Source organism: Mesoplodon bidens, assembly GCF_964165515.1.
Source record: "Mesoplodon bidens genome assembly, chromosome: 9".
In the NCBI taxonomy this organism is placed as follows: Eukaryota; Metazoa; Chordata; class Mammalia; order Artiodactyla; family Ziphiidae; genus Mesoplodon; species Mesoplodon bidens.
Window position 1 is genome coordinate 57,643,342 of NC_138166.1, and position 136,333 is coordinate 57,779,674.

At 52.4% G+C, this 136,333-nt stretch overlaps 11 protein-coding genes and 1 long non-coding RNA gene across 19 annotated transcripts in view; 2 read left to right on the top strand and 10 right to left on the bottom strand.

Moving 5' to 3' along the window:
* HOXA2 (homeobox A2) overlaps positions 1-32 on the bottom strand; it is a 2,523-nt gene extending 2,491 nt beyond the window's left edge. The window contains exon 1 of the mRNA XM_081244964.1: positions 1-32. This exon is cut by the window's left edge and continues 644 nt beyond it. The gene's annotated coding sequence lies outside the window, so the exon portion shown is untranslated.
* A 2,912-nt stretch (positions 33-2,944) lies between these two features.
* On the bottom strand, positions 2,945-49,290 carry HOXA3 (homeobox A3). 2 transcript variants are annotated; one of them, XM_081243742.1, is made up of 6 exons: positions 49,261-49,290; positions 36,919-37,024; positions 23,655-23,834; positions 19,348-19,430; positions 7,433-8,078; positions 2,945-6,030 (listed from the first exon to the last, which is right to left on the bottom strand). In XM_081243742.1, the coding sequence occupies exons 5-6, from the start codon at positions 7,956-7,958 to the stop codon at positions 5,225-5,227; spliced, it is 1,332 nt and encodes a 443-aa protein (XP_081099868.1). In that variant the 5' UTR covers positions 7,959-8,078; positions 19,348-19,430; positions 23,655-23,834; positions 36,919-37,024; positions 49,261-49,290; the 3' UTR covers positions 2,945-5,224. The 2 variants fall into 2 exon arrangements, with proteins under 2 accessions (XP_081099868.1, XP_081099867.1); XM_081243741.1 differs by lacking the exon at positions 49,261-49,290 and adding an exon at positions 47,249-47,307.
* HOXA4 (homeobox A4) lies at positions 25,292-27,589 on the bottom strand. Its single transcript, XM_081243746.1, has 2 exons — positions 26,909-27,589; positions 25,292-26,355 (listed from the first exon to the last, which is right to left on the bottom strand). Exons 1-2 carry the CDS (start codon positions 27,534-27,536, stop codon positions 26,003-26,005), a joined length of 981 nt encoding a protein of 326 aa, XP_081099872.1. The 5' UTR covers positions 27,537-27,589; the 3' UTR covers positions 25,292-26,002.
* Positions 37,891-40,793, bottom strand: HOXA5 (homeobox A5). Its single transcript, XM_081243744.1, has 2 exons — positions 39,898-40,793; positions 37,891-38,913 (listed from the first exon to the last, which is right to left on the bottom strand). Exons 1-2 carry the CDS (start codon positions 40,790-40,792, stop codon positions 38,663-38,665), a joined length of 1,146 nt encoding a protein of 381 aa, XP_081099870.1. The 5' UTR covers position 40,793; the 3' UTR covers positions 37,891-38,662.
* On the bottom strand, positions 42,494-47,008 carry HOXA6 (homeobox A6; the record flags this gene model as incomplete). The annotated part of the gene is made up of 2 exons (XM_081243751.1): positions 44,139-47,008; positions 42,494-42,753 (listed from the first exon to the last, which is right to left on the bottom strand). The coding sequence occupies exons 1-2, from the start codon at positions 44,578-44,580 to the stop codon at positions 42,494-42,496; spliced, it is 702 nt and encodes a 233-aa protein (XP_081099877.1). The 5' UTR covers positions 44,581-47,008.
* LOC308622377 (uncharacterized protein) lies at positions 44,670-49,718 on the top strand (the record flags this gene model as incomplete). The annotated part of the gene is made up of 2 exons (XM_081243750.1): positions 44,670-48,639; positions 49,267-49,718. The coding sequence occupies one exon, from the start codon at positions 44,670-44,672 to the stop codon at positions 45,396-45,398; it is 729 nt and encodes a 242-aa protein (XP_081099876.1). The 3' UTR covers positions 45,399-48,639; positions 49,267-49,718.
* A 2,092-nt stretch (positions 49,719-51,810) lies between these two features.
* HOXA7 (homeobox A7) lies at positions 51,811-53,694 on the bottom strand. The gene is made up of 2 exons (XM_081244180.1): positions 53,237-53,694; positions 51,811-52,224 (listed from the first exon to the last, which is right to left on the bottom strand). The coding sequence occupies exons 1-2, from the start codon at positions 53,613-53,615 to the stop codon at positions 51,896-51,898; spliced, it is 708 nt and encodes a 235-aa protein (XP_081100306.1). The 5' UTR covers positions 53,616-53,694; the 3' UTR covers positions 51,811-51,895.
* Positions 53,695-59,446: 5,752 nt separating this feature from the next.
* Positions 59,447-76,870, bottom strand: HOXA9 (homeobox A9). 3 transcript variants are annotated; one of them, XM_081244125.1, is made up of 3 exons: positions 76,795-76,870; positions 61,910-61,999; positions 59,447-60,827 (listed from the first exon to the last, which is right to left on the bottom strand). In XM_081244125.1, exons 1-3 carry the CDS (start codon positions 76,802-76,804, stop codon positions 60,589-60,591), a joined length of 339 nt encoding a protein of 112 aa, XP_081100251.1. In that variant the 5' UTR covers positions 76,805-76,870; the 3' UTR covers positions 59,447-60,588. The 3 variants fall into 3 exon arrangements, with proteins under 3 accessions (XP_081100251.1, XP_081100250.1, XP_081100249.1); XM_081244124.1 differs by lacking the exon at positions 76,795-76,870 and adding an exon at positions 62,173-62,838; XM_081244123.1 differs by lacking the exon at positions 76,795-76,870 and having other exon boundaries at positions 61,910-66,525.
* Positions 67,689-76,882, bottom strand: HOXA10 (homeobox A10). Of its 4 annotated transcripts, XM_081244120.1 has the most exons (3): positions 72,087-73,213; positions 70,409-71,023; positions 68,962-69,241 (listed from the first exon to the last, which is right to left on the bottom strand). In XM_081244120.1, exons 1-3 carry the CDS (start codon positions 72,256-72,258, stop codon positions 68,967-68,969), a joined length of 1,062 nt encoding a protein of 353 aa, XP_081100246.1. In that variant the 5' UTR covers positions 72,259-73,213; the 3' UTR covers positions 68,962-68,966. The 4 variants fall into 4 exon arrangements, with proteins under 4 accessions (XP_081100247.1, XP_081100248.1, XP_081100246.1 ...); XM_081244121.1 differs by lacking the exon at positions 70,409-71,023 and having other exon boundaries at positions 67,689-69,241; positions 72,087-74,539; XM_081244122.1 differs by lacking the exons at positions 70,409-71,023; positions 72,087-73,213 and adding an exon at positions 76,795-76,882 and having other exon boundaries at positions 67,786-69,241.
* A 1,488-nt stretch (positions 76,883-78,370) lies between these two features.
* Positions 78,371-82,323, bottom strand: HOXA11 (homeobox A11). Its single transcript, XM_081244321.1, has 2 exons — positions 81,605-82,323; positions 78,371-80,174 (listed from the first exon to the last, which is right to left on the bottom strand). The coding sequence occupies exons 1-2, from the start codon at positions 82,320-82,322 to the stop codon at positions 79,942-79,944; spliced, it is 951 nt and encodes a 316-aa protein (XP_081100447.1). The 5' UTR covers position 82,323; the 3' UTR covers positions 78,371-79,941.
* LOC308622706 lies at positions 82,180-86,405 on the top strand. Of its 2 annotated transcripts, XR_014016678.1 has the most exons (5): positions 82,180-82,259; positions 82,378-82,419; positions 82,927-83,429; positions 84,323-84,499; positions 85,700-86,405. It is a non-coding gene; the product is annotated as an uncharacterized lncRNA (long non-coding RNA). The 2 variants fall into 2 exon arrangements; XR_014016677.1 differs by having other exon boundaries at positions 82,378-83,429.
* A 6,496-nt stretch (positions 86,406-92,901) lies between these two features.
* Positions 92,902-97,435, bottom strand: HOXA13 (homeobox A13). The gene is made up of 2 exons (XM_081244226.1): positions 96,383-97,435; positions 92,902-95,673 (listed from the first exon to the last, which is right to left on the bottom strand). Exons 1-2 carry the CDS (start codon positions 97,296-97,298, stop codon positions 95,429-95,431), a joined length of 1,161 nt encoding a protein of 386 aa, XP_081100352.1. The 5' UTR covers positions 97,299-97,435; the 3' UTR covers positions 92,902-95,428.
* Positions 97,436-136,333: the final 38,898 nt, after the last annotated feature.

Genomic DNA, 136,333 nt, shown 5'->3' on the forward strand with positions numbered 1-136,333 from the left:
TAATCAAAAGAAGCCACTGTCTGTTTGATTGATCCAAAAAAGTCGGGAAGGAACGCCTCATTGGGGGCCAGCGAGGCTTTATTTACACTTTTTTCAGGGCAAAAATACCTATATGTGGGTGTGGGTTAGGGATGCCTGGGAGTGCGTGGGGGCGAGGGTGCCTGCCTGCCTCCTGATCAGCACGGATCTGGTGTGTGCGCCTGGCAGTGTGTGTGAGTGTGTGAGTGCGTGCGAGTGGTGAGCCCTGCAGCCGGTCCCGGCGGCGGCTGCCCTCTGCCTCCCCCGCACACTCCGCGCATTGTTTGGGACTGTCGGGAAGACGCCTCGCACCTCACAAATCATTTAAGCACCTCAGTCTGACGCCTGCAGTCATTAACAAAGTAATCCATTAATCTTAAAGTTTTGACACCCGAGGGCCCCGCATCCCAACCACATAAGTTCTGCTGAGGCAGGAGGAAGAAGCAGAGGGAGAGGGGAGATGAGACAGAGAGAGGAAAGGGCGGGGGCGGGGTGGGGGACAGAAAGAGAGAGAAGGATTCTTTTGGGGGGTTCCTCCCTTTTATTTCCCTTTTCCTCCTCCGCCATAAACCAGTTCCTGGACCTCAGAACTGGTGTGTCTCTGTTTTCCTTCCCGTCTGTCTGTCTTTCCCTCTTTTCCTCTTTTTTCCCCTCTTCTCCCCTCTCCTCCTCCCTGTCTCTCCTCTGTCCACCTCTCCTCCCCCCACTTCCCTCAGGCCCTCGCCCCCCTCCCAAAGCCCAGCTCGGAGTCCGCGCCCACGGACCCCGGACCCCGGCCCATTGTTAGCCGGCTTTTCCACGACAACTATGCATCTGGCTCCAGCGGGAAGCGGAAAACGGGAGGCGGCTCTCCAGGCTTCCCGACCCTCCTGCGCCATCAACTTCTCAGGAGTGGCTCGAGAAAGATAGATGCATGTGCCAAGCGAGACAACAACCCCAGATCCATGTGTCCAAATCCCTGTAGCCAGGGCGGCGGCCAGCCAAAGAAATGCCGCCCCGAGCAGGCGCGTGCGGCTCCTGGCATTCTGGGTTTCATACCCGTAGGGCTCGGGTGCGGTAAGTATTTCTGATTTCTAGGAAGTCTGTTGGAAGTTAGCAGCACGGAAGGAGAAGGCGCTTGCTTGTTCTCTCTTGTTTTCTTTTTCTTTTCCTCCCCTTCTTCTCATCCTTGTCGCTCTGGTGGGGGCTTCTTGGTTCAGATGCAGTGAGTGCTCCCTGGCAGCCTGAACTGTCTCCTGCACTGTCCCGCTTCTTGGCCACCAGGGATGTTTGCACTCGGGTTCTGTTGTGAGAAACAGCACCGCGGGTGACAGAGGGCAACCCAAGGAGGAATTATAAAGGTTCTGTTTCTCTCTTCACTTTCTTTTTTCCAACTTGGAGACTTGAGACTGAGCGAATCTTGGACTGTGCTGGAGGGTTCAAAAGATAACACCTTTAGATACCAAACAATAACTTTGAAAACATCCACCAAGCCAGAAAAAGGGAAGGAGGCTGAGAGAGAAATCTGAAGGTATCTCTTTTCCCCCAAACCCTGAGGATGATGATTCGCTTTTGCTTCCTTTGAAATGGACCAAGTGATCAGACTCCCCCTGGCCGGCAGGCATCGGTGGCAGGAAAATAAATCATTCTGATGGCCAGGGAGAGAAAGATTGTCGGAGGAGAAAAATCTACGTAGAAAACAAGAAAGGCTGACCAAGCCACAAGGATAGGACTCCATCTCTGAGGCTGGCATCAAAGGGGGCTTGGGTTGGAAGTTAGATATAAAGTGGACTTCGTCATTGACTAGCCCAGAGCATTGCCTTACAGATAGAGATGCTATTTTGGAAAATGTGGGGGTTTTTCAGTTTTCTTGCTTTTATTCCAAACAAAGCTCTGAAGGAAGTCTGAGTGCGATCAATCTTGCTCACCAAAAGCCTTGACAGCTTCTGGCCCTTAAGAACACATTTCAGCTTCGAGCTCTTTCCAAGATCAAATGTGGCCGAGCAAAGAGGAGAGCAGGAAACGCAAGTAAACAAGGAAAACTAGTCTTTTTAAAGATTTTTTTTTTTTTTGGCAGCAGAAAGAGTTATAAGGCTGCTTTCAGGAAAGGTGCTTTGTGGACTCTGGGATGGTGGCTTTTGGCATTTGCTTTTACCAGAAAATATTGAGGGGTTAAGGGGAGGGGGAACGTGGAGAGGAAGCAGCGCTGCCCCCGTATCGTTGAGGCTTTGTCAGGGGCTGCGTGGGTGAGAGCTTTCTGCTCGCCTCAGCGGCCTTAATTCAAATACCATCTGGAAGAAAACCCTTTTTTTGGACCATTCAACACTGAAATCTTCCCCAAACCTATTACTTTACCTCAGGAGATATTTTAATAAGGATTTCTTTTTAATATCTAGGAAACTGGGGTTGAGAATGCTATTTTTTCTTTGATAGTCAAAATGAATGACTTGACTGGCAAGATACGGGAAATCATATTGGAATCTCCTTTTTAAAATCTCTGCCCTGAGGGACGAAGGACTCCTCCAAACCAGTTCTCCCTCAGCTAAAGAGTAGATTTTAGAGATTTTAGAAACGGATTCAAACAGTGGGATCTCTGAAAGATTTCCCTCTCTGGATGGGTAGCTTTCTCTCTCTCTCTCCCCCCCCCCGCTCCGCCACTGTTTCGTATTCTCCCAGGTAATTTTACACACTTCTCTAAAATTATTCCTTAAAAGAAGACTCCCTTGTCTCAGCCTACTGTGTTCAGGTCTGAACAACCAAAAGGGTGGAAGCTCCAGTCCTCACAAAGACTGGTTTTCCAGCCTCTACATTTCTGAGGTGCGCCATATGTCAGCAGGGAGGTTGGGGGGTGGGGGATGGTAGGGAGCAAATCTACTTCTTCCACGGCCCAAACTCTTTAAAAAGAAAAAAATACATAGCAGGAGCCCCAGGACAGATTTGGGGGAAGCACCTCTAGCAGTGAGAGAAACACCCAGGTCTCTACAGCTGCCTGGCTTTGCATCTGCCCAGTCTTTTTCTTTTTCTTTTTTTTTTAAACTTCAGGAGTTTCTCTAAAAGCAGCTCCTTCACGCCCAGTAGGTACCCCCAAAATGGCTCCACTGCCTGTTTTTAAAGCTCATCTTCAGGAGCTTCTCAGGGGAAAGATAGAGGCCATGATGATGTATATTTTGGATTGCAAACAAAATGGCGACATTTCCCATCTCTGCCTCTGAAAGATACAATCCAGGGAGATGGGGGATTTATTTCTCACATCAGATGCTCCTGATCCCCAGACACAGGTGGTTCCTCACTTCCAGCTTTGAGAGGGGGGCTGCTGATGGGGATGTAGTTCTGAGGTTTGCACTTTCAGATTTTGATTTCTTCTCCGAGCAATTCTTTAATCTGAAGATGAAAATATTTCCCTTTCCTGTGCCTGCCTTTGCCTCTGCCAGCCAGTCAGTAGGCAGCTCTACGTTAAATCCAGCAGTAGGAATGTAATGTTTAGCTCCTGTAGCATCAAATAAAAGAAGTACTTGTAAAACTGCATTTTTATTAGAAAGATACCAATCTCCTTTCTCTCTCCCCCTCCCCCTGGGGCCATAAAAGGAAAGCAGGGAGGGAAGAAGGAGAGGAAATAAATCCAGAGTATGCCAAATCCTATTTTCCGGGAAGAAGCCAATGCTGGGACTCAAGCAGTCCATGGAAGGACTCGGGGAGGCTCCTTGGAGCTCAGCCCTTCTTTTGCTGGAGACCTGGGTGAGCCTCAGTCTCTTCCGAGCCGCCCCGCTCCCAGTGGCGATTTTAGGAGTGATTCTTTCCTCCGGGCGCGATAAGGGACAGCGAAGCATCCGCGGAGAGGCCAGTTGCTCCTAGAAAGTGCTCGGCATCCTCCGCGCGGCCGGCGATTCCCCGGGTTAAGACGTTGGCTGGTCCGCTTTGACCGGAGGAAGATAGTGGAGCAGAAGACAGCCCTACCTTATCCCCCGGCGGGGCTGCCCGGGCACCTGTGCGCCCCGCGCCGCGCCTCAGCCAGGCTGCCTTTGTTCCTCCCGCACTCAGCACTCCGCAGCCCCTGCGCCCGCGGCCGGCCTCGGTGGCAGCTGGGAACCGGGCAGCCCAGCGGGCAGGCAGCTCAGCGTTTCCAGAACTGCCGCCGCGAGAAGCTCCGACTGCCTTCCCGAGGATTCGCCGCGCTCCCGGGCGAGCCGCCTGGCCAGGCCTCAAGCCGGAGCTGGAGGGCTGCCGCGGCCTGCTCCGCCAGTTCGCCTCTGCCTGGACTCCACGCAGACCCTTATCTTCGGCCAAAGAATCCCTTCTGAACACGGATATTATTCAGAATAGAAACTTTATTTTTTTGTTTTGTTTCTCAGAATGTGAGCAGCAAGGAATGTAGAACTCTCAAAACAAACCTAGCGTTTTTCGCGTTTACAGATTTTTTTTTTCAGTTTCGCTTAATGTTACAAACCTAAATCACTGTTTTCAGAAGCTGGATCCTCTCTGGTATTATTGCATCGTTACTGTTTTTATAAAGGAATTCTATTTCCCTTTCGAATAAAATTTTTTTCTATGTACGCCAATACACCATTGAACAAAAGGCCAAGAAACCTTCTGAACAATCAGGGTACAGAATTTCTTTAATATAAATACGAACGGATGGGGATAAATAATATTTAAAACTTATTCAATGCTTGCAAAAAAAATATAAATAAATCTGACTGTTCACCAGCATACACACACGGAAAGACGTACACTTAGTCATCCTTGCACAGGGAGCCCCTGTTTCAAAGCGCCTTTGATTTTTTTCTCGCTCTTTACAAGAAGTGCAATTTAAAAAAATACTAAAAACTAAAAAAAAAAGTAATCGCTTCCCCTCGGGAGCCATAATGTACGAACAAATTCACATCAAAGAACTTGGCTAGAAAATTTGTTCATATACCCTGTTTCTGATCAAAGAGTAGAGAAGGTAAAGGTGCAGGGCCAGCGGCCGAGCGAGGGGCGGGAGGAGATAAGTATCGCTACTGATACTGACAGCCATTCCAGCAACCAAGATTGCTACGTCACATAAACTATAAAAACGTGTAACCAAAGAAAACAAAACGGGGGGGGGGAGAATGGGGGGCGGAGGAGAGAGAAAAGGGAGGGGCGGGAAAAACCTTAAACAAACAAAACAAAAAAAGCAAACGAAGAAGAAAGGTAGGTAGCGGGGGTGGGGTGGGGACTCTCCTGGCGCGCAGCCCCGAGCCCACCATCACAGATGGGTGAGCTTGGGGGCTTCCTGAATTCTTCCCTGAGAAGGATGGTGGGCGGTAAGGTCCGTGTAGGTGGGGTGCGACTCCCCTGGCCCGGGCCCATGATGGTGGCCACTGCCCAGCGGCCCAGCGCCCCCGTAGTCCATGGCAGCCGAGGCGGCGTGGGGGAGGTGAGTTAGGCCAAAGAGGGGCGGGCCAGAGTTGCTCATGGGCTCCACATAGCTGCCCCCAACGAAGACGGGGCTTCCCTGTAAGTGTGGAGTCACATAGCTGCCGTTGCCCTGCAGGCCATGCGCGTGCGGATCATAGTTGGGTGTGCCCCCCGCGCTCGCCCCCGTCGCGGTGTAGCGCTTCTGCGGGGGCGGCGGGGGCGCGCAGCTGGGCAGGGGTGCGGGATAGGAGGCGGGGGGCAGCCCGTAGGTGCCCTGGGGGGGCTTGGAAAAAGGCGGGGGCGACTGGGGCTCGTACGGGACGCTGTTAACCAGCGAATGCATAGAGTTAAGATAACCGCCAGCGCCGGGCGGCACGGGACTGCGACTTGGGGACTGGCCCCCTGATGATGTCAGCATGCCCTTGCCCTTCTGATCCTTCTTGTACTTCATGCGGCGATTCTGGAACCAGATCTTGATCTGGCGCTCGGTGAGGTTCAGCAGGTTGGCCATCTCCACGCGGCGCGGCCGGCACAGGTAGCGGTTGAAGTGAAATTCCTTCTCTAGCTCCACCAGCTGAGCGCTCGTGTAGGCCGTGCGCGCCCTCTTGGACGACGCCTGCCCAGGTGGGCTCTTGTCACCTGCGCAGCTCTCCCCTGCGAGATCAGAGGAGAGAGGAAGAGTGGCATCAGGGGCTGACCGCAGCCCCTCCCAGCCCCTGACCCAGCCAGGCCCCTCCTTCCTCCAGGCCTCAAAGATCCCTCCGTTTGTCAGGGCCCAGAAAGGGGAAGAAGGAACTACGGATTGTCCTCTGTCCTGGTGGGGAAACAGCGCCTGTAGCCCGTCACTGAGTAAAGCTGCAAATCATAGGCCTCTCCAAGCGGGGGCAAGGAACAGAAAAGCAGAACCCCCTGTTTGCCTTCCTGGTCTGTATTTCCCTTCTGGAGCTATTCACTTTCTGACTCATTTACTGATCCTTCAGCCCTATCTGACTACAAACTCCGTGTGGGCAGGTGTCACCATGTTCATTCCCTTCACAGTAACTGGAATGTGGGGCACCTAATATACACTCAATAAACCTTTCCCTCCATCACTATCTGACTGAAGGATTGGACAGTTGCCTCAACTGGCCACTTATTTGATCTGTCCAGTATAAACGAGTGGAGTGGAAGCTCCAAGCTGGAAGGCCTTCTCTGCCCGAAAGAAGAGACCCCATTGAAAAGAGATCCCATTTCTGCTGGGGAGGCCCAGCCCCCTGATGCTGGATGCTATTAATTAGGGTTCTCCATGTCATCAAGCAGCCTGCCCCAGCTTTGCCCACTAATCTTGACCATCCTTTCCTCCCTGGCCCCCCAAATCCTGGCTCTGGATGGTCCCAGATGCTCAGGTTCTGGACAGAGCACTAGCAACTGGAGAAGACAGCGGCAAAGGAAACCAAGAGGCTGGGAAGCCCAAGACCCAGCGCCTGTCCTCTATTGGAATCTGGTTCCAGGAGGCCCATGTGGTTCCCATTAGCATCCCCTCCCCCAGGAAATCCCTGGCTGCCTTCATTGTACTAAGTCTGAGTAGGGCCTTCCCAGAGATAAGGCAGCCACTCCATCTACTGGAGCAAAAATTAAAAATAGGCTCTGATTATAGGCAGAGCATTGATTCTGACTTGGAGGGCTGCTTTTATTCTGCCACATTTCATTGTGGGGTGGGAGCCACTGTTTCATTAGAAGTGAGGAGCTGTGCTAAAAAAGAGACAGTGCTGCTCAGGTTTGCTCTGCCCAAAGGTCCTAACGCCCCAGGGAGGGACTCCAAAGTCACTAGGCCCCACTTGCTCATAAGAGAGGTCCGGAAAGACTCCCATCAGGTCTCTCTCTGGGGTTTCCTGCGCAGAGTCCAATCACTTCCCTAGTTGCAAAGCCCCTGGAAACCTTTGAGGGTTGGGGGTAGGAGGAGTGGTGAATTCTGGAGATATTCCAGCGCTCCCAAACCTTGCTGGCTGTGGCTGGAAGTGGCCTGGGGGGCTGGGAGCCAGGTCAGAGTACCCTCTTCCGGAAGGCGGCCCTTTACCTGAGCTGGAGCCGCTGGTTTTCTGCTTTGTGTTTTGCCGAGACTCTTTCATCCAGGGGAAGATTTGTTTGGCCACGGTGGGCGAGTTGAGTAGGGGGCTCTTGGCTGCGCTGGCGGGGGTGGGGTTGCTGCTGCCATTCTGAGGGGGGGAGACTGACGAGGGGGGCGGGGGCGCGGCAGGGGCAGGCGCAGGGGGTTGCGGCGGGGGTTGCGGCTGCGGTGGGGCAGGGGGCGCGGCCTGGGGCGGCGGCGGGGCCAGGGGCGGCTCGCCCAGGCCCGGGGGCTGGCTGGGCGGACCGCTCAGGGTGCGCAGACACGCCTCGCTCAGCTCGTGCGCCTTGGGGTGGCCCCCGGCATTTGCGGGCGACTGGAGCGAACAGGCGGGTCTGTGGTACTCGCCGTCGGCGCCCAGTGCTGCGGACGCCGGGTACGGCTGCTGACTGGCATTATAACCGAACCCATTGGCTGCCTGGTAAGGGTAGCCACCGTAGATCGCCGAGCTGTCGTAGTAGGTCGCTTTTTGCATCGCGTTGTTTCACGATCTTGATCGCACACTCTGACAGGGGCTTGACACCCGTGAGGGCGCACATTGGCACGCCCCCGCGGTCACGTGACGCTCCGCCGCCAATGGCCGCCCAGCGCAGACCTGGGGGGCGAGAATCGCAGCGCCGTGAGGGCTCCGCGCAAATCCATCTTACTCTCAATAGCTAAGTGACATGAAAGCCATAAAAGAAAAAGTGGTCAGCAATATTTAGCAGCACGATTTGGCCCCGGGCGCAGAGAGCCGCGCTATAAAAAGCCGCTGGAATTTACTGGCAGCTACAAATATTTGCTTAACTTGCATCTGGAGTTGGGGTGTTTTCCGGGGAGAGGGGAGGAGAGTGAGAGGTCCGGAAGCCGGGTCTGGGGAGCTGGAATCCAAAAGGAGAAAGGCCTGATGGGCTAGAAAGGAACAGGCTCTGGATCCCTTCTTTTCCAGGGAAGAAGAAAATTGGGGTGTCCCTTCCTCTCCACAACTTGGATTCCTCCCCTCTGGAGATCATAGGGAAGGGGCAAGGGGGCAAAGGGGAGCTTGGGTCACCAACTTTTTCTCCAATCCTCTCTTTAGGACTAATATTTGCCAAAAGAATCATGACGCAGGGTGACTTCCCGTCCAGGCCCTTCTTGGACCTTCCAGCACCCAAGAGAGGTATGCACAATTTTTTTTCAGGCAATAGCCCTACTGGACCCTTGTCGATTTCAGAAGCTGAGCTTGTTAGACAGTTAATCTACCCTTGTGCAGGGATATGACCCACCTCCTCCAAATGAGACCCTGGTGGTCAAGGAGGGGAGAGAAAACTTTGGATGGAACATTCTGCGTGGGGATGGACCAACAACGACACCCTCTCCAGGAAGTCAAACTCAAATCTTGGACAGTTCTTTACTCCTTCCCTCTCCCTATTTCTCAGGCAGGTCCCAGCAGGCCACTCCCACCTCTTTGCCCCTGTTACAGAAGGTCTCCAGACCCTCCTGCCTTGGACTTTCTGAGGTCCTGTTATTCAGGGCAACTATCAAATTCTACCTGTTAAAACATGATGGATTAGAGAAAAAAAAAACCCATCAGGAACCTGAAAAACCAGCGTCATCTCCATGACCACGGCTTGAACTCTCCTTCCAACTTAACGATAATAGGTTCTGTCTTAGAAACTGCTATGTAATGTGATGTATGGGGGTCATTTGGCTCCGGACGAGGGATGCAAGCACAAGCCATAAAATCCTGCCAGAGTTCCCTGATCTTTGTGTGCTGTTGTTGTTGTTGATATTTGTAACTTGGCCTATTTACCTGCTTCAGAAACACCAAGTAAAGGACAAACCTGGAAACCTAAAAAGCAATTGAAAGCCTTCTCAACCCTTTTTATTTAGAAAGCATATTGTATAAGAGAAATCTATGTTTTATTTTTGTTTTCACCTTTGCATGGTCAACCTCCGGTTCTCACTCAGCTCAGAAAACTTTCACATGAGTTCAGATAGTCGCTCCGCACACACAATCAGAATGTTAGTCTCTCTGACCATTTAAGAAAATTACAATGACAAATTCATTGTAATTGAATTTGAAAAGGGCTTACACTTCATGCCTCAACTATGTGTATTTGAGTCCTGAAGTTATTCGAGATTCCAGGAATAGCAGACACTTTGTTAACTAGAAAAAAACTAATGTAATAAGCATATAGCAGTGGATGATTATAATTTTGTTTTTAATAATGGACTCCTTTGGATTTCATTATTAAACCAACAATCTGACCAACATCTGGAAAACAGGCACAATTAATTTTCCAGAACCTCAATTAAAAATTACAGCAGCCCTTATCCGGAGTTATTGTATGTGATCTTGAGCCCTGGAGTATTGTTTCTCTTTTGGAAATAGATAGGAAGCTACAGATACCATGATCAAAAAGTAAATAAAGGATAAAATAAAATTTAAAACAGAATAGCAATTTAATGTCTCCGTTTCCTGTTCTTTCACTGAAAATAACTCCAATTACATTTGGCAGTGTTAATGTCTGCCATTAAAAATTTTTAAGATACTGGGCTTGTGTAAAATAAAACGTCAGGTTAAGAAAATTACTCCAGACACTTGAACAGCAAGATATTAGATAAAACAAAATTAAGTTGATTTTGAACATGCAATATTTCAAGTGACTTGCTAATTCATTATCGCAGGCTACGGCCTGCGGCTTATGGTCTTTTCGTCAAGTTATGCATTGTCTTATAAAATAATAAAAACTACCGTTGAAACTCTAAGAGCGAACAACAACCTCCATAAACTTAAAATGTGAATTCACCCACCAAAGTCTTTCCTATTGTTTGAGGCCAACGGATAACCACCTTGGGGCCCACATAATCCACCACCCCACCCCACACCAGCCCCCAAAGTTTGCAACCTAGTAAAGAAGTTGGAGATTTGCCAGCCAGGAAACTTTGCTTTGCATCCCCTGGCAAGGGCTGGGGATGGGGAGGAGATTCCATTGAAAAGATCCGTTTCTGGACAGTAACCCCCAGGTGCAAGAACTGAAAGAGTTGAGGAGGCTAAACTGACTGCAGGAAGCAAGCCCTATTGTCTCTCTGGAAGATCTGCCCAAATTCAACCTCCTTCCTTCAGACCCTGCTCCCTTTTTCCACTCCCGCCACTTCCTCGGCCTGCCCTCACCCCGAGTTTAAGCGGGAACAGCGGGCAAGAGCTCCCGCGTCCCCTCGCCCACTGCTTCCCCTCCTCCCCAACCCCGAAAAGTTGAGGCTGGGCTAGCGAGAGGGAAGAGGTGGGGGCGGGGATGGGAGAGCAGCCTGAACTCGAAGTGTAAGGGTATCAGTCACTGCCGGGAAGGAAGCTCCGGCTTGTGAACTCTTCTTGAACCGAGATTTAAGTCTGCAGCCATAAATCACCGAGACGTAAACTCCACCATTCAGCGCCGAGAGCGGCCGGTTGTGGCCCCGCTTACCTTAACTTCTGATGAGCGCCGTGAGCGCAGGCTCGGGCTCCGGCCCCCGGCCCGGCTCAGCTCGGTAGCCCGGCCGGGTCCCCTCGGCGCGGGCTGGGCACCGACCCTCAGCATCAGCCGAGACGGCGGGCGGGAGGGAGACCCCGAGGCCCGGACGCCGCGGTGCAGAGCGTGGCCGCCTAGCTGCTCCGGCACGGCTCGCCCAGGGCGGACTGGGGCGGCTCGGACCCCCCCTCCCACCCACCCTCCCTCCCCTCCCCCACACCCCCGCCCCCTGCCCTTCCCGAGGGCAGCAGCCGCGGCCCGGAGATAAGCGCTAGCGCGGCGCAGGGCTCTGCCTGGGCTAGTGGCACCGACGTGGGTATGTTTCTTATGAATATTACACGCGGAGCAGCGTCTGGTCGGGGGGTGCGGTGGGGGGCGCTGGGGGCGGGCGGCAGGGGAGGCCGAGGCGGCTAGGGGGGAACGTGGGCCGGCGTGGGGGATGGGGCTGAGGCGAGGGGAGGGATGGGAGCGAGCGGGGGAGCTCGGCGGCGGCGGGAGGAGGGCAGCCTCCCCCCAACCCTCACCGCCCTCCCACTCCCCGCTCCTAGGCGTCACTGAAGTCCAGGAAAATTATGCTAATGAGGACAAACGGCTCTCACAAAGGGGCTCTCTTGCCGGGCTCTATTTCTTAGGAATCCGTTTAGGAAACCACCTTACCCTGTGCCCTGGACATTTCCAGTTGCGGGGCGAAGGGAAGACGGAACCAGGAGACGAGTTCCCCAGACTTTGGGCAGTTTACCTCACCTCACCTGCCACCCCCAATCCAAGAACCTCAAAGCCAATCTCTGGGGAGCTGGGATAGGGCCTCCTTTCTCGGGAGACCGCCCCAAGAGCCAACTGGGGTGTCTTTGGTTATATTTTTTAAGTAGAAACCCTTGAAATCCTGGCGGCTGGGAGGGAAGTAGCCTGGGGGAGATGCAGGTTGTCCAGGCAGTGAAATGGGACACTCTGGGCTCAGGTACACACAAAGGTGCTAAAATCCTGGGTCTCCAGCTCTTCTGTGCCCATTTCACAGTTCAAACACGCAGCTCACTCTCAGGCAAAGAAAGATAAAGTTCTGACCCCCCGCAGGAAGGGACACCTATATTTTCTCCCCTAATTAGTGGTAGATAGGGACGCTGAGCAGAGGAAAGGCCCGATGTGCCTGGTAACATTGCCAAAACTTTAAAGAGAATGGATGGTCTTTCTCCTCCTTAACGCCTCCCTCAACTCCCCAGATTCAGAAGTGAACTCTGCAAGGATATGTGTGTGGCAGAAAGAGAGAAATGGAGCTTTCGTGCAATTCCAAGGTGTCAGCGGCCGGTCCTTCTCAAAGGAAGGTGTTAAAAATATAAGTAGTATGTTTAAACTGTCAGGGAGCCAAAGTGTCACCTTAGAGCAAAAACAAAGCCAAGGGAAAAGGGAGAAATCAAAAAGCACTCCGGGCCAGGGTGGCCTCATGCATACCAATGGTTTTTGTCATTTATGGCTGGGCAAGATTTATGACTCGGCGCCCCAAAGCTGTAAACAGAGCACAAAACAGCAAACACTTGCTCCTTATGGCATATTGCTCCAGCGCGACTTGAAAGGGGTAGCCAGGCAGCGTAGGAGGCGAGAGCCGGCCGCAAAAATCCGCTGGGCGGCATTTTCTCTTCAAACCGGCCGGGTTGGATGTGGCATTTGAAGAAAGAAGGCGTGGGTCAATAATCAACCCGCACTTTCTCCTCCAAACTGCTGACGCGACTCGCCGCTTTCTCAGCTAAGCCAGCTGCCGGGAAGGCCAGCTCTTCGTGAGAACCTGCCGGGGGAGGGGATGGCCCAGGGCGCCGAGGTGAGGGATGGGGCACCCCGGGCGCATACCTTTCCGCCGGCGCCAGGGCTGTGCCGGCAAAACGCGGGGACTGGACCCGCCGAGCTGCCGGAGACCTGGGAAAGCCGGGGCGGGAGCTCGGGCCGGGCCTCCACCCGCCCCCGACTAGGTGGCCTCTGGGCGGCGGGCTGAGGCGGGCCGAAGTAGGGCTTGGACCTCAGGACTAGGGTCTGGCGGCCTGGCACGCAGACTGTCCGGGTCCAGGCCTCTCTGCTGACATCCAACGGACTGGCTTTTGGAGCTAGGCAGGCGAGCTGATTAAAAATAATAATGTATAATAGCTGAAGGATTTTTGTTTGTTACTGCTTTTTAAAAGAAAAATATCGCCAGTCGATTTCCACCGCCGCTGCCGCCGCGCCCTTTCTAGGTAAATCCCGCAGCCATGCACCCGGCTCTGCCAAAACCGCTGAGGTTTTCTTTGGGGAGAGGACCCCCTGGCTGCCCCAATACCCCTAAGTCCCATGCCCCCGCCCCCCATCCCTCGCCCATGTGGACTAGAAGAAAACATTTTCTCAGCACTAGAAGAGTCTCTGGAACAGCGGAGATGCGCTGGTGCCTTTCTACCCTTCACAGGGGCCTCCTTGTGAACTTATCTGCGAGGGCCTGTGGGTGGCTCCACGGCTGGCTATGCAGCCAGGGAGGAAGGTGAGGAATAACTGTTGCCAAGAAGAAGCATAGAAATCCCAGATTGGGGAGGAAAATCAATGAGGAAATAAGCTTGCCTGTGAGGGTGAAGTTGGCATCTTGAGGGTAAAAGGGGACTAGCCTTTTTAAAAAAAAGTATAGCTGTTGTTTAGCTATGATGGAGTGGCTTTAGCTCTTTCCGTGGAGGAAAAACCAACCGGTTCTCTATAAACGCCACTACTGCCTTCTCTCTGTGCGCACTTTTATACAGAATCAGCTCAAGAGTCCATCCTTAGATATTTATTCCGCGTGCTGGCACTGAAGCAACAATAAAAAGATGCCTTTAACAAACCTCTTCTATTCCCTCTCTCATTCTTTCTAGCGAAACTATATTATTTATGAGTCTTTAACTGGGTCAAAAATGTACAAGAACTGGGTCATAAATCATATGAAATGCTGACAAGTAATTGAACAGCAATTAAAGCTTACATTTTATTTCCAAGGGGTGTTTTAGAGCACTTGAAATGGCCTCAGTTAAACACGGTTAGCGCCTGGGCCAGTAGCGGGGGAGGGCTGAAGCAGCCCTTCCGTCTGGGGAAGTAAATCCCACTCAAGTAGGGGAAACCTGATTTGATTTTTTTTCCAGTGCAGAACGAAATAAGATTTTTTTTAAAAGTCAGGAGACAAATACGATTCCCGACTCCTTGTAGGCATCTGTTTTCTCTGCTCCAAGAGCTTCAAGAGCAAAGGAAAGCGAAGTTTCCATCACCTTTTTAGGGAGTTTCCATCTTTTCCGGGAGTGCTGGGTCCCTAAAGCCCAGTTAGCTCAAGCTTTCCCAGTAATTTGGAAGCACACTGTTTAACTCTCTGCCCCCATTCTGGCTACAGCACTGTTTCTGGGGCTCTGAAACCGTTGAGATGTCTGCCTCTGCTTTCTGCAGACTCTGCCTTCAGACTTCCCTCCAGCCCAGGGCACACCGGCCAGTCCTCCAGCCCTCCTAGCTGGCTGAGGGCGTACAAGAGGGCGCCCAAGCCTTGTGCATTATGAAGCCCAAACGCAGCTCCAGCTCCCTGCTTTCTCTGTCTCCTGAATGTTAGAATAACAGAGCTTCTGGGCATTCAGCACGCTTGCCCCCACCCCAAGCCTCTCCGAGATTTGAGCTGTCCTTCTCCACCCCTACTCGGGCAGAGGGTGCTCAGGGAAACAATGGCTAGTTCTCAGGGTCTGGCTCCTTCAGTCTGGCAAGTGGGAAAGCGCTTCCTGCAACCCAGCACTGAACAAAGTGGCCCGAAGCATCATCAATAAAATGGCAGCGCATCTGGACGCTCATTGATTTCCCTCTCCCAGCTGCTCTGGCTGTCCAGGTCAGCCCTCACCCTCCATCCTGGCCGGCAAACACAGCTAAATGGGGCGCGATCCCCCTTCTCCTTCACTCAGCCCCCACCCCCCTCCAGGCAGTCATGTCCAGCGAGCACAGCGTGGGCCACCTTGGCCCGAGCCGGCGCTTTGGGACCCTCCCTCTGCCTGGGGCTCAGCTTCTGGGACTCAAGCCCCGCTGCAGTGGACAAAGCCCCTGGAGCGTCGGAGGCCACCAGGCCCACCTAGTAGCTCCCGAGTGCCCCTTCCTTTACACCTCCCCCCCAATACTTTCCAAGGAATTAAATTCAATCTGAGGCGCTACTGGGGATCTTTCAAATGCTTTCGGTTCTAAGGGAGAAACAAAGGAAGAGAGAGGCTGAGGGTCCTGTCCCTGAACCAGGGTCTCCTCACCTGACCTTTGTCTCTCACAGCCATAACTCACTCTAGATATGAACAATCAACGGAAATACCTTAAAATAAATTCCATCCTCCTGGTGTGGCCTGGAGTCCCATCGCTAGCTCGCCCAGAACTGCTCCATGAGCGCTGAAAACTGCAACCCGCTAGGAGAGCGCTTTCCGGAGAAGGGGCAGGAGAAGGAGGAGGTGGGTGCGAGGGGGTGGGGGGGAAAGCTCTCGCTCTGTAGAGAATCTAGAAAACGTAATCACAGGCAAAGCCCGCCCGGGTCTCCGCTCCAAATGCCACAATAATGTGCTGTATTATGTGCTCACGTGGTCATACGTCAACTTAAATCCTTCTGTTTGAAATAGGGAATCACTGAAGGAACTAGGTTTCCAAGCAGAACATTTAGCTTTTGGGGAGGTGAAGCGGGGGACCTTGACCAGCAATGGGGAAGGGAAGCACTGTCTAGGGCAGTAGGACAGGACGCTGGGGGCATCTCCTCCCACCCCAACACATGCCACACAAAGCCACTTATCTCCACTTATATTTCTTTACACACGATCCAGACACAAGGGAACAGCAGTTCCGTCTCCATTCTTATAGTCCACGGAACTTTCCTTACAGTCTTCCACTCACACATAAACTGAACCCAGAACACCCAAGCACTCTAGTCTCCCCTGGCCCACTGGCCAGTATGTCAAAAGCCCTGTTTCCAGAAGAAAACCCAATAAGGACTGGGCTAGCCAGTGGACTCCCTAATGGCCTGCCATTGTATGGAGTTTGCTAACACCCACACCATACACCACAGCCACTGGAGAAACCCAAAAGGCCCATAATTACCTGACAAAAGGCTGAAGCACCTCCTTCAAGTCCAGTCGGTTTTTTACGACGTGAACCCCCTAGAAGAGAGATGCTTGGCTCTAGAGTGGTGGGTCAGGGTTTGCTAAATCTGAAGGGACGAAGCGCCCTGGCCAAATCTGTACTTACGCATTTCCTTAGTGCATAACTCAGTGATACATGAAATTATAAGCTTCTGATGATGAAAAATGTAAGGGGAAATGATCTAATTGTCTCTGCAAGAGAGGAAAGAAAAAAGAACCAACCTTTGCTGGCATCCTTTGAATTAACCTACAAGACAATCTAGGACCCTCTCTGCAGACAAGTCTGCCCACCCTCCCCCAAGACAACTCTGTGTCCACCATCAGAAACTCAACTGGACCAACTCAGTTCAGGAAGAACCTGGCATTACCCCTCCCCATCCCACTCCAACTCCTACCTCTGCTTGGTGACACCATCCACTGACTTTAACACTTCACCCTCTCAGGAGCCATCTAAAAAGTTCCTCTTTCCAGGTCTTAGTTTCTGAACTAGGGGCGTGCTCTGAGGTGGTAAGATCCTCAGGCCATATTCTTTTGTTCCTCGAGAGTAGGTCTTCAGCTGGCTAGGCCTCTCTAAGTGTGAGGACTCACTTGTAGCAGCTGCAGGAAGCTGTGCGTGATTCCTTCCCTCCTCTCCTCCCCCATAGAGGAACAGAAGAGGCCTGGTGAGACTGTAAGGACCTCAGCAAAGGGGCCTGGTCATGGGGATGTCCAAATCACAAGGGCAATAAAAGAGGAGGAGACCGAATCCCTTGGAAGTAAGCCCTGGCCTAAGCTAGAGGTAGTGTTCCAATAAGGTTCTGTCTGTGGGATAGCTGGGAGAGAACCTCTTTGTGAACTTTCCCAGCTCTGAACGAAGCCACAAGCTAGAAAGTGAGAACCCAAAGTGAAAACCTGCTTCTCTCAGGTTTTGGGGGGAGAGGACAGGACCAAAGGCTGGTTTCAAAAAGCACTGTCCAGTTCCCCGAGGACCCAGACAACTAATACACTGTCCTCTGCTCCCCTTACCCCTCCACCCACACAATTTCACCCTGAGCTCTCCAGATAGCCTGGCAAACCCCCTTGCCTGCTCCCAACCAAAGTTTCTGCACAGGCTTCGACTCAAAGATGAGAAGGGGCCCCCTTCAGAACTCTCAGAGCAATCTGGAGCAAACCAAAACTCCTGAGGTCATAAATCAATGGGAGAAGTCTTTGGTACTGCTTCAGAGAAATGCCTTAACGCCAGCAAGGCCCAGCAGCATCTCAGCTCCAGCCAGGAGCCACTATACTGCTATTAACAGCCCAGTTAATGCTCCAACTGCTGTTTAACAATTAACATTAACGACTCGGGGTGGGATGGGGTGATTGGGTGGGATGTGAAGGGAAAAAATCTGAGCAGGTCAAAGGAAATTTAACTTCTGAGGTGAAAACAGCTTCGCTATGAGAGACCTTGGTCTGGGCAAGCCCCCGGGGAACCAGCAGCTGAGAGTCCTCCTTCACCACTCTGAAACCCACTTTCCTGGAGAAAGGCTGTGGGTCTTTTATGGTTCAGTTCCAGAGAACAAGAATAGAGATGCTCAAGTATCTAAGCCCAGGTTGGGAAACCCAGCTGCCAATCCCCCCTCTACTGACTCCCCCACCCAACCTGGCCAGGGCTGGGGACACATACCCTGGATCCATGCACCAGAGCCAAAATAGCCATGAAGTTGTCTTGGAAGGAGCAGGTGACCAAGGATACAGAGCTTTAGTCAATATTTGCAAGGCTGTTGGCAGATTAGCTATATCTGTATTCAAACACTGCAATCTGATTTCTCTGTCAAAAATACACTTAACATTTTTCTCCCTTTACTTAACTCTAGTGGTTTTTCTACTCAGCGTCAGGTAGGGCCTTCTTTGCTCACTGTGTGTGTGTGTGTGTGTGTGTGTGTGAGAGAGAGAGAGAGAGAGAGAGAGAGAGAGAGAGAAAGAGAGAGAGAGTGAGAGAGAGTAGATTATAGATCATTATTTAACATGAGATATTTCCTGTGGGTGCAACTACAGTACAAATGAGCTCCAAGTTCTCTGGACACACATGGATGTGTATATCATTTTATACACATGGCCGCAGACTTCTGCAACTATTTACACATGCAGTGGTTCTGTTGTGTGCAGAGATGCAAATCATAAGTACACACTGAGTTGCAAATTCCTGAAATGCTCCATCTATACTTGGTATAAACAGACATACAGTAGCTGAGAACGTAACCAGCTTTACAATTACTCTGTTTACTTCCTATCTGATAAAGTAATAATTGTATCTGGAATACCATATCAGTCTTAAAGCAACACTGAATAGCATGTTTCGATTAATTAACAACCTGATATCTATTGTAGGAGATTTCAGGGAAGACTGAGGCCTAGGGAATAGAAGATAAAAATCTCAGAAAACTTTTTAAAATAAGTAATTCCTGAAAGCACAAAGCAAATCCATTCTTTCAACCCAAGCTTTTGAAAGCTATTCCAGCAGCCCCTCCCCCAAATAGGCACGAAATTTATGGATCTTTTACAAGGTAATAAACCACAGTAATTACCTCCCTGCATCCCAAACTAAGAGAACAAATTAAGCCAGAACTTGAAAAGAATTTTAAAGAGTTTTCCCTTGTTCCAAATAGGAAAAGAAAACGCCGAGACATACAAAACTCGTGCTTTTCCTATAGGAGGATCAGCGGATCAGCCCGGTTAAAGAAACCGAGAAGCCCAGCTGCCTGCGACGGTCTACACATTTGAAATACAGCAACTTCCTTCGTGCCAAGGAAAGGCAAAACGATAGGAGAAACTGCAAGGCGGCGACACAAGTTTCCTCCACGCAGAGCTGGGACTGACCACAACTGCCGAGCTCACAGTCTCCGCAGGCGCCGCAAACAGTCCACAAGGAGAGCAGCCCACGCAACGGCCGCCGCGCCAGTGGCCTCTACTTGCTTTTGCCCTGCTGTTCCGTGTAGCGGTTTGGTCTGTCTGGGGCATGCCGGAGGGGACAAACACAGCCTTCTGAGCGCCCTGCCCCACACACAGACACACATCTTTGGTCTATGCAACCGCCCGTCCGCACGAAGCCGGCTTTGGGGCAGAGCTTTGTCCGCTGAAGCCCCGCATTGGCTGGGCGTGCAGCTGAGGGGAACCAGACCCCAAACTCCTCTGAAGTTAAATATTGACCAGCACCTCTTTCAAAGGGCAAGGGGTTGCAGCTGCCAGGGAAAGTAAACTCCTGCCCAAAGGCCCGGTGCGAAGCCACCGGGGCAGTGAAGAGTTTTGACGCAGCGCTTACCTCGAAAGATGTCGAAGACTGAACTCGAGAGTGTCTCCAGCTCCGGGCGCTCAGGGAACCGCCGTTTCCGGTGTCTGGGCGCTCTGCGGACAAACAAACAGCAGAGGGTGAACAGCGGCTGCGGAGGAAGGGAGTTGGAAGGCCGGAGGAGGCCGAGGCGCAGGCGGCGCGGGCACCAGGGTGGCCCCCGGGGTGACGCGGACACTGAGGAGTCGCCAGGGCACTCGTCCATGCGGCGCACTCATTGCTTGAAAGGTTCCGGTCTACAAATAGCCTGAAGATGATGATTTATTTTTGTAAAATAAATACATACTCCATCTCCGCACCCACACTCTTTTTTTTTTTCTTTTTATGGGGGTGGGAGGGGAAGCGGGAAGAAAATGGACCAGACGGAGGAAGACAAGAAGGTGGAAGAGGCTTTCTGTTGGTGTCCGCTCTGCTGCGAGAGCTCCTCTCGCACCTCAACTTGGGGATGTGAATGCACGCTTTATTTTCTTTTCCTAACAAAGGGAAGCCTTGTCTGGGAGCATTCAATCACGGACTCTCCTGAAACCTCACTAATAGTGTTCATTTCTGTTTGGCGCGAAATCAGATTCCAGCTCAGCCCATGGGCTGGGGCAGTCTTGTGAGGTTTTGTCTTCTGTTTCATTAAAGCCCTGGGGCATCCTTTCTCGGTCCCAGTGGGCTGGTGGGACCACCACAGTGCCCAGTCCCTCAGAGGAGGCCAGTTATGGTTGCTGGAAGTGGGGGAAACGGGGAAGGATGCGGGCATCAGACAATAACCGATCTGGGGGCCCTACCCAGCCTCCCTATGCACAGCAGCCACGAGCCGCTCCAGGCCCTAATTCCGCGGCCGCCTCATCCCTTAAGATATTTGCAACCCTCTCTTGCTCTCTAACTAGCAAATGGTCAGCCAACTTTCGGGGGAGGGGGGAAGACACTGAGGCGGGACAAAGAATCCTCCTGGGCGCTGGGTTCAGGCTTGGAGAAGTTCTTTGCTGGGCTGGGACTCTGAGGGCCGGTTGCTTCCACAGCTCTCTCCCTGCCCCACTATCCCTTCCCCCAGGCCTGGGTGGCCTCCCCACTCTCCAGCCTGCCTAAATCAGCCCCAGTGGCTGTCCCGCGTCCATGCAATCCTGCTGATAGTGCCAAGAGAGGCTACCAAATAGCCGGCAGGTCCCCTGACCCTCAGGCTTCAGGGCCCTCTAGCACACTGAACAAGTGGCCGCACACCAGCAGCTAGCTGCCCTCTGCCACCACCTCGACCTGCAGGCCCCATTGTCCATCAGGCACTTGGGACTCAGAGTCCATGCTGGGTCCTTTCTCTTGTTCAAACTTGCCCTCTATGTCCCCAAAGGGAGTGCCCCCTGGCCTTGGGGATCCTGGCCTGACCCTGAGCAAGGTGGGGCTTAGCTACCCTGCACATTACCACTCTACTTAGCCCCAGAAGGACCTGCTGCACCACCATCCACCACAACACACATCCCCACCCCTTCACGCTTAGGAGTATTGTCATTATTATGGTGATTATTGTTGTTGCTATTTCCTTATCCCCAAGTCAAATATTCATGGCTGCTGATCCACCATAAATCGTTCAGACTAATGAGTCTCAAAGAGATGCTGCCCAGGTCTCTCCCTCTGCAATGGCCGCCGCCACCGCGGCCTCTCTCTCCGCGTTTTTGGCGCTCGCCCGGCACGGGTGATTTATGAACACCGGGAAAATTGGACAAAGCCGCGCGTCCGTTCTGTGGTATCTCTGCAGCCTTCCCCAGTGTGAATCAGAACATTACCAACTGCCTGCGAATCCGTCCCACTTCATCACCAAAGCCAAGATGTGACCGCAGACATCCCGAGCCCGAACTCACGTTTGCCCGGACGCGGCGCACTCCACAGACTCGCAGAACCCCTGCAGGAAAAGCCCAAGACCCAGCGTGGGCCCGCCAGCTCCGGTCCTGGCCGCTGACGGCCTCTCTCCACCACTCCTGAAGGAGTTAAAACGCCTTTGGATACAAATCTGAGTATGTGTGCTTTTAAAAATCAAATAGGAAATTGGGGGACTCACTTCTGAGAGATTCATTCCTAGTGAGGCCCTGACGACTCCGATCCATTCCCGACGATCCGCATTAATTATTTAATGAGTCACGTGACCACAAAGATTACAATTTCAGTATCTCCCTCGAACAGGCGCTACACCTTTATCTGCTGCAACCAGGGTCCTTGTTTGACTCTTTTAGTTCCCAGGCCTGCGAAACGCAGATGCCCTTGCCCGGCTCCCAGGCAAGCCACCGCCATGTAAATCCCAGGGCCAGCCATGGTAGAATTAGTCATTCCAGGACTAGGAGAATTGTGGACAGTCAGATGCCCTGATGTCGGTCCCCTCCTGAGCCCAGAGGTCAGCCCACCCGTCTCAGCGCACTGGCTAAAGCAGTTTGGTTACGTGATTTCCCCAGCTGCTTTGGTGGCTCATCAGGCAAGAAACCACCCTTCTTCCCTGGACTCTGGACACCTGTGGCCCTCTGTTTCAAGTGTAAGCTCAGATGCATATGTCCATTCCAGGCTTCTGCAGAGAAAAGATGTCTGTACACCTACCCCTACCCAAGGTGAGACCAAAGACTCTGTTCAAACTACACACTCATTAACATAAAGAATGTGAAAGGGAAGCATTCAGCTGCCTCAGTTTCCTCATTGGTAAACTGAGAAGACTGAACCAAAACGGCCTCCAGATCTCTTTTGCCTTGGACATGCTTTCAATCAGGGGATCTCTTTTAGCCCCAGGAATCAATCCCAGAGAGGGTGGGACTGGCCTGAAAGCAGGGGTGGGGGAGAGGGGGCCCCCATGAGTTTGGGGCCTTGAGAGGAAGAGATGCCAGAGTTCCAAGACTGAAGTTTCAGACTAGAATGTTTCACAACAGCGCCAGCAGCCTCCCTGATGCTATCAAGGAGTTAGAACACACTCTCTTCCTCCTCCTTCCCAGCCCCTACTCTTTGAGAGAGGAAGCAGTTATTCTTGGGCCAGTGTATAATATAGACAAGGGGCAATGGGAGCAGCTGTTGGGAAAGGTGAGCCTGTGTTCTTCAATACCAGCCCGCAGCTAGGGACGCAGAGACCAAGAGAGTACAAAGAACAGCCTATTGCCTGCACAGAACCAACTCATTTACACAGAAGTCCCAGGTTTCTGTTTGCTACAGTGATTCTTGGGGGTTTTTCTTTCTTTCCATTCCAAAGAGCCGTGGATATGTTTCTATGCTGAAAGGGCTGTAGAAGAGGCAGTGGTGAGAAAAGCAGCACAGATTGGAAGCTCAGGGAAGCAGGGGGACAGAGGAGAGATGGTGATACCCATCCCATGAGGAGGAGGCTGAGAAGTGGGGGGAATGTGGGCACCCTGGGACAGGTGAATATAAAGTCAGAGATGCTGTGTGGAGGGTCCACTCTCCATATATCTAGGTAATCTTCCCAGGAGGTCCATCCTGGGTATTAAGTACTCTACTATGCCTGTCACAGTTGAATTCCTGCTGTAATAAAACACCAGGTATATCGTAGATTTCAGCAAACCTAGGAAAGAGAGCCTGAAAAGTGCCATCTCTCTTCATGGGGGAGAGTGTTAAGTACTTAATTCAAACTGTGACCATTAAAGTGTCTCCTATCCGATTAGGTTGATTTCAGATGTTGACAAAACTTTTATCTCCGGAGTCATGCACAGTGTGGCTCTGTGCCTAAAGCAGATGAGTGTGTGTTAGAGGGAAGGAGGGGAAAAGAGAGAAAGAAGAGGGGAGCATGCATAAGGGTCATTTTTGTAGGAGGCTTATAGAGGTTACGCAAAATACTGTCTTTAAAGGCCAAGGGTTTGAGGGGCCAGTAGGGTCCGCTTTAAAAAAAAAATTAATGAGATAGAAAATTTGTCCTCTGGGTGAACTCTTATGGTTGCCCTAGCAAGGGGCAGACAATGAACGATTTTGAAGCACAAAGTGGGATTTTCTAAGCTGTTATAACAAACTCCCTTAAAGACCAAACCTGAAGCAGGCAAAACACTTGAAGAAATGACATAATCATTTGGATCATTGTGGATAATTTTGGCTTTGTAAAACTTACCAATACCTTAATAATCAAGACAGCTTGGGCAAAAACTGCCATTTTGTTCTGGAATATCAGAAAAACAATCTCGATCCTCTCTCTTTTTTTCCTGGGTAGATTTAGAATAAGTGAAAGAAAGTTACCCCTTCCACCCCTATACAAGTGCCCCCAGTATGAAGCTAATGAATACCCCGGTACCCCTCCTTCCCCACCAAGGAGAAATATAAGAATTTACCTTAAATGATGATAATCTGCCATTCGAGGTTTTGCAGCTCAACACTCAATTTCCACCAAGAGTCTAGGCATTTTTTGAGCAGACAGCCAAGATGCTGAGTCTTTGCCCGAGACCACATTATTTTCAAGAAGATCCCTCGCTTCTCCACAGACTTTTCCCAGAGAATGCCTTTCAGAATTGCTGTTGAATTACAAAGAAGTATTTATTGTATGAGGTGATTAATGATTCCTGGGGAAATTGCTATTTTCAGCGTGATTTAATTTCGTTTTACAAGTGAGTGTAGTAGGGGGAGGGTTAATAAGTTTTAGCAGCAGTTGCAGGGCCTCCAGAAATCCCTGGCACCCGTTGGCACCTTATAAAATGCACTTTATGCTGGGTTTGGCCTGACTTGGGAAGGAGTGTATTTGTTTGCCCCTGAATTTTCTTGGGGAGAGGAGGTGGCCCCTCAGAGACTGGTGTCCACTTTCCTCTCAGATCTGGTTTGCTCCCAGGTAGAGAACTATCACCCTTGCCTGTTATCACACACAGAGCAGCAGCCGAGGCGAAAGGGGTAACAGCACTGACTACTGGCTAAGGGTGGTTAGCCTCTGATGGGAAAATGTGTTTAAAACTCCTCTGATACTGCAGAGGTAGGTGGGTTCCCCTCTCCCATCTCTGCTAAAATTGTTACATGAACTAAAAACTACACTCATTCAAAGCCAGGTGGCAGTTCTAATATTCTGGAGCCAGTGGCTGTTGGTTTTCTGAATCTTGTTGCAGAGTACTCCCTTCAGTGACAACCAAGTCTAAATCCTCTTTACTAATTTGTAAATCAGTAAACAAATACTAGGGCTATGAAGATTGAGAATGCGGGTTTGATTTCAACCTTTTGAATCTAGATCTCTAGGTTGGGCAGAAAGATCCAGGAGCATTTGAGGAAGGTGACCCTAGTTCAGAGATTGGCTTTCTTCCAGCACTTAATACTCCCAGGTCTACCTTGCTTAAGGTGTCATTATGCTTTTTCTTTCCTCAGAAGAAACTCTGGAGGGTGTACTGGGGAAATTCAGTTTATTTTGAAAGCTCCTGCTTCCAAAAAAAAAAAAAGAAAAGAAAAGAAACAAACAAACAAAAACCCCAAGCTGTAGTTAGTGAAGAAGAGAACCTTATAAACAGCCAAGAAACAAAAAGCAATCTCAACTCTTTGCACAAACTAGTTTTTATCTCCAGGGAAACAGACAGATTAAGCGTGAAGGTGCAATAAATACCAAAGAGACCACTTCTTTCCAAGTGTGCTCAGAGTTCAGCATGTAGAACAGCTGCAGAAACTCCTGGGCCCACAGCACCGCGCAGTTTCACCTTTCATTGCAGAGAAGGACACGTTTCTATGCCTTACAGAGACTTGAAGCCTGAAAGCCTGGCCAAGTTTGGGAAGAGGAGCCCTCTCAGAGCTCAAGAGCCTTCCTGCTCTTTGGAACTTTTCCCACAGTGGGTCAAACTTGACAAGAGTTCAGCTCAAGTTGAACAAATTATGTGAGCAGTCAGTCCAAGTGAATGCAACTCAAGCCATCTACAGGAATTTTACATGCAAGGTCAACCATTTCAATTGAGAGAATATTTTTTTAATTAACAGTAGGAAACACACAAATATGTCTCAGAACTTTGTTTTTTAAACGGAGTTTATTCTTAGCACATGTCTTTCTATAGAGCCACACCACAATTTGTAGAGTTGCACATGGGTTTAAATGCACTCCCCCTCCCCCAAGATTGTGCCTCAGAATAAGACAACAATATCTCCACAACAATATTTTAAATAAATGAAAAGAAAGGAAACTAACATGTGTCACATCTATCATCAAGGTCTGTACATTTTGAGAAATAAATAATCTTGTGAGGTCCACAATGTCTACTCATTTATTCAGTTCGGTACCAGCTTGTACGAGCTGCCCTAATGAGGGAAGGGGAAATAAGGAAGATAGGAAAAGGGTCCGATTTCTTCTGCTTGCAACAAATATACATGTACATGTCCCCAGTCAGCATGGGTTGTGCGACTGACTTTAGCCATCTCAAAAGTATTTGATGCCAAGTGGTTCTTCTCAGGTACCCAAACGTGGCAGCCTTGTTCAGGCCAGCAGGTTGTCCCACCAGTCAGCATCTTGGCCATTGTCCTCTCTTGGGCGGCAACCAGCTCACAGTCTTACCCGGAAAATGTCTTCTTTTTATTATCCTTTTCACCTTTTATTATCCTTTTCACCAAGCTGAGTTTTGTTTTGGGGTCTGTTGTAGTCCAGATGGGGAGGGGTGGATGGGAAAGGGGCAGAAGAGGGGAGAAAAGCATGTGAGGGCAAGAACTGGTCTAGAGCTCTGGAAGATTATATGGAGGAGGGAATGGGTGTGGAGGCACCCTGGTGGGGGTGAGGATGGGGGTGCGGGTGTGGGCTCTGAGTTTGTGGTTTCCCCGGTGGGCCTGCTGAGGCCGAGGCTGAGTTGGAGGATCGCATCTTAGTGTTGGGCAGTTTGTGATCTTTCTTCCACTTCATCCTTCGGTTCTGAAACCAGATCTTGACCTGGCGCTCGGACAAGCAGAGCGTGTGGGCAATCTCGATGCGGCGACGTCGGGTCAGGTAGCGGTTAAAGTGGAACTCCTTCTCCAGCTCCAAGACCTGCTGCCGGGTGTAGGCGGTTCGGGAGCGCTTGGGCTCCCCTCCGTTATAACTGGGGTTGACTGAAAGCCCATAACCCCGAAGGAGAAAGCCAAGGAGGAGGGAGTGGAAGAGAGGGAAAAGAGGAGGAGAGAGAAGGTGGGGTGGGGGAAGAGCAATTGGACATCATCATTATATAATAACCTGACACCAAGTTCACGCAAGATACATAAAACGGCAAAGAAAATGTTTCACAGGCTATTGACAACGGGAAACACCCGAGAGCCATAAAGAACAGTGCTGGGCATTGGGGCTGAAGAAAAGCTTCAAAGACACATGGCCTGAAGCCTCTGCCAGGGCAATTAAATTTATGGGGGCTATAATTACTGCCCTAACAGTTTGGCGTCTCGTAAATCTCCCGATAAAGGGACCCCGGGTACAAAAGGATTCTCACGTTGGGATCAGGCGGCTGGCTGGCGCGCACACACCCACATCCCACTGTAGCTAGAGCCAGCTGGGGGCTCCCCTCCCGAGGCCCCCTACCCCTCGGCCTCTCCCCACGACCCCCGCCCCGACCCTGGAACCCGGGCTCGGTCCCAGCCCACCCTCCCGCGCCTCCCCAGCGGCGCCACGTACCGGTGCTGACATGGATCTTCTTCATCCAGGGGTACACCACGGGCTCCTTGCCCTTCAGGCCCAGCGGGCTCTTGTCGCCCAAGAGCAGTGGGCACGCGGGGGCGCTGCCCCCTGCCGGGACGCCCGGGGTGGCGGGAGCCGCCTCGCAGCGCCGCGGGGGCGCGGAGGCAGCCGCACGATGCTGCGGGGAAGGCGGCGGCGGGGGCTGCCGCCCGGGCGGCATGACATGGCTCGCGTGCAAGCCGTGCGCGGGACCCTTGGCGTGCGCCGGGGGCTGCTCGGGCTGCGGCGGCCGCCCGGGGCTGGCGCCGCCGCGGTAGCCATAGGGGTAGGCGGTGTCGGCGGCACCGTGCGCGGGGTAGAGCGCGGCTGCGGGATAGGAGGCCTCGCGGGCGGCCCGCGGCGCGTAGTAGGAGGCTGGGGGCTCTCGGCTGCCGCCCGCGTGGGGGAGCTGGGGCTGCTGCTGCGGCAGGTGCTGGGCCGCGGGCACTGGGGGCTGCTGGTAGCCCGGGCCCCCGCCAGGGCCGCCGTCTCTGCCGCCTGGGCCGCTGTGCTGCGCGTACTCCTCGAAGGGAGGGAACTTGGGCTCGATGTAGTTGGAGTTTATCAAAAACGAGCTCATGGTCATTAATTTGTGAAGTGCAAAAATACTAATTTTTCTCGCGTTGTCGTTTTTCTGGGCTCGCCGAGGCCCCTCCCCCTCCTGCTTCGCTTCCCATCCCCCCTTTACTCCGCTCCCTTCCCCTCCCCCGCTGTCAAGCGCCCACCCCTCCCCCTCCCCCCGCCGCCGACGCCACCAAAGTTCGCGCAGCTCCTCCCCCGCGGCTCGCCCGCGCGCGCGCGTCCCCGGTCTCGGCCCCGCGCGCGCCCCGCCCAGTACCGCCACGTGACCTGCCCCCGCCAATGTGCGCGCCGCGCGCGCGGACCCGGATCAGGAAGCGCGCGGGCGGGTGATGGATGCTGCTGTCCGGCTCCAGGAGGCGGGAGGGAACTGGAGCTTTGGGCGTCCAATCCCCAACTTTGAGTTCCGCTGGGAATTCAGGGCCCGCAGTCTTCTGGTCCTCTCGGATGCCCAGACCGAGCCCTCTGCGTGCCCTACTCTGGCCTAGGCCTCGGGGCAGACAGGCGGCCGCGGCCGAGCGCTGACCTCGGGGCCCAGCCTAGCCTGGCCTGGCGTCTCAAGGGTTCGAGGCCGCCTGGGGGAGGGAATGGCGTCGGGACCAAGGGGGTATTCCGGTTTTTATCCTGGCTGGGGAATAAAACGAATGAGGCTAACAGACCGGTTTTCTCACCAGCTGATTCCCTTCCGCACATCATGCTCGCCGCGTCCGCGCCCAACGTCCCCAGTTTGAGAAGCCAGGCAGGAGCCGAAAAGGGTGGGTGGGTGAGCAGCTGAGAGAAATCGGCCCCTGGATGTAAAGCAAGGCTATTCCAATACAACCGGATGAGCACTTTTCCTTTTTTCTTTCTTTTAGAAGCAGAAGATACTTGGTTTTTTACCTAAAAAAAGGCAAACAGAACCTTCCTAATAGCATCTCATTTGATGGAGGTGTTGATTCAGAATGAAACATGCTCGAATGTAATAGGTGCGATTGTAAGAAAGTGGCCCAAGGGTGGGGATGGATAAGAGCGATGATGCCGCCACAAAATCGAGCGTTGAGACCAACAACTTCCTACTTCAGAAAAATCCCCAAACAAAAACAAGCTAAGGATAGCATAGGCACTGTGCCCACGGGTCTTTTCCCGCTAAGAATTTTGTTTTGTCTTTTAGCTGTTGCTTTTCCAGGCTCTATCTGAGGCTAAAGTTATATTTAAGGACGGTCTATAATTTCTGGATTGCTGAAAATTAGCATATTAATGATGTCAGTAGCTCTGGAAAGTGGGGAGAGAGGACTGTTGTCTGCCATTTGGTAATTGAAATTTGATGGGTAAACTAATTATGCCATTATTAACAAATAAATTACTTATTCCACCTAATGTTGATCTTCGAAGTAAATACTGATGCCTTACTCGTTGTGTGTACTTTCCCTTTCCTTTTCTGAGTGACAGACATACCTAGACCCTCTACTTTTCAGCCTAGATTAAAGCAGTGCGTTTAACTAGCATAGTCACCATTCTAAAAACACTTTCATATTGGCATGTAAAACAAGAATTTTTCAGCTGGTGCACTTTAGTTGATTTTTCAAAGAGCAATATAAACTGCCTTCTCACAACTGAGTCTGAAACGCAGGCAAGGAAAGTCATAGCCTAAGCCTGGAGACACTTCAAAAGGAATGTGAATTCTATCTTCATTTATATCGGTTACTCATATGAGTTACTAAATGCTGGAATATATCCATTTGATGGATAGTCATTTAATGCTTAGCCACATAAAGCCCATTATATGGGACTAATCTTTAAACTAATTTAGGAAAAGAGGTTAAAAAAGGGATCATGTTAGCTTTCTAACTGCAATCACCCTGAAGTGGTACAAAGAGGTTTTCCACATTGGATGTGTGTCTGTGAAGAGTGCTGTCCATTGACATGGCACACCCTGAAAAATTTTAAAAATGAAATCTAAGCCACAGACGGAAATCAACGCTGAGTGTAAATCTTTAGACATCCTCTCTAGACTCTCTAGCCTGTGATATAGCTGCCTAAACCAATATCTCTCTACAGCAAGAAAAAATAATATATACATATGTGTACTATATAACATGAATAATATGTACATACATAAAGTAATTAGCAAAACTGGGCTCTCTAAGCTTCTGGGAAGAAAAAACATGACAAGGAAATTTTGCCTCCCTCCTCGTGTCATCAGACTAAGGTCTTAACCATGTCTGTTCAATATTATTTACAGACACTAAAGCACAAAATTCATGTTGTTTAGCCTCAGAACCTTCTACCAAGTTTCTATTTTAAAGTATTAACGAGGCTCGGGCACTGTTTTGTATATGGTTAACCTAAACGAGTTAACTGCGCCTGTGTTTCATGTGGTTCTATTACTTTAGGAAGATGGGCTTACACAGAATCCCCCCAAGGCCTGTAACTTGTCTTTGTGGTTCGTATCATAAACACAAACGAAGCCAGGACCACCAAGTGTTATCTCACACACAGACATTTTGACATTTTACTGCAAGATTTATGGCTGTAATAAACAATCTCAGTACCTTTTCTGATCCTTCCACAATCTCTCTTTGCAAGCCATAGCATCATTCCATTGAATCAAATAATCTTTTGAAAAACAAAACAAAGAAAACTCTTGCCTTCATAAGCGATCCAAGACACCAAAGTAAAGCCAGGAAGAAACTAACTCAATTAATAAATAAACTGAGGTTTACCAGCAGCGTCTTGCCCGAAAAAAGATGGGATGCCCTGAAATCGAGCAGAGAGGGAGTGTGCTAATCTTCGCACGCCAACTGGCTCCAGTCCCAAGCAGGGTGAAAGCGTTATCCTTTTCTTGGGAAACTGGTAAGCACATTTGCTCATTTCCACGTGCAGGGATAACATATATTCCCAACAAAAGCTTTCTTAAAGTCCCATTAAGTGAAATAACTTTTCATCATGTCCTCGAGTCCCAGATGGAGAAGGAGAGTGAAGGGAGTCCAAGGGAGAGGGAAGGCGAAAGGGGGGCAGTGTTTTGCAGCCTAGTTTGAATCTGATTTGAATCATTTTGAATATATTTGGAACAGCCTTCCCTCTTGAATGCAGCCCTGTCCCAAGTTTCAAAGTGACCGAACAGTGACACCGTGTGCATTTTGTTTCTTATTAATCTTACACATTGACAGTCTTTGTTAAATCACAAGGCGCGCCCTTCACCAGCCGACATTTTCATATTTGTTAGACGCGCTGACCTGAAGTTCACCTCGGCCTTGGACTTTGCGCTTCTAAAAGGTCTATACAGTGTCTTTTAGAGAGCGGGTGCTTTGCCCAGGTCACTCCTTCTCAGGGAAAACCAAGGCGGGGCGGGGGGAGCAAAGGAAATGTAAACGTTATGGAATGTATTAACTGTATTTGTCCTTTGTTCTCTAGAGTGAGTCCCCCAGATTGACTGTTCGCTGTCTGAAGCACGTCTCTGGAGGGCACAGGAGAAGGACTGAATTTCAAAATGCCTGATGGTGGCATCTGAGGGCTTCCCCCACCTACAGTTGGCATAGGATTTTAGAGAAGCAATACTGTATCAGCCATTTGACCAATTAATTGTTTGGGGGTAATTTCCTTATAGTAGTTTATACTAATGAACACAACCCAGGCATAAGGCATACGAAATTCATATCCAGATTAGACATGAATTTTAACCAGGATTGTGTGAGAGGCCTAAAGATTAAAATCCTCCAAATAAGGAAAGTAAGCACTCTAAAAGCAATAACTTCTGCAGGTACCTTTTCTTTGAGTTGAAAAACTAGCTAAGAGGTGTCTGTGATTATTGAAGCTGACATGTTCCTAAGGTGTGGCGCGTTTTTAACCAATAACACAATAACAGGGTTTTCTCAAAGAGACACATAACTGTCTTGGTGGCTAATGGGGAGTTTTTCTGTTTTCTTCATTTCACTGGCCCAGATGTGGTAAAGTGTTCGCTGCTGTAACAGCAGTCACCACAGTTGTTCCTTTTCCTCTGTTCTCATCTGGCACACCCCCATTTGGCTTCAAGCTCTTGGCCAGAGTGAAAACTTTACACATTGCACAGTGAGTGCACCCTGACTACCTCCACAAAGGCAGTGTTCGGGAAATATTTGCATTTACCCCTGAACATACCTGGCACCAGCAAATCTAATCAAGCAGACTATAGTGGGATGATCTTAAATGTCCCTTCAAGGGTCTACATTTTGAGTAGTTGAATTAGCTTATCTCTAAAATTAAAAGAAAAACCTAGAAAAAATGTCATCTTTCTCTTCTCTGTTTCCCTACACGAATTACGTGAAGATCAATACACAGAAAAGGAAAATATGTCCCGCAGAAAATAGATGCTAACGGCACCAACACTTAACGTTAATATAGGTGCATGAAAAATAAAATATTGTTTAGCTCTCCATTTGCAGCGCACACACAAGGCATGGTTCCAGTAGGCTTCCCTCACACACTATTCCCTTTCTTTTCTACTCTCCCGCCCTCCCTCCTTAGCTTGCTTCCCTTCTCCTTGGCTTTCATTCCAAATGTATTTTTAAAGAGTATTTTCTGGAGAATAGAAGTCTGTCACGGTGGTCTTGAGAAGAGGTCTGGCGTTTGTGGATTCTACCTTCCTGCTCAAATGGCGTATTCTTTACAGTTTATTCACCCATAGATTGTAGCATTTCTCTTACATTCAGTGTAGGGTTCACAATAAACATAATGAAAAACTTTCAACAACAGGAATATTTTCCTGGTACCAATAAGCATTTTCTCACTGGTGGAGGGGGTGGAGGAATCATGCCCCTTTCTGGAGGTTTCCACTTCCTTTCTCCCCTTCTCAGCTCTTTGCATTTAGTGGGTGGCAGTTTCAGAAAAAGCATTCTGTCCTTGAAAATTGCAAAGGATACATTTTGCAAGAAGTGCCTGTGTTTGCCCTTGTTCTCGCACACTTTAGGGATCATTATAGGTACTAAAAAGGAAAAAAACTGGCCAATCAAAATCACAGTTTTCAAATAAAGGAAGTTTCCTGCCCGATCTCTTTCCTTTGAAGGTATGATGGAACATTGGCAACTTGCTACATTATTTCTTAAAGGTCCACTGATGAGTTTTGAGCTTTTTTATTTTGTGACAAACCCACAAACAGACTCCTGGTTCTCCAGCATCTAGGGTGTTGGTGTTTCAATAATCTATGCCTATTTACCTGCTGCTATTCCCTTAGAATGGGAGCGATAATTCAAGATGAAATACAGCATGTATTAGTCTTGAAAAGAGGAATTTTCTATCCTTTCCTTCGTAATTGAGGTCATTCAACCACTAGGGTTCACCTGGAGTCCATACCGTGATACACGCGTCACTCTGAGCCATTTTATCTTTTGTGCTGATAGTCAAGATCGCAACTCTAACATTGACATCAAACTCTGTCTGGGCAGATGACGAAGAGCGCTGCACAACGTAAACTTTTGACCCTCAACTTTTTGACCTGCAGTTACAACCACAAAGATACACAAAGCTGCGCCTCTTCTTTCAAGAGGAAGCCCCCACCCCAGGAGCTCAGGGATGCCCTGCTTCTGCCACTGCCTTTTGGAGTCAGAGGGTGAATTGGATATTTTTTTGTGTTTGTGACTGTATTTCCTGTCAAATCAGCCTCCTACCTCCTTTTGTCATCACTTAAATAGGAATGAGATTATTTTAAATTCACTCATCATTACGTTTACAAGGAAAATTTGGAGTAGGAGGCTTTTGCGGGGGGAACCTCGTAAAAAGCGAAAGAAAAAAAAAAGACGGGGAGAAAGCAGGCAATGGAAGCGGGAGACTTTTCCTTTATTTAAAAATAAAGACGCAGCCCTAATTGTTGGGAAAGCTGGCCCAGTCAGGAGAGTTGACTGTGAACTTGTACTAAAGCGTGCTCTGCTGGCGATTCCTAGGGTGTGCAGATTTATCTTCTCTGCATTTACTTAACCCGGCAGTGAACTGCACGGGCGTCATTTGTTAGGCGATGACAGACTTCACCTCCAGCAAGGGCTGCTTCACAAAATCGCAATAATTACCCAATAACCTTCATAACAAATATTATTATTGAAAAGACCGGTTTGTGGGGAAGAGAACTGGTGGGAGAAAAGCAGCTTTCTTTGCAAAAAAAAAAAAAAAAAAAAAAACACCAAATAAAACAGTCCTAGGCAGATCTTTCGGTTCTGGGGTTTAGAGTGGCTAGGACTGTGGCTCCCCTCTCCTATGTGGGTGGGAGCCTAGGCAGACCCCCTCAGCCCCGTCTGGAAGCCCCGATTATAGTTTTGTCATTGTCTAGAAAGAAATTCTGCCTTAGAAGCCAAAGGGATGGCGCCCACAACATTCTGCACTCTCCATGGTGGGCAAACCTCGGACAGACTCCAGAGCGAAGGTGGGGGAGAGCCTTTGCAGGGCATCTTTCAAGCTAAAAGGATTGTTTTCCTCTTTAATAGCCTATCTTTCAGGATGTAATTTGCTCTCCCCTCACTAGTTGTTTGGATATAATACTCTTCACATCTCAACAAATGAACATGACTCCGTTTCTGGTAGAAAATTCTGTCTTGCTCTCCCAGAGCTGCCAACAATGAAGTGGGGGGAAAGAACAGGGGGGAGAAAAGGAATCTTGGCATAACGTTGTGAAATTAGAGCATGGAAACCCTAACAAACCCCTAAGTAAGTGTGACCAGAAGCTTCCTATTATATTTATAGTTCAGGAAATATTGTCTCTTCAGCTTGTAGAAACAAACGGGGCCTGGCACATTTCGGATGCCTTCTCCTTTTACAAAGCTAGGAGCACAGACAAACACTTCTGCCACCAGCTGAGGCTAGATGTCTTCATAAAGCCCTTAGTGACAGAGATTTTTTTTCCTAAGTAAGTTCCTCTGCAAAAGCAACCCAAAAGAACGCACGCGAAAAAAATAACTTATCTACAAAATGAGCAGATAACCAGCCATCCTCCTTTCTATGCTTCCTATGAAAATAGGAAGAAAGAAAAAAATTCCTCCAATAACACTCACATAGGTCTGACTGGATGCTGTATTTTTTTAAAGTCAGTTAACCGCATGTGAGTTGGCCTGCCGTCTTAAACTCTAAAGTTTTATGATGATTACAACAGACAGAAATAAGCAAGCTGACAATATTTATAGCCTGTAATTTTTTTAATGCTTGGGAAAGATTCCCCCATATTGTGTGATGCTAATCCAAGAAGCTTTCTGCCCATTCCCATACCCAGAGTGAGACGTGGCCACAGAGGTGGTGAGGACACTTCTTCCAGGCATGTTACTCAAATGAACCTGCCAGCAGCTCTATCACTCTTTTTTTCTGCCACTAATTTTAGTCACCAAGAAATCACTCAATCAAGATCACCAAATGAATAACTAAAATAAAACCTTAACCCAGTATTTTCCAGTAAAGAATCTGAAACTCAGAGCAGCAGAAGAAAGACTCCAGAATTCTCACAGACATATAAAATAATAAAAGAGAACCCAAATGAAGTTTATATTCTGGTTCCCACTAAGATGCAGACACATCTTCCTGAGTGCTGAACTGCTCTCAGGAAATGCTCACTTTAACAGGTTTCACAAAACGATCTCAGGGATTCGCCTTGCCACTATTCAAGAGGAGTGGGACTTGTGGGAGGGTTTCGATTTTTCAAAAAACTTCCCAGGTTTTGCTTTCTGAACCTCCGACTTTGGGGACATCTGTTGAACTTATGTTGAGGGTATGGCCTCTGCACAATAAAGTTTGTGGAAATTCCAACTCTACACTTTAAATGTTTTCACTTTAAGGACTTACTAAATATCTTTACCAATTAGCACTTGCAGAAAACCACCTAGCTAGCTCCTAAGGAGAAAAGCATTTGGAGACAGAAGATCCCATTTTTTGTTTCATTTCTGAGTTGGAGGATTTGGCTTAGTTCTCCATATAGGATGGGGGAAATCTGCTAGATCCCTTGTGGGTACCCATTCAGAGAAAAACCCCAGGGCAGGCCACAGTGTCCCCAGTCATGGCTTTGCCACTGAAGAATGTAGAGGGTTGGGGCCAGAAAGGGTGGCTGAGACCAAGCAGGAATTGTACCTAGGAAATATCTATCTCACCCATTGGTGCAATATTGGGGACTGTTTTGGAAATCATAGATTATGTAAATTTCCTGGGATCAAACAGAAAGAGCAACTAACAAAAGAAAGGCGGAAATCTCCTACTGACAAACGACCAATTTCTTCTCTAAACTACCCTTTATGATGTGTGTGGAAAAACAACCTAATGGTTCTGGGGACTGTTAAGTTGGACATTGAAGACACCTCGATTTCCCCCCAAACTTTAGGGCACAGTTTGGAAGACAGAGTTTGCCTGTATATTGAGGGAGAATAAATTAATCTTTAGTGCTATTTAGGGAGATGCCTAAGTTGCATTTTGAGGGTCCTGTGCATAGATTTTAAATTCTACAAAAGGAGAGAGGAAGAGGAAAGAAGAAGAAAGGCAAGGCAGAAGAAAAGAAAGCGCTGTAACGCCTTTCATTTAGCTTGGGGATTCAAAGACTAAAGTTAAATCCGGCCATAAAGTTTATTGCTTCAGACTCACAGGCTGGTGAGAACAGTCCCACCGAAATAAAAAGAACGTGCAGGCAAACAAGGTTCAGGGCCTGGTCCCTGGTGCGGGGGAGGGGGTGCTGAGCCCTCCCCCGCAAGGTGGGGACCCGCGGTCCCCAGCGTCCCGCGGGCGCCAGCGGCCTGGGCTCGGCCTGGCGACCCAGGGGCCCAGCCTAGGGGTGCCGCCCGCACCCGGCCGGCCTCTGCACCCTCGGGCTCTCCCGATCCCGCCTGCAACCCGGCCCCGAAGTCCGTCACCTCGGTTCAGTGCTGCCAAATGACCCCGGCCCGCGGAGACGTATTGCTACAGCCCCGTCAGAAATCCCGCCAGCGTCCGCCTCGGCCCTGCCTGGGCCTTTCTTTCAAACTCCCCAGCGCGCCCCAGCGCAGCGCGGCCTCGGCGCCCCCGCGGCCGTCGCTCCCCCGGCTCCCAGCCCCCACCCAGGGCTCCGCAAACCCAGCAGAGCCCGGCCCTCCAGCCCCGGGATGGGGGCCGGCCCTGCCCGGTCTCCGCACGCAGGCCCACTCGCACACAAAAATCATCTTTTTGCACTCCGGCGAGAGCAGCGGAAGTCATTAACATCCGCGCTGGTGCAGCAATTAAAGTTAGGCCCAGGGATGCGGCGCGGCCACAGGCGCTCTGCACCGTGGTGCCACCGAAAGCTGGCTCTTGGCGCTCCTAATTTGGGCAGAGGGAAAGTTTGCTCTCCCCTTTGGAATTCGGAGGCAACCTCAGAGTTATTGAACCAGAGAGAGAGAGAAAGATCCAGAAAGAAAGTTTTCAGAGTACAAATAAACTTGAAAGCGCTCAGGGGGCGAGCTTACCTTAACTCGGAGGGAGCCATTTTTTCAGAGAGTTTTGAGAAACTTGTGGTCTGGACACTTCTGGACCTAAAATTGACAATTTGAATGACCAGGTGGCACACGTAGCCTGCAAAAGAGTCAAATGGAGTCCAGCGTCAGTGAGATTATATGTTATGTGGTATATAATGTTGGATGTCAACTCCCCAAAACCATAAAACTTACTTTAATGGCCCCACGTGACGTTTTATAGCCAGTGAGCCGATCTGTCTGTGCTATGGATGATTTTACGATCTAATTCATAGACAAAACCCTATTCATTTGGCACCCAAATGTCATATAGCCGGAACTGGGGCTTATAAAGTTTACTGTTTTATAACTTTTAAAAGGAAAGACGGCATCAGTGTAAGCAGTCGGTAAATGTGCAAATCTCTAGTTGCGCTTTAGCTGCTCTGAGGAGTTTCCCAATCGAGCTAGGATGGGGTAAGTACCTTCCATTTGTAGCAAATTAATTGTAGCAGAAGAAGCCAACTGGGTTCAGGAGGGCAAGGAGTGGGAAAGGGTGCCTGGCTGGGTTAGGGGCAGAGGGTCTGCGGGCCACAACTTGACATAGCAGCCTCTTCAGCAAGTGGAGGCCTAGGATGGCCTTAGGAGAGAGGCGGCATCTGTGTGGGCCCCCGAGGGCTGCTAACAAAGCCCTGGGCTTTTTCTCCTTTCTCTCTCTTCCTCTCTTTTTCGTACCCAGCAAGTTAACCTGGTTTCCTCAGAGGTGGGCAGGTTGGACTCAGCCTTTGCAACCACCTAAAGCTTTTCCACCTTCTGCCCTGAACTCTCTGATGGGTCAGTTAGGGAGGCCACGGGTCAGGATGTTGGTCTGAGGTCCCCTTGCACAGGCAGACTGCTCAGGTAGCCTCAGACTCACTGCCTCCCAGCACTGGACAGACAGACAGAAGAGCAAAAAGAGCCACTTGCTATTTGGCACAAACCAGACCAAGAGAACTTACAATAGAAAGTTTATTTTTTGTTTCCAGTCAGTATTTTTTCCTTAAAAACAAATACAAAAAAAAAAAGCTGATCACAGTTTGCTTAAACAGCCAGACTTGGACAATATTTGTAACTTTGTTCACAAAAACATACATCACTGAAGCTGCGCTTATAAGAGCCACTTCCAGAGTTCGTGCAAAGGGTCCTACAAAGGCACGCAGGGACACACCGCTCAGTCACAGTTTTCATCACAGAGTCACTAGTCACTACACGTCGAACAAGTTAAGTTGTGTCTCATCAAGTCACCTCTACAACAGCATTAATTACACAAGGAATATAGGTAGTTTGAATAAAAATATCTTTAACAGCTTGGAGCTATTGAGACAGGAACACTTCCACTCACATGCACAGTTAAACAACTGGAGTGCAACACACAACATTGGCACTAAACGAGGTCGAAGGGGGACTTTTTTGTGTTTTTTTTCTCTTTTCTTTTTTTGTTATAGTTACTTCAAGTAACACAGCTTGCTTCATATAAATAAGTTAAAACATCTATTTTTTTTCAAGACAAAGCCATTCAGGACAAAGAAATGAAGAGAAAGCAGATCTACTTATACAGGCGCTATAATGGCAATAAACAGGCTCATGATTAAAAGATGAATTTGGGCAACGAGAACAGGGCTTCTTCACAGAAGGAACACAAGGGAGTTTCAGAAAGTCACCTTAGTACTGACACTACTCGGGATCCGGCTAATACTGCTCAGTACTTTAAACGCTCAAATACTCAGGGGCGGAAGGCCCCTCCCGCCGCCGCCATGCTCATGCTTTTCAGCTTATTATCTTTTTTCCACTTCATTCTCCGGTTTTGGAACCAGATTTTAATTTGTCTCTCGGAGAGGCAAAGAGCATGTGCTATTTCAATCCTTCTTCGGCGGGTCAGGTAGCGGTTGAAGTGGAACTCCTTCTCCAGCTCCAGGGTCTGGTAGCGCGTGTAGGCCGTTCGGGCCCTTTTGCCTTCCGGGCCGCCTATGTTGTCTGCAACAGAAAAGTCAGCGGTTTAGCCACCCACTCCTCAGCCTCTGGCTACCAAAGTCCGCCAGCTGGACCAGCCAGGGTCCTGAACAGGGGAGAAAAGCTCAACAAGTCTCCCTCCTCACTCGCCCGCCCACCCCTCCCGAATTTCCTTCCCTCTTCCTTTCTAGAGAGAAAACAATACGATTTGGACTCTGGGAACAATCGGCCCATCCGAGGCTGGAGCCGCGTCCCGGACGATTGCCCGGCTTTCCCTTGCCCCTCTCTTGCCCTCTGGCCCTGCCCCTGGCGCCCTGAGGCGGGGCACAGCCCTCTCAGGCTGCCCACCACTCAGAAACCCACCAAAGCAAGGCCCTTTTCTGTGCGCCCAAGTGGCCTCCAGATCACCCTCCCTTAAAGTTCCAGCCCCGCGAGCCGCCTCCTGTTCCAGCCTGCACGCTTGGGGCGCCTGCTTTCTTTTTCTTCCCTTTCCTTTCCTTTCCTGCTCTCCCTCCTGCCCCCAAACTTCAGAATCCCGCCGGCTCTCGCCTCGATTATTCCCCCCACCAAGCCCCTTTTCGGGGACTCTAATTAGTAACGCTGTTTCCCCAGCGTAGCCCTCCTCATAAATTATCAGTCCTGACAAGCCCGATTCACGGCCCCTACTGCCATCCTCTACCTCTCTGCGCCCTGCTCGGCTGGCCTGACCCATGAGCGCGTTCCGAGGCGCTGGGCTTGGATATGGTTTTTTTTTTCCTTTCCCCCCTTTCAACGTCTAAACTTGGCTGGCCAGCGGCCCCTTTCCCCGCATTTGTGAGCGCTGGGCGCTGCAGAAAAGAGGAGGAAGAAGGAAGGCAGGGGAAGGAGAACGGCGGGGAGAGGCTCCACAGAGCTGGGAGAGGCGAAACCAGGACAGAGACGGGGAGAGAGAGGGGCGGTAAAGGAGAGAGGGGGGACCGAGAGCCGCGCCCCCGCAGCCGCGTGGATTTAGGAAAAGACTGGCTTTACCATGACTTATGTGCAGCTTGCGCATCCAGGGGTAGATCTGGGGTTGGGCGGGCGGCGCCGGGCTCGGCTCGCTCTGAGCGCTCGCCTGCTCGCTGCTGGCGGGGGCGTCCTCCTCGGCTCCGGACGCCGTGCCAACCCCCTCTCTGCTGCTGATGTGGGTGCTGCCGGCGTTGGCCGAGGCGCCGCTGGAGTTGCCCAGGGAGTTTTTCCCGCCGTGGTGGCTGTCGCTGCCGGGCGAGGGGGCCACGGCGGAGCAGGGCAGCGGGTCGGGCGGAGGCGAGTGCGTGGACGTGGCAGGCTGGCTGTACCTGGGCTCGGCGGGCGCCGCGCTGGCGCTGGCCGCGTAGCTGCGGGCGCGCTCCCCGGAGCCAAAGTGGCCGGAGCCCGAGCGGCCGACGCTGAGATCCATGCCATTGTAGCCGTAGCCGTACCTGCCGGAGTGCATGCTCGCCGAGTCCCTGAATTGCTCGCTCACGGAACTATGATCTCCATAATTATGCAACTGGTAGTCCGGGCCATTTGGATAGCGACCGCAAAATGAGTTTACAAAATAAGAGCTCATTTGTTTTTTGATATGTGTGCTTGATTTGTGGCTCGCGGTCGTTTGTGCGTCTATAGCACCCTTGCACAATTTATGATGAATTATGGAAATGACTGGGACATGTACTTGGTTCCCTCCTACGTAGGCACCCAAATATGGGGTACGACTTCGAATCACGTGCTTTTGTTGTCCAGTCGTAAATCCTGCCTGATGACCTCTAGAGGTAAACTCGGGCACTAATGGGGGAGTTGGGTGGAGGCGAGAGGGGTGGCGCGCGCGCCCCAGGCGCGTGCCCGCCACTCGCCGCCGTCGTTCAGTCGGACTCGAGCGCCACCCGCTGGAGGCAGGGCGCATCCCTCCGCTTCCGACCCGGGGCTACAAGGGCCGGGGTCGAATTGAGGTTACAGCCCATTATGGCAAAATTATTGCATTTCCCTCGCAGTTCCATTAGGATGTACCAATTGTGAGGCCGTCAGCTGCCGATCGCGTGCCCGGCGAGGATGCAGAGGACTGAGGGGAGATGGTGACTTGGATTTTATTTACAACAACTTTATTTCCCTGCTGTGCAGCCCCTCTTATTTTTGTGTCGAGGTTGAGGTCGGTTCTGACCGTCGTGCCGGCAGCTCTGAAATTTGAAAATACAGATATCACCTTCGGGGAAGCGGGGGAGGCCATTTAGCCAATTGGAGAAATAAATCCTACCCGCAGCAGCAGCTACAATTACGGCTCTGTTTTTGCGAGCGCATGAGGGACAGTGTCCCTGCCGCTCTTAAATGACAGGCGTCTATTAAAGATAGCTTTTGTGTAGCGTTTCTCCGAGGCGAGGTCAAATTCCATACACTTTTATAGCCGGAGTCGATTTTTCTTTCGTGTAAATATGGTTGTCGTGTCATTAGTTTGCTATTTGATTTGCTGTAAGTATCCAGCCTGGAGAGTCTTCACCACCGGGTCACTCTCCTCGAGCCAACCGGGCCCCAAGTCGGAGGGTTCTCGGTGAACCCAGCGAGTGGGCCCAGGCTCCCCGCAGCCACAGAAGCTGCTTGGGGCTTGGGGATTCGTGGGCCGAGTTATTAGGGTCTTGCTTAGACCTCCAGAAGTAAAATGAGGACGCTAATGAAAGCATTTTGTGGCAGTGCCTAGTACCTCCGTAGTTATCTTCCTGGGTTCTGAAAGACGAAGGTAAATCACAAATATAGCCTAAAGTTGGGTGTGGGGGGAGGTGTCCCCGCTGGAGAGGCCAGGCGTCTCAGGCGCCCCTGGCACATTTGGAAACCAGGACTCTTGACGCTCCCATAGCCCTGGGCCGCCGCCTTAGGTCCTGAAAGCTGTTGTGGTGGTAGCGCCGGCCCTGTTGGAGGCGGGGAGCCGGAATCCGGAGCTCGGGGAGCCCAGTCGTTCCCAGGGCTGTAAGATTCCACCCGTGCCCAGGTTGGCTCGGCTGGGCTGAGGCTGCTTCTCTTCCAAGGACGGTTGCGCACTGGGCCGAGAGACAAGGCTCTCTCGGGCCCCCTTTGTTCCTCGCGCTTCTTCCTTTCTGGGGGCGGCATGGGAGGCCTCGGCAGAGCTGGGGCCCCAGACTTTAGGCTTCCTCTTCCCCGTGGCCGGAGTTGATTTGGTGATGCCCTCCGGGACTTGGTGGCGAGGAACCGAGGCGGAAACGCCCAGACACCAAAGGGGGCTCGGCCCCGGGTTCTTTCCTCTCCAGCAACCCCGGGACCCGAGCTCAGGGGCGTGCAGAGGCGCTAACACAAGAGCCGGGGACCGATTGGGGCGCGCCCTGAGACCCGGAGCGGGCTTGGGCAGGCTTGGAGAGCGGGATTGCGTGTGCAGTGCGCCTCGCTCTACCGCTGGGATTGGCTGTGTGTGAGGTTTTTTTTTTTCTTTCTTTCTTGTAAGAAATAAATGCTGCTCAGACGTTTGCAAAGTGCCGGGCTCCCCTGAAACTGCGAAAGCCCCCCGATGGGAGCAGGCGGGAAGAAAAGTTGGGGAGTAGGCGAAGGCAAGGGGGCAAAGCCGAGGGAGGTTGCGGCACGGGCCTGGTCCCTGCCCAGGCGTCTACTCGCCCGCTTTTGCCTCAGCGTCCTCCCCGCTGGGTTGTGTGGAATTGATGAGTTTATTTTCCTTTTTCCACTTCATGCGGCGGTTCTGGAACCAGATCTTGATCTGGCGCTCGGTGAGGCAGAGAGCGTTGGCGATCTCGATGCGGCGGCGCCGCGTCAGGTAGCGGTTGAAGTGGAACTCCTTCTCCAGCTCCAGCGTCTGGTAGCGCGTGTAGGTCTGGCGGCCTCGGCGCCCGTGACTCCCGTACACAGCACCTGCGGGCAGAAATGGCCGGGCGCCGGTAAGCCAAGATCCGGGCAGCCTGACCAGTCAGCCCCGCGCCCCACGCCCCGGCCTCAGGGCTGGAAACCACCCGCCTCTCCCACTACGTCTGGGGCCGAAAGTGGGCTGGATGGGAGAAGATTATTTCATACCAAGCGAGGTGTGTTCCACCTAAAACGACTTGGGGTGGGAAATTATTGTTTTTGAAAAATCTGCTGTGTAAAAAAAAATTACAAGCAAAAGAATAGAACAGCATTCTTAAATCGGGGTACCTAAGCCTGTTTTGTGGGAGTACAGTGTGTGTGTCTGGGAATGGTGGGTATGGAACCCTGTGAGTACGGTAGACACTCCGAATTCACACACGGACCTCTGTGAAGATGTTACTTTGGCCAGCCATGTCAGGACACAATATGCTTTTTAAAAATTTTTTAAATGGTGAGCCCTCTCAAGTCTTTGCAAATGCCTTCCAATTGTATGGCCCTTCTGAGAAACGCAGAGCTCTTGAAAACACAAGTGGAATTTAAAGCAAAAGACTAAGTTTAAAAATCCGCATTAGCCTCTGTCCTTCTCCAAGGAGTCCCTGTAGATTTTTTGGAAACCAGGAGCAAAGAGATGCAGCTATGGGCCATCTGGGGTTTCTGGAATGAAGGACTGTGATGGGCTATCTGTTCTGGTGCCAAAGGAACCCATGGGTGGGGGGCTCCCCCAGAGCTGGGTGTATGAGACACAGGCAGGGCCTCAGAAGGAGGCAGAAGTTGGCTGTGAGTGAACAGTTGAGTGGAAGGGGGAGGGGAGGGAGGAGAGAGAGGAAAAATCCTGAGGCTGGGGATGTGGCCCTCCAAGGCTTTGGGGAGACACTGCAAGGGGCCAAATGAGGGCCTTTATCTAGATGGGTTTCTGAAGGGCAGAAAGGTGAGGGGGTTGGGAGGGAAGGGGGAGTTCTCAGGATGGGTGCAGAAGGCCATCACGGCTTGGGGATCTGAGCAGGGTGTTACCAGCGTGCAGTGTGGGCAGGCGCTCTCTCCCATCCAGCCTTGCTCTCTCTTCAGGTTGCCCCTGTCTTCAGGTTGCCCCTGTCACTGGGTCTCACATAGCATGGCAGTGAGCCCCCCACACACGCTCCCTAAGTTGTCGCCTTACATGGACACTAGTGCCCTGCCTTCATGCTGCCACAGCTTGATTGCCCCATTGGGAACGAGTTGAATTTTTTTATTTTTTTAATCTCTTTTTAAAAACCCAAAGAAACTTTGTTCATTCTTTTCTCCTTTCTTTCTATTTCCTCTTTCTACTCTCACTGTCTCCTCCTTCCTTCCTTCTTTCCCTGCCTCCTTCCCCCTCTCCCTCCACTCTCTTGAGGGGCTGCAGGGAAACACCTTACCCGCGCAGGAGTTCATCCGTTGCATCCAGGGGTAAACAGGACTCGTGTACTTCCGGTCGGTGCCTTCGTCATGGAGGGCTTTGCCCGGCACGCTGCTGCTGTCGGGTTTGTACTGCTGCTCGGGAGAAAAGTGCAGGTAGTCCCCGGGGCCCCTTTGCTTGACACTGCCCGAGGGCGAGGCGCCACTGAGGTCCTTATCAGAATAGAAACATGAGGCCCCGTACTCGTAGGACGCCCGGTTGCAGGCCAGGACCGAGTTGGACTGTTGGTAGAAACAAGGTGAGGTGTACGTCTTGTCCGGGAGGCTCGACGCCCCGTACGAGGCCGGGAAGGGCCTCAGCGCGTCATAGCCGGCCGGGTAGAGGGGCAGCTGGCCCAAGAAGGAGTCCTGGCCGCTGGGCAGGCTCCCGGGGAAAGTGGGATTCACAAAATAGGAACTCATTTGCGCGCCCCTCTGCAGGACTGTGATTTGTTGTGTATTAGTACATCTGGCTATAACTATTAGTAGTCATCGAACTGGTTTGTTTCTGGATGGCCGAACGCCAAAAGCGACAGCAGCAAATCGCACCAGCTGACGCGGCGGCGGCCAATGGGAGCGAGCGCCGGAGCCCGCTCCCCGGGGACCGCGGCGACCGAGGCAGCAAAGTTACAAACAGCCCCCAGCCCGCCCGCCCGCCCGCCGCCCGCCGCCCGCCCGGCAGATTAATGGGAGCGCACAGCCAGCCGGCCCGGCTCTCTTCCCGAAAGCCGGTGGCGGGCGAGGCCTGGGCAGGGGCGTGCGGCTCGGGCCGGGTTAGGGGCACCCGCGTCCGGGCTGATGCAAAGACCTGGCCAGGCCCGCTCTTTCCTCCCCACCCCGCACCCCCCTTTTGCCTTGTTGGATTTTGCTGGGTTTTCTCTCCAAACAGGAAACCTGACAGCCCCGCGCAGGGAGGGGCGGTGACGAGGATGTCTTTGCTCCGGGCCGGCCTGCCCTCCCGGCAGGGCCCTGAGTTTGCCCCTCCCCCTGCGCTCCCCTACCCGTGGGTGCGGGTTCCGGAGCTGGAGAAGGGCTGTGAGAAACCAGGCGTTCACCCCTGCTCCTCCCTCCTGCGCCTTAGGAATCGGTGCATCACCTCCTCCTCTCCTTCCCCACTCGCACCAAGGGCCTGGGCCCCGCCGCCAAGGGGAAAGGCTCACCTCGAGCTGACCAGGACCAGGACGAGGCTAGTCTCTTCCCCCGCAGGCCCCCTACTCCCACATACAACACGTCTCCTTTGAGTCTCCAGGGGCCTCCTTCCAATGGCCAGCGATTGCCTGGCCTCAAAGCACCCCTCACAAGCTGTGAGCCCCGCTCCTGCTGCTTCTGAACCCAGGAACAAAGAGGGCAGAAACCACTGGTTTCAACAAGAAAGGACCTACAGAGGAGGGGTTGTGACACTGAGCTCCCGAAGCCAGCCCTGGGACCTGCTCCCCTTGCCCAAGCCCAACTCGCCAGACTCTCCCTCCGCCCGCCACCCTGATAGCTCAGAGATGAGATAGATCCAGATGTGGAATCTCTGTCCTCATTTCAGAGGTGCTGGTGACCCAGGGTCCCTGGCCCAGCCGGGCATAGCAGGCAGCTCCGCGGGCCCAAGGCCGCGGGAATGATGGATGTGCTTGGTTTCTGGGTCACCTGTCCATGGGCACTGTCCTGGGATGTCCCCTTTCCTGCCCTTTCTGGGACATTTTGGGGGGACCTGCCACCCACAGCTGCTCCAGAACCAGAAACAGTTTGTCTCACCAGCTCCAGAAATTCTCTGAATTGCTTTTCCTGCAGCCCCAGGCCTGGCCTTCCCCAAACAGGACAGGAAAATCCTGTCCTGGGCTGCGCTCTTTTGCCTGAGAGGTGTTCCTTTGAGATAGTTGACTTTTATAGCACATGGATCAATCTCATTTTGTAAATGGGATATCTTTCCAATGGCATTTTTACAACTGTATTTGTTAAGCTTGTAAAACCCCTTGAATTAGCTTTAAAATCCTCAGTTCTGTGGACCCTGAAGAACGATTTATTTATATGATTTGGTTGAATTTCCAGAGGGTGTTTATAAGATCTGTAAAACTGGCGAATGCAGGCTGATGGGGTTCAGGACTTGGGGTGTGTGGCAAGGCCCCCCTAGGAATCTGGCAACGACTTCCTTAATCTCTTCCTTGCTTTCCGATTTCTCCCCTCACTTCCCCCAAGGAGAAAACATTGGGAAAGGACTGGGCTATGATGGGCCTCCCCAGAGACTGTGGTGCATCCTCGAAATCGGCTGCTGCCCACCCAATGGGGGCTGCACCCAGAAGCCTTCTGACTGTGCCCCAATCAGTCGAAGCTGGGAAAGTTTCTTCTTCGCATATGTAAATAAGGGCCTGGCAGGAAAGGATATAATTTTAAATTGTCCTCGAATTTCTTTAGGGAAAGGATCTGATAGGTGAAAATGAAAACTCAAGAGTCAAAAATTAAAAAGGGATTTTTAAAAAGTTGTGTTAGAAGAAAATCATGTTTGAGTTGTTGTTTCTTTAACAAGACCATCAGATATGGTGATTTCCAGCAAGTTATTATCATGTAAGATGAAAATAATCATTTGGAGACGTTGATAAATGTTTACATTCATTATTTCTGCTTCATTCCTCCAGGTCCCACATAGTGTTGGGGCTGGTGGCAGTTTACTACTGTTATTAATATTTGTTATGGTTTGACCCGGATTCTCGATTTAATCATTGTCCCAGTCAACGAAAGAATTTGGTTTCTCAGCTAAGAGTCAAAAAACAGTATATTTCTAGCTTCTATAGAAACAAAGATGGAAAAAATATATTAAACTGAAATCTCTACGTGTTAGCCAAGGCTGGTACATATCACGTTGACAGCCGCCCAATTTATTTCTCCAACCAGCATTAGGTGCATATATATATGTATATATATGTATGAATATATATATATACATATATATATGTGTGTGTGTATATATATATATATATGAAGAGAGAGAGAGCGCCATTCACGCAAGAATAGAAGCCCCAGACTCTGGAGGGAGCCTCTCCTGGGATGGTGAGAATGGCCACCAGGGCTCTTTTCTAGGTCAAAGCCACATAGAAAGTCCACTCACCTTTCAGCTGCTCTTCGAGGGGGTCGGGATGGCGAGCAGAGCCTCACAATTCACCCTTTCCCGGGGCTGCCCACTGAGCTCCTCGACCTCCGCCGGTCTGGAGAGAGGCCTGCTGGGGGGTTCCTTGAAGGCCACTGCGTCCGCCGGGATCGCTAGCCCAGGCCAGAGCCCATAGCACACAGGTGCGGCCTCTGCCTGTCACAGGCCTCCGCTTGGAGCCAAAGCCCGCCTTCCTTGCCATAGCCAATCCTCCTCAGGGCCAGCCAGGCCTGCAGGCCTCAGGACTACGAGTGCTATCTCCGATTTCAAAATCCCACAGCGGGCGCGTTTCCCGAACCAGTGTGCGCCCCCGGGGCGCCTTGGGACGCGCAGTTTGGAGAGAAGCAGCCATGACGTGCCAGGCGGCCTGTGCAACCAGTCTCCATGGTGCTGGGGTGGCGGCAGGACTCGAGTCTAGTCGGGCGTCCAGCTCCGGTCAGGGGTGGCCAAGGCGGGGGAGGTTCCCGGCCAGTCAGGCCCTGGGAGGCCGCCCCTGAGGTCCTCCCTCGCCCCCCTCTCCTCGGGCTGCTTGGGAACCTCTGAGGGGCCCGCGCAGCAGTCGCGCCAGGCTGCGCGACGCGGGGCTGCGGCTGGCGTCGGTTCCGGCGACGGCCACAGCGTGGCAGCAGCGAGCGCCCGGCGCGGTCGCAATAAATAATCTGCTCGCGGCAGCCGCAGTCAGGCAGCCCAAGGCCCCGCGATGCAAATGCGCCGCTTTATCCGCCCCAGCGTACCCCCCAGCGCGGGTGGACGTCCCCGACGTCCACAGGCCCTTCTTAATTGTAGAGTGCGTACCAAGGCATCATCTTAAGGTGGGGAAACAACAACAACCAAAACCAAAAAGCAAACAAAAAGAACTCCCAGAACCTCTGGATCATTTCTGGTCGCTGTCCCAGGAAGCTCCTGGGACAAATCTGATCGAGGTACACCCAGGTCAAGTTGGGTCTGTGCCACCGCGCTTCGTCAAGCCCACGCCCGCGGCACCCTCCGTGCCTCCTCCCGGTCGGCTGCACAGTCCTCCCCCGGCTCTCGGAGATGGGCAGCGCGCGGTTGCCAGCCAGCCCGCTGCGCCGAGGTGGTTGTGACTGGGAGGAGGTCCCCTATCGCCCAGACTCGGTTTGCGTCCTTTCTTCAACCTTGGCTGCGGGCCCCTGCCACTCGCAATAACACCACCACATCCTCTGCACCGAAACTTCCCGCCAAGGAACACCCAGCCAATTAACCCCATCCTCTCCTCCAACACAGAATTCCACCCACGAACCTATTCCCTCTCCCCGCGCTTCAGACACCTCTCTCATCGGAAAACCGCGTGAAGGGACGCAGGCACTCAGCAGAGGACCCTGGCTGAATTAGTAAGTTTTTGTTTGTTTTTTTCCCTCAGTCTACTTTTCTCTCCAGAAACCAGTTCCCACGGAATAGAAGGTGCTGTGTTGATGCTGATAAAACCCCTGTCGATGAATTCACTTTGCCCTCCCCTCTTACCCCCTTCCCAGGTCGGGAACTGTCTCCAGTTATTGGGGGATTCAATCCTGCCAATTGGGTCATAAAAAAAAATCCAAACCCGGGAGGCTGGCAGGGAACGCAGGGTGCAGGGCCACTTCCTTTTGGGCTCTGTGAGGTCGCCGAGGAATGGGAGAAAGACCTCAGTGTTCCTGCCCCGTGCCAGGGCGCTGTGCCACAGAAGGAAAGCAGGCATTCACTGCCACGGTGAGCCCGAAAGAGGAGAGAGAGGCACGGGGTGTGTGTGTGTGTGTGTGTGTGTGTGTGTGTGTGTGTGTGTGTGTGTGTGTGTGTGTGTGTGTGTTGGCGAGTGCGGGCTGTAGTGTGTGATGGAGGCGCGTGTGTGAACGGGTGAGTGGGTGGGTGAGGGTGAGTATGCCCCTCTTCAGAGCCGCCCTGGGTGCCCTCTCCCACTGCTGCCGGTGCCGGCGACCGTCTCACAACCTTTGCTCCTGTCTCCCCACATGTCTCACCTTCAGATGGCGGTTCCCAGAAGCTCCTGCCCCTCTGACAGCTGTCGCTTGGGCAGCCCGGGGAGACGAATTGTCCTCCTTCCTGATGCTAGAGGACGCAGGAAATTAGCCAGGTTGCGAGCTGCAAAGCGGCCGCGGCGGCGCCGGGAACTGGACGAGCCCCACCTCCAGCGGGAGCGGCCGGGCCGGGCCGGGCCGGGGCCTCGTCTCGCTCGCCATAGCCGGACAAAGCACAGCCGAGCCGGGCTGGAAGGCAGAGCGCCGAAGCAGGCAGGACGGAGCGGAGCAGAAGAATGCGGCTCTATTCTCGCAAGGGAAATTATAAAAAAGTTCATGTTCACGGTTCCCATCCACATGACCGACAACGGCCAATGGAAGGGCCGAACAACTCATAAAGTTGTATTGCAAAGTTGTAAATTTTCATAAACAACAACGGATTTATGACCCTTTCCCCATCACTAAGAGGAGGCAGCTCTTACACCGGCGCCATCTTACCACCGAGGCCGCCCCGACTTGGGGCCGCAGGTTTTACAGACCCAGTTGGGCCGGGGTTTATTAAGAGTAATAAGAAGTGGGCCCAACCCAAGCAGGAGACAGGAGTCGAGGTCTTCGCCCGCCGAGCTCACCCTGTTCTGCGCTGTCCCCACCACCCCTCGCCCCTTCCCCAGCCCCTCAATCCTTCTCATCCAGATGCCTGCGCCAAAGTTTCAAAGCCGGGTTTGCGGCCCCTGCCCCTTCCCATACCCCTCAGCTTCAGTGCTGGGTCCTGGGGCACCCTCGCTTTGCCTGAATGTGGGTTTGGGGTCTGCATCAGAGGCCCTGAATCCTGCGTCCTATCCTGGGGTCGGGTTCAGGGCTCGTGGAAAATTCGGAATCAATTGTAGGGTAATACCCCTTTCCAAGCCCACCCTATATAGCCTTATAGGAAAGGATGGATTTGGGATTCTCTCATGGAGTTTATGGAGCTTTTGGGGGAGGTTCATAGAATATAATGTATCAATCGAAGATTCCGTTTTCAAGGGATCTGGAAGATGTTTGCACACACATGCAAACCGGACAAAAATTTCCACACAGAGAAATGCACCTATACAATTATGGACACACAGAAACGCATGCACACAATTATGGACGAAGAAATACCTGCAATTGTTTACACACAAAAACACCTGCACTCAATTATGGACAAAGAAATACATACAGTTATGGACTCAAAAATACACAGAAATACACATACAAAAAGAGGTGCACACACCTATATGAATCTACACATAAAGAGTCCACATGAAAAGGGATTCGACGTGTATACACCAATACGTGACACCCAGCACATGGACCCTATTGTTTCTTCCATTTTTGCTGTCCCAAAGCCCCTTTGGCCACACAGACACAGTCAGGGCTTGCTCTCCACTCATTCTGACTCTCTCTTCCCCAGGCCCCCTCCCCCCTAGATAAAGCGGTCCACATTTCTTTGTCATCGAGCATCTTTATTTTTTCTGTTACATAAAACACTGTTAACTGGGCAAGACAGGAAGTGTACCTTCCTGTTCCTGGAAGCCCAGGCTAGAGCCAAGAGGGATGAGGGGGACACAGGACAACACAGGAGATGGAGGGCACTGGGGAGGGCTGCCCTCCCCACACGCTATAGAGTTAGCTCAAGACAACACACCATGCTACAAAGTCACCCCATTAACACATCCTTCCCAAGTCAGGACATTGCCTTACAAATGAGCTCCAAGACTATATAAATGACAAAAAAATCTTGTTCAAATATACAATATTTGCCATTGTAGGAAAAGTCAGGGTGTACATATTCAACATGTCTGGACAGCAGGACACAGGGGCCAGGGGAGGGGCAGGGAGGCTGGGAGCATCTCTGTGAACCCAGAGGCCTTCAGCTAGCTTGGGAATGCTCCCTTCCAGAAATAGGGGGTGATGGGCCTGAACATGGGTTGCCCAGGTCAAAGAAGGAGGGATTCTAGATTGCAGCACTCAGAATGCTTTGGAATAAATATATTATTTTTCCATTTAAATAGAAGCCAATGCCCTGGTCCCCGGACACCAGTGCCTTCTCAGCACAGCCTCAGAGACCCTAAAGACTGCTAGCCCGAAGCAGCAGCGGCCTGGCTGTGGAGGGGGGAGGGTTCAGCACTAGGTAGCAGGCGAGCCAGCCAGCACAAAATAGGTAGTTTGGGGCAAGTAGGTAGTACTGAGAGTCAGGTCCTTGCGGGTATGGGGGAGGTGTTGGGTGTCTGACAGTGTTGGGACATGTCTGGGCTTCCTGGGAGTGGAGGCCCTCTGGGGCTGGGCCCATAGGTAGTTTGGGGGTGCCTCTCCCCGAGGCCTGTGCTAGGTAGTATTTTAACCGTGCCAGAGCAAAGCTGGCGGGACTGGGATTGGGGGTGTCTGTTGGGGGGTGGTCCTCGAAGGCAGAGGGGATCCCCAAGGGGCCCCAGTCTAGGTGGCTGCTCAGTCCAAATAAGTTGGGAGCTGGAGCGGGTAATGGGGTAGATTGGGTGCAAGTTGGGGGCTGGGATGTTTTTTTTTTTAACATTTTCTTTATATTTTTGTAAATAAAATCAGTCTCTAAAGACGCTTTCCCGACTGTCTGGTGCAGCCAGGGCCCTGGCTCCAGCCCTCATTCCTCCTCCTCCTCCTCCTCGTCCTCCTCCTCGTCCTCCTCGTCCTCCTCGTCGTCGGCCTTGTCGGCGGTGGCGGCTGCAGCGGCGGCGGGCACGGCACCCTCGGTGGCGGCGGAAGCGGCCGGAGCCTCATCCTTATGCTCCTTCTTCCACTTCATGCGGCGGTTCTGGAACCAGATCTTGATCTGGCGCTCGGTGAGGCAGAGCGCGTGGGCGATCTCGATGCGGCGGCGCCGCGTCAGGTAGCGGTTGAAGTGGAACTCCTTCTCCAGCTCCAGCGTCTGGTAGCGCGTGTAGGTCTGGCGGCCCCGCTTTCGGTCCGGCCCTGCGAGCAGACATACACACACATGGACACACGGACAGACAAGCGACAGGGACACAAACAGGACAGTGCATTAGCCAGGCCGCCATCCCAGAGCCCGCACCTTCCTCCCGGCCCTGACCTAGGGTGGAGTCCCCCTCCGCCCCGCGACCCCAAACTGAGCTGGGGGAGGAGCGGGAGTGTTAGCTGAAGACCCCGACTGCGGTGCCAGACGCGCAGGCAGCTCTGTGAGGAGGGAAGGCGCAGAATCCCAACTTTACAACCGCCCTTTCCAGCCGGCTAGGCTTCCACAATGTCCTGCTTCCCCCTGACAAAAGGAAATTGTAAATATAGAGTGTGCGCAAGTGGGAGATGCTGCGCTTTTGCCATTCAAAGGCGAGCCGGGCCGCTTCCCCGCCTAGCTAGGCAAAAGGGAGACCTTCTCCAGCGGCCAGTACTCCAGGGGAGCCTTCCCTCCCCAGCAGCCCGCGCCCCCAACCCCGGACCTTCCTAGGGCACTCCGGCTCTCTGTCTCCACTCCCACACACCCATCCCCGCCTTTAAATGGCCCCTGGCACTGGGGCGTGTGAGGGGCCCTAAAGGGTTTGGCTCTCCCTGCTTTTGAGAAAAAAAAAAAAGCCTGGCTGAAAGGAAAAGGAGGAGGGAGGGAGAGAGAAGAAAGGGAGGGAGAAAGAGAGAGAGAAGAGAATAGCGAACAAACTTAGTGTTGAAATTCCAAGGCAAATGGAGTTAAATAAATTTACGAGGATCGAACCCATTAATTGGGCAATAAAAAGTTTTATGAGCCTCATTTACATACAATGCTATGAGCTCTCCACGCTATGGCGCCTTGGCTCTAATTAAAACCAGAAAGGCAGAGCCGCCAAGAGTCACGGGGCAGCCGGCTTGCAGCCGCCTTGTTCCGCGCTCCGCGCTCCCAGCCCCGTGCTCCGCGCTCCCAGCCCCACGCTCCCAGCCTTGTGCTCCCAGCTCCCAGCCCGCGCGCCCACCCGGCCCGCCTAGCGGCTGCGCCTACCTGAAGACCGCATCCAAGGATAGATGCGGAAATTGGCCTCGGCCGGGCCGTGCAGCGCGCCTTCGTCTGCCTTGTCGCAGGCGCCTTTGGCAAGGTCACTGCAGAGCCCCGGGATGTTTTGGTCGTAGGAGGCGCAGGGCAGGTTGCCGTAGGCGTCGGCACCCAGGCCGTAGCCGGACGCGAAGGGGCTCTGATAGAGGGGGCTGTTGACATTGTACAAGCCCGGTACGGTCGAAGGGAAGGCGCCAGCGCCCGCCCCGTAGCCGCTTCTCTGCGAGCTGGGCGCAAAGGAGCAAGAAGTCGGCTCGGCATTTTGGAATAGAGAAGCCCCCGCAGTATATTTGCTAAAAAGCGCGTTCACATAATACGAAGAACTCATAATTTTGACCTGTGATTTGTTGTCCGGCAGCTTTCAGTGTCGGTTTTACGAGGTAGCGTGATATATGATAACATTACACCCCCAGATTTACACCAAACCCCATTTTCTTTTGGACGGAGGTCGCCACAGCACGTGACCGCCCACATGATCGCCTCCGCCAATCTCAGCAGCCCTCACAGGTGGTCTCGCTTCGCGGGGCCCGCGGCAGCCTAGAATGGAAGGGGAAGAGGCTCAAATATGTGGCCAACGAATCTGCCCGCGCCCGGCCGGCCTGGCGCGTCCTGCTGGAAAAGGACTCTTGAGGCTCCGCGCGGGCGCTCAGCCCGCCGCCAACGTGGACCCCTGGCCTGCAGAGGTCGCGCGGAGCCGGCCGGGCGCAGTCCCCTCTTGCTTATTACCGAACGCTGGACCAAGCCTGCGGGTCCTCCCTGCCCCTCTTTCTGCCCATTGACGCAGCCCACGGAGGGTCTCTGCACTCCGAGTATCCGCCCGCCCCACGGTGGCCGGGTGGGCAAGTCTCGGCTCTGGGCAAGTCGACTCTGCCTGTGTCTCCTCTCTCCCAGGTCCAGTGGGCTGGAGGCCGACTTAGACTCTGATCCAGATGGGGCAGGCGCAGCGTTGCTTTCAGCTACAGGGAGAAAGCCACCGCAGACTGGAACCATGTGGTTGGAATAAAGTCAAGGTCTTTCAGCTTCCTTTCCTTAATCGGCAGCGCACTGTTTATCTGCCCTAAAGGAAACAGTGAAATATTTATCTATTAATGAGCCTCATTTGCCAGCAGATTTATTAACATGAGGTTCCCCCCCCTCCTCCTGGACACCTCTGGCCGGGCAGGCTCTGTGCGTTCGCTCCTGGGCACCTGGCTGGCCTCTGGAAGCCTAAGAAATGGCCGGACACTCTTTTGTCCTCCCTGCAAACCTTGGTTCCCCTCGCTCAAGGGAAACCAAGTCTCTTTCCCCCAGCTTGTTGGAAGCTCAGGCCAACACTTTCTAGGTGCCAGTGGTGCTGTAAGGTTTCTGGTAGCTCTCACTGGGGCCACCCCTGGGCCTCAACTAGCTCCTCATGGGCCTGGATGCCTGCGAGCAATACATGCTTTAGAGCCAATTTGGAAAAGAGAGTGGGCCCGGGCACCTGGGGACTGCAGCCCACTATAGATCTCCATTTCTTTTGGAGACCCCCAAAACAAATAGGGGAACCTTTCCCAAAAGGCCACCCAGCTCTGGCAGCTTCACCTTTCCAAGGACTGGCTTTACCTTTCCAAGACTGAAGCTCAAAGTAGTCACTCACTCCCACCCAGGGCCCCAACTCTCGGAGCTTACCTTCCCAAGCCTCCAACCTCTGCGCAGGGTCGGAGCAGCAGAATGCCCTGCTGCCCACCACTCCCTAGAGGGTGGTGGGGTGAACCCTTCCCCTAAACGCCTCATAAACTGCCCAGGCTTCGATGGAAGCCCAGCAGTCAGGTCAGTACGCATTTTACTGCTCAGCTCTATTGCACACCATAAACCCGACCTCACAATGGAATTGCCCCGGAAATTCTCTGAATTATAGAGTTTGATTCCTTGTATACAAAACGCTTCCCATCACTTTCAGAGGGTCCAGGCCGCCCCTGTTCACCGCACGCTCTCAGGGGGTCCCAGAAGCACAAAAGGTGTCAGAAGGGTTCATGCTTGGATGCAACGGAGGCCGAGCTCTGGCCTAGTGGACTGCCTGAGGCGTGGGTGGGGAGGCGGGGGCTGTCTGGGCAGGTGGGTGCCTGGTGGTTTCCCCTGGGGGCACAGGGGCCATAGTGTGGCAATATTCAGGGATGCCCTTTATGGAGGACCAGGATGATGGTGTGTCTCCGCTGGGGAATGGTGGGGTAAGACTGGAAGAGAAGAAAATACCAAATATTCCAAATAGCATTACTTTGTGGCAGGAAATAAAAGCCTAAGAAAGTTAAATGAAGACCAAACAAACAAGAAGAAGGCTAGGAGATCAAAGAGGCGGAATTAGACAGCTTTAGACCAATAAATTCTTCCTCGGGTGACACAGAGCAAGACGCAAAGAGAAAGAACGGGCCCCGCCGCCGCCGTCTGTCTAGACTCCGGTGGCTGGAGCAGCCGACAGCGATGGCGTTTAAAGTAGAACCTGCCCTCGTGGGGCGACCCGACAGACCGAGGGGGAGCGATTTCTGGGAGAGCAGGAAAGAACGCGTTCCCAGCCAAGAGGGCTGGGAGCCTGTACCATAGGCTCACCCCTGCCCGGGTTTTGTCCGGCGCAGGTCCAAGCCGTCCTGGCAGGTCGCGCTGAACCTTCTCCTGGGCCAAAGAGGATCCAGATACTGCCGGCAAGGCCTCGGCCTTTCTGGGCCCAAGTCAGCCAACTGGGCCGAGTCCCGCGGGTGCTGAAACCTCCCTTTCGTTTCTGAGCTTCTCTCTCCCCTCTTGCCTTCTGCAGCGGGGTATTAAAACGAAAAGGCCAGACAAAACCAGGCTTTCAATATGGCCTCTTGAATCGCGTGTTCTGGAGCCTCTGGTTTTCTAATTATTTGGCTGAACAGAGACACCTGCACTTGGTTATACGTGATAATATTCACAGAAATACTCGTTGACGCTCGACCTGGGGCAGGCACGAGAAGGCGAGTTTCTAAGCAGCCGAGCTGTCTTTATTAAAGACATTTTCTCAGCGCTCTCCTGGAGCTGGGGTCCTACCTACCAAGCAGAGTGTGTTTCCCCTGCTTCTCGTTATGAAACAGTCCTCAATATTTAAATCCAGCTAAGAAGGTTAACCCAGCTCTGGGTCAGCGAATGGAGCCTGTCGGGAGTCGGGCGGCTGGCGATTTGCTTCTGTAAACTTTTCCACCCGCACCCGTCTCGCGGGCTGCGCGTCTCTTCTCCACCGAGTGCGCAGTCTTCCGTCGCGGCGCGGGGGCGGATTCATCCCTGACAAGTGCAAAGGAGCTCCGCCTGGCTCGGGGTCCCGTCTGCGCGGCTCAGAGAGAATCGGTTCCCTGGCAGCCGAGCGGGGAGAGCCGCCTCCCAGCCACCGGCAGGCCAAGGGCAAGAGAGGCCCCGCATGGCAGTCCACGAAGCAGAGTTCCCGACCGGCCTGCACTTACCTGGAGCCTCCGTGATCGGTGGTGAGAAGCGGTCGCCACCGATCTGCTCCTCCGCCATTTATTTGTAGTTACATAAATCGAGCTTTGTATCTGCGGCTTGGATACACGGCCACGGGCGGCTCTTGGGGAAGCTATAAAAACCCCTTTCATCAGAGGCTGTGAAATTTTATGTATTATATAAGGAAATATAATGAAGGCGTGTGTCTGTAATACCAACGTGTGTATATAAACAGAGAAGGGCGGAGAGAGAGAGAGATAGGAGAGGTGGCAGCCAAAAACCCAGTCCCCGGTTTTACAGCGTGTACAGCGCGGAGATGCAGGTTGTAAACATTTGGTGGGCTTGGCGGAGATTATTACAACCCAAATAAATGCACCGCGTGGTGTGTTCACAGGGCTCGGGAGTGCTTCGAAGTGTTCCCTGTTTGCTTTTGCGTTTTCCCTCTGAAACCATTCTGCACCGGGTTGGGGGGGGGCTGATCCTCGCACCCGCGCTCCGTACCGCCTCCTGGAAGGCTCGGAGGCGTGTTCCCCCGCCCAGGGTCGCGAATAGACTGGGCCTGGATTGGGGTTCCCTCCCCACCAGAGTAACCTCAGTGCTTCCACTGCTCAGGAAATTCGGCGGCGAGAGAAAGCAAGGGAGGCTTTCACCACGTGAGCTCCTATCCTGGAGCTGGGATGTTAATATAATTATTTTAAATACCACATTTATTTTAGAATAACTAAAGCAGTTCCTGGTCTGTCCCCCGGGATTTCCCATACTGCCATACCCACACCAGACAATTACCAAGAATGCCTCTACGCCCAATTTTCAGCTGCCTAATTTTATTGTCACGTTTTTAAGGCGGCCTAGTCCCGGGATCCTGGCTCGCCTGCGGGTGCTGCCTCTCCCGACCCTGTACTGGGGCGCAGACTTCGGGGCTCTCTCTCGGGCCGCCGTAGGACCCTTGGCCACCGTGTATGCCCTCTGCACACCCTCTGGGGGGTCACCAGGTCCACGGGCTGTAGGCCTTAGTCCTTGTGTCTGTCCTCCGGTCAGTCGCGTTCTCCGAGCGTCGTCGTGATGCCCCGAGGCCTGTCCTGGGCTGGGAACGGTGACCCTAAATCGGTCCCCGCGCCTGGATCTACTGCCCCATAGCAGCCGGACAGCTGCAGCCCCGCAGCGCTAGGCCCCCGGGATGGGGGAGAAGGGGGCGGGAGCGGTGCAGGTCAGGCGAGCCCCCGCCGCTTGCCTTTTTGTTTCCCAGCGAGGCTTCTGTCCAGGCGTGAGCAGCACCGAAAATATACGACCACCGTTCGCTCAAATCTGGGTCTCCCATTCCAGAAAAGCTTGCATCAAGTCGACATCTTAGGAACTTCCCAGAGTCAAGGCGGCGGGAGATGGCGGCGCGGGCGCCTTTTGCGTGGAGCCATACTGCCATCTGCTGGCCTCACCTTGACACTGCAGCCCAGCAGCCCGGCCTGAACTTCGTCAGCAGCCGCCGCGGGTCGGGCGTCCCACTCCAAAAGCTGGGCAAGGGCCTATCCCCGGGGGGTCTGCACGGAGCCCGGAACCTACGCTGCCGAGAGGGCAGTGCCCATAAAAGTGAGCTGTTTCCGCAGCCGCTTTATCGGCGGCAGACAGAGCAAACAAATGAAAGGGCTTTGGTGGAAAATCTTAATTGGGGCTGGACAGTTGTAAACTCATTAAGGGCCGAATTCCAGACAGTTCGCAGACTCGGCCTTTATGGCACACCCTTACTGCCCATTCTTTGAAGTTCCTTCTGTCTGCAACAACAGAGGGCGTCCCAACCTGGCGGCAGGGTGGGGTTGGGAGAGAGGGGACGCGCCATCCCCCGGCGCCCAGGCTCCCCTTTTCCGAGCCCAAACACAGATAACTTCGCAGAAATCGCGGTGGGTCGGGGGGGGATGGCGAGAAAAGAAAAAGGGGGAGATGAGGCTGAACCCTCCTCCACATCTAGAAGGCGCTCAGGCCTCCGAAGTTGTGGCCGTTCCCCCCGCAGCCCTTTACACCCCATAAACGGTAACAGCCCTCATTTTCTTTTATGGCTCTTGGGGCTGGTCAGTTGCTTGGGCTCTGCCTCTGTCAGGACTTGTGCTTGGGAGGGGTGCGCGGGGCGGGGCCCCGAAGGGGCCCCCGGCAGGCCTGGCAGGGCGCGGGGGCGCAGGCCTTCAGTCCCCTGAGAGCCCCCGACTGTCCGTGCCCGCGGCCACGTTGGGGCGGCCGGGCTCCAGTTTCCCTCCTGGCAGATTCTTTAGGAGCCAGGTCCTCAGCTCTCGGTCCTGCTGCCGACCCCCTCCCAGCTCCCACCCCCCTCCCCCCGCCAGGGAAGAAGGCCCCCCGGAGTCGCCCTGGATCCGGTTTGGGAAACTCTTGGGGCTCCAAGATGAAAGCGTGGCCGGCCGTTCCCAGCCACTGGCCACCCGTACGCGACACCCCAGCCCGACTTCTCTGAGGCCCCCCCGCAGTCCCGCAAATGGACACAAAGCCGAGAGCAGGGCTTCGCTGACCCTTGTCATCCAGCGTTCCTCCGCTGCCTGCATCGCCAGACAGCCGGCCTGGTAGGCAGAGCTGAGGCCCGTCCGAGCCTGGCTGCTGCAGGTTTTGGCTCCCGAAGGCCCGCTAGAGACTAAACTGAGGTTATGTCCTCCTCCATTTCAGCCCGTCCCCCACCCCAGACTCTACCCAGGCTCCCCTGTCCCGGAGAAGAAGGTGCAAAGAGCTGACCCGCAAAAATTAGAAAAGAATCAATATTTTATTTGGCAAAAAGTTAAATATTTCAACACAATTTGGTCAGTAGGCCTTGAGGTAACTATTGCAAAATATACAGTGTACGTTCAGCCTGATGGAAACCCCAGATTCATCAAGGATACAAATCTACAGTAGTCCAATGGCGGTTTCATAGTGTATAATTTATTATCAATAAAATTAACTCCATTACAATAAGCATTCATTTTCCCCCAATTAAAATTAAACGTAAACCATAGGTAGTAACCTTCTGCACATACGTATAGCTCCAAGTTTCCTCACTGTTTGGTGCAAAAACAATATTCAAACTGGTTTGATTACTTTTTCTTTAATATGTGGATTATATATATACAATGGACAAGACAGGTCTATAGAGCATGTAGAGACTAAAATGTCCGCATTTCCAAAATGGAGAAAACCATGAATCTATGCGTCCAGGAGAAACCTTTCTTTTCTTTTTTAAAAAATTTTATTTCACTGGGAAATCCTTACAGCTAGTTTACAGTCAAAGGTTAACAGCCTAGTTATACAGAAGACATATTCCACTACAGAGCTATACCCCTATGCAACTGCTTTCTCCCCTCATAAACAACCTGAGTTCAAATCGAATTCTAGCTTTCACAATCACAACGGGTGCATCACCCATCACAGAAGTTTGAGTCACAAAACATAATTACCACAATAAAACACAGTGTTCAAGTATCTGGGCAGATCGCTCTGCTGCACAAAGAGCAAATTAAATTAACTACACAGACTAAACACTATACAGCCCGCCGTCAACACTTGTGCATTATAAAAAGGTAGTTTTTTTTGTTTGTTTATTTGTTTTAAGTCAGGAACAGGTAGATTTTTAAAATATATATACAAGCTAGCACATACAGCCATCAGCGCTAATGCCCCCCCTTTTTTTTCTGTCTTATAGAAAATGGAAAGCTTACAATACCTCCTCCATCAAAGCGGCAGGCCAAGGAACCAGCCTAAGCAGGGTTTGCCAGGGGGAGATGAGGCCTGGAGTTTAGAGCCGCTTTCTGCAGGGTGATGGAGGCCAGGGTGGGGTGGGGGTAGGAGAAGGGGACGGGCAGTTCTCTCTCTCTAGCTCGCTCTCTTTTCAAATTAACTTGAGTCACACATCACTCGTCTTTTGCTCGGTCCTTGTTGATTTTCTTCATTTTCATCCTGCGGTTCTGGAACCAGATCTTGACCTGCCTCTCGGTGAGGTTGAGCAGTCGGGCCACCTCGTACCTGCGGTCCCTGGTGAGGTACATGTTGAACAGAAATTCTTTCTCCAGTTCCAGCGTTTGGTGTTTTGTATAGGGGCAGCGCTTCTTCCGCGTGGAGCGAGCGTGGAGCCAGTTGGCAGCCGGGTTACCTGCGTGGGAGCGAGAGATAGGAGGGATTTAGGAGGAGAAGAAGCACACCCACCCCTCTCCGCTGGGGGCTAGGAAAACTCCTGGTGTCTTCAGCCAAAGTTCAGGACGCTGCTGAATTGGTTAGGGAAGGCAGGCGAGCCTCCAACACAATGGAACCCTGGCCCAGAGACGCAGGGACGATCACTTACAATTGCACGCCGTAAAACCTCGGCTCCCTCCACCCCTCTGAGGCCCTCCTTTCTCTTCCTCTGTCCTCCGGTCCCCTCCTCTCCTTCCTCCCGCTCTCCGCACATTGTGTAAGAAGTGAAATTTGAAAACAGATCTTTCTCGCCACACAGGGGGAAACCACTCTGCCCTGTATTCCTTAGCGAGATTAATATTCTATTCTCCCTCTCACTGACTCTCTATCTTCCCTTCCCACCTTTCCTTCTACTACTCTCCCCATTCCTTATTTTGACCTCCCTGAAAGGCCGTGGGAGCTGGGCAGGCCGGCACGGCGCCCCTAGGCACCCCAAGACCGTTGATCACTTCTCGGGTTTATTTGAATAATCTAGCATGGGGACCCTCGTGTCCCGGTCGCCTGCAGCCACATCTTGGGCAGGATTTACACCGCCACTGGCTAGAGCAAGAAGTGGAGAGAATCAGCAGTCTTCCCCAGCGTCCCGGGTCAGGCTGCCCCGGCTGGCTGCAGTTGCTGCCGCCGCTCCCAGATAATCTAGCCGCACAAAAGACTTTCTCTGCAGCGGTGCTTTCGAAGAATCTCCCAAAGTATCTCTGCCTTGGTCCCGCGGGCAGCCAAAGAAAGGGGCGGTGGGTCTTGGCTCGTACCGCAGCGCCTGCCCCGCCCCCTCTCTCGGCAGCAGCCGCCTCCCCTCCCCCGGAGCCCGGCGCGCCCGCTTGTCACGCTTCCAGGACTTGGGGCCCCATCCGAGGCCTCCCAAACAGCAACTTCTGACTCCCGGCCTTTGCTCAGGAGGCTCCCAGCGCAGGTGAAGGCTGGTTCCGGAGAAAGCTGGCGGGCCGGCAGATCCGGGTGGCCGGCGTGGAGGCGGTGGCTGGTCTGGAGGGAGGAGACACTTACTGGGATCGATGGGGGGCTTGTCTCCGCCGCTCTCATTCTCAGGATTGTTTTCGGAGAAGGCGCCTTCGCTGGGCTGTTTTTCTCTATCAACTGGAGGAGAACCACAAGCATAGTCAGTCAGGGACAAAGTGTGAGTGTCAAGCGTGGGACAGTCACCCCTTCTGGCCGACAGCGGTTCAGGTTTAATGCCGTAAGGCCGGCTGGAGGGCAAGCCCGCGAAGGACAGCGCGCCGGGCGTGGGCTCCAGCCAGGAGCGCATGTACCTGCCGTCCGGCGCCGCCGCCGCCACGGGCGCCTGGGGGTGCACGTAGGGGTGGTGGTGATGGTGGTGATACACTGCCGCGGGCACCGCATTGGCGCCCGCCGCGTGCACCGGGTTCCACGAGGCGCCAAACACCGCCGCCTTGGACTGGAAGCTGCACGGGCTGAAATCGGGGTGCTCCGCCAGCGCCGCGGCCTGCCGGGGGGGCTGGCCCAGGGCTCCCGGCGCGTAGCGGCCCGCGCCCAGCTCATCCGCGGCATCGGCGCCCAGCAGGAATGAGTCCACGTAGTAGTTGCCTAGGGCCCCGGTGGTGGCCATCGCCGTGCCCCGCGCCCGGCCGGCCTGGCCCGACCCGCGGAAATTATGAAACTGCAGATTTCATGTAACAACTTGGTAGCACCAGGGGGAAGTACAGTCACCTAATAAGTTGCCGGCGCCCGCGCCCCCATTGGCCGCGCGCGTCACGTGCCCGCCCGGCAGAACAATAACGCGTAAATCACTCCGCACGCTATTAATGGCCCAGTGTTTTGCAGTCATAATTTTTATAGCAAAAGCCATATGTTTTTATGCAAAGGGATCGCAGCGCTCCACGATCGGGTTTGTTTTAATTGTGGCCAACGAAGATTAAAAGATCAAGTCTGGCCTTGCCGCTGAACTCCCTTCCCCTCCCACCGCCACCACCAGACACACACTTCTTAAGCGGACTATTTTATATCACAATTAATCACGCCATCAGCAAGGCGCGGGTCCCGCGTGCGAGTGCGGCCGGCGGAGCCCCTCACATAAAATTAGACAATAATTGAAGCCATAAAAAGGCAGCCAAATCGCATTCTCGTTCTACTGTATTCAAATCTGTATTTATGATATTTCATAAGGAGTTATTGTTTCAGAAGCCACACAGGCTGGTGGAAAGTTGGGAACGACCAACAGATCCGTTTGACTCGTCGTGGCTCCCGGCTGTAAAAATTTACGAGGACTTGGAAAGGTTAAATTAGACTGTTGTGTTTGGTTGGCGAGCTCCCTGTAAATAATTCTTGTGGTCCCAGGAGATGCGAGTTTACCCGGGGCCGGTCAAGAAAAGTCAAATTCAACGCAGTATCCGTCCCAAACTGAGCCACCACCGCCCCTGTCGGAGGGCGCTGGTCAGGGACGGGCCGCCGAGAGGGCAGCACCTATTGTGGGCCCCCGGAATCTGCCCGACTGGAGCGCAGGGCGCCCGGACAGCTACCAAATTCGCCGCTGAGCCTCCAGCGAGGGCCCGACCGAGGAGCGGCCAGAAAGGGAGTGGCCAGCCGTCCCTGAGACGATGGGCTTGAGGACCTGGTTGTGACGGCGCACTCGGCCCCAACTCCGCGCACACGCGAGCCCAGCGCGCCCTGCTCGTGGTCAGCCCGGAATCACTATCCCCCACCCCCCGGCGGACGCAGCAGGCGGCCCAGCCCCGTGCTCCAACCTCGAAGGCCCTAACGCTGAGCTCTGCAGGCCTCGTCGCATTCCCTGAATCTGAGCTGCGAAAAAACACAAGGCAGTATCAATGAAAGGCGAGCCCGCTAGCAAAAAGGCAGACCCGCCTAAGAGATCCCGCGGCTCCAGTAGCTGGGAGGCCCGCACCGGAGCGGTTGGCCTCCGGGCCCCCGTATGAGTCCTTCAGGGCTCCTTCCTTCCTGGCTCCCATCCCGGGCCCACCTCGGTTACCCACCCGACCCGAGGCTCGGCAGAGGGCCGAGCGAGGGGCCGCAGCTCAAGTCCAGGGCTAGAAATTAAAACGGGGAGGGGCACAGGGCATTGACTTTTAATCCCATTCCTTAGTTTGGCCAAATTGAGGATGGTATTTCTCACCCCTTAGAGTCGTTCAGAGGTAAATTAAAAGGCCTCGGCCTGGATGTTAATTGAAAAACAAAAACAAAAAGCTACTCCAAACCCGAACAGAAAGAGGCGACTCCTAAAATCGGGGTAATTAAATTCACGTGTGAACACTGCTTGCAAGAGTGTGTTTCTCATTAGTCCACTTCCCTGGCGGCGAGGGCGGGCGGGCGGCATCGGTCGCTTCCATCTTCTTTTTTGCCTTCATCCTCCCCAACTGTTCCAGTAATCCCCCAAACCCTGACACACCCCTATCCCAGGCGGGGACCCTCAAATGCCAGGCTCTCCCCGAGAATGAGGCTGCGAAGCCGCGCAGAGACCAACCGGGTGCCCCTTCCTCGGCCCGCGCCGGAAGAGGGAAGTGGCAAACACAATGAACTCCGACGTGGCCGGTCCTGGCCGCCTCGGCCCCCTCCTCCCTAATATTTTCCTTTCCCTGTAAATTCCTCCGCCTTATCCGCACCCTCACCGCAGCCCAGGGTGTCCCAAATATCGACCTCTTAGATTTTCATTAAGAAAAATTAACCCTGGAGGAAACCTTCACTCCTAATTGTAATTGTCTGCCAACGGGCTGGATACGCCTGCTTGCCGTTTCCATTTTTTTTTTTTTTTTTTTGTAGCCAGAGAAGACACCAGTGATTATTAGTATTTTTTTTAAATGAAAAGGCTGGGTTTCTTTAAGTAGCCTTAGCGCCCCAAATAGGATGCTTACTAAATAATTAGCAGGCTTTGAGAATTAAGCAGTCTTTACTGATGCCTAGAAAGGAGAGAAATCACAAAACTAAATGTTATCCCTATTTAGCCCACAGGTTTGGGGAGAGAATATGCAGGCTTTTGTGTCTGCCTTTATTTTGGAAGTGTAAAGGATTGTGTGTGCATACAGAAACAATAAATGGGTGTGATTACAAACTGCCTCTTCTAGCCTGAGAGTTCAAAAACCTTGGCCTCCAAAACAAATCCAATACTCAGGTCCTGAAAATGGCAGGGAGGAATTGAGGTGAATGCCCGTTGCCGGCCTTTCAGATAACAGGAGGGCAGGCTGAGCAGTGAAAATAGTTCCTGGGCTGCTGGAGCTGGGAAGGGAAGCGCTGCTCCGTGGGCTTTAGCCTGAAGGCCCGCATGTGAGTTGGGGGATATGGAGGGGTAGAAGTTGTTTTCAGTTCCCTGTAGCGAGAATGGTCCCTCTGGCTTCAAACCATGGCCTACAACTGGGAACACGGACTCAAGTTTGTATTCCAATGGTTCTGGAATTTAGGATTCCTTTCCCCTATTATTTGAAACAGACTGGCACTGGAAGGGTTCCCTTCTCTAGCATCTGTCCCCACAAGGATGCCATATCTAACATACTCTGAACCTGACAGAAGCTACTGGCAAGCAAGCAGCCAATCTTTGCCCTAGCGGGGCTCCCTTATCGCGGTTAAAGCCGGAGCCTGGACTCGCAGGCCGGGAAAGCCGAGGAAGCTTCCCGTCAGAGTTCCCTGCGTGACGCTCCACCGAGCCTGGCTAGGCCTCAGCCCAGGTCTCAGCCTCAGCTCCCCAGTGAAGTTGGCGACAGGCCTCCTTGCCCTCTGAGTGGGCACACAGAAACGCCGCGAATGCCCCTAATCAGATCTCCTAGGCTGCCGCGGAGTAGAAACGCCAGGCCGCCGCCATCCGGTCGTGATCGTAACCGAGGCCTTGTCTGCGCCGTGGCATACGAGGCCCAGATCCACAGCCCTCGACCGCCGCGCCCCTCGAGCCCTTCCTCTGCAGATTCCGACCTCTACTTGAACGCGCATAGAAAAATAAGACACCCCCCTCTCCACCGCTCTCCCCAGGCAAGCCCTGGATCTCTCCCGGTTCCCTCCCAAAGGAATAGTTGGGGAGGAGAGGAGGTGGAGATAGAAAACTGGACATAGACCGAGGGTGAAAGAAAAACAAAGAAAAGAAAAGAAAAAAGGGAAGGAGTAAAGAAGGGAGAGAAAAAAGAGGAAGGAAGGAGGGAAGGAAAGAAGGAAGAGTCAAAGGCAGCTCTTGGGAGTAGAGGGCGGTTTACAGAGAGAAGGGTAAGTGACAAATCCAGGATCCCAGCTCCTGTTAGCCCTGTCCCTCATAATTTAGACTGAGTCTCCACTGGCAAAGGGATCTTTCCTGACCTCGTACCCTGGATTGGGGCTGGAGGTGTCCCAGCCTTGCAGGAATATGGCAGAGTCCCTAGCCAGGCGCAGGCCTGGAGCGGGGGAGGCCCAGGATGGAAGCGTGCGCCCCTGACCTTGAATGGCCCGAGGCCCAGAATTCCTACCACGCCCCTGGCGTCCGCGAAGGAGCAGCTAACCTGACCGTACCTGCTCCGGGCCAGGTGGGGGCGGGGGGTGGTGCGCTGAGGCCAGCAGCCTGGCAGAGCGCTGAGGAGGCAGCGTCGAGGCTCCTGCGCGGGATAAGCCGAGGTTGCCACCGCAGGCCTGGCACGACCAGGGCCCGGATGCCCCGCCCGGCCTGGCCCCCGCGCGCACAGGTACCTGAGACGATTTCAACTGAAGTAATGAAGGCAGTGTCGTGCTGTCGAGAGAAAGGTGGATCCCAACAACAGGAAACTACCTAAATCACCGACCAGTTCTGGTGCTGCCCGCGCGGAGCTGCCTCGCCCGCCGCCGCCGTTACTGCCGCCACCGCCGCCAAAGGAGAACCCTGTGATCGCGCCCGGCCCCTCGCCAACCTGCGCCCGCCGCTGTCACTGTGTGATCCGGGCTGCCGCTAAGGTATCACGGAGGGAGAAGCCACCGGCCCCGGTAAGGTAAACCTGGGAGAAGAAGGGAAGGAAGGTAAAGGAGAGAGAGGAAAATGGAAGGAGGGGAGAAAGCGAGAAGAGAGGAGGGAACGAGCAGTGTGCGGGCTAGTTTCCCAAATCTTGCAGCTCAGCGATCCGGCGAGGCGCCGAGCGGCGGCAGCCCCGGGCGATTCGAAAGCGCAAAGGACAGCAAGGAGTCCGGCTCCCTGTCTGGCCTCGGCCTCCCGCGCTCGCTCCCTGCCACTCGCTCTCCCCCTCTCTCCCTCCCCGCCAGCCAGCCAGCCAGCCGGGGCGCGCGCTCCTGCGCCCCCTCCCCCCTGCTGTCGCTCCCCCCCCCCCACCTCCCGCGAGCAGGAAACGCGTGGCCCCGCCGAGGGCGACCAGGTCGGGGAGGCCTGCTGGGGGAGGGAAGACCCATGCAGCCCCGCCGCGATCTACCTAACCGCTGCTCTGCGGACGCTAGTGACGCGCTGTGGGCCCAGCCTGCTCCCCGGAGTCCTAGGCTGGGGGTCATTTAGGACCTGGAGACCCACGGAATAAGCAGCCTCTGCGAACCTCCGGGGGGCTCCCGAAAGAAATCCTGTTTGGCTTCCTCTGTCTATGCAGCTCCCCTCTCAACTGAAACCACTGGTCCAAGACAGCCACAATCCAGATATACTAGCAAGTCATAAAACTGAACAAAAGCCGACAAACCTTACGGCACCAGGGCTATAGGGCCCAGACAAATTACGACCGTCTAGGTAATATTTAAATAGATGCCTAAAGTAATTGCAGGGGGCGCGGGCTAGTCCTCCTGTTGTAAAAGTGGTGGATGGGATAAAGTGGAAGGTGAAGATAAGAAGTCAAAAAAAAAAAGAGGTAAAATTAAAAAGCTTCATTCCACAGCTTTTATTCTTCTATAAGAACATAAACATCGTCTTTTTCCACGCACAGCAGCATTACAATATTAATTTATTCTGATTTAAGATTAGAAGTAAATAGAGCTAGAACTAACATTTATAATAACGATAGAATGCATTTGCATAAAACAAGATTGGCAATTTTTCATAATAATAGACATTTATACAGATTTGTATTTTATAGTTTTTTCTTTTTCTGCACCTACAGGTTTGACCCTTTTATGCATGTAACTTCACAGTATAAAGGAAACCCAACAGTGTCTCCCTTCACTAGTCTATTCCGCTTGCCCCAGCCCTCCTTGGCTTCCGTGAATTTTAGAAAGAAAAAAAAAGAAAAGAAAAGAAGAAAGGGGAAAACGAGGAAAAAAACCTCCACAAGATAGGGAGAATTATGGTGTGCTTGTTGTGTGTTACCAGTGGTAACAATTATTTAATGACAAAAAAATCCACTAAATCTGCAGGTATAAACAAAACAACATATGATTATTTATCTACAGCCAGAAGGGCATGGAAATTCAGAGTGATTGAAGTAATTTAGTCCCACAATGCGAGACCTTACACAAACTGGAAGAGAAGTTTCCTTCTCCTGGTCATTCTTTTCTTCTTTTAAAGCTGGGATACCTTACAGAGGAAGGAAAAATTAATCTTTCTGACTTTCTCAGTTTTGCCAATCGGCCAAAGTCAAGCCCTTTTGCCAACCTGCGTGTCCATGCCTGCAAGCCCTTCTCTTTGCCAAGGAAGAAAGGAAGAAAGAAAAAAGAAACCCAGGGGCCTGTATCCCCTGATTAAACACAGCCCAGCACTCCAGGCAGGCAAGCCCGGTGGCGGCTCCTTGCACCATTGACCTCAGGCCAGACACCTCAGCTGCCTACAATGCGACCTCCGCCTTCTGGCTAGGTTTGCCGGCCCTGCAGGAAACCAGCTCCACCAGGAGGACAGAGGCCATTTCAAGCAGTGGAACCCCGAGACAGCAAACCATCCCTGTCACCGCTTTACATTTAGGACAATATCTCTCTATATAGAATTTTAGCGCTATATGGCTTTTTCCCCCAGAAAACAACAAATAAACCAGCACCAAGCAAACAGAAAAAGAAACAAAAAGTCAAAACAAACCAGCCCTGCACAGATGTAACGGCCAGCGAGATGGTGAGTGTGGGAGGGAGGAATGGGGCTCCGGCACAGGTGCGAGTTCCTGGGCAGAGCCGAAGACAGAGGGAGCAGAACGGCTCTCTGGAAGCGAAAAGAGCCGCATTGCCTGGAGCTTCATCAGGAAAAATTAAAGTTGGCTGTGAGCTCCCGGATCCGGTTTTCTCGGTTCATTTTCTTCAGTTTCATCCTGCGGTTCTGAAACCAGATTTTAACTTGTCTGTCCGTGAGGTGGACGCTGCGGCTGATCTCTAGGCGCCGCTCTCGAGTAAGGTACATGTTGAACAGAAACTCCTTTTCCAGCTCCAGCGTCTGGTGCTTGGTGTAGGGGCAGCGTTTCTTCCGGCCGCTCTTTGCAGTGAGCCAGTTGGCTGCGTTTTCGCCTTTGGAATTGCCTGGCATTTAAGAGAATAAAGAGGGGAAGGTTAAATCGAGGCCACGCGGGCTGCACGCAGGGGTGAATTCGGATCGTGCCTACCGTAAGAGGGATGCCCTGAGTCACACGAAGAGAGTTATGCCCCCCTTTAGCTTGCCCAGGGAGAGCAATTCCTCCAAAAGTCATGTGCAAAACCGAGTGGGCCTCCAATCTACACCTACTCTCCCAATTTACATTTTCCTCCGCTTTTTTCCAAACACCTGTTTTAGCACAAAACTGCCAGGCGCTAGCAGAAGGAACGGCCTGGGAGGGCAGGCTGTATATCTTGAACTTAACGCCTTTCTGTGCTTCTCGCCCCGAGACAGACTAGCATTTCCTGCAGCCCCCAGGCTGGGGGCGCAGAGTGGTTACTTGGAAGGGGGGGGCGGGCCACGTGGCTGTGTCTCACTCCAGTTCCCTGGTTGCCCAAGGCCTGATGAGGAGAGGAAGAAGGACATAGATGGGACATGGGGAAGGCACGAAAAACTGATTGGGGTCAAGGGCCCTGCCTCACGTCTCTCCAGGAGCCAGGGACGTGCAATCTGGGCGATTTCGAGTTCCAGGGGAAGCGAAATGGCCCCTTTCTGACTCTCAGATCAGGGTCCAGGCATCCGGGCTGCATATGCCTTTTCTTCTCCCCGCAACGAGGATTGCCGTCCCTCCAGCAACTTTGAAAAAAGCAAGGGGGATCGTAAACTCGAACTTCGCCGGTTAATGGGCTTATTTATTGGTGCTGGCGGCTGCTTATTTTGGATGCCTTACAAACATCCGCGCTATCTGCATGCGAGACACTTTCCCTCCCTCCTCCTCCCCCCCGCGTGGGCCGCGCCTGGCAGGCTGGGCCCAGACCACCGCTTAGGGTGCTCCGGGGCTCGGAGAAGGGCACGCACAAGAGGGGAGCTGCTTGCCGGTGTCCTCGCCCCCAGCCGGAGGATGTCTTGGTGTGGGGCGCTAAGCCTGACATGAATTTTTACTGCGTCCCCACGCCCAAATATTAAAAAGCAAGTTCACAAGGTCAGCCTGCCTGCAGTTCGGGCCAAGGCCGACCGGCTGCCGTGCGGACTCCTGGCTCTCTGCTCCTTCCCTTCTCTGGGTCTGCCTGTCTGCCTGCCCGCCTCACTGCGGCCCTTCAGCGCGTCCTGCTTACCCAGGGAGTCCTTCTCGGGCGAGGCTTTGCTGCTCTCGGAAGGGGCGGGGGAGAGCTCCTCCGCAGCCGAAGACGACGCGTGCGCCTCCTCGTCGCCCTGCGAGCCCCCGCCGCCGCCACCGCAGGCCAGCGTGGGGGCCGGCGGCGAATCGAGGGCTCGCTCCTTCCGGGCTGCATCCGCAGAACCGGAGGCGAGCGCGGGTGGCGGGTCGAAGCCGCGCCCCGGGGGCTGAGCAGGGAACGGGCCGGCGCCGAGCTGCTGAGCGCCGCCGCCGCTGCCGTAGCCCTTAGCGGTGCCATAGGCCTGAGAGAGGCGGAAGTAGCCAGGCACTGGCACCCCGCTGGAGGTGCCCAGGGCGCAGCCGTCAGGCGGCGGGCCCCGCGGGAAGGGGCCCATCTCGGCAGCGGCGGACGAGCCTTTGGGGCATTTGTCAGCCGAGTCGTAGAGGCAGTAGGAGCTCTCCTCTTTGATGTTCTGCGCGAAAGAGCACGAGGTGGCCTGCGGCGGGGGCTGGGGTGGTTGCGGCGGGGGCGGCGGCTGCTGCTGGGGCTGCGGCGGCGGCGGCCCTTCGGGTGGCTCCATCCGGCATGACCGGGGCGCTTCCAGCCACAGATCTATAGGCGCGGGCGCGTAGCCGTGAGCCCCGGGACCCAGGCCCCCGCTGCCACCACCGCCGCCCGGCGACGCCGCCTCATTGCGCTTGCCTCCCAGAGCCGGGAAGAGCCCGCAGCTCTGCAGCCCGTAGGGCAGGTCAGCGGCCGATGGCAGGTAGACCCCGCCGTGGGCATAGTAGCCGCCGCCGCCGCCCCCCGCGCCGCTGCTACCACCGCCAGCCTCGCTTCTGCCGGAGCTGATGAGCGAGTCGACCAAAAAAGAGTTCGCGGCGGGGCTCTCCGAGCATGACATTGTTGTGGGATAATTTGGCGGAGGAAGCAGATAGCCCTTTCTGGCTGACATTTCTTGTGCAAAACATGCTGAATACGATTAGCAATCCCCCCGCACCGCGGCGAGCGCCCGCAGCCAATCCTGAGCCAGAGTTTCCGCGCGACCACTCCCAGTTTGGTTTCGTAGGCGCGGGGCCGCTCTCCGAGGGCGCCCTCCGAGCCCGCGATTGATATAAATATGTAATCTGTATTGATGGGCCGCGAGATGCACACCCAATACCTCAGCCCAAAGGCCAGGAGCTGCGGGGGCAACCCCAGCGTGGCTGGCGGGGGCCCTGGCCCCTGGGCTCGCTCCGCCCATGCCCAGACGCGCGCCCTCCTTTGGGGCCTGTTTGAAGGGCCCCTGGGCCCCGCGCAGTTAACAAGTGGGGTGTTTACGGTGCGCACCCCGGCCCGCCTTGGGTGCTCCCCATTTTAATTTCGGAATCAGCCACCAGACCTCGGTGCACTCTAGACACTAAGGGGGGCCGTCAGGGCCTCAAGCTGTTCCCATTCAGCCCTGGACCTGGAGCTGTCTCCCCAAGGTGGTGGACCTATTCCTAAGGTCACCAGGATCCTCAGAGTGTCCGAAATCCAGAGCAGACTGGAAGCCGGCAGTTGCCGCTTCTTTCTTGCATCCCTCACAGAACTCTCCCCAAAATGCAACGCACTGGCCTCTCAACGCCGTAGGCGCTCCGCCTCTCCTCCGCCCGTGGGTTGATCCAGTTAGGATGTTTACCTGTGGCGTGCTCACCTGGCTTGCCGTCTCTGCAGCTCCTGTCGGTGAACCTTGGTGGGCTGCCACGAGTGGGGGGGTCGAGGCGACTGACCACTTTGGCTGAGAGACTTCCCCACCCTTTTACTCCAAGGCCAGAGCGAGGTCCAGCCACCCCGCAGCACATGGCCCCGGCAGCCTCCAAGCTCATACGCCTTTGGGGGGAAGTGAAAGAAACATTGATCTTCAGGGTTTTTGGCTTACCAGGAGGCGAAGACCTGGAGGGGGAAACTTGGAGGGGGGTTGGCAAACGGACACCTCTGCCACACAATTCTCCTGGAAATCTCCCTTTAGCCTTGGCATTCGCACGCTGCCGGAGGCTACGACAAGAACGAGTGTCACCACACTCCTGCCTCTCGGTCCCCTCCCCTCTTCCTCCCTCCCCTCCAAACCCACGGCTGGGGCATCCCTCACTCCCGCAGTGTGCGCATTTTAACGAGGCCCGCGGTGAGGAAATCCGTTCTCTGTGAGGCCTGGCTGGGCTCGTGGCCCAGTTATAGGCGCGTTCGGAGGCCAGGCCCTTTGCTCAACAGACACCGGGGCCTCCTTCTTCCCTGGCCGTAGGGACCGCGCTCTTAGTCAACTGGAAACGGCAGGCCCAGGGCGCTAGCCCCCAAGTGTGGGCCTCATACATGTCTCAGGAAATGCGACCTTTTCCGGCCGGATCCAGGGAGCCCAGGAGGTCGCTGCCTTGCCCCTGGCCTACGGGCTAGAGCTCTCCAGGATGCCCCAGGCCTGCCCACTCCGCCAGCTCTGGTCCCTGCAGAGCGCTTGACTGGAGCTGCTGAACGCCGGGATCCCGCTACGGCCGGCGGCGGGGAAAGACCCTTGCCTTCCGGGTGATTTGCCAGGCACTTGGCCTTGTTCCTCCCAATATGGACTCAGTCGGAGGAGGAAGCCGAGCCTGAGAGGACCCAGAGAGAGCGTATGGGAGAGCTGGCGGCAGAGCCCTGGTGCTGGCTTCTGAGATGCACGTAAGCAGTTGCGGTCTCTGCCGGCAGCGGCTGCTCGGCGCGCAGCACCCGGAGGCCGTGCCACCGCTTGCGCTGCGCTCCAGCCAGTTACACCTCTGCGCCCCGCGGTGACCGGCTCTGCGGACTGGACGTCTGGGGTGGAGAAGAGAGGGATAGAGAGAGCAAGAGAGGAACAGAAGGAAAGAAGAACAGAGGGAGAGAAAAGAGAGGGAGAAAAGGGGAGAGAGAGCATGAGAGAGTCAGCTCTCTCCAATCCGACAGGGTCCTGAGGCTGCAGTAGCGGCGCAGCCGAATCAAGTGAGGGGTCTGTGCCAAGCGATCAGGATCTGTCCTTCACTCTCCATATCGCTCAAACGCCCAAGGCCAAGGCAGATTTCAATCGGACTAGGCCCACGAGGTCAACGAACTTGAGTACCAAAAGCTTCAGACCACGCAGCCCAGGATCCTTTCCCAGATGGACTTGGTCCTTACCCACCTTCTAAGGACAGTGAAACTGACTGGAACTCTTGCGCTCAGCAGCGCTACTGGGAAATGCCACAAAGCTGAGAACTGCCTGAGAAGGGGGTTTTGCCCCTCAGCACTGTCCATACCTCTCAGGAAATCTCTGCCCAGTGGGAAGTAGGTTCCAAGTACAGGAGAGGGTCCCTTGAGGAGAATGAGCCCCAGCAGGCCAGTGAGCCAGGACTTGGTGCCTTTTCAGACAAAATGCAGAAAGCAACTTCCCAGCCCACAGGTTAGGAAGGACCAGTGGCCACAGGAGAGAATGCTTGAGATGGTGGAGGCTAAAAAATAAAGTGAAAGACAACGCTCTAAAGGATCTAACCCTGTCTTTCTTAACCTTTTTGGTAGTTAAGGCCCCCTTTGGTAAATGTAAGGCCACGTTCTGACTCTTATCCTGTGAAAAATGCACATCTGTGCATTCCCACAATTGGACCCATTATTTTTAGGGAGTTCACAGACCCCTCAAAGCCTTTTTCTTGGGGTCTCCAGAATGTTCCAGGACTCTCCGGGAAATCAGCAGCCCTGCCAGTTTGACTAGTAAGACAAGCTGGGTACCCGGCTGTAGGCCGCTCAGGCCCAATCTAGTTAGAGCTCTGTAGGGTGGCCAAATGGGCTTCTAGGCTGAAGGGGATCCAAGAGCATGCACGCTCCAACCAAGGTTACAAATATCAGTTTGGTACCGCATCTGCTATGAGAAAGCCACCTCAGCTGTGGAGTAGAGGTGGAAGGCCCGCTGAGGGCTCAGACACCATGGCATTGGCACTTGGGTCTTCATGGACCTTTGGGGAAAGCTAGATGTTTCTCTCCAGTGTCTTTTCCCCCCTCTAATAAACCAAACGGGATGTTGAGTTTGTGCCGTTTCTTGCTTGGAAAAAAAAAAAAAAGAATATGTAAGCCTATGTGGGATCCCCTCTCTGGCCCAGACTGCCACTCCACCTCCACTGCTGAGCCGAGAGTATGTGGAGAGCCCGCAGATGCGCCTGGGAAGCAGACTGGCCTGCCCGGCTGGCTGGTTCGAACAAGAAGATATCTACACAGCAGAAGCTCAAGTAAAATGCCTGCTGCCTTCTCAGTCAGTCTCAGAGCTCCCAGCATCCCTGACCGCCCCCAAGCCTCCACATGCCCCAGACTGTAACACCGAGGTGTTAGCTTCCTCAATAAGATATTCCATTTATCGATCATCTCAGCTTTCCGGGGGTTCCCCAAACCCAAGAGATTAAGAAAAACAATTCAATTGCAGCATGGGTTGGCTTCTGGACACTCTCTCTCCCTCTCGCCCATTTACCTTCTTTTTTTCTTTCACCCTCTTTCCCAGCTGCCGAATTTCTCTCTTGTTGGTCAGGATGCCTTTGACCTAAAACTCTCTGGCGTCTACTTGCTTCAACCAGGCCTGTGCAGCTGCCAGGGCCCACATTTTATTTAGGAGTAAATATTGCTCATTTCTACCTGGTTAATTACATGCCCCTTCAGCTATGGAGCCGAAGTAAATGCCAGGCTGGTGAAATAAGCCCTTTGGCAAGGATTACCATGGAGTTCACCAGATAGCGGATTGCTTCTCCTGAGTAGGCCCTTGCAAACCACGAGAAATAATAAACTGTTATTACCAAAAAATATTCTTATAAAAAATACCAGGTACTGAGATTGAGATAGCCAGTAAACAATTTGTATCTGGAGGTCACTCTTGATGCTTTCTGGGCTCAGAATTATCTGATCAGCTGTGGAGTTGAGATGCAGCCCCAGAGAGGAAAAATAAATGCTACTTCCACAAATCCAGCTTTAACAAAAATTGTGGACTTTTTTGATTCACGCATTTACTGCATATTTAAAATTTTGGAGGGTGAGCAGTAAACTTCTTCTCCTGTTCATCTTTAAGAATGTCAACCTTTTCAGGGATACAGTATTTGATGTGTCTGCTTAGAATCAATCAGGTGCAATGTGTCCCTAAATTTTTTTCTATATCCAACCACTGAACTGGCCCTTCTCTCCTGATGGGGGGAGTGTTGGGGCCTTTTCATTCACCCCTCACATACACCCCTCAATTGCAATATCCTTAGTTTCGTCCATCATAAACTGCCTCTGGCCTTGAAACTAGAGGCAGCTTTGGGATTTTAGGGAAGGCTCAGGCTGCAGAGAGCAACGTGTGGGCGCCCACTCCTTGCTTTATTCTGGCAGAGTTTGGGAGACCCTGCTCAACAAAGACTAGTGACTGTGATCGGCAAACTTATACATGCACACACAGGCGACACCTACTTTCTCTGAGATTCCCCCCCCCCACGCACCCATGCACAGTATATTTGGGAAAAGAAGAAAACTATTTTGAGAAACGAATGAAAACATACTGGAATAAAAAATTTAATACTAGGAAAAAAAGAAATTTGAAGCTGGCCTCTGAAATGTAAGTGATATGATTATTTTAAACTTGTTTTATGACAACTCTGATGGAGAAATTGTTTGATCAGAGTTTATCCCCAGTGCCAGCCTTGGAAAATGTATAGGTATTTACCAATACATTTTTCACGCATTTGCAAAATGTACAAAAGATCTCATTTTTGCATCTAAGAAATTGCTGCAAAACTCCAGCCAGGTTTATAGCGGTACATTCCAAATAAGCAACACAGACTTCCCTGGCAGCCTGAAAAATACAATGCTACTTTTCTGAACTGGCCTTTTTTGGAACAAATGTTACCCCCAATCTGCTGGGCAAACCTAGAGATCGCACAAAGTAGGAAATCAGCTACCTCCCTGACTTCTGCCCCAGCGAATAAGCCTTCCCCAGCGGCTACGGTCGCTGACCACCTCATTGTTCCGAGTAGAAACTTTCAGTTTTCCCCAGTCCCGCCATCTCCCCCCACCCTTTTTTTTTTTTTTTTTTTTTTTACACCACCGCAATCCCGTATCCCAGCACAGCTGGGACCCTTTTGCTTGGATGCTCCCCATCCCAGGTTCATCGCATTCTGAATATTTCTACAAAATCTAAAGATCGCCTTAGGGGAAATGCTGGCGCATAGCGTTGAAATCGCCAGTTTTTCCACTGAGGCCTCCCCCTGCTTTCCAACCTTAGGGGGCGACGAGAGGAGGGGGGGTCGAGTGGGCTGAGCGCCTATAGCGTCACCCCCCAGCTCACAAACCCAGCCACTTTCCGAACCCTGCTCAGACACCGGCCCCACTCCCGCCCCAGCCAGATTGAAATTGCTAAACTTGTGGCCTCTTACCTTGACACATTTCCGAAATCACTGCCAAGGGAAAGCTGGCTTCTCCGCGCCGCGACGCCTGCGAGGCCTAGAGAAGGCGCGTTGCTTTAAATTACAACACCAACCACTTCTTGAAGGTGAGCCCCCCTTTTTTTGATACGAAGGAGAGCGGGACAAGTGAAATAATGTAACGTGCCGCTCTTAGTATCAGAAGCGAACAAAGGCCAAGAAATGCGCTGGGGTTCCCGGCTCCCCGGCGGCTTTGACATTGATCGGAAGTGCGCCATCTCGTGGCGGCTGAGCGCCTAGGCCGGGCCCGAACTCCAGCCCGGAGCCGGGAAAGGAGAGCAGGCTCAAGGCAGAGACAGAGGGAGAGAGTGCGCCCAGCCCGCTGCTAAAGAGATCTCATTTTTACATCTAAGAAATTGCTGCAAAATCCCAGCCGGGTTTATAGCGGCGCATTCCAAATATGCAAATTGGCCGGGCCCGGACGGGTTTACGACCGCATTGTCACAGCCATCGGAGGATGGGCTTTTATAGGGCTCAGAAATCAAACCCGCGCCCGCTCGCCGCCCGCCCTCGAACAGTCCTCCTGGCTAGACACTCTGTAGCAACTTGTGAGACTTGGTTAATCTTTAACCGTCCCAAAGGAAGTCTCCTTAAATCCTAGGCTTCCCTGCCCACTCCTTCCCTGCCCCCAGGAGAGTCCTTGTTCACCTCTGTGTGTCTATCAACCTAGGCATTCATCTCCGGGGTCCGTCCCATTCCCCTTTGAGCTTAATTTCCCCAGTCGCGCAAGTTAGACAAACACACAAACAAATAAACAGAGCGGGGCTATGGGGTCTGGGGCCTCTCTCCAAATTCCATCCTCTCTGCTGCTCTTATCCTGCCTGAGTGGCTAGGGAGAGAGTGGGGATGGGGGTGGGGGTGGGCAACAAAAGGCTCTGGCCTTTCGCCCTGCCCCTCAAGGTTATGGGTGATGTCCAAATTTAAGGCAGAAGTTCAAAGGCAGGAAACAAAGAGGAAACCAGTATCTTTCTTTCCCCAAAGGGAAAAGGCAGCCTCAACTGGGAGCTGGGGAGAAAAGAAAGTGCTCTTAGAGACTCCTAAGACTGCTCTGTCTTTGTACCCAGACCAGTCTCCCTCTTGCTGCAGGGCTCCCCAGGGCACCCTAGAGTGTTTCCACTTCAGGCCTCCTAGTCTTGAGGTAAGTGAGTCCAGCCTGGGATCAGACCCACTGGCCACCTCAAGCCCCAAGGCTTTCTCCCAGGGCTGGGGTCAGTTTGAGAGGATGAAGCCCCGTATTCCAGGCCCTGAGATACCCCATTCCTGGGACCCCACTTCCCCATGTGAGGGAAGCCAAGGACCTGGCCATTCACCTTGGCTTCCTAAGTTTGGCTTCTAATGGAGTTAAATCCTAAGTCACCTCCCCACCCGCTCAGGGGCCTAGTAACTTGCCCCTTTCCTAAGGGGGGTGGTGTTGTTGGTGCTGGGTGGGGGGCAGACATTTGGCAGTAAAAGGCGAGCGGGGAGAGGAATGTCACACCAGGACCCAATACTCAAGTTTCCACAGCCTTTATTTTCCTTGTGCCCTGTCACCTGTATACATGCTGCGACATACGCAGTGGGTGAGAATGGAGGACAGGCCAATACTCCTGTTACAAACAGAGCCACCAGACGCTTCTTAACACAGCGGGGCAGAGGAGATTTAATGGAAGGGTGCCTGCCTTTCTCAGCTGAGGTCCCCAGACCCTGGAGGGCCGAACAACCTCAGAGCATCTCCCTAACACTTTTCAAATATTGCAAGAAATTAAAAAGACCGTTCCCGACACACTTCCCATCCCCTCCAATACCCCAAAGGCAATCAACTAATGGCAAAATATATATATTCAAACAAAATAGGTTATAGTTCCTTTATTTACAAGTCTTTTGAACACCATCCCTGTATGAAGCGTACATTCAAATATTTTTAGCAGTGAGTGAGTTTAACCATGGAACACTGTAAACAGATAGAGCCTTTAAATATTTTCTTCATCTTTTTCCCCCCTCTACATTGCATCTTTTAAAATTTGCTTTGGTTCTTTCAGGGAAATATATATATATATAATATAATATTTATCTTTTAAAATAATTCCAAATCACTCTCGAGCTCTTGGAAGGTCACTGGAAGCTTCCAAGCTCAGTTCTGGGGTGACGATGGGCAGAGCGTGGTGTGGGAACTGGGTGCTTGGGGGGCTCAGGCCCCTCATAGCCGGGGACCGCTGGCCAGGCCCGCTGCTCTGCTGCTCCGCCGCTCCGCTGAGCAAATCCAAGCTCGATTTAAGTGTGCTGTAGACTTTGCCAAGCTGCCGCACTCCACAGGCATTTCCTGCAGGGATCTGGGGGCCAGCGGCCTGGGTGCAGCCTCTCGGCTTTTTGATGTCTTCCACCTTAGGGAATGGTCTGCTCTGTCACTAGGCTTTAGGCCAGAGTGGCAGGCCAGGACGAACACCCTAATCGGTAGGAAAAACTAGGTGAGCTGCAGAAGTCGACTGCTGGAAACTCAGGCCTGGGACAGTGTGGTGAGTGGCTAGGAGGGGGTGGAGAGCCCCTAATGCCACCTGGAATAGTAGATTATTTTCCCCTCAAGGATCAGCAGCCCTCTCCCACCTCACAGCGTCCTCTTAGCCCAGTCATCTTTCACATTGGCTTTGGAAAGGAGCCCCAATCCGGATGTCTAGGAATCCTCCCCTTTCCTTCTGCTCCTGTTCCCAAACTGAACTGGGTTTGGAGATCTTGACGCAGGGGTCCTGGAAGTGGACAGGCTCCATGTGGAGGGTCCCTGGTCGGGGTCATTCTCCAGGGGGCCTGGAGGGGGCCCAGTCCCTGATGGAGACCACACCCAACCCGAAGCTCTGCAGTCTCCAAGAGTGAACCACCAGCGGCCCCGAACCATTCATTCTCGTTGATGCACAACTCTCCAAATCCAATTATTGTTAGAAATCTTAACCACCGATGCCCAGGAGCGTCCCAAGAGGCCTCCTTCCAGGCTGTCTCCGTGTAGCCTCCTCTCTCTTGCACATTGCCTTTCTTCAAAAGTCACCGCGTGCCTTGACCTTGTCAAGGTCAAAATCTGCATATAATCTCATGTGTATGAAGCCCCCCACCCAGTTCCAGTTGACTGGAGCCTTAGAGGAGCGGGTTGGCCGAGTAGTACTGTAAACGGTCTCTGTTAATTTTTTTTTCCTTCATTCTCCTGTTCTGAAACCAGATTTTGACTTGACGGTCAGTGAGGTTGAGCATGCGAGACAGCTGCAGGCGCTTCTCTTTGTTGATGTACACACTGAAGAAGAACTCCCGCTCCAGCTCCCGGATCTGGTACTTGGTGTAGGGGCAGCGCTTTTTTCGGGTTCGTTGGCCACCTGTGAAGGGAGAAAGAGGCAGGGAGAGAGCCAGGTGTGACGGCTTTAATCCATCCCAGAGCCCCAAGTGGAGGAAAAGGGCTGGCCGCAGGGACTGGAGGCCCTGCCCAAGCCCCATCAAGGTCCCCCCAGGTCCCTGCCTTCAGGCTCCTACTGCCGGCTGGGGAGAGGCTGCCGGTGGAGGCTCAGCTCCAGATAAAAGCCAGCTCCCTAGATAGGCCCCCAGGGAAGCTGCTTACTCTGCCCCAGAGCAGAAAGGAGGGCTCCTCAATGCAACAGGCGAGTTTGCGCCGCTGAAACCGCTTTCAAAGCAGCAAGCGGGGGTCGCCGGCTGCCTACAGCCTGGCCAGACTAAACAAACAGCCGCCCGCCCGCGGACATTTCACCTTCCAGCACCTGGGCGGCCGGTTCCCGAGGCAGTAAAGGCGGCCCCAGCCCCAGTCTTTCCCGGCTGCGGCGGGACTCGGCCCTCGTTAACATCTGGGGCAGCTGCCGGGTCTCCGTCAGCCTGAGTCCTGGCCATCAGCTCCTGCCTCCCCGGCCAGCCTCCTGGCTTCCGCGAGGTGGGGAGGTGGCAGCGGAAGCCCCCTACCCTGGGCCTTTCCTGAACACCAAGGCCACAGAGCCATCCTGGTCCCCCCCGGCAGAGCAGGGGTGCTATTCCGATAGGGTGGAGGAACGAGGGGTTTCCCAGATCTGCGGGCAGGCTCGACTTGCTCCCCTTTCAATAAAACTCCACCAGAAGTAAAGAAAAAAACCCGCTTTTGACAGATTGAATAACAACTGTAACATGCAGTCGGACAGAAGGCAGCACGTAATTGCCACCGCGCCACAGGAAAATGGCTTCCTTTGGACAAAAAGGCCAACTTTGGGTTAGTTTGTTTCTTTTAATGTATTACTCGAGCAAAGCGGGCTATTTTATATGTTAAACACGCTCCTAGTGCCATCGTTAAACAGCGATGTCTTTGAATCCCGGCCGGGACTGGAATCCCGGCGCAACACATGGCTTTTATAAAAATCTCCGGATTACCTCGCTATCAAAGGCTCCGGAGCCCTTGCAAGGGGAATTTACAGGCGCCCACCTCCGGCTCCCCAGCCCCGACCTGGTCCCGAGAGGGGTCGAGCTGCTGGGCTTGGGAGCTGAGAAGGGGAAAAAGGGGAAAAGGCAGTTGTGTGGGGTTTTTTGTTTGTTTTGTTTTGTTTTTTTGTTTTTTTTTGCAGGCATGCCTTGGCCGGTGGGTATTTCACGGCCAATTTCAGCACTCGCCACGTGATCCCGCCTTTTATAACAAAGTTTTGTTGGGGGAAACCTAAAGGCCCTTCATAAACCTTATATGCTTATAAAACAGCATATAAAAATTTAACAGCGGTGCTGCGCTAGATTTCCAACTCCCCTTTCATAAAGCGCAGGGCGCTGCCTTTATACGTACTGGAGCCGCCGGCCTTGTCCTCAGTGTGGCCGGAAGACGACTCGGGGCTGCTGCTGCTCTCGGGGCGCCGCCGCCGCTCCTTTTCCTCCGCCGCCGCCGCCGCCTCCCGGCAGCCGCCGGCGCCGCTGTCCGAACTTGAAGTTGCCGGCGTGCCCGTGGCCGCTGCCGCCGCCGCCGCCGCCGCCGCGGAGGTCGCCGCGGCTGCCGGGGGCCCCTTCTCGGCGCTCTTGTCCCCAGGGTAGTCGGAGGAGGCGAGGTTTTCCGGGGTGCCGTAGGCCGTCTCGAAAAACTGGTCGAAAGCCTGTGGCAGGACGCCGTTTCGGCCCACGGTGCTATAGAAATTGGACGAGACGGCGGGGGTGGGGTGGTGGTAGACGTTGGCCGAGCTCTTGGCCAGCACGTCGCCAGGCACGCCGGCCGCGCTGGGCGCCTGCAGGCAGTCTCTGTGCACGAGCTCCTCCGCGGAGTAGCAGTGGGCCAGATTGCCGCGGGGGTGCCATTTAGTGGCGGGCTCAATGGCGTATTCTCTGAAGGTCACTTCGCGCACGGGTTGGACCTGGGGCAGGTTGGAAGAGTAGGAGTATGTCATTGGGCGCGAAGACGGGGTCTGGGGCAGAAAAGAAGGGAGGCTGGAGAAATCTGGACCCGAGACGTAGTAAGTACAACTTGGCAAATACATGTTAGAGGAGCAGGGGCCACGCTCATCAAAATCCATCATTGGGCTACCTTGGGCTTTCCGCAGTAGCCGAGCTTAACATGATTCTCCACTGCAGCTGCCTCTTTGAAGCGGATCCGTGAAGTAGAAATTTGGAGACGTAAGCTGACGTGGAAATCTATCCCCATCCTTAGCAGGGAGGTGCTGGTCATGTGACCCGATGTTGAAATTGACAAGCTGCTAGCTAGTCCGGACCTTCCCCCCCCCCCTTTCCTTTCCTTTCTTCCACCCCCCCCCCGCCCCCGGCTTCCTTTCTTTGTAGCCACCTCAGGGGAAGCAACAGATCGTCACTCGGTGTTCTCACCGAAAGCACGTAATCGCCGGTGTAACTCATGTTGGCTGGGGGGGGGCCTCCCGGCGCGCGGCGAGGCTGGGTGCTACCCCGTGCCAATTGCTTGTGCTCAGCTGCACGGTCCTGGCCCTCGAGTGCGCCGAGGGCGGTGAGAGAGCTCAACTCCTGCCACCCACCACTCCCCGGGTGAGGGAAGCCACAGGCTGGGGGTGGCCGGGTGGGAGCTCGTCGCTGCGTGGCCCGTGCGTGGTCTTGGAATCTATTCGCCTGGAGGCTCGCGTTCGCACCTCCTTCTTCGCTGTCCCCCTCCCACAGGCTTGCTTTGGGAACCACCTCTGCCTCCGACTTTGGCCGGACCCCCTTCGGGCCAGGGTTTGCAGCCGTGGATGTGCCTGCCTCGTGGCTCGCCCGATTTGCACGGTGACTTGATTACACGCTCGCATTCATGGTCACTTCCGAAGCGCTTTAGTGCCTTCCGTCCCTAAACCGCCAACAACCTGGGCGGCTTCCCCCGCGGTTTGTCAGGGATCCGCAGGTCCCGGAAAGCCCTTCGTCTCACCCGGGATCCACCTCCCTTTCATTCTCCCTGCCGGCCTCATCACCCCACGCCCTGCCCTTGGAGAAACCCGCTCCTCCTCGCTGTCTGCCGGGGTTCGGAGTGACACCGCAGAACCAGAGGCGTGGGAGCTGCGCCGCTGCGCACTGGTCCGCCCGCCCCCCTGCCGGGTCTTCTGGAGCTGAGGACTCGGGGAACCATGGAATTGAGGCGAGCCTTGGGCTGCTTTAGAGGCGCTGACATCCAAGGAGACTTCTCCTGGGTATGCTGCACCTTCCGGGAGCCCACAGCTGAGCTCCAGAGCTGTAGGGAGAGTGGGGGCAGTGAGCAGGGGGCGAGGGCCAGGGAGCTGTGGCTGAGAAAGGGGTAACACGCCACCTTTCTTCTGCAAAGCTTGAGAGCCAGGGATGTGCAGGGCAGAAACTCAGAAGGCTCGGCGCCTTTCCGGCTACTCATCCCACAGAAGGGACACAATGCCAAAGAAAAGAGGCGTCTGTCTGAACCTCCCAGCACCTTGGGTGAAAAGAACGCTTTGAAAAGGCTAGGTTTGAGCTAAAGAGAGAGACAGAGGCCATAGCAGCTAGTATGAGTCTAGCTTTCTTGGGAAGAGGAAAGAAAAAAAAAATGAGATGGTGAAAAATGCTTGCCATCCTGCAGCACTGAATGAACAATGTTTGGGAGAAGCAGAAGAGGAGGGCATAGAGCAGCCAGGCAGGGCCAGGCGCTGGGAGGGGTTCAGCTCTGAGGCCTCCCCACACCTATCTTCTTGGAAGGAACTGGATGTCGCTGAAGGAGAGTTGAAAAATGAAAAAGAATAACCTTTTCCCTTTCCCCATCCAGGAAATAGCCGAAGGTATTTATATATCTTGGGGAGATTTAGAGTATAACCTCTAAGATCTTTGGTATTTAAGTGTCAACATCGATTTATTTATTTATTGCTGAGCTAACTGTAACTGACACAATAACAAAATCTAATCGTGTATTGCACTGGAAAAGAAATATTCTCATTATGTATTTTCTCTAAATGATGGCCCACCATTGCATTTGAATACTCGCTGTAAATATCAATAATATCGAGTAATTACTCTGTAGTGGAGTACACTAATTTATTAGCATTTATGTTTATGTGGCTCCAACCCCCCCCCTCCTTTACAGGGTTGCATATCACAAATCAAACTACTCCGACACATTGGTTTAATGAACGCTTTATTCAGGATTTGCTGCAAGAACTTCCATGCCCCTTGAATCCCTGAGAGCTGAACTTGAAATTATTTGTGCATCTCCAGCTTGACATATTTGGCCACTGTGGCTTGTGCAGAGGGCAGTATCAGGGTGAATGAAAAGGTCTGGTGGGAAGGAAGGTCATTGGGAAGGGCAGCTTGAGACCTCCTAAAGCTGGGAATCACAGTTACAGGATTGCCCTGCAGCGAAAAAACTTCTATTTCCAGCGGTGACCAACAAGGCAAAATATTTATTTCTCCACAGCATCTCTTTCTTGAAGACTGAATATAAAAGGGAGAAGGAGAGGTTTGCGAACAGCAGTATTTAAGTCATTCCCTGGCTGATTTTGGCTCTCTCAAACTCTCTCCCAGCAGCCCACCCAGTCCCCGCCACCCCGACCCTCGGACAAAAGGAATGCTTGAGGGGTTTCAGTGACTTTGCCATAACAAAGGCGTCACCATTGCGGGGCTTGCCCTGCCCCTGGGTGAAGGCAAACAAATTCTTGCACTTGCATTAGGGCTTTTAAGACTATAATTGAACCCGGGGGCGTCTAGGAGAACCAAAAACTGTTCTAGACAGACCTGGGGTTTTATAGCAGTGCTGGCAGTCAACTTCAGCCTGTGCCTGAGCAGACCGGCTGCAGTGGCCTGCCAGCGGGGGACGCCAGGCTACCTACCCTAGCTGCACGCAGCCCCTCTCCCCATTAGATCGGTTTTCCCCTTGGTGCCAGGAAGAGGGGGGTCACCACAGAAGGGTTGGTATAGGGATATGTGCCGTTCCGTAGAACTAGTGCCTCCCATGTTCTTGAGAGCCAAGCCGAGAGGGTGCTGGTCAGTCTGGATCCCATGGGTGTCTGCAGGAGACAAAGGCGAATTCCCGAGGAAAGGCTGGGGCAGGGGAAGGCGCTCTAGGAGCGGCTGGAAGGGCAATTCGGCTGAACCAAAGCGGGGTGCCGGGAGGGTCTTGCAGCCTGGAAGGGGGTGAGTGGGGGCGTTGCTGTGAAGATGGATGAGGATAAAGGCTCTTGATGCTAGAAGGGAAACCGCCTGGAGCGGCGAATGCTTTTAGTTCCCCGTTAGGGACGGGAGGGGGATGCTCTGATCCCCAGTGCTGCGCACTGTTCCCAGCTTTGCCTGCTTCTGCCCCCCTTGCATGGAATATACTGGCGGTGTGAATGGTTTTGGGGGGTGCTGTTTGGAGGTAGGTGCAGCTCTGAGGATCAGACCAAATCTTAGGGAGGCAGGGGAGGCAGAGCTTCGGGTCCTTGGTTTTGACTTTGCTCTGAGCCTAATTGACTCTTCCGCTTTGCAGGAGGCCCAACAGCCAAGCTGAGCCCACCCGGCTCAAGAGAACACCCGACGGGGTGGGGGGGAGCTAAGGCTGTCCTGGAAGGCCAAGTGCGAGTTGCATTTTTTGAAGAGTCCAGGACGGGCATGGCTGTGACATTGGCCCTGGAGACTGGTTTCCCATGAGTTGTTCTTTCTCAGGAGCTCCACAGTGTGAGGCCATCTCCAGAAAACAGTCTTCAGTGTGTATTTCCTTTTATCGTCAACCCGGAGCCCCACGGCAGCTAATGCAAGAGGCCAAAAATGTTTGGGAGGAAGAAAAACAAAGGCAGGAAGTGGCGGCGGCTTGACGGTGCGTGTGTGTCTGCGGAGAAGGGAGGGAGCCATTTCAACCTCTTCTTGTTTTTCCAAACTTCAGGGTCCAGGCAGCCCTCGCAGGGCCGACCCGTTGCTCCCCACGCAGCATTTGGAGATGGCCACCCGGAGAGGAGAAGGCTGGCGCCGGAGCCAGCCTTGTCAGGCGGAAACGGCTAACGAGGCGATTTGCTCAGCAAAGCAGACCAAGCCTTTCCAAACTTCATTTGATTTGGCCCTAAAAGTGGGGGGTTGGGGGATTCTGCAACACCTCCCGGACCCTCCTTGGCGGGCGGGCTGAGTGCTCCGTGGCGGGGATTCGGGAGCCCTGCACTCCACGCGCCTTCCCAGGCGGGATATGGGAATAAAGTGTGTCCAGATGCCTCAGCCCAGCACTGCCGCCTCCCCTTCTTCTTGCAGCCGAGGGGTCTGGGCAGCAGCCGGAGGGTGCCTGCTGGCAGTGCCCAGGCTGGGTAGCCTTGGCACAGTTAGTGTGCACCGGTGTTGTCATGCTGGGGGCGTTTCCAGCAGAGTCATTCAAGGGATGTGAGCAGAAAGGACCATCACTTGATAGGCAGCCTAACACCCGCTCACTCTGAGGGAGGATAGAGCTGGGGGGCAGGGAGCGCCTCCACACTCCGGGGTTCCCAACCCCAACTGGCCATGCTGCTAGGCTGCCCTCTTCTCTCTTCGGGGCTGGCTTGGCCTCTGGCAGCGGCTCATTGTCCCGGAATCTGAGAACCTGAAGTCCCCGTGCCACTTGCAGCCCTGTGACTGCTCAGTGCACAACCCTTAGTGTGAATGCCAACATCAGGCTGTCCGCTCACTCTATTACCTCCCTAGCCATCCATCTCCATCTCCCTGCGGCTCCTGCTTGCTGGTCTCCTGCCTCTTTCCAGCTGAGTCTCCCCTTCTACGGCCTCCCGCCTCTTCCGATACCTCCCCTAAGCTGAGCAAGAGCTGAGGTGCCACTGGAGGGCACTCAGTTCGGAAAGCACAGAGAAAGGAGGCTGGTTAAGTTCCTGACTCTCCCCCAATTCAGGCCTCCACCAGGGGTCTGAACTGGACCTCTCACTTCCTTCTTCTGAATACTCCATTCCAGGTTCTTTTTCTCTCCCTCCCTCTCTGATCAACACTCTCTCCTTCTCTTCTTAGGACTCAGCTCCTGATTTTCTAGGCCTGGCAGCCTTGGATGGCAGCCGGCCTGGGAGGGGTAAGGCCCACCTGACAAACCAGAATTCACTCCCAAAGATCAACAGTTGTTTATCTGTGGATCACATAGGGCACCAAATTTTTTGCTTTTTCTTACTGGTCTGAGCCCCTACCTTCCTCTGTCCCTAAATGCCACACCTGTTTCTAGAAGGCTATACAAAAGACCATTTCAACCCCTGTTATCATACTGCACACAGGTGCAAGAGCCAGCTGGAGGACCCAGGGTGGAAATGGCTATCAAGCCCTTCACGGGGCTGAAGGCCAGGCCGCCATTTGGGGGCCTTCTCTTTCCAAGTGGGAGATATCCTGGAGGTACATCTGTCCTCCATGGTAAGCCTGGGAGATGGGTTGTCTGGGAAGCTCAGGAGATCTACTAGAATTTGTTCTTAGGAAATGGTCTATTGGCAGATCGTGGCCAACTAATCACATTTCCAGGCACCGTCTAGAGGAGGCACTGAGGCTTCAATGAAATATCAGGAGACCCCCTTCTATCACTACTAGGTGGAGGCAGGGGTTAATTTATCTCCTTGGCTTGGAGAGGCACCTGTCCCACCCACAAGCTCCTCCTCCCTTCCCTAAAGCAGGGGAACAGGTAATGCCTTGAACTTGACCTTATGGTTGGTTCTTATCTGACTCACAGGCCCAATCTCCAAGGTCCCTAAAGATCTGAAGAAGTCCACGTCCTTCCACTGGCCACTGAGGGGTGGGGCATAGGGTTTAGCAGAGGGTCTCAGACACCCAAGCAAGCTCGTTATTATTTAGTTTCGTGTGTCCCAAAGTGATGGGAGAAAGAGGGTTACTTCCTTTGAGAAGAACTATTTTTATTTTTATCGTGGTGGACTCATTAAAGATTTTTTTCCCCTACTGAGTGGGAACAGATGGGGGTGGGGGTTGAAGGGCAAAGCCCTGGTTCCCAGTGTCTGCCTTCCATTCTCCCCGCAACTTCGGCCCAAAGGGGGCTTGGGTTGCCCCAGCCAAGTGTATCCGTAAGAAAGAGGACAAAAGACGGCAGCCCAACCAGAAGGCCATTTCTGGTCCTTGGGGTCTTGGTCCGCATGGCTGTGGCTAACAGGAACCTCCCATACTCCAAGCTTCAGCTGCCACCTAGGGCAGTTCCCCAGGCTCCTCCGGTTCTACTCAGCCTCGATCCATGGCTGGCTCACACTCCAGGCTGGAGAAGAGCAAGCCCCTGCCTAGTCAAACCCTGCCCTAGGAGTCTCCCCTATGTGCCCTGATAGGCAGTTCTGTGATGGTACCTGTCCACGGACAATCCTTCTACCTACCTACTGTCCCCTCAAGATTCCACCCATGCAGCCCTAGGGATGCAGCTCAGCTTTCCTGTATTCTGTTAAAAAAAAAAGATGAAATCATTTGCAGGGCCTCTTTGATTCACCTGGAGCAATAAGCTCAGCGGCAGAGCAGGTTTAAGCGATTGACCACTAGGCCTGATGCGGTGACCTGCTGCAAGCAGGCTATGGGCAGAGGGAAGGGGCCCCGACCCCTCCACAGCACAGTGAGGGGGTTCTTGGGGTCTGGGAGTCAGGGATTTTTACCTTTGGCAGAATGCACCTCACTTCTTGGCCCATATTTTAGGCAGGAGAAGAAGAGCATCAAAGTTCTCACCAAAGGCCTGCCATGCACTGAGGGAGCGGACCTGGACTCAGAGACCTCAGTAGAGGCTCCCAGCAGGTTCCTTGCTTCCCTATTCTACTCCATGCCCAGCTGGCCCAGCTGCCCCGCCAGGTCCCTTGTTTCTACCGGAGCTCACGACTCGGATCCAGCCGCGTCCGCTCTCCTGAGCTTGAAGGCGTTGCCTCTCACCCGGGCTAAGCTTCCGCGGGCTCAGCTCTTCCAGGACTCGACGGGCACATAGCCTGGGCCACCCCTGGCTGCGGGAGCTCCTCTTCAATACGGCTGGGGGCGAAGGAGTTGGTAACCAAGAAAGAACTGCCTCCAGTCCACGATCCCAGGGTATCAGAACCAGCTTGCAGCCGGCCAGTTGTGTGTCCTGCGCCTTCCCGCGGCGACCGGCCCTGACCATGGAGACAGCCATGGTGCGGAGGACTTGACCTTTACGGCGCGAGAGGAGGGCGCTCTCTGAGCTGCCGGGAGGGGGGTTCTGCTCTTTCCAACCTCTCCCACCCAATAGCAGCCCGCACAACGCATGCCGCTCACCCCCATTCCCCCCTCCATTTTGTGCAGTGTCCGCAGACCCGCAGCCGGAACAAAGCTCCCAGCAGTGGTCTCACCGTCGCCTTTGCGAGCTCTTGTCCCTAACTCCCCTGGGCCAAAAGCCTCAGAGCTTAAGCCTAGCGATCTAAGTCACCCCGCCCCCCACCGCGCCCTCTTTTTTCACTTAACCCCAGCCGCCCTCAGCCAGGGCCAGGGTATTACCCTGGGTGCCAGCCGGGCCCCCGTCTGTGCCAACTTCCCGTGCGCCGGGTCCTGGCCTTGGGCTGCGGGCGGCGCCGGGCCTACAGCCGAGCCTAGCGTGGCCGAGGCGCGGGATGAAGCGAGGCCGAATCTGCCTTCCGGCCCGGGCGGAGACCCGGGACTGCGCGGGGCGCCCGGATGCGGCCGCACGGGTCCGCAACGTGGCCGTGCGTGCCCCGTTCGCTCTCCGCTCCCTCGGATCTCACCCCACCCGTCAGGCCGGGGTTCAGAAAGCGGAAGTATTTGGTAGAGGAAAACACGGTTTCTTTTCAGCCCGTTTCAGAACCCCCTTTAGAGAAAATGCTCCTGTCAAGTTTTATTTCCCGTTGCAAACCACCTTCCACGCTGCCAAGAATTAAGACCGGGAGAGATTAAATACCCGATTATTCTCATGGGGAGGGAGGGGCGGGGCGGAGAAGGGGCACCCGCACAAAACATTCGTTTGACTCGGCTTGTCCTCATCAAATAACGCCTAGAGAGACCCGCGAAGGCCCGCGCGGGCGGCGGTGACGTCAGCCTGCAGCGGCGGGACGAGGCGCGGCGCGGTGGCCGGCCCTCCGGAGTCCGCCCGGCGCGGGCCTAGGGCGTCGGGGCCTTGACCTCTGCCTAATGTCCTGCTGCACGCCCCCTCCGGCCCACAAGCCGTCCGAGCGAGGCCGGCTCTCTAAGGCTTTGAGCCTCCATTTTGAGGAGAGAGTTCATACCGACGCGCGGAGGATTTCGAGCCTCCTCGGCCCCCGAGGGGCGCGGCATCGGGTGGCTCCCCAGGTCCGCGGCGGTACTTCTCCCGCGCGTCCCCGTCCCTGCACCTGGAGGAGGCCCCGCGCCGCTGCGCGACCGCCCGCAAAGGTTCGCACATCTCCGAGGCCCCGTTGTGAAGATTGCTGCCGAGTGGATCCAGCTCTTCGGCGACGCGACGGAGCCAGGCAGAAATGAAATCAACTGTGGCGAGGCCTTGGCTGCTTCCACGGAGGACTTTTCTGTGCCAGCGTCCTTTTTCTTCCCTTGAAAATCAAATTAAAAATAGCAAACACCTTTCAGGCATTCGTCGGCGCTAGGCAGATGCGCTAGGATTGAAGCAGCCGATCAGAAAGTGGGTATTTTCATAAAGAATGAAGCCGGCTGTTATTGACACGGCGGCCTGGCGGGTGAAAACTTAATTATTGTGTGCGTGTCCTAAAACTGAGGCATAAATCTCCCCAGGCCTCTTGGATAACGTTACATCTTTGCTTATGAAAAATGGGATGTGAGCAACTCGCTGCACATTTCTCTGATTCTCCAGGTCTTGGGCTGCTGACACGCATTCGATCAACTTTAAAGGAATGCGCATAAATCAGCAAGCCCCTAGCGTCTCCTCCATAGAGGTTCGCAAATCCGGAAGGGCGCCTCTGAACCCCCTGGGTCTGGAGCTTAGCAGTCCCGGGCAGGCTCCGTCTCCCCTCCGAAAGAAACTCGGGAATTCGCAGAGAGGAAGCGAGTAGCCGCATCTTCACCAAACCCTCCAAACACACTCAGCAGGGTGTAATCCGCACATGTATTATCATACGGTGAAATGTGTCATTAGCTACCCGCACACATATGTATCATCCTCAGCTGAATTTCGCTGCCTCGTGAATTTTAAGAAAATATCTCAATTAGGTTGAATTTTTAAAAAGAATAATTTTCTCCCCCTTTCTTTAAAAAGTTGTTTTCTGTTTTCAAAAAAAAAAACAACTTAAATGGATGGCTTAAGCTCTGTATCAGGCATAAATAGTTGTGAAATGCAAAGTGGCGTTTTACAATCATCCACTTAAAATACCTCAATAAATTTGACAGTATTAAGAGCAGATGGAAAAAGTAGATTTTTTAAGTCCCATATTTACAATTTTTTAAAATGGTCACATGACAGGCCACTACAGGATTAAAAATCATTGCTAATTTAATAGACGGAAACGGTGTCTAGTTGTTTCCATATTACAATTTCTTATTCCGAAAGTGTGTCCCTTTTAGGAAAAAAAATACTTGAATCAGCTATTCAACAACACTATCCCAGTGTTTGGCGTTATTATTCCTACATAGTGGCTGGCATCCTCCTGGATGTCTTTTTTCTAAAGGTTCAGATTAATTGCTATTTGGGTATTGGGGAGCCATCATAATCCATGCTTACTTCAGGTTATCTGGTAGATCCATGGGAATTTTAAGTAAGAGGTAAGATAAACATTATCAACATCTGTTTCAGAACAGGGAGAAAGAAGCTCTGAAATATCTTCTGTCATTAGTTTCAAAAGCTGAAGGGAGAAAAAAAAAGAAAACTACTACTTTACCCAGAGTTCCTGCAGTGGCGATGGCTTGTGAAAGGGGTGGTATTCCGGCTGTAGAGCTGCTGTTGGCCTCCTTCCTAGGCCTGAAGCTCAGAATATTTCTTACATCTAAAGAAAAATATCCCCCGTCAACAGAAGAGTCCCCTTTGGAGCTGTTCGTAAACACACAGTCTGATCCAGCTTTGAGGGGATTTTCCACCACTTTAAACACTTTGGGAGAAAGCTGTTATTTTGGCTTGATGGCAGCTCATTTAGAAGCGGAGTGCTGCGGAACAAGATGTGGGGAGGTTGATCTGACGCATAATTTTCATTTGCTCCCACAAGTGGAGTGAAAATCCTCGGGGCAGCAAAATTTGATTGCACTTCACAAGACCATTCCATGCGTACATTTCAAGACCATGCTGTTTTTGAGACAGTTTTAGAGATTCTTTCTATAATCCTCCATCAATAAAGGAGCTCTAAGTCTTCAGGTTGGAGAGGTTTCCGTCAGCCAGGTTTGTAACCAACCAATATTATTTTCCATAAAATGATGAATAAGTTTACTCAGTTCACAATTACTTTCCTCTAACATAAAGATAAAATTAACCTCATCTTGAAATTCTGCACCCTAAGGATCCTGGTTCCACCAACATTTCAATACGTATATGCGTAGCATGTTTCTGACAAAACACATCACCTTATGTTTATCTTAAACATATAAACATACATATGTATTAGTTATGACTCTAAACACATCTGATGTGTTGTTTGGGGTCAATAAGTAGTAGATATGATTGTTATTACCAGTATAGTTTTGATGGTGGTTGTTAATATTAAATGTATATATTTCTTCCATAAATCAAACGGCAGCTTAGAAAACATCAGTATAAGATTGCACACCACCCAGGCGCAGCACTCAACTCTAAGCTATCCAGGATAACTCTCCTTCTGCATCCATATTATGGTCATTTTGTAGATATGAGATCTTTAAGCTCTCCATACTGACCTCTTAAGAGGTGAGTTTCTCTGAATTTCTGAAATGTAACTCTAGAGCTCTAGAGTTAGAAAGGCATCTGAAACTTTTTATTTACCGTATAGATTCCCCTATAGCTCTAATTAGGATGGAAGACCACCTTGGAGGGTGAGGGCCAAGAAAGAATGGTTATTTAAGAACACCTCTTAGACTGTAACAAAAATGTACAGCTTAAAAGCAGATCTGCAGAAATCTGATGCAGAGCAAGCCACTGTGAATACAAATCAAACTTAGCCATTAAAGAAGAGGAGCAAAACTTCATCAATGTAAGGTACATTTTGTACCTGAACTCTTGAAATCACCTTAAATTATATCATCCTGGGTCATCAGTAATTAATGATGCTATATCTGTACAGATTCTACAAATACATATACAAGCACACACAAGCACTGATATGCAAATGCCTACATGTATACACATATGATATATATTCACATATATACAGGCACATGTATAACTTACATATATTCAAATTTGCTCCATCTGGAGCCAAAGAAATGAGTACTAAATCTCTAAAACAAGGAGTCAAGGAGGTAAGACTTTTGATTCCCTTGAAGCTGAAGAATTACAAGGAAGCTTGTCAACGCGAGGTGGCGCCCTTGATCTACTAATCCAGCCGAGGCCAATTCATGAGCTGTCAAAAGTCAAGGTCACAAATTGTCTTTTTTCATCAAGGTCAAGGTTTAAGGCCTTTCCTAGTCCTGTCATTTCAACAAATATCAAAACCTGCCCTCTCAGACACATGCAGACCCAACAGCAGACTTTAAAATACGACAGCCTGGGCATCGCTGATACTAAACAACTGGTTTTCATTTTCCACAGGGAGCCTGGGAATTTATATTATCTCTTCCTCCTTTCTTTTCTCTCCCTTTTGGAATACCTGACACTTTAACCTTCTTGAAGCACTTATCTAAATTTTTAGGATTTTAGTTGTGAGGGATTTCTCCTTTTGCTTGAAAAATTTGTAGCCAAAAAACAAAACAAAACAAAACTGAATAATAATAGAAAAGAATGGTCCTTGGTTTGTATAGGACAAACCTGCTCCTTTTCTTTCTGTGCAGTGCATGTTTAGCATAGGAAAATAACGAGTATTTCCTTCAGATTTTAATGGCAGTGACTATTTTATTAACATAATTAATACCACTGTATCAACTATCTACAGGTCTAAGTTGGTTTTTTTTACTATTATTTTTAGTAGAAATATTTGAAAAGCAGGTGCACAAATACATTTTCACAGTGTGCTGAATGTCTTTATTTACAAGATAGCATTTCATAGTGAATATGAACAAAATGAATGTGCTGGTTGAAATAACTGCTTGACTAAAGATGTGCAGTGGAGATGAATCCCTAAACTTTCTAATGCAGTCTCATAACACAATAAACAAGGAAAAAATACTAATCCCTTAATAGAGCAAAATATAGAAAGTAAACATCTAACTGTCTCAGGGGAATGGATTTCCATTCTGACTTTTCTAAAAAATAAAAAAGGAAAATTATTTCTCCAGCAATATGTTTAGTAAGTATTGGGAAATACCAATTTAAATGAAAAATTAATTGTGTTCAAACCAAAGGCCACCATGTTCGGGTAGGACCTCTCAGGAGATCTGACACAAAGTGAATTCTGTGAATTATCTGATGCTTTAAATATTTTTTAAAGCTATCACATTCCTTTGAAAAGCAGATTATATTGGGGAGGAAAATATTGTCGAAATGCCACAAAAAATCTTGTCATAAGCAAGTAAAAATTATTATCAGAAGGACATTCCCAACCTGGGGTTCCCCTGTAGCCTCAAAGGCTCACTCAGCTGGTTGTGTTTACTACCAAGACAAATGATCCTCGGAAGAGCTTTCTCTCCCTTTGCCCCTTCATAGTAAATAGTCCAAGATCATTGTTTCAGTACCTTCTTCCCCTTTCCTTTCTAAATCTATACATGACATGTTTTGCAGAATATACAACAATGGTAGGACTTTCACTAAGATTTACCTGAGCAGTCACTTAACATGCAAAGGGGATGGTGATGGTGATCCAAGGACAAGCATACGTTTACAACAGCCTCTTGCATTTGTAACCAAGTTTCGGATTATTATCATATAACATAGTGTCCTAAAATATAACGGTCACATAAATACTTACAAGATTTCAGTAAATGTGTAACTTATCTGAAATTGCGTATTTCGGGGTTGATGTTTGACTCTAGAGTTTGTCATTTAACGGTCTGGTGGGGTTGGCGGGAGAACTGGCAGTCTTTACCATTTCTTAAAGTTTTAAAAGAGTTGTAGATTCCACAGGAGAAAAAGATACCCCTTAGGAAAGCAAAATGCCAGTATCTCTCTTTCTCTTTCCCATTCTTCAATTATTATTAGCATTATAATCATTATCTGGACAAAGCAACGAGTTCTGAAGCATTCTTCAAGTTGCCCTCTAGCTCCACTTTCAATCCATTAACTAGTGGTCTTCAGTTTGTTGATAACTTTTTTCTCTTTGACCCTCCTGTTCTGGAACCAGATTGTAACCTGCCGCTCGGAGAGATTCGTGGTGGCTGATATCCGCCTCCGTTTGTCCTTGGTAATGAATTTGTTTGTAGCGTATTCCCGTTCGAGTTCTTTTAATTGCACCTTGGTGTAAGGGACGCGCTTCTTTCTCCCCCTCCTGTAGGAGCTGGCGTCTGAGGGATGAGAGACCACATCTGGAAAATAGGGAAGGCAAGTTACAGAAGGGTCAGATGCAGGCCAGGACACAGGCAACAGCTCTTCCTGAGACACCGCCTTGCAGTGCCCGGCTGCCCTTTGCCATGCTGTACAATCCAGCCTTTCTGCCAAAATCTGGAGGGCCAGTGGGGAGGGTGGTTAGTTCTGCACTGAAATGAAATCGCCCAGGGATCCAATGACCACCCCAGCCCAGGCCACTCTGCCCACACAGCAGCGGGCTTTGCTTGATCTCCTGGCCAAACGTTAGCACCAGGCTCAGGGGACAACACTTCTATGCCCTGATTCCTCGCTGTATCCCCAAAGCCCCAACACTTGATGTTTCTACACTGAAGGATTTTTGAGAGAACGAATACGGGCAATTTGGTGAACCATTTCCAGGTCAATTTCCCATCCTTACTTAAGTCGATGTCAAGGGCTGGCGAGGGCGGGGCGCAGAGGGAGAAGGAAGCCAGCTAGGGTCCCCATAAGCTTCTTCTCAGCTATCCCTCACCCAGGGAGAGCCAGGACCAGCCCAACTCAAGAGCAGTGCGGGCAGCGCAGGCCAGCCGGGATCGGGCTCCCAGGGGTGCAGCACCACTAGGACAGGCCAGGGAGAGAGCAGATGGGCACGAGGGTGACCCAGGAGCGAGCGGAGGAGAAGCTGGAGCAGAACCGGAGGACCGGGACTGAGAAAGGGGCGCCATTTACCGGGCAGAGTGGACTTCCAGAGGTGGGGAGGCTGCGCCTGCTCTTTGGGGCAGTACATTTGGCCGTTCCAGCCATTGGGCAGCGCCCAGGGCTGGTAGCTTTCCATGGGAAGACCCAGGGGCTCGTGGCGCGACTCTCCGGGGCCCCCGAGGCCCGGCACCACCGGCATATCCAGGTAGCCAGGCACGGGCTGATGGTGGTGGTAAGGCCCGGGCGCATAGCCCTGGTGGTAGAAGGCGAACTCCTTAGCGCGTGAGCTGAACTCCTCGGCCGCGGGGCCGGCGGTGTCCATGTACTTGTCCGCGAAGGCAGCGGCGGCAGCCGAGGCTGGCTGCGCGCACGACTTGATGGCGTTGGGGTGCGGGCCCATGCGGGCGCAAGGGTAGTAGCCGCTGCCGAAATAGCCGTAGGGCAGCGCTGCGGGCCCCGACGAGCTCTGCGCCGCCGCCGAGCAGGGACTGCACTGCTTGGCGGCCTCGGCGCCCGCTGGGCCCGCGGGGCCCGGTCCTCCCGAGGACGACGCCGCCGCCGCCGCTGCTGCAGCTGCGGCGGCGGCGGCAGCGGCGGCGGCGGCCGACGGGGGCGCCTCCCCGGGCGCGCTGCTGTAGGCGGCCGCGGCGCCGGGCGCCAGGGGCGCCGGGTGCGCCATCAGGTTGCGGCACTGGTTGGCTGCGGCCGCCGCGGCCGCCGCAGCCGCCGCCGCCACCGAGAAGTTGCCCCCCGCGGCCGCAGCCGCCGGGTGGGGGAAGCCCCCGCCCCCGGCCCCGGCCGCAGCCGCCGCTGCCGCCGCCGCCGCCGCCGCCGCCCCTTCCATGTTCTTGTTGAGCTCGTCGGCCACCAGGCCGCCGCCGTTGTCGTAGAGAAACATGACGGTGGGCTCGATCCAGCGGGGGTGGAGGAGCACGGAGGCTGTCATAGCACGAGCCGCATGGAGAAGACCCCAGTGGCGCTGTTTTAAAAAGCCCCCAAGAAGTGAAGAGCGCGCGGCGCGGGGCCGGGGCCAGGGCGAGGGGGGCGGATCGCGCCCCGCGGGGTCGCGCCAGGCGGCCGCCCATTGGCTCAGGCCCCCCCTTCCCCGCTCCGCCCATGGCGTATGCAAAGCGGGCGGCTCCAACCCCGGCTCTGCTCTGTACACCCGCCGTCCCTGCCGCCGCCCGCGAGGTCCCCAGCGCCAGCGCCCGCCGCGCGGCCGCGCACCATTCACCCAGGGGAGAGGCGGGGGGTGCGGAAGGATAGGGGCGGAGGACAGGGCGGGCGGGACCGGGAGGGAAGAGCGACCTCTTCGCAGCTCCCCTTCCCTTCCCCTCTCCCAGTGGGGCTCGGAGCGGGGAGGGGATGGGGCGAGATGTTGGGTTGCGACCTGAGGCGGTGGGAACGGGTCAGGTAAATCTGCGGACAGCTGGGGACGGTAAAGTAGCGAGGCGTAGACCGGGCTGGGAGTTTCTTGGGGCCTCCGGCGCTGTTTTCTTTCCAGGTATCCGCGTCTCTTTCTGCAGCGAGACACCAGCACGGACACTTGCGCTTTCGGCTTCGACAGCGTCGCGATTTGGCTCTCTTTCCGGGGGAACCGTGGCGGGCAGTTTGTGGATGCGCCTGGCTTATGGGTCCCAGGACATCCCACTGGAAAACTTGGACTACATATAGAAGCTTCCTCCCCTTCTTTGTCCACAGTGTTGGTGGGCAATCTCCTACACTCGCATTTAGGCCCATATGCTCAGAACGACTCATCACACCCACACAGACACACGCGCGCACACACACCCAAGTGTACTCTGATCACACACTCACGCTTTTATATACAGACTGTTCCTCACTTTGTCCCAGTAACAACTCTTCCTCCTCCAGAGACTTTGAGATGGAGAGAGCGATCTTTGTGCACCGTTATTCAGTGCTCCCACATCTCCAGCCAGGCTGGCCTGTCTTGGAAGGTTAAGAGGAACAGGCCCCAGCTGGGTACTGAGCTGGGACTCGAGCCCCCCTTCTGGGGCTTTAATGAGGCTTCACAGAGCCTGGGCCAGAGCTGACTGTCCAGGCACCTGGGCACTCTGTATTGCACTCCGTTTGGGGACAGGAGAAAGGGACTCTTTGGGGCCACTTCACACCTCCCCCCACCCCGCCAAGTAGGACTGGGGAGAGCACTGTCTCCAGCCTGCAGCGGGTGCCCGGTCCTCCTCTGGCCATGAAGCAGCTCGAGAAGCTTTTTTTCCTCTGTGCCTGGGAAATGCGACCCTTTCCTGAGAGCACAGTGGGGTGTTGGTGCTGGAAGAGGCAAGCAGCTGCCATATTTTGGAGAGGGATTCTGGGGGTCCTGTCGCTTTCGGTCACATACTTTCACCTCCGATTGTGGATGCTGTGAGCTGGTCAGATGCCCAGAAAGGGAACATGCATTCAAAGTGAACGTGAGTGCATTCCACTAGAGCATCAGAGTTTGGAAGAGTGCTGGACTCCCTTCCATCCCGGGCAGACTGGTGAGCAGCCAGGCTTGGACCTGTCTCCTGTCTCAGCTTGCAGACCCAGCCCTCAGATCAGGGCACTGCGAATATCCCCACCCCTTACCCCCGCCCTGGTCTGCTCTCTAAGGTTCCTGGTCTTCCCAAAGTGTCTGGACCAACGAGGCTGGGCTCCGGCTTTTATCCGCCCTAATCCCAGGTTTGCCCGGACCAATTTAAGTGTTGCCCAATAAAACCTTCCATGACCCCCCCCCGCCATACACATACCCAGTGTGCCCTTTTCCTCCTGCCTTTTTAGTAGCTCCGGGTAAATATTGATTTGCCCCCACTTTACCTCCTCCCTGACTGGCCATTTGCAGACTAAAGAACCAGCCTCTGTAGGGACCTGATTTTTGTGTTACTTTCCGGCCCATTCGGCCCCCCTTCCTTCCTCCAAGTAGCATTGTAAAACTCATGATGACAAAGAGACAGGGTAGGGTTTGAGGCCCCAGTTCCTGAGGACTTAAGGGCTGTTTTACATACAGGTCAGACACGGCTGGAGGCCAAGGTCAAGTTGAAAGTTGCAGTCTAGCCATCTTGAGAACTGCCATGCAAGCCTGGAGACCCAGGCAGCTCCTAAAGGCCCACTGCCCACCTCCCCTCACTCTTGATTCCCTTTTCCTTTAGAATTCCTCCTGTTTCTGGCTCTGTTTGGTTACCCAGCAATTTCTGCTGCCTTTGTGGAGTTTTTGGGGCGGTGTTTACAGACTCTTCTTCTCTGCCTCCGCCCTGCTCTTGGCCCAGGCTTCGTTCCTCTTCTGTTTTCCAGCCAGACCCGGAAAAACGAAAACACAGCTCGGGGAGCCCCCACCAGCCAGCGCCTGTGCCAGCTCACCTCTGGCCATGGCGCAGCTGCCTCCCGGTGCACACCGCGGCCAAGGCCAGCTCCACATTCCTCCCTCACTCTCCCCACTTCACCGGAGACCGAGCCCTGCATGCAGAGGAAGGGCCCCAGCTCCACCGACTGCCAGAGCCAGCTAGGTCCCTCCTCACCAAAAATGGTGAGACAAGATTTCATCTTGTCTGCTGAGGAGCCCCAAGAAGGTTTGTCTGGGAGGGACGGCACTGGGGGGAAGGCTTTGGATTGCATCTCCAATTAAGCTTTGCTTCCTAAACTTGGTAACCCCGCAAGGGAAGGACTTCAGGCCTGACTTATTTATTGAGCTTTGTGGTGGATCTCTTGTGATCAAGTTATTGCGATATTTTCTTAGTTCTGCATATCTCTCTATCAAATTTTAAAAACTCTCGAGATGTGATTACTTAGAGGGAGGCAGCCTGCCTGTTCCCTTCTTGTCTTGGATCTCAATATACACAAAATGATTTTTCTACCAGGCAAGTTAGTGGTGTCCTGGTGTGCCTTCACTGTTTTAAAAAGTCTGCAGGTCCCTTTAGATACTGAGTTGTAGCCACCAGTGGGGATGGTTTATAGAATTTGAATGAACTCCATGAATAATTTTGGGTTTCTAGAATTTCTCCTTACTTTGAAGTAAACCTCTTTCTCTCCCCTTCTTGTCCATTGCTGAGAGACCTAAGAGATCCACTGTAGGTTCCCGATATTGTTTCTTAGCCTCTTAGCCCTCCAGGCAGCCACCAAACCTGCTTGCCGTGGAAAAAGAAAGGTTGGAAGGCAGTGAAGAACTGGAGAGTGCTGTGGGAAGCAAGCACAGACTCTCCCAGTGCTCTTCCTCTTTTCCCAACGGCAAGGTCAAGACTCACTTGCCTGCGCAGCTGGTTGGGTCTGATCCTCTGAGCTGTCCCTCTGCTTTTTTGACTACCAGGCTCAGGAATTCCTATGGGATTGCAGGGAGATACCTCAACTTGAATCCCGGCAATGACAATTTTATCCTCAGACCCTTTGTAGGCTTTGCTGGGAAGCCATGGCACTCATTGGGATCTGCGGATGGCAGTGGCCCCTTGAGCAAGAGGGTGGCAGGAGTGGAGGTGGGCTTTGCCTGGCGCTCCCTGATTTCCTTTAGAGAAGCCCTGAGTGGGCAGCACGGCAAGATTGGAGGGCAGCAGCTTTTGTTCCAGGAGCTGCCAGATCCTCTCTCTTGCCAGTGCCTTGGCAGGCATAGCTTCCGACCTCCTAGGGCAGGCTGGGGTGCCCTGAGGGACTTCGGTTGCTCTGGAGCTGAAGAAAGATACTGTGGCTCGGTTTTTTTTGGGAGGGGGGGTGGGGACTCGCTGCCAGCCTGAGCTATGAGGCCCTGGGTTCCCAGGGTTGGAAGAGAGAAGGACAAAGGGAAACCGGGTTTTAATCGAGTTTGATTTTCACTAGCGAATGAAATTTACCTGCTCTCACTTTAACTTGGAGGAGGCTGTCAGCACTGCTCTCTGGCACTATTTCTCTGCATCCATCCAGCATTAGGATAAACATTCCTTGGTTGGTTTTAAAGACACTTTGTATTTCAGGATATTCATGTGTTTCTAATGTATCCAAGCAGCTTTACGAGCTGCATTTGCAGAACATCTTAACTCTCTCTCTCCCATTGCAGAAGGGGTAGGGGCTCAGAGATAATGGCAAAGGAAGAAAGATCCAGACGGGGAAATGGCTGAGGAGCTGAGGCTAGCTTAGAGAGAAAGAAAGAGAGAAAGGGGGCAACACCAGAACAGGATAGCACTTCCAAAACTGTAGTCAACCAGACTGTTTGGGACAGATGCAGTTGAGGGACAGCTTTGTTCATGGTGGGCTTTATGAGTTTCCCCACCAGGGTGGAAGCTGTACTCTTTCTTAAGGAGAAAGGGTAGGTTCTGAAGAAATTTGGGCAAGCGCTGGCCAGTAGGCAGAGAAATGGCACATCCTGAGTCACTTGCTGAAGCTTTTGTTCTAGATTTTTTTTTCTTTTCTTTCTTTCGTTTTTTTCTTTTCTTTTTTTTTTCTTTTTCTTTCTTTCTTTTTTTTTTTTTTTTTTTTTTTTGGCATTTGAAGGCAGCACAAGGCCCAAGGCTGTAGGGACAGTTTTGGACTGTGGGAAGTCACTTGGCACTGTGGTGACCGAACGCTAACATGGTGAAAATGGGAGGATGTGCAAGATGCAGGAAGATCCACGAAGACCCCCACTTTGCCTTGAAAGATGCCCTCATCCTGTGGATTTTGAGGACAGTGAGTTTTCGGAGGAGCAGCTCTCCCTCTGCCTGGTGTGTTCCTTCTGGTACCAGGCCTTCAAGGCCACCAGTGCACAGAGCCTCAGAAAGGACCCCACTTCCAGCCCTGCCTTGTGGTATTTCTCACAGAAAGTCCTTGAGCAGGAATAGGGGCGCCTCCCCTTTTAGAACTACCAGGCCCAGGTCCCAGGATCCCTTGAGGAGCAAGCTCCTCTGCACAGTGCCAGCCAGCGGTGCCCAGACTCCGCAAGCTTGGCGCAAACTTGGAGTGAAGGGTGCGTTCCCGCCTCTGAGACCAGCGGCCCTCGGGCTCAGGGAGGCCTGGGTGATTCCACCAGTGGCGGCGGAGGCAGTGATGGTGAGGGGAGTGCTGTCTGCCCCGACGGTGCTGCCGCTGCTCTGCTGTTAACAGGACCTGGAAACTCAGCCTCCACTTAAAGGACGGGAGCCTGCGTTAGAAGCAGAGGGAACTCAGAGAAGCGCTCCTCAGAGGCAGGAAGCGCCTTCTCGAAGTCCTCAGTGGGCCGGCCAGGGTACCGGTCCACAGGACTGCGGGGCCCACGCCACCCAGGGAGTGAGCTCCCCGTCACTCCGCCGGGGCGCCAGGAGAGCGCAAGAAGGCCGAGGAATTCTGGGAGGCTGCGGCGGCGTGAAAAGGGCGAGAGATCTCTGTCCCGACGCTGTCTGTTTGTCCCTGCACAACCCAAGAGGAGTCCCAACTGCCGGCCTCCACCCCCATCCTAGCTTGATGCTCGGGCCCGCAACAAAACAGGAAACCAGCTCTGGGGGCTGTGGATTCATTATGTCAACAAATACACCGAAGACATTCGAACATTTGAAGGAAATAGAGGGCTTGGACGTAAGCCTGGCCCCGCGGAGCCCCCAGCTTTCTTGCCAAGAAACCGGTGCAGGCGGCCACGCGGCCTGGGCCTGGGCCCGCATGAGTCCGTCTCTCCCCAAAGACTCCCACGTCCCTGACCCGGGTGGCAGATTCTTAATGCATAGAGCAGCTAAGGGAAGAAAACTCACCAGCGCAGCCACGAGAAAGGGGAACTCGGAACAGAGAACCGAGAGGTGTGATCAGACTTTTACGTGCAGGTTATATGCCCTAATCGTAACGGTGCATGTGCACACACAGATTCACGCATCAAATGAGCGCACACACCCAGTGAACGCGGACATCCAAAGTCCTGTGGGTGAAATACAGCCACCATACCAAGTCTTGAGGAAGAATAGTTCACCCTGTCGGACCAGTCTGGTGACATATTTCGGGGTGGCTGGCGTCTCCCTACCCTTGCTGATTTTTCCAACCACTCACCATTCCCTCCCCCGCGGTTTTGCAAATACACCTGTCCCCAGTGGAAGGCAAGCCCCCGATTGGCATTTACCTGGTTCGGGTGTTCTCCCCAGAAACTTTGGCTGCCTCTGGGGACCCGCGCTGAGCCGATCAGAAGCGCCGACGTTGCTCGTGGCGCAGCTGCCGTTCCTTTGTCCCGCTGCTCTGGCCCCGCTCGCCCCAACGCTCAGGGAAACGAAGCAGCTCAATAAAAACTTTTGATATTAGTTTTTATGGGTATTTACACTCTGGTCAGAGGAGCTGAGTACGGAAGCTCCATTAATCAGCCCCCAACCTCGGGTTTGGATGCTCAGTTTATGGGTTGGGAAAGTGAGCTTGCCGGAAAGAAAGCATGGGGATGGCTGGCTGATTCTAGAGAAATGAAAAAGGGAGCAAGGTCGTTTACCGTTTTTGGAAAACGAAGATTAAAAGGGTAACTCCAGGTGCTACCCGACGGACTACGTTTTTATTTGACCCCCTGGCAGGGATAATTTTTCCACCTTTGCCTAACACAACATTTTTAAAAAAATCTTTTTATTATGGAACTTTCCAAACACACACAAAAGTACAACGGACCCCTATATACCCAACTCTTAGTTTCAACCATTATTATCATTTAGTCTTTCATGTTTCATCGTCCACTTCCACTCTTTTTGTTCCCCCTGGCGTATTTTAAAGTAAATCCCAGGCATCACATCATTCCACTTCCAACATAGGATTTTGAAGATAAATTTCAAGGTTAAGCAAAATTGCTCAATAAAAGGAATCCTTCCTATGTCTGAGAGTAAGAGGTCAGTGTGTTTGAACTTGAATTTTTCTGATTACAATCTAGAAAGAACTTGAGGGTCCACCCAAGAGAAATCTGGACAAAAAAAGAGAGTGGCGTGTTGGGCATCTCGCCTGAAATTTTATGTGTCTCTTCATCAAGAATACATATGTGTGAGTGAGACACATGTTACCCTTTACCATGTGTGTGTCGTCCTTTAACTGACGATTTCTACTGCTGCATCAGGATTTGGGAGGAGAGATGAAAACCATGCCTCAGTCCTTTCTATGTCCTAAATTGACATCTATTTCCCTCTTATTGGACAAATAATCATTTCCCATTTCAACACACCTCCTCCCCTTGTAGAAAGCACAGAGAGACTTCTAATGATTAATCTAGGAAGGGAAAGTTTGTTCTGGGTTGATATATCATTGCAGTAACCACAGTTTTCAAGAACAAATGCAATTCTATGTATTTAAAAAAACTCCTCAGCACTAAAATATTTTTTAAAAAGAATTACTAAAGGTGTTGTGGCTTGCTTTGTTTTAATTCAGTGGCCTAATTGACAATGAGTATGATCCTCCTCTGAAGCATGATTTAACTAAAGCCTTGGCAATTTTAGAAAGCAAAAAGGCAAAAATGGAAAATAGCAAACCGTTGAATCTGACAAATTCTACACCAGCCAGCTACTTAATAAATTCGAATCCTACTTGTCTGAGTGGATATTGGTCATCCTTTCTGTGGCAGAGTGTTGGGTTATTTTGCATTTGGATTGTTTATGTCTCCTTAATTAATTTTTTTGAGGAGTTGTTAAATATCTGGGACACTTTGACCCGGGGATGCTTTTATGCTAATAATATATACTAAGATATATGCTAAAATAACTGCTCATCACAGTAGAAAAGAGCTATTTGGCTAAACTCATAACAGATGTGTAAATTAAGCAAAAGGAGAAATTACATGCACAGATTTTATATAACTTTCTGACAACTCCAACTACACCCAGCAGAAGCCCCTGGAGACATTGGCCTCGAGTCCCTCCCCTGCAGCCTATGGAGCATCAGCAAGATCAGTCCCTACCAGGGATCTGGGCAGCTCCTTCAAGGGGTCCCTGGTCTCCTGATTCTAGGATGGAGTTCACCACGGGTATTACGGTTTGGGTCAGGATTTGGTCAGGGTCACGCGTCGAGACTGCAGAAGTGGGAAGATTCGGAGGAAGAGGGAGAAGGGACGAGAGGTACCGCAGCAAAGCTGGGAGACAAAGAGGAAAGGGGAGACGGGAGGGTGCAAAATAAAAAGGAAACCATAACTCCCATCAAAAAGTCAAGCCATGCAGCCCAAGTCAGGCCCGTGTTTTTAAAGCTCCACAGAAACCCATTCTCTGCGGAAGCCTGTTCTCCGAGGAAGCCTTGCTGGGGGGGCCCCCCACCGCTGGGGTGGAGGGGACGCTTAAGCTGCAGGTCTCCCTGCGATTTCTTTAACGGCACAAAAATAATCTGAAGTTTGAAAAACCGATTGGAGTCCAGAGTTAAATGTGAGCATGAACTTCTGCCCATAGAGAGCCGGAGCAAGGAATTCTGGCTGGTATCCGCTGCCCCGGCATAGGTCTTGAGCCATACTTGGGACAACCCCTCGAGCCTGCTAGCAATTACGTGCTCTCAGCCACTTTTAAAAAGGCCATATTTCTTTACATTTCTAGGACCTAATGTGGGGTTATGTCAGGTCATGGGACCCTTGGCTGGTGCAAAGTAATTTGATGTCACTGAGAGCAAACAGACTCGTTTGTCACCCAGAGGAATAGACATCCCCATGGGCCTGAGCTGGAAGCAGAGCACAGCGGGGCTGGCTGGGGCTGGGGGATCCAGCCGTGGGTCCAGTGCTGGCTTAGCCAGGTGGGCTGGGAGGGGGCTTTCTGGGTTGTTCATGTAGGTGCAGGGGAGTGAGGGGTCAGCTCTGTTCCAAGCACACGTATCAGCCCGTTGAGCTTGGGTGGGACCCGGATTGTTTCAGGCCCTTGTATCCCAAGTTCATTTTCAACAGGACCCACGTCTCAGTTTTTCATTCCCTGAAGTTAAAGCTGGTTAAACCAGGAGAAGTCCTTTCCCCCTCACCCCACTCCACTCACTGCTGCTCTCATGGTCTGTATCGGGCTCAATAAAACCGAAGGGAGTCTCTCTACCTGAGGAACGAGATTCACCCAGCTAAGAGGTATGAAGAGGAGAGGGCACAAGGGACCATACACCTTATACTCCTTTGGGGATGACTTCAGTGTTGACAGGGCTGGCTAACATCTTGGTGAAGGGCTTCAAATCGTTTGCCTGCAATTGTCTTATCCACTGTTTCCAGTTCATTTCGGGGGGAGTAGGATAACACAAAGCAAAAGAACAGGATTCCCTGAGCCCTCCTTTGAGAATCAGGGAATGTTTAAGCCCTGGAGTATGGGTAGGTGTGGAGAAGGCAACTTGATGGACAAAAGGAGGAGGGAGGAGGCCACTTCTGACAGCCCTGGACTGAGCATAAGATGGGAGTCCTCCTATCGAGGGCAACTCTCAGCAATTATCAGGCCCCACCCCAGAGGGCCTGGAGGGTCTATCAGCGGGGCCGCAGGCCCACACTTGGGGGGCCCAGTCGTGGGTCCATGAAGTCCTGGGACTCACATATTGAAATGTGGCACATACATATCCCTTGGCCTTCTGTATCATCAGAAGGCATCCCAGGGCTGCACCTCCTCCCTGATAATTCTTAGATGATGTAGTGCCACAATCAATGGAACAAGAGGGAAAAGTTAGATCCAGCCAAAGTGGTCAGCCATGAGGGCCTGAGGAGAAGACCCTGCTTTAAACAGGTGAAGCCAGCCAAGAGAGAAGCTGCAATTGGCATCTCTGAGGCAGATGGGGAGGCCTGCAACAGAATACATCTATCCTTCCGCCCACCTCCAGGTTAGGAAGAGGCGCTCGCGCAGCTGGGAGAGCTAATGTAAGAGATGGCATTCCATGGCGGGGCCCATTCTACCAGGGTTGTGAAAGGTGCCCAGTCCTCCATAGAAATGAGACAGTCTAGGCAAGAGAAAGAAGACAGGGCAAGGTCCAATGGCTCTTCAACAGAGATGCAGTGAAAACACACCTGTGCGCCCTGGGAAGCTGGGCTCCTACAGCTTTGCAGTGTGCCTGGCCAACACCAGCCCGCAGGTGGCGAGGGCTCAAAGCAGACCACTGGTGGGTGGGATGGCCTTCAGGGCATTTGCCTCACCTGAATTCTGCAGCGATCTTTTGGTTCCCAGAGTCACTCGGTACCCTGGAGGAGAAACCACATATGTCGCTCCAGCACTCTACTGGCTCTGGGTTCAGGATTTCCAGGAAGAGTTGAACGGATATCTGAGGATCCTGGGCCCAAATGCCCTCCGTTGGCTGACCAGGACCCCAACCTGGAGAGAGGAAAGCCAATGAGAGCTAGACCTTTCCTCTCTGAGGTGGAAATAGTGCCTTGGTCCTGAGTGGGATCCCTGCCCTGGCCCGGGAACATCGAGGCAGCCGCATGCTTCGAAGGGGCGGCCGGGGAGAAAGGGTCTTCTCTTTTAGGCCCTCCCACCCCCGCACAGTTTAGGGGCAGTCACGGTCACGGCAGAAAGAGGCCGAGGATTCTCGCAAGGCGCCGCTGCAGTTGCGACCTCTTCCCACTAGATGTCTTCCCAGTTAATCGGAATTGAAGGGCGTTGTCTGTTCCCGGTGCCCGAGACTCGATTTCCCCCGTTGCTTTTTGAAGTCTGGAGTTCCGCTGGGAAAGCAAACCTTTTTCTTTCTTTCTTATGGCCCCTGCCCCGCCCCGTGCTCCAAATTCTGGCTCTGGAAATCTATCAGAATTAAGCGCCGGCTCCCTATGGGCCCGCTTCGGACCCGCTCACGACATTGGAATCTTTTTATGACCTTTGATGTGTTTAAATAACATGGCAAGGCTGAGTACACACCTCGGATTAAACTTTAATCGGCTGCAGTCAAGGTCGCCCAGGTGGTAAGCGCGTTTCCTCCGACATCTCCTGGCAGACACTGCGGGGTCCAAGGTCTGGGGCTGAGGCCCTCACTGTGCCTTACTGCCTCTACCCAGGCCTGGGTGGGGGGCCAGGGCCAGGGCCATCCCACTGTGCCCCAAGGAGGACTGAGGAAATAGGGTTCGGAGGCAGACACCCAGGGTGGGCTAATGACCTGAGCACAGTTTTTATAGCTACTAGACAGAAGAGTTAAAAATTCCAAGAGGCACTTCCAGTTTCCCCTGACTCCAGAGAATAGTTGTAAGTCCAAAGTCATGGTCAGTGCCTTGATTATTTCCCCCAGCATGGTTCTGGTCGCTCAAGGAGAGAGGGGTATTGCTGGTAATGAGGGATGGTGCAGCCAAGTTAGCTGATTGTTTTTAAGGTTGCCAAGCCCTTGAGAGGTACTTCTGGATCTAGAACCCAGGGCCTTCCCCCATGCCAGGCTACACAAAGTTAGCTTGAATGGTCAGCTGGATTGAGTCACCAGGGCTGAATATAACTTTCTGAACGAATATCCGTGTCATGGAGAATTGTCTTGGACAGTTATTTAGGGAAAAAAATCCAAGGCCAGGGCAGAATGTATATTGAAGGCTACCAGTGGGGTTTAAAAAAGGGGGTGAGTAATAAGGGCTGGAAGGATAGTCAAGCCACCAATAACAGTGGCTTCCTCTGGGGGGAACTGGGCGTCAGAGGGTCAGATGGAGAATTCACTTTTTTTGGTATTGTTTGTAATTTGCACAAATTTCACGTGCTAGCCAGTGGGGTAGCCCTTGTCAGGAAATAGGGTGCCCTGTTTATCTCATGGCCAAACATCATAGGAAATTTCCTCCACATATCAAACCAGATTTGGATTCAGAGGAGACACACCCAGACTTAGATCTCAGCCCTACAGGCATCCCCTCAGATTCCCATCCCCTGGGAGAAGTTCTCAGGCTTTTCTCTGCTGGGCTTGCCCTGACCTGGAAGTGAACATGCCAGCCCAGGATATAGAACCCCAGCTATTCACGACAGCAGGAGAACCCCACTGTCTCAAAACGAATTAAAGCCTTATCTTCAATTCTCCCCCAACCCCTGAGTGCCTGAGGGTTTGTAGACAAAGCCCCTCTATGCTCCTTCAGTTTAGAATGCTTACAGCCCCTAACCATGGTGTGGATAGTAAATATCCTTTCCGTGTATATTTGGTTTGTCAATTTTTTGTCTCTAAGGGTCAAGAAGCTCCACATACTTGACTGGGGTGTTGACTTCTTGAGTTAGAGACAATAATATTACCACTGACTAAAGTTAGTTTTAAAAGTGCTTCTTCGTGGAGCCTTTTGGGGGTTGGTAATGCTCTATATCTTGATCTGGGTAGTAGTTACACAAGTGTATACACATATAAAAATTCAGTGAGCTGGGTGCTTAAGATTTTTATGCTTTGCTATATATGTAAGTTATACGGCAATAAAAATTTTTTTAAGTGCTTCCTCATAACAACCTGCGAAGTAGGTCCTGAGGTTATTATAATCATCTCCATTTTACAGACACTGCAACTAAGACTCAGGGGAAGCTAGAGCGTCCCTGGCCTCCGTGGGAGAAAATAACCACTCCCAGCTTCCTCCTCCCAATCTGGCTGCTTCAATGGGGAACTCTTTCTTTTCCAGCAGATTTCTCAGGTAACAGGAACCAGCCCAGTCTAAAGACGCCCTTCTCAGGGTGGTTGTGAGGCAGGAATGTGATAGCCAGCTCCTTCTTCAAAATTTTTAGCCTTTGAGTAGGGAGAGGATGCGGAGGGCAGTGCCCAGAGGCTGTAAGGCCTAGAGGGCCCCACTTGCGCCCCTCTAACGAGGAAAGCGGCCTCTGGGGCTCGGAACCTATTTTCTTCTCCTTATTCCAGTCACCCCTGCCCAGACACCCTGCACCCTGCAGCGGAGCCTGCGTCCTGGGAGAACCCTCGTCCCGGGAGACCCCTCCAGAAGGCTGCACCCTCCCGCCTGTACACCCCCCCGCGCATTTTCTCAAAAGCACTAGAGGGGGTGGTGTGGGGTGTTCTGAAATTACGGTGGCTGCAGCGAGATGGCCGAGGATAGAGAAAGCGGTTGTTGTTTATTCCAGGCACAGTCGCAAAAGGCTTCCAAAAATATCGAGCCGAGATATTTTATTGTTCAGCCTGTCTGCAGCCTGCAATTATGCGTTCAAGTTGTTTAATGTGTGCAAATGCATTAGGCGCTTTCGCTGGTAAAAACCCTAGCTGGGGGCGGGGGAGAGGCAAGTCTGGAGATAATTATGTCGTACAGTCGCAAACAGTATTCTTCTCTTACTGTAAACGGCCCCGGCCACCTTTACGAGAAGCCAGGAAAACTTGGAGAGTGACTCGTCGCGTTTACGCGGGCAAACTGGTTTCTTCCTTTCGTTTTCTCCCGTATTGTTCGAAGTGTCTATTGGGCGGCGTCTGTGCCAGGTTCAGGGGCTCGCCAGAGAGAAGGCGCCGGCCGAGGAGAGCCCGGAGCGGCCGGCGCGGCCGTGCGGAGCCCGCGGCCCTTGGAGGCCGGGCCTGGCGCGCGGGCCTGGCAGCGGGAGGCGGCTGGGCTGGTGGCCCGGAGCCCTGACGGCCCCAGGCAGCCCCCGGCTTGGGCAGGAGCGAGCACTCCCGCTCTTCCCGGCCGTTCGGGTCTCTTCCCTCCGCACCTCCTCATCAGGCCGCGATCGGTACACCCGCAAGCCCACTGCGAGGCGGCTCCGGCTGCAAATGAGAACGCTGGGCCGAGGCCCTGGGCCCGCGAGCCCTTACTGGGGAGGGGTGCGGGGTCGGCTAGCATTGGGCTCACCCGGGGTGAACTGGCTCTTTTGGGTCCCGGTTGCTGAGGGGCCGAGAGAACAGCTGGGATGGGGGAACCCCGCCTCCACACCCCGGGCCGGCCTGTCGGCGCACCCACTCCACCCGGCGGAGGCTTGGCGTGCGGCGCCAGGCGCTCTCCGGGAAACTTGTAAGGTCCTGTGCTGGCACCGCCCAGCGCGCGACACGTACATCTCGGTCCCCATATTCAGGCAGCGGCTCCGCCAGCCGAGCGAGAGTGACCAGCGCAGGGAAAACAGCAGTCCAGGACGGGGACCAGCCCCCTGAGGGACCAAGGAGTACGTTTGCAAGCCAACGACAGCTCCCGACTCCCCAGATTTCTGTTTCAGCTCAGGCTTTTAGGACAAAAACAAGGCCGCGGTGTGGAGCGGAGGCGGCTCTGGCCCGAGTGCCAGGCGGGGCGCACCTCTGGCTCCGCCATCCCCGGACGCGAAACCCCTAGAGCGCGGGCCTTGGGAGGCGGGTCTGGGGTGGCTACGGGAGGCTCCTCTTTGCTGGAGGCCGGCAGACTCCCTACGGGAATCACCGGGTCCGGGGTCCCATTAGTGCAACCTTCCGCCGCGGACCTGTGTCCTCTCATTTCTCCTTAGGAAACGACCGGATTTTGAAACTCATTTTTGGCCTCTGATTTCAAACAAAACAAAACGTAAACATTGGGCGTTCATTCCATGTTGTGGGACACGTAAGAAAATCGGTATAGGATCCAGGGTGCATTTTCTGAGGCCTGGCAGCGCTGTTGCCCCTGCCAACCCCCTGGCCCCAGGGCATGGAGAATAGGCGGGTGTGGAAGGATCCGGGAGGATGACATAATCCCATAATCCCAGGAAGGGAAATACTCACACAGAGCAGGAAAACAAAACCCACCAGACATGATTTGTTTCTGCTTCAAATGCATCAACCAAAGAGAATCCCTTTGGGCTACCAGTGACTTGGGCTCGGGGGTCAGGGTCCTTAGATCTACCAGTGTTGAGGGAGGCTCCCTGAGATGGGAGCTCCCAGCCTCTCCCCTGCGGGTGCAGGCTCCAGCTAACGGGGATGAAGGAGAAGGAAAGCCTAGTGGGGGTCCTGGGTGGCTACAACCCCAAAGCAAACACCATGCCTTGGATGCCTCCACGAAATGAATTTGCCAGACTTGGAGGAGGTTACCAGACTTGGAGGAGGTTACCAGACTTGGAGGAGTCAGTAGGTTAGTTATGCAGCAGCTAGAAATCTGGGGACAGCCAGACCTGGCAGGAGGTGCGGACTGAAGCTTTCAGACTCCCTCTCGTTCTTCCTCCTTCCCCTCGTGTCTCCCTTTCTCTCTCCTATCTTTACCCCACTCAAGGGGGTCAGGCCTCCAGGTGCAAGTGGCTTTGTTCCCAGGCTCTACTTGGATTGGATGGAGAGACTGGGAAGTTTGAGGAGGGGTCTCACTAGTGGTTCAGATTTCGGAGACTCCAGAAGTGGCCACATCCTACTCCCCCCAGCAAAAAAAAACCCCTCACAAACTTAACCACTTTCAGTGTCCCACAGGCTTGTGCCTGGAGGGCCTAAAAGATGCCATCTTCTAACCCAGAAGTTCCTGGTTGCCTGAGCAGCTAAGCAGAATTTTGCAAGCAGAAGGGAACGGGGGTGGGGGTGGGAAGCCACTGTTTCTGTTGATTTCCTAACTTAGTTCAAAATCAGTGCTCACAGAAGAAGGGCATGTGTCCCGTTACTGCTCTCTTAAATGTAATTTTTCTGTCTCTCTTTCTCTCCCGTAGGGTTGAGGGTTTCTAAATGCCCTCACAGCATTTCAATATTTGATCCTCCCTCTGGGAAGTGAATCTGATCAGGGCCTTCCTTGTTCTCCTCCTCCTCTGTTCTCCAGCCCCTCAAAAGAGCCCACAGAAACACAGAATGTCCCAAGGGGAATTTCTTGCTCTTGGAAGTGACTGCCTGGGACCCAGAATCCAGAAATGGTGAGTGGTTTCTCTTCAAAGGCTGCCTGGGTCCTGGGGCTGGGGGAAGGCTGGGCTGGGCTGCCAGGGGGCCTCCCTTGCAGCTGCACCCAGCCAGGGAAAAGGGTGGGCTCTCAAGAAAATGGGTGAATATAGGCCACCTGGAAAACTTAGATTTCTCAGCTCTCTAGATTGCCCGGAGGAGGAATTCTCTGGCTGGGACTGATTGTTGCGAATTCCACTTTCCAGATTTGGTTTTCCGGCCCAGGAAAATTGGGGCCTTGTTTAAGTCTTTTCCTAGAAGTTGTATGCTCGTTCTTCGGCTTTCTGTTTTCTATTAGCCAAAGAGAGACTACATATAAGATAATCTTGGTTTCTCCCTGTGACCTCTGAAACATGTAATTTGGGGGAGATACTGTATTTAAAGTGCCAATCCCCGTAATGAGCCCAGTTTAGCAGTGTGAGCTCCTGCCCTCCCCTTAATGAAGGGAGCTGTCGAGAAATAATTTCACTTTGATCTAGTTTGTGACCTGATTTTTTGGCTTAAAGAAGACTAGGCAGCTAATTGGATTCTTCAGGTGCCTTTAATCTCCACCTCAACACTTGGAACCTGACCAAGCTGAATTAAAACGAGTCTGATAAACAAGATGTAGCTCCCAGGGTAACAGCAATAAGAAAATCCCCCATCACGGTGGGGTTTAATGATCACAGCGTGGCTGGCACCTCACAAAAAACATGAGGCTGTAAGCCCCCAGAACCTGCAGCACGGAAGTCTTCAGAATCCTTTCCCCTTCCCTCCCAACACCCTGGATGTGGTTTAATTAGAGAGAGAAGGCGGGGTAGAGGGAGGTGGGGAAGAAAAACTTACAGTTGGTGAAAGAGGCAGGGTTTGGGGTATCGTCTCAAAGGGAGGCAGGACGTCGAGGAGACTTTGTCTCTAGGAGAGGAAGCAGTCCGAGCCTTTGAGGGCTGGACAGTAAAGATTGCAGTTTGAATTTCCAACTGTGCTGCAAGAGTGAGGGGTGCAAGAGGGAAATAGGAGATGAGGGGCAGGGTTATGCAGCCTGAGGGGCTGGGAATCATGGGTTTCATTTAATCTTTTCAGATGCCAGGATTCTGTGTTCTGGACGCAGAAGCAGGAGGAGGATGGAGTCTGCTGGGACCTCCCCATTCTTAGTGTTGGGCCTGAGAAAGGGTTCTCTTGGGCTCCCTCCCCCACCCCCAGCCCCATGCTCCGATTTGCTCTCTGCTTAACTTGCTGGGGGAGTTCTGAGGGATTACTTCCTCCAAGGCAGGGAGAGTTTGCTTTAGGTCCACATCTCTCAGTCTAGGCACTATTGACATTTTGGGCTGGAATATTCTTTGCTGTGGAGGGTGTCCTGTGCAATGTAGAATGTTTGGCAGCATCTCTGGCCTCTATCCACTAGATGCCAGTAGCCCCTACCCCAGTTATGACCATCAAAAATATGTATAGCTGATTCACTTTGTTATAAAGCAGAAACTAACACACAATTGTAAAGCAATTATACTCCAATAAAGATGTTAAAAAAAATGTCTCCAGACTTTGCCAAATGTCCCCTGGGGCCATAATCACCCCCTGTGGAGAACTACCAGTTTAGGCCTCAGTGAAGCAGGCATTTCTGGGAAAAAGAGTGGAGTACTTTGCTTGAAATGATCTTTGTAGGGTTCTAGAGAGCCGGGGGAGCAGGATGGGGGACGCTCTCTTCCTTTTTGGCCTTCTGGCCAGCCGGGTCATGACCACCTTCTCAAGGCTGCCTTGAACCTCCATTGCAACACCTTCATGAAGCCTTTCAATAACCATGTAGCTTCTAGAGCATATAATCCAAACCTTTAGACATACTGAATCTAGGATAAATGTGTGTGTGTGTGTTTAGATGCTGCAGGAAGGGGATCCAGGCCTCACCTTTTCGGGCAGATTTGAGTGAATGAAAGCTCCTTTCCTTGGCACACCTGCCCTTGAAGTGGGACATGGCTGAGCTTTTGTGCAACCTGTGCTGTTGATGCTATCAGGGAGTGGAGGGCCTATTGCAAGTGTGGAGGTGAGAGTCGGTCTCTGTGATGCTGGTGGGGAGATACTTATGCAGTCAGGGGCCCTATAGCTCTGCAGCCATTGCTTCCCTCCAGCTCTGAGACCCAGCTGACCTGACTCTGAGCAACCTCTTCTGACCTAGGTTTTCAAGAAACTGTAAGGTCCAGGAAATTATGTTGGGCATAATTTATTGAACATTGGGCATTATTATTCTAATGCTGATGGAAAGTAATTTAAAAAATAAGAATTGGGCTTCCCTGGTGGCGCAGTGGTTGAGAGTCCGCCTGCCGATGCAGGAGACACGGGTTCATGCCCCGGTCCGGGAAGATCCCACAGGCCGCGGAGCGGCTGGGCCTGTGAGCCATGGCCGCTGAGCCTGCGCGTCCAGAGCCTGCGCTCCGCAACAGGAGAGGCCACAACAGTGAGAGGCCTGTGTACCGCAAAAAAAAAAAAAAAAAAAGAAAAGAATTTTACCACAATCCAGCCATCTTAATCTGATCCTCCCTTCTTCCCCTCTCCCTCCCCTTCCTTTCTTCCTTCCTTCATTTCCTTCTTCCCCTCCTTCCTTCCCCCGTTTTCCTTCCAGAATGTGTCCACGTATAACACAAATGAAGGAATGTAAAGATTGAGAGAAGTTAGTTTATTCCCAAGGACAGTTCTTTCAGGCTTAAATATCAGTAATAAGACCAGGGTTAAACTGGGTAGTCCTTATGTATATTTTTACTACAGGCATCCTCAGCCTCTCCTCCAGAGCAGGTTATAACCATTTCGGGCTAGCTAGACACCTTTAGTAGTCAGGGTCTCTAGACGTATTAAGCTTTAGGTATTTGACAGAAATCACTGACCGAGTGCTTAGAGTGCTAATCGATGTACAAAGATGAACTCATTTAATCTTAACTCTAGGAGCTATTATTGTCATCATCCTCATCTCACAGATGGAGAGACAGAGACACAGCCAGTTTCAGTAACTTGCCGAAGGTCATCCAGCTAGTAAGAAGCAATGCTAGGATTGAACCCAGGCCCTGGGTCCAGGGGCCATGTTTTCAACTGCTCATGTGCTGCCTCTTGTTAATGTGCTGTGTACAGACAGTGGCCCAGAGGACAGAAGTTGGGGAGGTGGGCATCTCTGTGCTAAGCAGGTAGCCACTGCTCTAGGAACCTTACTCTGAGCTTCAGAGCCAGATTCCTGGTCCACAGCAGGTCTAGTAACTGAAGCTTTTCTGATCATTGAAAGTAAGTTATGGGAAATGTAATGCATATCCCTGGTATTTACTACCTCAGGAACACAGGAGACGTAATGAAGGAGGGAAGGTTGTAGTTGTAGAAAAACATCAATTCTAGTAACAGAAGTCAGTGGCAGCCAGAGACATTCTCCCCAGGTTTCTGGCCCTGCTGGTGGCCCCTCCACCAGGCTCCATGCCGGGCAGGAACCCCCCAGAGGAGGAAAGGGGCCTGTTATAGGAGTCATCAACCTGTCACCACGGCTAAGGTGAATATGGCTTCTGAGTTGGGGGGAGGGGGTGGAGGCTTAGTCTTTAGCACCACCAGCTGCAGGGAAGGGGGCAGGGGGCTGTGGGGTGAGGTTTGGGAGGGGGAGGCTGGAGGTGGAGCAGGTCTTCTCTACCTACAGCCCCCGAACAGACATTTATTGAGTCAGCAAGGCTCTGTGCTAGGCACCACTTTGCATTTAACACTAGCAAGGTGGGACTTATCCTCAAGCAGCCTTAATAGTCCATAAGTGTGTGCACGTGTGGGTTTCTGAGAGAAAGATGGGGTGACTCAGCTACATAAATGATTGCACTGAAGGCTGAGATAAGGACCCAGGGACAGAGCAGTATGAATAGTGTGCTGAGAAGGGCAGGGAGTGGGGGTCCGGTTGGGGCAGGCGGCCAGGTGGCCAGGGTGCTTGTTCTGGGCCTAGAGGGTGTCTCTGACCTGGGGTAGGCAGAGAGGGGGGTTGTTGGGAACAAGCACAGACAGCAGTTTGGCTAACGGTCGGGGAGGGTAAAGGAAGTACCGCCCGGCGCCCACTGTGTTCTAAACAATATGCTTTGCAGGATTATCTCATTTAACTCTCAACACACCCCTATGGGTTGGGCAGGGTAATTATTCCCGTTTTACAGATGAGGAAACTGAGGCAGAGGGTCAGGGACTCGTGCCTGGTCCCAGGGCTGGGTGGCCAAGGCCAGGATCTGTGTGACTGGGGAGCCCCCTCTCTCAGCCACTCTGAGCCAGGTCCATAGGTGAGCTTGTGTAGCTAAGTCCAGGTCAAGGGGAGCCCAGGTGGGAGGTTTTCGTTGGCGGTTCGCATAGGAAAAAGCTGTGTTGTTCTTACACTTCTGTATTTCCCTCCTGCCGCCGTCACATCCTACGTTTGATATCCAATAGTGCTGAGAAATTGGGTCTTTTTTTTTTTTTTCCGGAGCGGGTCAGACGGCCCCGTCGCTCGGGTAAGGGGACCAGGGAACGGAGGCCGCGAAGGCTTCGGCGGACGGACCGGAGCGGCCGGGAGGACGGCAGGCCCGGCGAGCGACCTCGAGAACGCGAAGCCCGGGGGAGCGCGGGCCGCGGAGCCGGCGGAGACCCCACGGGCGGCGACCGCGCCGGCCGGACCGAGCGCGGTGATGCCTCCTCCCGCCTGCCTCCGCCGCGTCCCCGGAGCTCGCTCGGGGCTGCGGGTTGGAGAGTCGCCTCCGGGCGCCCGGCTTCTTCCGGCCGCCTCGCCCGGGGCTGCAGCAGGACGGACCGGCGCGGCGGCGAAATCGAAATGGGGCAGTGATCCACCCTCTTCCGGCTGGGGGACAGGAACCGAGGCTCCCGGCTCTGCGGCTTAACCAACTGCGTGGCGGGGCAAAGTCCTGGAACGTCTTCTAACCTGTGAAGAAAGGTTAATAATGACAACAGTATCAACAGCACTCTACGCGTCTGCTTCTCCTACGTGATAGGATCAAACGCGGTCCTTTACTCCATGAACACATATGAGATGTCCACCTACTATATGACGGACACTATGCTCGGCTCTTTTCATTCCAAACTATTTTTCATTTGTGCCTTTTCGGATAAATCATATTGAAATACTATGTACCAAAAAGTGCGTAAGATCAACAAAATATCCCAAAGTACCTGTGTAACCAGCAAGAGATCAAGAAACAGAACATAGCACCTTACTGGTCCCCAACGGGAGCCACTATTCTGACATCTAACACCAAAAAATAGTTATTTTCATTCGACGAATAAATGATGTGAAAGGGCACTGCACACAGGCAATAAAATGCTATCATTATCAAAGTTAAGTGCTGTTTTGAGCCGGGGTGGCATTTATCTGAGCACCTGCTTCTCCTGGATCTTTCCAAGGGACTGGAAGATTTGGTTTCTCATCCCCAGAAGACCTAGGCACCTCCTGTGATCTCAGGGCTTCTTCCGTGGAATGAGGGGCTCGGCTTCCATTCTGAGGACCCTTCCTTCTGCAACGAATGAGGGTGGCTTGGGTGTATCTCAGAAATAATAGGACAGATTTGGAGCATGGCTTGTTGTTGTATTTATTATTAATAAAACAAATATTATTAATGCATTCATAATACTGACACGTTTGAAGGTGAATGTTGCCAGCCTGAGGCTCATCATGAAACCTCAAAGAGGTTTTACTATTGTACTTTAAACAACAACTGGAGTTTTCTTTAGAAATCTTTAGACAAGAGTGTTTCTGCCTGTGCCAGCAGAATCTTCCTACTAAACAGTTTTCTCAAGTACCACTGGGTGGTAGATGGATCTAAATGTTCTCAGAACAGGGCAGCATCAGGTATGGAGAATATGATGGAGTGAAAACTCCTTACATATGAGTGGGGATTTACAATTGACAAAGCCCTGGACATTTCTCCATCTCTTTCGTGGGGTTAATGTGAATGTTTCCTCGGATTTTGTTTTTGTGATGAAGGAAGGGTATGAAATTTCAAGATTTGTTAATTTTGAAGGTGACTCTGGCTTTAGTTCCTGTGTGAGACAGATTTAGATTTAAGTCCCCACTCTGCCACCTACTTGATTTGTGACCTCGGGTAAGTCTGCTCACAATTCTAAACTTGTTTCCTCAACTCAAAAATGGATATGATATCACCTAGATAAACCCATAAGACGGTTGTGAAGTTTAAGCTTCATGATGCAAATAAAGCAGTTAGCCCAGTGCCTACAATAATGTAGGTGTAATAATAGCTTTAACTATATAATATCAATATTGTTATATAATGTAATTCTCATAGACATGGTAGAAATCATTCTAATTTTACAGGCAATAAAACAGGAAGTATTGAACCACTAACATATGCTACATTATGGATGGACCTTAAAAAATTATGCTAAGTGAAAGAAGACACAAAAGACTAGCTATTGTGTGATACCATCCATCTAAAATATCCAGAAAAGGTAAATTTTTAGAGACCAAAAGCAGATTAATGGTTGCCTCAAGCTGTAGGTGGGAAGAAAGATTAACTGTAGGTCATGAGGGATCTTGGGGTGGAGGGAGAGGAATGAAAATATTCTAAAACTGATTTATTGTGATGGTTGCACCACTTGGTAAAGTTACTAAAAATCATGGAATCATACATCTGGAATGGGTGGTTTAATAATATATAAAATATATGTCAGCAAAGTTGTTTTAAAAACTCAGAGATTATCACAGAAGAGGAGGTAGAACAGAATCCAGGTTTCTAATTAGATGTTCTTTAGACTGTGGTATAGTCATTTGCCTCCCACTGGGTAGGAGAGAGAAGGCCGACCGCAGGGGAGAAGCTATTGTTAGAATCTCCGTTAAATCAGGGATGGAGCTAAAACTATTAGGAGAATGTGGACTGGACAGTGTCTTAAGGAGGCGAGAATGGAGGAAAGCATAAGCTTTTTTAGGGGCTGTAAAAAAGTAATAGTTGTGGCTAACTTTTATTAAACTCAGTATTCTAGCAAGCTTTATATTCTAAAGCTATGTTCTTAGTATTCTAAAGAGCTTAGTATTCTGAAAGCTTCATGTACATCACCTTGTTTAAACTGCATAGCAGATTGTAAAACGTGCAGGAAAAATGTCAAGAACTGAGATTGTGAGGACAAACGGAATAATAACTAAATTCATAACTATCAAAATTGCCTCCAAAGAGGTTTTAAAGGTTTGCATGTTTGTTTTTACCTTTAACCAACAGCGTGAGGGTGAGTGTCCTTGTACGCTGTCGTCCGTCTTCAAAGTCCTTTTGCACAAACTGAACCATGTAGAAAATAGGCTTCCGTATTTGAACTGGCCAGAGCTCCACCTCCGTGGAGGGCAGGCCGGAATAGGTGAGGGGCCTGGAAAGGAACACCACGTCGGGGAGCACTGGGGTGTGTCCAGGAGAGGGGCGGGTCAGAGCAAGGGCCCCGGGGGGTCGGGGTGTCTGCAGGGCTCCTCACAACTCAGAGGGATGGGGCCCCGCCGCCTGGAGCCCAAGGCTTTCTCGCAGGTGGAGAATCCATGTTGAAGCCGGCAGGAATGGTCTCGCCCAGCCCACTGTTCCTCCAGGGTCGAATTTCCTCCCGACAAATACGTGGCGTCGGTTTGGAGATTCCCCGGCTACGCGCCCCCCTTTCACCCCGCGCCCTCCAGCCCGCCCACCGCCGACAGTGCCCGCGGCCTCCAACGCCCGAGTCGCCCCACACCTGCCCGTGGCATTGTTGGCAACGAGCCCGCCCGTCTCCGCTTTGGCTGGACCCTGGAGGTCCGGTACCCGCAGGCGACGGGTCGGTTCCTGCCTGCTACATCCTCCTTTTTCCACCCCGGGGGTAGAGGTAAACAGGCCAGACTGATCTACACCACTGCAGGTGGGCCGGGGAAACTGAGGCTGGGGTAGGCTGGGGTAGGAGCTCCGACCAGCCAGCCCAGCCTTGGCCAGCACAGCCTATCCTCCACGTGGGGGACCCTGCATCCACCACCCCTCCCCACCAGGTCCCCACCTAGTTGGTCTCTTCCTTGGGTCAGTGGAATGCACAAGTCCCCAACTGGCCTAGCAGGGCACTTCTGACCTAGAGTCATTGGCCAATACAGAATTTTATAACAATTCAAATTAGTTGCCAACATGTAAAAACACTTGAAAATGAAACATCTGGCAACTCTATTAGCTGGTGCTGAGAATCTGCCATCCCAGTCTTCTCAATTTCCTAATATAACCAAGACATCTCTCTCATTGCTACTACAGGGCTACTCCTGTAGGCATCGGTGTGCGTCCCCTGCTGGGGTCACAGAATGCCGTGGTGGGGACACCCTGAAAAACAAATCCCTTTAGCTTCCTCTGATACTTGATGCTGTGAATTGGTCAAGGTCACCAGTGTGTGACAGAGTTGGGATTGGCACTTTGTTTATTGACAAGGGCCCAGAGGAGTGAAGTGACTTGTCCAAGGTCACCCAGCCAGGCAATGGCAGAGGCAGTACTAGAGTCCATTTCCCTGACCACTGGCCAATTCTCTTGGTTGCCCAGGGGCCTCAGTAAAATGCAGTCATTGGCCAAAGATGTTGCACATGACCCTGACCTGGGCTTTTGGGCTTTTGACCTAGTCACTGGTTAGACCAACCACGTTTCCCTTGCTTCCATCTACACCTACAGAATGGAGAAATCCGTAATGGCTGGCATGTGTCCAACTTTCAGCTTTCAGGGGCTGGATTCTTGTCTAAGAAACATCACAGGCCTGTGGCAGCTATTCCTCATCCTCATGCACAGTCTGAAAATAGACCTGGTTGGTACCATAGCAATTATACTTGAATGTGCTAATCTGATCCCATTGGAAATCCACCTTCTAGCCATCAGGGGAATTTTCCAAAACCTTCAAACTTGCCACCTACAGGGTGGATGAAGACAGCAAAAGTAAAAGCCATGTCATGTGACCAGCCCTGTCACAGTTCTGCATTCTGTCTCCTGTTTTTCACTGGGGAGCCAGGAAGAATTGGCTAGACGAGCAGAGGGCCCACAGTGGTGGAGACTCCCTATTATAAAACCAAAACAGGGAAACACGGTGGGTGAAAAGGGAGTTGTTAGAGATAATAACTGATGTAGAAAAGGAGGAAGACTTCTGAAATGGCTTCTTATTTTACTTTGGAGCTTTTCCCACCCAAGACTAAAGCACATAAAACAGGCCAGAGACCCTCATGTTTCTCCATCAAGGAAATAAAAATCTGAGGCATTTATGTTAGGTTAGCATATGGAATATCTATCTGTAACTGCATGAGCTCTTCAAACAGATCCCCTTACCTCCTTAGCAGAAAGTGAACAGCTTTTTCCAAAAGCTACATTTTTGTGTGTGAGAGAGGCTCAATTTGGATTTGAAATCACGAAGGTTTAACAATACCCACTCTACATGACATTACCACCCATTTTAATAAGGTCCAAGATGTTTAATAGCTCACTTAAGGTCTTTCAGCAAATTGAGAACAGAAATAGAAATAGAAGAGTTGGCTGTTTTTCTCAGTTGGTCTCCTGAGAAAGTCTTGTTCATTTTCATTCTGTCTCCAGAGGAACTTCTCATATGCCCACTTCACAATCTTTCTACAGTATCTCACTTAGCTGTTATCACTGTGCAGGTAAAATGATTTTTTAAAGTGGCATGTTGTACATGTAAAAATAATTAGATGACTGCTTGTACTCTAGCAACTTTTTCTTCGGTTCAGCTGCCTGCCTGGAAAAAGGTTTAGTGTAGCCTGAAGTTCTATTAAGATGTTGTATAATTTGTCAGTGGAAAATATCACACACACACACACACACACACACACGCGCGCGCACACCCCTTTATCACCACCCACCTTGGGAAATTTACATTTTCTTATAGTTCTCTCTCTCTCACCACCTCCCCCCTCCGTTCTTGTTCTCTCTTTTTATTTTTTTATTATTTTTTATAAATTTATTTATTTATTTTTGGCTGCATTGGGTCTTCCTTGCTGCGCGCGGGCTTTCTCTAGTTGCGGCGAGCGGAGGATACCCTTCATTGCAGTGCTCGGGCTTCTCATTGCTGTGGCTTCTCTTGTTGCAGAGCATGGGCTCTAGGTGCGCGGGCTTCGGTAGTTGTGGCTCATGGGCCCTAGAGCGCAGGCTCAGTGGTTGTGGCACATGGGCTTAGTTGCTCCGCGGCACGTGGGATCTTCCCGGACCAGGGCTCGAACCCGTGTCCCCTGCATTGGCAGGAGGATTCTTAACCACTGTGCCACCACGGAAGTCCTCATTCTCTTGTGGGCCTGTGCTCTATGATGTCAGAGACCCAGGCTTCTTCCGCCTCGTTGCTCTGCCATATCTAGGTCCAGGATGTCAGTAGACAAACTCCAGGCAGCAGGACAGAGGAACAGTAAAGACGACAGTGCAAGGGCTTATATACTTCTGTTCTCAGTGAAATGTTGGGAGGTGGAAGGAATACATTACAAAGATTTCTCCTTTCTCCAGAGAGCTGGCTTAAAAGCACAGCCAATTCAGAAAGGGAAACTCCTTGATTCCCCTTCACCAGCTTCCACTTCCAGCTTCTTGCCCCCATGCCCACTGAAAACACAGCCCAACATGGCAGCCTCTTTGCATTTCTTATACTATCCACCTCCCACAGATACCAAAGAAAGTCCCACGCCACCAAAACTTAGTCTCTTCCCTCAAAATAGAAAAGAGACTGACAGGAATAGTTCTCATTTAGCAGTTTACTATATTTGTGGCATTAAACCAGTGACATTACTGTAAGGCACTGGGCGGGATGCTCCTCAGTTGACAATGTGAAGGAAGTGAGAGGTCTTGGAAGTCCACTCATATCCTGCTCTCCCCATTTCCTCAATTCTGCCTCCGTGCTTCCCTCCTGCCCTGCCCCGGCCTTCCTCTCACCCACTCCCATAACACTGGTAAAATGTTGTTGGGTCGCTAAGGACTGAGCAAGTGATGGCGTAAAATGTCCTTCTTCCCAGAGGGCGTACTCCTTAATAAGCAGAAGAAAACTTCATGGATCCAAAGATTAAAGGCTAAAATGGCAGGCAATAGGGATCTATCTGGGCCAATAACTGCATGAAGACGGCCAGGCAGCTATTGTTCACCCCCATTTTACGGGGAAGCTCCTGAAGGTTAAGAGACTTGTCCAAGCCAACTAGTGGTGGAGTCAGAATTGAACCCCAGGTCTCTTTGGTTCTGAATATAAGTGGTTCCCCACTGGTATATTTGCCCCAGGCATGGAGTGTTTCCTTCACTCATCTTCCTTTCATTCCACAAACTCACAGAAATCCCTTGGGCTCACAGGGAAGTAACACACCACAGTAGTAATAACTAGCGTTAACTGAGACTTACTACAAGCTAGATACTCTTCTAAGTGCTATATATGTACTAACGCATTTTATCTTCATGTGGCCCCATTTTACAGATGAAGAAAAGAAGTTTAAAGAAGGTAAGTAATTTGCCTAACATTACACTGCTAGTACAGTGAGTGTCAGAACTGGAATTAGAACCCAAACAGTCTAACGTGAGTTTGGGCACTTAACCATTATGCTAAGTGTCCACTACAGTTAAGAAAGCAACAATGGGTCCCTATTATTATTTATGTATCATCTGCCTATGTCTTCGATCTACCATAAAGGGGAAATTCCATTATCACACTAGACATATCTTGATTTTCTTCTCACTACCCAGTTCCCAGTGAATGGAGTTACAGAAAGGACACAGGAACCTGGACGCCATTTATGATGGCACTGCAAAGATGCCAGCCAGATCATTTCTTTACTTCAGTTATACATTTACCATCTCCATATTTGTTTGAACTCCAACAAGTGCATGAATGCACGCTAGTTTTGCTATGTAGCTATTTCTGGGAAATGTTAGCCACCATGTAGGGAGAGGGGCATAAACATATTACTGGTTCCCTGGGCACCATTCCACTTCACATTCACTACTGGTTCTCACTCACAAAGAGTATAATGTTGAGAAAAGAGGATCAGAAACATAGGGTGAAGTAGGGGCACTGAAGTGAGTACCCACTGTAGGCCAGACACTGTGCTAGGCCCTTTCCACTTGGCATCTCATTCAATCTTCAGAACAGCTCTGAGAGGCAGGCCTCACATCATCCCTTAGATCTGACATCCTGCAGCTTCGATTTGCTCAAGGTCACTGAAGTAAGCTCCAGAAGTGGAGTTCAAGCTCTGGCCTCCGACTGCATGCTCTTATCTTGTTACCAACTATCTTTGAAGCACCAGAAATCCTGGTGGAGTGAGTTTGAGAGCACTCCCCCACCATCGATTCTGTTCTCATAGAAGTTGCAGATCATCGTCTATCTTCCCAAAGGTCTCTGGGATCTGTCTTTCTTCCTCCTGGACTCAAAATTCAGGCCTCACTACACTTCAGAACAGCTCATTTTTGTTCCTTTCCTGCTGGATCAGACCTCAAAATCTACATCCATAGGGAAAGTGGATTTACAGCTATTGGAAATAAAATTTTGTATTTACAAGCCTGGATTTTCCTGTGGCTCTCCCATTTACTATTTGTGTGACCTCAGGCTAGTTGGTTAACTTCTTTATGCCTCAGTTGCCTCATCTGTAAAATGGGGAGACCCATACTTTCCTCTGAGGGTTGTTGTGAGGCTTAGATGAGAACACATATCATGTCCTTAGCTTAGAGCCTGAGCACACGGGCTTTTGCTTTTTCCTATTGCCTGTACTGAGAAAAGATGAGGGTTGTGGTGAGAGGCAGATTCTACTAAAAGGAAAATTCATCAATTTTTGGAGGTAGTCTGGCTCTTCAGTTGCCGATGGGCCATATTCAGGATTAAAAGTATGGCCTGAGTGTTGCCACTTGTGAAAGTGCAGACCCCTTCCTCAGGGCCTAAGACCAGGCATCCTGGATCTGGGTGTCTTTGGTCCTTTCCATGCCTATTTTTAAAAGTGACCTTTCTCTCCTCTTCTAATTCTTTCCAAGAACAGTAAGGCTGACTCCAGAATAATTAGGAAAACATTCCAAAGTTGACATATTGCCAATAATGGAAGTTATGAAAGAACTTTTAAGTCCATTATAATAAAAACTTGCATTAACATTATGTTTTGTAAACTTGTAAATTGTCAGTAGTATTTCACAACTGTCTGCCTTTCTTTTGAGCGTCTGTCCGTATTGCCAGGCTTTAAGGATGGACAGGGACTAAGAATAATTCATTCTACAGAGTTCTCTGCAAAATTCATACTCTTGTTTGTGAAATGCCCGAGACTTCGATCCTTATTGCGGCTCTGTGACCTTGGTCAAGTCCTCTGAACTCTCTGAATCTTGGCTTCCTCAACTGGAAACTGGAAAGAACAACTCTGACCTCTTCGACCTCATTAGAGACTCGGGGAGGAGCGAACAAAATGCTGGACAGAGAAATCTTTTGAATCAGCCTAAACTAGTAGAGAGGTGTCAAGGATTAATATGATATACATGAATGTGTGTCTAAAGTGAGAATGAAAGAAAAAAATAAGAAACAAAGCCAAAGAAGTCAAAAGGAATAACAGTGTTCCTTGCTTTGCCATTCATTAGCTGAGTGATTTGGGGGGAGGCATTTAACTTCTCTGGGCTTCAGTTTCCTCATCTGTCAAATGGGGCTTATGTTAATAGCTGCTCTTCCTATTACACAGAATTATTGTATCAAATGGGACAGTGGGTGTAAAAATGTTACCTAAGTAAGAAAAGACCACGAAATGGTTAATTGTCCTTAATATTAGTAGTAGTAATGCCTGGTGAAGTTGCATTATTCACAGGCATCAAACTAGTTTAGTCTTCTTTGGAAATGAAATCAATCCACTGACATCCCAGGGCATGACCTGTTGGCTTCCACAGGCACAGGTTGAATCCAGTGAGTAGGAGACTGGCCTCTAGCATCATAGTGTTGGGATTCAAATCTCACCTCTAACAGGATATGTGACTTTGAGTCAGCATTTTACCCTTCTTTGACTTGATTTCTCCATCTTGCCTCATGGAGTTGTGAGGATTAAATGATATAATACATGTAAAGCATTTAAAGTAGTACCCAGTACACAAAGTTACTTATGGCTCTCTTTATTCTTGGTGGCACCTTGGCCTCTTGCTGCCTAATTTATAACCTTAGTTGTAAATTTAATTTGTTAAATAACATCCCAGAGTATGTCTGATACTAGATAAATCTGACTGAATGAAAAAGCATTTACGTATATAATTAGATGGTTAGGCCTTTTAGATTCCTACTAAAGCTGCTTGCTTTTTACCAACCACAGCAGATGCCTAAATCACCATCTTGAGATATCTGAAAAGAAAAATACTTGTATATCTCAAGCCTAAGAGGCTGCAGGCAGGAGGTACTGACAAAACCCCTTGAGTCCCTGCCCATAGTCCTTGGGGGGCCCATAGAAAACCCATTTCTATGCCTCACCTTTCCGTGTCCCCAGTTACTCCCACGGCCTTTCTTTCCATTCCATCTGTTCTCTAGCAGGATAGGGGTACACAGACACGGAAGATCTACTCTTCCCCACACTAGAGCCAACAAACCAATCACATCTCAAGGCCTCTGATTTCTTTTGTGAAGGAAATGTCTGGGTAGGGCAAGTTGTCGACCCTGCTCCAGCTGCTGCAGTTGCAGAGCAGTTTCTAATCTGCCACTGAGTAAGGTATGTCCTTAGGCAGTGGATGAATGAGCAGATGAGTGAGGACCTAAGTTAGATAATGACATCATTAGGTAGTAAGTTAGTGTGCAAAGAGATACCTAGAGGTGCTAAAGCATAAAGAACATGGGTGAATAAACATGGGTGAAAGAGGCATAAAGCTCTGCACCAGAAATTTGAAATAAATAAACAAACAAAACAAAACAAAACAAAAAACACTTAAAAGAAGCCATTCCAGGCAGAGTGGAAAATCATGGGAACTTAGAAACGAGGGTGATGGAATCCACAGGGCAGCAGTTCTTAAACTAGAACGTGCACCAAAATCACTTGGAGGGCTTGTTAAAGCGCCAGTTGCTGGCCCCCCTCCAGAGTTTCTAATTCAATAAGTCTGGAGTGGGGCCAGAGAATTTACATTTCTAACAAGTTCCCAGGTGATGCAGGGACCACACTTCAAGAAACATTGTCGGAGGGAATCTGAGAATTGCTACGAGAAAAGTTGTTGCTCAGAACTAAGTGAGGCTCAAAGAATCGCTGGAGGACTGTGGAGACAGGGGTGTCCAAGGGGCTCCCCAATGCCTGGGGAGCACCACAACAAACAGGGTCGATCCGTGTGCTGGGGGCATGATTTGATCATACTGGCTGATCAGGGGAATCGATAAGGCACCCTCGCCTATGCGACCCTCCTTTAGGCAAGCCTCGACTGGTTGGGGGGGCGGTGTCAGAGGAGGGGGGAGGGTAGCGTCCCAGAGCTGTTTTGCTCCCTCCAGCCCCTCATGGGTAATTACCCTTTCCTAGAAGCCAAGGCTAAGGGACCGCGACCTGCCATCCATCCCTCCTGAGGTCCAGCTCAGATGGCGGGTGCGCAAGGGCGAGGTGAGACTCCCTACCGAGCGAAGGTGGGCTTCCTGGATAGGGGATTTGGGCTGCCGCCCGCTGCAGAGTCGCGGGATCAGAGCCAGCGAAGATGCTAAGACAAGCCGCGACTTCCTCCTCTGGCGGTCGGCAGTGGGGGGCGCACCAAGACAGCAGTTCGGGAGCTGCGCTTTGTCACTGTGGCGGCAAGGGGCGGGAGCGGAGGAGGGCGCAGAAAAGGGCCGCGGGGACAGGACGGGGCGGTTGACCGGCTCTCAGGCCGGACAGGGACGTTCAGGGGGCTCCCGGCCGCACCTCGCACGGCCCTGTGGGGGACAGGAAGGGACTGAGGTTCCAGGTCCGGGCCCAGACTGTGCGCGCACTCCAGTGCTGGGCCGCTGACACCATGTCCTCTGCGCCGACATTCCTCCTGCTTTCCCTCCACTACAACAACCCCCTGATAGCTGGTACCCCACCTACGAAACTCACAACTGCAGGCTCGTGCGCACCCTCACTGGCTCGCCGAAAGGCTTCTGAACCAGGAACTCACAGTCCCTCCACGTCGCGGCGCCCTACGGCCCTCCCTGTTCTTAGCCGCCCTTCCCACTGTGACCCGCTCCTCTGAGACTTACGGTAAACAGCTGGAGCTGACTCCCGCTCACTGCTCACCCTCTGCTGGGGCCGCAGCAGCATCCAACCAACCAACCCGAGAAAGGTGGCCTCTGTCCAGGTCTTTCAGTCATACCCAAGGCACCGCAGTGGGCTATCTGCGGTCTCAGAGAACGTAGTCCTCGGTCCTGGAGGCGCAGCATTAACCTCACAAAGAGAATCTGGCTTTTGGAGGCTGGACTGCTTGGGTTAAAATCCCAGCTCAGCCACTTCCCAGCTGTGTGACCCTGGGCAAGTCCATCAACCTCTCTGAGAGTCAGTTTTCCCTCTGCATAACCAGAGGAACTGTACCCCATCGGGACTCCGTGAAGCTCAATAGGAGGAAGGGGCTAGTCCGGGTCAGGAGGGGCTCTATAAAAATCAGTCCCCAGAACTCCTCACACAAAGGTTTTTCCATTTCGTAGAGAGAGGCTTAGCCGGCCCAACTGGTTGGACTTCCTCGCGTGGGGGCGGTTCCCCTACCCCTCACCCGGGAGACCAACTCCTCCGTTCGCAGTCCGGCGCCACCGCGTCTCCTGACCCAGCGAGGCCGAGTGGGGAGAGAGGAGGGGGCTGCGGCCTCCTCCTTGGCCCGGGAACCGGGAGAGACAGACACGCGGTCAGTGAGCACACAGAAACAGAGACTCACACAGAGACCCGCACCGGGAGGGAGCGTTTAGGGCATTTAAGGCTAGTTAAATCTTAGAAGAGAGATCCTACTGGGTAACGACTCCACCAAGTAGGGGTCACGGATCCCCCCCACCCCACCCCGCGCTGGACCACCCAGACCGGCGCCTCAGTAGGTGGGTTCCCTCTACCAGCACCAGGGTGAGAGTGGGGGGCGGCGCCCCACTGGAGTGGGGAGGGGAGCTGTCAGGCTCTTTTGGCCTTTGGGCAGTCCAGAAAGCTTGGAAAGGGTTTGTGCCCGGTCAAAATCTATTAAAAATGAAACCGAAGGACTACTACCGCCACCCCCCACCACACGCAGGAGGGAAAGCAACCCATGGCGTGTGGGACTCCATAATAACCGCCAGTTCCTTGCACTCTGGATTGCCCTTATCCCAAGGGAAGGTCAGCCCAAACTAAGTCCTGCCTTTTACAGCAGACTCACCAGCGCCGCCATTCTCTCCACCCAGATGCACCTCCAGGGTCTGGTTTTAAGTGGAGGCATGTGCAGAACTTTGAGGATGTGTGGGGAGGCCTAGCCAGTCCCTCAGGTTTTATCCCTTGGGCCAATGAATCCTGGAAGACAGGTGGAGAGAGGTAGCTGCCATCTAAGGAAAAACATCTGGTAAAGCCATACCCCCTATCAAAGGGATCAGGCAATTGTGTCTGAAGTTTGGTGGCTCTATAGGGGCTGTAGAGGGTAGGGGAATCTTGGAAACTGAAGGCTAACTTCAATGTCTCTGTGCACTTTTCTGGAGAGAGATTTGCCAGATATGTGAATGGCCATGACTCCCAAGATGTTAAAACTGGCCTGATGAGTTTTGCCCCTTTCCAGATAGGTGCTCAGGGCCTCAGTGGATTGTAATGGTCAAAGACGGACCAGACTTTGTGTCTTAGGGTCTCCAGAACCAGCTGCTGCAGTGACATTCCTATTTTGGAATTCAGGCCTTGAGGACTCTTCCTACCTGCTTGAGTAGATCAGTTAGTCTCTCTTACCTCACATCCCTAAGGGTGACTCCAGCCACTCTGCAAATCATGCATAATCCCCACCCAGCCTCTGATCCCTTTCTTAAAAGAGGGTTAGGCCTGGAGGACTTCTCTGGGACAAGTCTCCAAATGGCTTTGGGCCATTTTATTCTTTACTCTCCTTCATGCCCAAAGTGAGTGGCTAGAGGTTAGTTGCCTACACCTCTCCCCCCACCTCCCCCACCCACCCCCCCCCGTGCCAACAACACACACTTCTCCTAGCCCCTGTGAATTTCTCTGGGAGTACGGAGGAGAAAAGGCCTTGGCAAAAAAAAAAAAAAAACACAAGTGGAGGTTTTGAAAGGAAAGGTTCAGAATGCGATGCCTGGCACTTTCTAATGGCTCCAGTTTTGAGTGTGGACCTGAAGTTAGAGGGATGGGAGTTGAGTCGTTTATACATGAGCCTCCTCTCTGTGCTTCAGAAAATAGGGATGATTCATAGTATCTTCCTTAGGGCCTGTTGTGACAATGAAAAGAGCTAATACAGATGAAATGCTTAGAACAGTGACTGCTCTTTATCATGTGGGGCTTCCAGATTTCCACATGGGGTTCCTCTTTGCCCTCCTGGGAAATCATGGAGGAGCAGGGTGAGGACAGCCCAGGTATGTGGGTCTTGAGCCTTCTGATTCTGGGGGCGGGTGGACACCCTCTCTGTGAGGCCCCTGGACCCAGCTTGATCCCAGAAAAGCCTGGGGGGTTGTGGAGGATGCCTTATGGAGAGTTAAGGCACTGTTGGGTGTTTGGGCATACCTGCTCGCCAGGGAGGGACAGGGACTTGGAAGGAGCATTAGTCCAGGGTCCAACATTCAGTGAGGCCCTGGCCATGAGTCAAGACCACCGGTCACCCTATCTATGTGGGAGAAAATGCATTGCTGCTTGTTGAGCTCTTTTAAAGGAAGTGCTATGTAGATTAAAGGAGAAATGAGCATCAATGCACTTTGTAATGAAAGCAAATTTCAGGACACTAATGGTGAAAAAAACCCACACCATCTCTGCTAAGATAGGGGAGGGGGATGTCTGGGTCTTTGGATGCTTGCGTGTTGGGGAATTACTTGACCAGAACTTGGGCCCTTCCAGCTGGTGGCTTGAGGAAGGAGCAAGCCTTGAGCCTGGGGAGGTCCTCAGGACTCCAGTCCTGCCCTTGGTCCTCCAGCTCCCGGATGGGCAGGTGGTAGGTGTAAGGATGTGGGCTGTCCAGTCCATAGTCCCAAGCTCAGGGTTCGGATGTCCCCGGGCTCAGGCCTACAGGAGCCTAGGGTTGACAAGTGTAGAAGCAAGAGTGACTGCAGGACTGGCTGGCTGCGAGTACCTGAGGAGCAGGAGTGGTGGGGTGGTGAAAGCCACCAGTTTCCTGTCCCTGGTGCCTTCACTCCAGGAGGTACAGAGAGAAGGGGGTGCTTGTTTGGAGTTCCAGAAGCCGCAGGTTCTGCCTGCCCCAAGGAGAAACTTCTGTGGAGCCCACTGCAGGCCCACTGCCACCAACTCCCTCTGCACGGTGGGCGAGGGCCGGGTGGGGGAAGTGGTCAGGGATGATCCGCACCGTCCCCCCATCCCGGAAAAACCCTACCTCTGGGCATCTGAGATCCAGTTGGACCTTGTTCCAAGTGGGGCACACCCTGCGGTACCTCTGGGCTCTGGGTTCCCAGATGGGCATCGGCAGCTGCCAGGGATGAGACGGGGACCAACCGCCAGAAGTCCCCTCACCTCCCACTATTACAGCAGCGGCGACCCAGCCGCGCGGGAACTTCGACGGCCACAGCCCGCGCTCCACAGCTTGGAAGATGACCGAGGGCCCCAAATCAATGCCCCGGCAGCCCGGCGACGCTTATTGCTTAAAGGGAAGCTCCCTTTGTTCTTACGTTTTACTAAAGTGAGAAGCGAAAACAACTTTTTCCTGATCAAAATTTTGCTGGCACTGAAGCAGCCAAATCAGCTCCCGAACCCTATTCCCCTGTCCCAGGTCTCCTCGCCCCTTCCTTTCGGCGGGGACTCGTGCTTGCTGCCGGGAGGCCCCGCAGCTGGCTGGAGAGGGTACTCAGGGCCTCAGACTATGGCCCCGAGAGGGTCCGCAGGCCACTGAGGCGTTCCCTACCCCCTGCCGCCGCTCTCCGGAGCCGGGGTTTTCTCGGGAAGCGAAGAGGCTCCAGCGGATCAGCGCGTCTTGTGCCCAGGCCCGGCTTCCGATTCCATTTAACACAGCCCGCGCATCTTATCTCCGCGTCGCCTCCCCGGGGTTCCCACCCACCCCCTGCCCAGCCCAGACGGGCGGAAGCGGAGCCGCGAGCTTTTGAAGTCCGGAGAATTTCAATCCCTGAGGAGCCGGCTGGACCTAAAACCGCCGCCCCAGCGGGGGAGGGGACAGCAGGCCCGCGGAGGGGAGGGGGTTGTCCTCCCCGCCGAGGGAGGTGAGAAGCCGTGGGGGCCCGGGCCGGACCCCAGTTAGGCTGCTATCACCCCCTCTCTGCTTTTATGAGGTTGCCTAGACCTCGGCGACGCGGGCTTCATCCCCTCTGCGAATTTACCTTTTTTCTCCTGCCGCGTAGGGAATAACCTTCATGACACAGTGATAACCACGCTATTAAAACGCCTCCCCCTAAACCAAAAAAAAAAACAACCAAACAGAAACAAACACCCCCCCCCAATAAAACACACACAAAACCCCAACCAGAAACGGTGCTCATATCGAGTCCCTCCTGTTTTCTTCTTTCTCTTGTTAAAAATTCGACCTCTTCATCTGATGTTGATGAAAGATGCTTTTGGAAGAAGTGACATTTGGTTAAAAAAGAATTTTTTTTTCCTCTTGCGCCCCGGGGCACCTTAGGTCCCTAAAGACAGGGAAAATTGAGGCGTTTTGAAAGGGCGGAGGCAGGAATCGGGCGAGGGATGGGGCATCCCTGAAGCTTCAGCTCCGAAGCCCGGAGGAGGCAGCCCCCCTACCGGAGAGGCTGAACCCGGGCTCGAGCCTCCTTCCTCCTGGGACGCAAGGGGGAAGCCCCGCTCGGATGGGCCGGACCCAGGAAGGAGACGCAAGTGCCACCTCTTGATCTTTCAATCCTACTCTGCTTTCATCTCGCAGGGAAAACCCAGAGGAAAAGAGGATCAAACGCAGAGCAGTCCCATTGAATGCAAAGTGGGGGCGGGGCGGGGCGGGGAGCCGGGAGTCGCTCTGAGGAACTGGCCTCTTGGAGGTGAGCACAGCGGGGCCGGCTGTAAGTTGGTGGAGGGCTGCGGGGGATGAAGGGGGGAGGGAAGGGGCGCCCCAAGCCCAGTGCTGGAAGGGCCCTGCCGAGGGTGGAGGAGAGTGGCAGATCTAACACAAACGCTGGTGGCTCGACTTTGACAGGAAGGAAAGAGCAAGCCAAGTGCTCCCTCAGCCTCTGGCTACCAGCTGGAAAGCACAGGGCACCACAGAATCCTAGGACAACTCTGCACCAGGGCAAAAGCCTCTGGGATCTGATCCCAGTTGCTCCTCTCACCTGTAAAATATTCTCCAGGATTTTGGGGCTAGCAGTGCTCAGCACCTGGTGGCTTTGGGAGTTCCAGGGAGTGGAGACATTTGTGCAAACGTTACGGTCCAGATCCTTCTGCACACCCCACCCCGAGGGGAGGTTAATGAGCATCTTCTCATGGAATGGGGGAGAAGTCAAAGGCAGGACTTGAGAAGGGACTTTGTGTTTCCTTGCTTCCTCCACCACCTCTGGAAGCCCACGGATAGGAAGACTGAGGCAGGGAGAAGAGAGAGGAGTAGAGAAAAAGAAAAAGGAGGAGGAGGAGAGAAAAGTAAGAGATAGAAGACTAAAAAATAAAGAGAAAAAGAAAAAACTTAGTGACAGAGGGACTTTTCTTTAGAATTTCAGAAGTTGGGGCTTTGTCTTGGAACACATAGAAGGAGGTGGTGCAAGACAGACTTTTGCGGCTGTCAGCTTAGCGCTAGAAGCTCTGAGGAGGCGACAGAGAAAGGAGAGTTGTAGGGTTGCAGAGCCAAGAAGGGGCCTGCCTCCCAGCCTCAGCCAAGTGGGGAGAGACCCAGCCCACCTACCTGGCCCGGACACACTTGCTCAAAGCTGGCAAGGGGTCAGTTTCCTAATGGGTTCCACCTTCCCTGGAAGAAGACCTGAGAGGGAGCCTGTGGCTGTTCCCAAATACATTCAGCACTGCTCACGCCCCCCAGTCCTGCCATGGGGGTCCCCTTTCTGTTCGCAACGATTGATGAGAACCCCAGTCACTTGTGCTTTCATGGCATTTTCAATGACTTCTCTCTCTTTTCTCCCAACGCCACCCACTTTTGGAGCAGGGGACCAAAGCCCCGGGGCAGGGCGTGAGGGAGAACCCTGCGAGTCAACCCTCTGTGAACCCCAATGCTGCGTGCTGGTCGTTCTCGGACCCCTGCCCCAAATCTCTGGGTGAGAATAACACCTTCTCCCAGCTAGGAGCCTCTGCCGCTGCGGCTGCCGCTGCCACTGCGGGGGCCGCATTTGCCGGCGCTTCTGAACTCCCAAAACCTGTTTCGGGGGAATTCGTTGACTCTGAACAAATACCTTAAAATACAGGCAAGAGAAGAAAAAAGGCTACCCTTAGAACCTCTCCCCACCCTACATACCTGAAGTGCAGGCGAGGCCCGAGCAAATGGGAAAGCGATTTCTTCCATGAATAGCCTTCTGGAGGTCAAGCTGGGCTGTGGAAAGCTTAAGACCACCTAGATGGGGGGGGGTTAAAAAAAAAGCGAACATTTGGAGTCAACAACCAAGGCCGTCTTTAAAGAAAAATATTAAGACATTTATCTCTTGCCACTTGGGAAAGAAAAATGGCAAAGTTCTCTTTTGGTTCCCAGGAGGAAGGAGACAGCTGGGGGTAGGGGCTGGGAGGGAAGAGGAGGGAGGAAAGAGACCCCAGGCTCAAGCTCTCCAGACAACTTGCAGGGGAGGGAATATGCTTTTCAGTAGCTGGTAAAAAAGACGTTGGAGCCCGGGCAAGGTTAGCTCACCAGGGACAGGCAGTTGTAATAATGACGAGAGAAGGGAGGCTTGTGAATCGGCCTTCACACTTCTAAAATGCAGTTAAGGATTCTCTCATCGGTGTTAGAACAAGGCACCAAGTTAAGAAAACAAAAGCCCGAACAACAATAAGAAAAAAATATATATCAAAAGCGTATTCAATTACCGAGTCCCGCAGCCTCTGCGGAACTCACCGCGTTAAGCTCTCTTTTCTTTCTGCGGAATTCCATTTGCATCCCCTCTGCCTGGGTGTCTCCCTCTCTCAGTGTGTGTGTCTCTCTGTTTTCACACTCTCCTCCCCATTCGAGCGAGGCCCACACCTGGCGCATCACTGCCGAGCCATTAGCTGCGGGTCTCCTTTCATCTTCGCTGTAGCAGACGTTTCTATTTATCCACTTGCGCTCGCCGAGTGGCGTCACCAGCGGTACTGTAATGACGATTGCAGCAGGAGGATGACAGCTTAGAAAGAAGAGGGCAATGGGGCTTCCTCCCAGAGGCGGTGCGGCACAGAGGAGCGCTCGCATCACAAGGTGACCCCCAGCTCCCCACCGCCACCACCGCTGTCACCGTCGACACCGCGTTCCGGCCGCTCCGCGCTCGCCCAGTCGCCTGGCCTCTTTCTCCCCCCCGCAG

What these genes read in the sequence shown, in the direction of transcription:
- HOXA3 (XM_081243742.1), bottom strand. Translation starts at nt 7,958, where the DNA reads ATGCAAAAAGCGACCTACTACGACAGCTCGGCGATCTACGGTGGCTAC. An exon ending in AACCAGCGGCTCCAGCTCAG is followed by an intron (nt 6,031 to 7,432) that starts GTAAAGGGCCGC and finishes CTGATCTCGCAG; the next exon opens with GGGAGAGCTGCGCAGGTGAC.
- HOXA4 (XM_081243746.1), bottom strand. Translation starts at nt 27,536, where the DNA reads ATGACCATGAGCTCGTTTTTGATAAACTCCAACTACATCGAGCCCAAG. An exon ending in GAAGATCCATGTCAGCACCG is followed by an intron (nt 26,356 to 26,908) that starts GTACGTGGCGCC and finishes ATGGGCTTTCAG; the next exon opens with TCAACCCCAGTTATAACGGA.
- HOXA5 (XM_081243744.1), bottom strand. Translation starts at nt 40,792, where the DNA reads ATGCGCCCTGCCTCCAGCGGGTGGCGCTCGAGTCCGACTGAACGACGG. An exon ending in CAAGCTGCACATAAGTCATG is followed by an intron (nt 38,914 to 39,897) that starts GTAAAGCCAGTC and finishes TTTCTGTTGCAG; the next exon opens with ACAACATAGGCGGCCCGGAA.
- HOXA7 (XM_081244180.1), bottom strand. Translation starts at nt 53,615, where the DNA reads ATGAGTTCTTCGTATTATGTGAACGCGCTTTTTAGCAAATATACTGCG. An exon ending in TCCTTGGATGCGGTCTTCAG is followed by an intron (nt 52,225 to 53,236) that starts GTAGGCGCAGCC and finishes GTCTGCTCGCAG; the next exon opens with GGCCGGACCGAAAGCGGGGC.
- HOXA9 (XM_081244123.1), bottom strand. Translation starts at nt 62,489, where the DNA reads ATGGCCACCACCGGGGCCCTAGGCAACTACTACGTGGACTCATTCCTG. An exon ending in CAAGCCCCCCATCGATCCCA is followed by an intron (nt 60,828 to 61,909) that starts GTAAGTGTCTCC and finishes GCTCCCACGCAG; the next exon opens with GTAACCCGGCTGCCAACTGG.
- HOXA10 (XM_081244119.1), bottom strand. Translation starts at nt 71,366, where the DNA reads ATGTCAGCCAGAAAGGGCTATCTGCTTCCTCCGCCAAATTATCCCACA. An exon ending in GCCCGAGAAGGACTCCCTGG is followed by an intron (nt 69,242 to 70,408) that starts GTAAGCAGGACG and finishes CTTAAATGCCAG; the next exon opens with GCAATTCCAAAGGCGAAAAC.
- HOXA11 (XM_081244321.1), bottom strand. Translation starts at nt 82,322, where the DNA reads ATGATGGATTTTGATGAGCGTGGCCCCTGCTCCTCTAACATGTATTTG. An exon ending in GGACAAGGCCGGCGGCTCCA is followed by an intron (nt 80,175 to 81,604) that starts GTACGTATAAAG and finishes CTCCCTTCACAG; the next exon opens with GTGGCCAACGAACCCGAAAA.
- HOXA13 (XM_081244226.1), bottom strand. Translation starts at nt 97,298, where the DNA reads ATGACAGCCTCCGTGCTCCTCCACCCCCGCTGGATCGAGCCCACCGTC. An exon ending in CTGGAAGTCCACTCTGCCCG is followed by an intron (nt 95,674 to 96,382) that starts GTAAATGGCGCC and finishes CCTATTTTCCAG; the next exon opens with ATGTGGTCTCTCATCCCTCA.